Source organism: Bos taurus, chromosome 10 (genome assembly GCF_002263795.3).
Source record: "Bos taurus isolate L1 Dominette 01449 registration number 42190680 breed Hereford chromosome 10, ARS-UCD2.0, whole genome shotgun sequence".
NCBI classification, from domain to species: domain Eukaryota; kingdom Metazoa; phylum Chordata; class Mammalia; order Artiodactyla; family Bovidae; genus Bos; species Bos taurus.
Genome location: NC_037337.1, coordinates 96,344,710 through 96,488,888, shown reverse-complemented (window position 1 = coordinate 96,488,888; position 144,179 = coordinate 96,344,710). Strand labels below are relative to the sequence as shown.

The 144,179-nt window shown below is 39.3% G+C and overlaps 1 long non-coding RNA gene and 1 other non-coding gene across 3 annotated transcripts; one reads left to right on the top strand and one right to left on the bottom strand.

The window, feature by feature from the left end:
- Positions 1-47,807: 47,807 nt before the first annotated feature.
- LOC132346313 (uncharacterized) lies at positions 47,808-133,672 on the bottom strand. Of its 2 annotated transcripts, none has more exons than XR_009496101.1 (3): positions 133,577-133,672; positions 117,960-118,105; positions 47,808-47,922 (listed from the first exon to the last, which is right to left on the bottom strand). It is a non-coding gene; the product is annotated as an uncharacterized lncRNA (long non-coding RNA). The 2 variants fall into 2 exon arrangements; XR_009496100.1 differs by lacking the exon at positions 47,808-47,922 and adding an exon at positions 69,075-69,526.
- MIR2293 (microRNA mir-2293) lies at positions 108,244-108,315 on the top strand. The gene has a single exon (NR_030842.1). It is a non-coding gene; the product is annotated as a microRNA mir-2293 (primary transcript).
- Positions 133,673-144,179: the final 10,507 nt, after the last annotated feature.

Below are 144,179 nucleotides of genomic sequence, written 5' to 3'. Positions count from 1 at the left end.
CATCAGGATCTTTTCTAAGGAGTCGAATCTTTGCATCAGGTGGCAAAAGTGTTGGAGTATCAGCTTCAGCATCAGTCCTTCCAATGTATCGCAGGGTTGATTTCCTTTAGGGTTGACTGTTTTGATCCCCTTACTATCCAAGGGACTCTCAACCTTGAATTTCTGTTTTTAATAATTGATTTGATTCTTCAGTGAGGATTCTTTTCCGGGCTTGTAGATGGCCACCTTCTTGCTGGGTCATCAATTTGCAGAGAAAAAGAAAGCAAAAGGAAGAGAATGAAATAGGAAGAAATCTCTGATGTCTCTTCTTGTATAGGGATGAATTCTATTATGGAGGGCTCCACCCTCATGACCTCATTTAAACTTATTTACCTCGCAAAGACTGTCTTTCTAAATACCACAGCACTGGGGAGATAAGGCTTCAACACATGAATTCTGATGGGAGCAGTTCAATCCATAGCAGGTATACATGTGCATTTAGATTAGATGTCAAAAAGATTTATTTATGGGTCATTGTGAATTGTTATCAACCTAAAACAAAGAAGCAACATGATTTAATGCAAATGTAATTTATAATTTTGAAAGATCACCATAGTGAGGAATCTATCAAGGGCATAAATCTGGAAATACAGAGGCAGTTAAGAAATACTAGCAGTAGTTCAAGTGGTCAAGACTGGAAACCAGAAACTCAGGTTAGGATTATTTGTTGTTGTTCATTCCCTAAGTCATGTCCAAATATGTGACCCGATGGACTGCAGCATGCCAGGCTTCTCTGTTCTTCACTATCTCCCTGAGTTTGCTCAAATTCATGTTCATTGAGTCAGTGATGTTATCTAACCATCTCATCCTCTGCTGCCCCCTTCTCCTTTTGCCTTCAATCTTTCCCAGCATCAGGATCTTTTCCAATGAATCAGCTCTTCTTGGAGATATCAAGGGAAGGGGTTATGACTGAGGTGACAGAGGAAAATAGATAGATTTAGCTGTCTGTCAAAGATAAAAATAATGAGCTCTGGAATTTGACTAGATGTTCCGATGACTGTACAAAAGGAATCAAAGTTAAACCCCAGTTTTCAGTATCTTGTACCTTGAAAGAAGTGGCGTTATTGAGATGAGGAGATAAAAACAAGTTTTAAGGGCCATATTTGCAAGTTCAGTTTAACATGTACTGTGCCACTGACACCTATAGAGGAGTCAAGGAAGAAGTTGGTGGTGTACGAATTGACTTTAGAGGACAGGTTGGCACGGGAGATGCAAATTTTTGGATGGCCAAATAAAAATATTTTTTAAAGGCATGGAAATATATATATCAGTCTAAGGAGATACATAGAAAAAAGAAGAGAATTACAGACTTGAGATAACAGAAAGTCCGAAATCTAAATTTAAGAGGAAGAATGGGGCAGAGACAATGAGAGTGCTTAAGTCTCAGCAGGAAGTAATGAAGTGAGACATCACAGAGGTCAAATGAAGAGGCTGCTCAAGAGGAAGGGAGTGGCCAATTTGGATGTACCAAAAGACAAAGAGTGACCCACATGGAGGATGTGGGTCAGAACAGGCCTCTGTGCACTGGGGCCTAATCAAATCTCAGAGACAAAGTTTTCCATGAAGTAGAAAAGCTCTATTGCTTTGCCAGGCAAAGGGGAACAGAGCAGACTCGTGCCCCTCTAAACTCTGTATCCCAACCCAAGGGGATTAGGTGAGGAGTTTTAAAGCAATGGTTAAAGGGTTAAAGGATGGGGTTGCTGATAAGGATTAGGGTGTGTTCAGTTCAGTCACTCTTTGCTACTCTGTGGACTTCAGCACGCCAGGCCTCCCTGTCCATCACCAACTCCCAGAGTTTACTCAAACTCATGTCCGTTGAGTCGGTGATGCCATCCAACCATCTCATCCTCTGTCATCCCCTTCTTCTCCCACCTTCAATTTTCCCCAGCATCAGGGTCTTTTCCTGTGAGTTAGTTCTTTGCTGATATGCCACTTATCTGGCCTCAGGTGGCCATCTGATGAGCTTGTTGAGGTTATCAATCTGTGACCTTCTTTAACAAGAAGAGTGCTCACATCTTCAATTTGTTACCGTTTTAGTTTTATTGCTGTTCAGTCACTCAGTCATGTCCAACTCTTTGAGAACCCATGGACTGCAGCATGCCAGGCTTATCTGTCCATCACCATCCCCTGGAGCTTGTTGAAACTCATGTCTATCAACTCAGTGATACCATCCAACCATAGTATCCTCTGTTGTCCCCTTCTCCTCCTGCCTTCAATCTTTCCCAGCATTAGGGTCTTTTTCAGTGAGTCAGCTTTTTACCTCAGGTGGCCAGAGAACTGGTAATTCAGCTTCAGCATCAGTCCTTCTAATAAATATCCTGAATTGATTTCTTTTAGGATGGACTAGTTTGATCTCCTTGCAGTCCAAGGGACTCTCAAGAGTTTGCTCCAACTCCACAGTTCAAAGTATCAATTCTTTGGTTCTCAGCCTTCTTTATGGTCCAACCTACACATGCTTACATGGCTACTGGAAAAAACAAACGAACATAACTTTGACTAGAAGAACCTTTGTCGGTAAAGTAATGTCTCTGCTTTTTAATATGCTGCCTAGGTTTGTCATAGCTTTTCTACCAAGGAGCAAGCATCTTTTAATTTCATGGCTGAAGTCACCATCTGTAGTGATCTTGGATCCCCAAAAAGTAAATTCTGTCACTGTTTCCATTGCTTCCCCATCTATATTTCATGAAGAGATGGGGCCAGAAGCCATGATCTATCTTCATTTTTTTAACGTTGAGTTTAAAGTCAGTTTTTTCATTCTCCTCTTTCACCTTCATCAAGAGATTCTTTGGTTCCTCTTTGCTTTCTGCCATAATGGTGATGTCATCTGCATATCTGAGATTATTGATATTTCTCCTAGCAATCTTAATTCCAGCTTATGCTTCATCCAGCCCAGTGTTTCTCATGGTGTACTCTGCATAGAAGTACAGGGTGACAGTATACAGCCTCGACATACTCCTTTCCCTATTTGTAAACTGTCTGTTGTTCCACGTCCAGTTCTAACTGTTGCTTCTTGACCTGCATACTGATTTCTCAGGAGGCAGGTAAGGTGATCTGGTACTCCCATTTCCTAAAGAATTTCCCAGAGTTTTCTGTGATCCACACAATCAAAGGATTTAGTGTAGTCAATGACGTAGAAATAGATATTTTCCTGGAATTCTCTTGCTTTTTCTATGATCCAGCAAATGTTGGCAATTTGATTTCTGGTTCCTCTGCCTCTCTGGTCTAAATCCACCTGGTATATCTAGAAGTTCTTGGTTCATGAACTGCTGAAGACTAGCTTAGAGGATTTTGAGCATGACTTTGCTAGCATGTGAAATTAGTGCAATTGTGTGGTAGTTTGAACATTCTTTGGCATTGCCTTTCTTTGGGATTGGAATGAAAACTGACCTTTTACAGTCTTGTGGCCACTGCTGAGTTTCCCAAATTTGCTGACATACTGACTGCAGTACTTTCACAACATCATCTTTTAGGATTTGAAATAGCTCAGCTGAAATTCCATCACCTCCACTAGCTTTGTTCATAGTGATACTTCCTAAGGCCCACTTGACTTCACATTCCAGGATATCTGGCTCCAGGTGAGTGATCACACCATCATGATTATCTGGGTCATGAAGATCTTTTTTTGTATAGTTCTTCTGTGTATTCTTGCCACCTCTTCTTAATATCTTTTGTTTCTGTTAGGTCCATACCATTTCTGTACTTTATTGAACCCATCTTAACATGAAATGTTCCCTTGGTATCTCTAATTTTTTTGAAGAAATCTCAAATTTTCCCCATTCTATTGTTTTCCTTTATTTCTTTGCATTGTTCACTGAGAAAGGCGTTCTTATCTGTCTTTGCTAATCTTTGAAGCTCTACATTCAGTTGGGGATATCTTTCTTTTTTCCTTTGTTTTCACTTGTCTTCTTTTCTCAGATATTTGAAAGGTCTCCTCAGACAACCATTTTGCCTTTTTCAGCTCTTTTTCTTGGAGATGGTTTTGATCACTGCCTTATGTCCATTGTTACACACCTCCATTGATAGATCTTTAGGCACTCTCTCTATCAGATTAAATCCCTCGAATCTGTCTGTCATTTCCATTCAGGTCAGACCTGAATGGCCTAGTGGTTTTCCCTGGTTTCCTTAAGTTTGAATTTTGCAATTAAGAGTTCATAATCTGAGCCATGTTCAGCTCCCAGTCTTGTTTTTACTGACTTGTAGATGTGTCTTTGGAGGAGGCAATGGCACCCCACTCCAGTACTCTTGCCTGGAAAATCCCATGGACAGAGGAGCCTGGTAGGCTGCAGTCCATGGGGTCGCAAAGAGTTGGACACGAGTGAGCAACTTCACTTTCACTTTTCACTCTCATGCATTGGAGAAGGAAATGGCAACACACTCCAGTGTTCTTGCCTGGAGAATCCCAGGGACAGGGGAGCCTGCTGGACTGCTGTCTATGGAGCACAGAGTCGGACACGACTGAAGCAACTTAGCAGCAGCAGCAGCAGCAGATGTGTCTTTTGGTGAAAGTCTGATGCCATAAAGAACAGTATCGCATAGGAACCTGGAATGTTAGGTCCATGAATCAAGGTAAACTGCAAGAGGTCAAATAGGAGCTGGCAAGAGTGAATACTGACACTTTAGGAATAGTGAACTAAAATGGACTAATGGCGCATTTAATTCAGATGACCATTATATCTACTACTGTGGACAAGAATCTCTTAGGAGAAGGAAATGGCAACCCACTCCAGTACTCTTGCCTGGAAAATCCCATGGACAGAGGAGCCTGGTAAGCTACAGTCTGTGGGGTCGCAAAGAGTCGGACATGATTGAGCAACTTCACTTTCTCTTCTAGCCTTCATAGTCACCAAAGAGTCTGAAATGCAGTACTTGGGTGCAGTTTTGAAAATGACAGAATGATCTTAGTTTGTTTCCAAGGAGAACCATTCGATATCACAGCAATCTAAGTCTGTGCCCCAACCACTGATGCCATAGAAGCTGAAGTTGAACAGTTCTATGAAGACATACAAGCCCTTCTATAATTAACATTAAGAAAAAGATGTCCTTTTCATCATAGGGGACTAGAATGGACAAGTAGGAAGTCAAGAGATACCTGGAGTAACAGACAAGTTCGGCCTTGGAGCACAAAGGCTAATAGAGTTTTGCCAAGGGAACGCACTGGTCATAGCAAACACCCTCTTCCAACAATACAAGAAATGACTCTACACATGGACATTACAGATGGCCAATACCAAAATCAGATTTACTATATTCTTTAGTTCTATGAAAGAGCTTAAATATATCATGCATATTCCCTGAGGCAGAATCAGGAAACTGCCCCAAAGTAGTACTATTTTTTCTTGACTGTTTATCCCTTGTCTCTGAACCTCCTCCCTTCCCCGATCAACATCTGTTTGAACCCATGCTTTAAAACTCAGATAAATTCAAGAAATGTGAGCCACAGAAAGGTTTTCATCCTCAGGATCCCTGTAGGGTCCTACTCAGTTTTATGAGGAGGACCAAAAAATATTCATTTAATAGCAAAAATTCAGTGGTGTCCTTGACAAGAGCAGTTTCATTGCAACAGTGGAAGCAGACTCCAGCCTGAATTACCTAAGACAGACATCATGCAGTCCTTAGGTTTAGATCTGAGTTAAGTAGAATAAATTAAGATCTGTGAACCACAGATCTATGCCTAAATTTTGGCAGGAAATTCATTATCAGATAAAAGGAGGACTTGATAGTGCAAGTCTGATTGGCAAAAAATATCCATGAGGAAACTAAATAGATTATATCCTTCTTAGCTGGTTTTCTCTTTTTTTTTAATAGAAGAGTGAAGAGCCCACGTCCTCTGTCCAGTTTCCGTGTGAATCTAGAGATCTGGATGATTATGCTGTGCTGATGTTTAAAGGAGATGCTTAGAGCATGTCTACAAAGCTTCCATTCCTTCACTGGCCACAGACCCATAAACAGCATTAACTTTTTCCTATGCAAAGGAACATGTAGGTCTTCTTTCTCCATCACCTGTAGGAGTAAGTTTTATATCAATCCTGGCAACGTACAGTTCTTTTCTTTCTATTACATAGTTGTATAAGTATATATAAGTGTATTTCCACCTTGAGGGGTAGAAAAAAAGACAAACAGGATGCTGACATTTATTTCCTGTTATTGTCTTGCCCTGCACATTAATATAAAATGAAAATATGATTAACAGATCTTTGCTGACACGCTTGTTGCACGGGGCAGGAATTACTGTACCACAGACGCTCCCTGTAACCCTGGAGTGCCTGACCTGCTGCCATTTGCATTCATTAAGCAATTGTCTTTCTTAGTAAAGTGGCGGGGGTGGGGTGGGGGGGGGAAGGGTGACACAATCCTTGTGTCAGGATAATGTCAATTACTCAGAATCCCACTGGAACACTGCTTCAGAGTCATTTGGATGTTCCATTAAGATAGTTGGTAATTATTATGTATTCCTAGAGGTGTTATGATTTACTGTTAGTACTTTGTTTATTGTCTAAAGAAATTATGACCCCAACATAATTTCCTTAGGGCAGGAAAATTCTGGGTGAAATGTACTAGTTAAACACTATTATTTAAAGTCTTCTCTCTGATTTTTGTAGCACAAATGGTACTTTCTTAGCCCCCAAGATAGAACTGTATTAAAAAACAAAAACAAAAAGCACTGAAATAAGTGCTAGAAAGGATCAGAGAGATAGGAGTGGAGAAAAGAAAGAAAGAAGGGGAAAATCATCCTCAAATTACTCTTTTTAACATCTGACAGTAAGTCCATTACTAAAAATTTAGCAGATTTTAGTTTCCTGTCACCTTCTGTGACCTATTAGAGAGCTTAATATCCAACAGTCTGTTCTTTCACCTGATAAAGTATTTGCATTTTATATACAAAACAAAATGCAGTGTGTGCTAAGTTGCTTCAGTTGTGTCTGACTCTTTGAGACTCTATGCACTGTAGCCCACCAGGCGCCTTAGTCCACAGGATTCTCCAGGTAAGAATACTGGAGTGGGTTGAAATACTCTCTTACAGGGGAAAAACAAAATAGAATGTTATTAATGTTCACCTCAGATATGCAGATGACACCACCCTTATGGCAGAAAGTGAAGAAGAAATAAAAAACCTCTTGATGAAAGTGAAAGTGGAGAGTGAAAAAGTTGGCTTAAAGCTCAACATTCAGAAAACGAAGATCATGGCATCTGGTCGCATCACTTCATGGGAAATAGATGGGGAAACAGTGGAAACAGTGTCAGACTTTATTTTTTGGGGCTCCAAAATTACTGCAGATGGTGATTGCAGCCATGAAATTAAGACACTTACTCCTTGGAAGGAAAGTTATGACCAACCTAGATGGCATATTCAAAAGCAGAGACACTACTTTGCCAACAAAAGTAGTTGTCCATCTACTTTGTCCATCTAGTCAAGGCTATGGTTTTTCCAGTAGTTATGTATGGATGTGAGAGTTGGACTGTGAAGAAAGCTGAGTGCCGAAGAATTGATGCTTTTGAACTGTGGTGTTAGAGAAGACTCTTGAGAGTCCCTTAGACTGCAAGGAGATCCAACCAGTCCATTCTAAAGGAGATCAGTCCTGGGTGTTCTTTGGAAGGAATGATGCTGAAGCTGAAACTCCAGTACTTTGGCCACCTCATAGGAAGAGTTGACTCATTGGAAAAGACCCTGATGCTGGGAGGGATTGGAGGCAGGAAAAGAAGGGGACGACAGAGGATGAGATGGCTGGATGGCATTAATGACTCGATGGAGGTAAGTTTGAGTGAACTCTGGGAGTTGGTGATGGACAGGGAGGCCTGGTGTGCTGCAGTTCATGGGGTTGCAAAGAGTCGGACACGGCTGAGCGACTGAACTGAATTGAATGTAGATGGGCTTCATTCGATCAGTTGAAGGCCTAATTTAGGAGAAAAAGACTGAGGTTCCCAAAGAATGGGGAGTACTGCCTCTAGACTGCCTTTGACTTTTTTTTTTTTTTTTTCAATTGAAAAAAATTGAAGTTGATTTACCATGTTGTGTTAATTTCAGGTAGACCCCAAAGTGACTCAGTTATACATATACAGTAATGTGTATCCATTAACCCTATAAACTCTTAATTTATCCCTCCCTGATTTCCCCTTTGGTAACTATAAGTTTTCTCTCTATGAGTACATTTCTGTTTTGTTAATAAATTCACTTGTATCACTTTTTAAAGATCGCACATATAGCTGATAGCATATGACTTGTGTTCTTCCCTGTCAGACTTACCGCGCTTAGTATCACATCTCTGGGTCCAGCCACGCTGCTACAAATGGTGTTATTTCATTCTTTGCAATGGATGAATAGTGCTCTATTAAAATACTAATGGATATGTGTGTGTGTGTAAGTACTTTATAGACATATACACACGTATCACATTTCTTTTGCATTCCATCTATGGATGCACACGTAGTTTGCTTCCGTTAGACTGCCTTGGCACTCAAGCTTCAACACCAACTCTTCCCCAGGCTTCTAGCCATCTGACCTGCTCTGTGTGTGTTGGCCTTGTGGGATCCCATGAATGAATCGCATGTACCAGTTCTCTTTCTCTTTCTCCACATGTACACAAACTTACATACACTTTATTGATTTTGCTTCTTTCTAGAGCCCTGACTTGGACTTCCCTGGTGGCTCAGATGGTAAAGCATCTGTCTACAATGCGGGAGACCTGGGTTCGATCCCTCGGTCAGGAAGATTCCCTGGAGAAGGAAATGGCAACCCACTCCAGTACTCTTGCCTAGAAAATCCCGTGGATGGCAGAGCCTGGTGCAGGCTACTGCCCATGGGGTGGCAAAGAATTGAACACGACTGAACGACTTCACTTTCACTTTCACTTTCAGAGCCCTGACTAACACACTATGATCTCCTCATTCAAAGAACTCACAATCTATCAGAAATATAAACATAAATGTGCATATACACACAAACTCTTTGTTTCTTTTACTCCCTCTCCCTCTTCCAGTATTAGAGATATCAGTGGCATGGATGCTCATGTATTATAAAATATAAAGTCACAAAGACCGTGACCCTAAGAGAGAATATCTTTGCTGATGTAGACTACGGCATATGCGGGTGATTGCAGTACATATGCTCTCCCTGCCTTCTCACTCCAACCTCCTCGGGCAAGGCTTACTTGTAAGAAAGATTATCACAGACTGTATTCTGCAAAGGGTGTATTTGGATGATAGATCGACTTGATGTGTCCCAATTTCCTGCAGAAAATCCTAGAAGATGATGCTGTGAAAGTGCTGCACTCAATATGTCAGCAAATTTGGAAAACTCGGCAGTGATCACAAGACTGGAAAAAGTCAGTTTTCACTCCAATCTCAAAGAAAGGCAAGGCCAAAGAATGTTCAAACTACAGCACAGTTGCACTCATCTCACATGCTAGCAAAGTAATGCTCAAAATTCTCCAAGTGAGGATTCAACAGTACATGAACTGAGAACTTCCAGATGTTCAAGCTGGTTTTAGAAAAGGCAGAGGAACCAGAGATCAAATGTCCAACATTCGCTGGATGACAGAAAAAGCATGAGAGTTCCAGAAAATCATCTATGGCTGCTTTATTCACTACACCAAAGTCTTTGACTGCGTGGATCCAAAGAAAATGTAGAAAATTCTTAAAGAGATGGGACTACCAGACCAACTTACCTGCCTCTTGAGAAATCTGTATGCAGGTCAAGAAGCAACCGTTAGAACCAGATAAGGAACAATTGTTCCAAATATGATTTCAAATTGAGAAAGGAGTACCTCAAGGCTATATATTGTCACCCTGCTTATTTCAATTATATGCAGAGTACATCATGAGAAATGTTGGACTGGAAGAAGCACAAGCTGGAATCAAGATTGCTGGGAGAAATATCACTAACCTCAGATATGCAGATGACACCACCCTTATGGCAAAAAGTGAAGAACTATAGAGCCTCTTGATGAAAGTGAGAGGAGAGTAAAAAAGTTGGCTTAAAACTCAACACTCATAAAACTAAGATCATGGCATCTGGTCCCATCACTTCATGGCAAATAGATGGGGAAACAATGGAAACAGTAAGAGACTTTATTTTCCTGGGCTCCAAAATCACGGCAGATAGTGACTGCAGCCATGAAATTAAAAGATGCTTGCTCCTTGATAGAAAAGCTATGACAAACTAGACAGCATATTAAAAAAGCAGAGACATTACTTTGCCAATAAAGGTCCATTTACTCAAAGCTATGTTTTTTCCAGTAGTCATGTATGGATGTGAGAGTTGGACTAAAGAAAGCTGAGAGCAGAAGAATTGATGCTTTTGAACTGTGGTGTTGGAGAAGATTCTTCAGAGTTCCTCGGGCTGCAAGGAGATCCAACCAATCAATCCTAAAGGAAATCAGTTCTGAATATTCATTGGAAAGACTGATGGTGAAGCTGAAGCTCCAATACTTTGGCCACCTGATGCGAAGAACTGACTCATTGGAAAAGACCCTGATGCTGGAAAAGTTTAAAGGCAGGAGGAGAAGGGGATGACAGAAGATGAGATGGTTGGATGGCATCACTGACTGGATGTACATGACTTTGAGCAAGCTCTAGGTGTTGGTGGTGGACAGGGAGGCCTGCTGTGCTACCGTCCATGGGGTCACAAAGAGTTGGACATGACTGAGTGACTGAACTGAACTAAACTGAACTGACCATTTTTAAAAAAGATCTGTGGGCTTCATTGTTTGCTCAGATTGTAAAAACATATCCTCCTGCAATGGAGGAGACCTGGATTTGATCCCTGGGTTGGGAGGATCCCCTGGAGGAGGGCATGGCAACCCACTTCAGTATTCTTGCCTGGAAAATGGGGTCCATGGGATTGGAAAGCGTCAGATATGAGTGACAAATCACAGCCCATTCCCTAAACATTCCTTTTTAAAAAATGCACCCCACTGATGCAAAAATCATTGCAAATAGTGTGAGGGAGTGTCTGACATTCAAGAATATTCGCACTTTAGGATCTAGTTGTAGAGTCGGGTGTATATAGAACTGACTGCAAGATTGTGATATAATAATAAATATTATTGTAAAGGAAAGACAGCAATCCTGAAGAAAACCTAGATTCTCAACCACATTCTACCAATTAAGTGATTTTCAATTTAACAAAACTTGTATTCTTTTTCATGGAGTTTGGAAAACTGTCTGCTCCTGCAGCAAAAGATGACTGAGAATACACTTGGGTACCTTTCAGCTCCTGGATTCTATTTCACAACTTTATTTTTCTAAGGAGAAATAAAAGATTCCTAACAAAAAAGAAGCAGCCTTCCTCTAATCTCTGTCCCCAAAGTCTGGAAGACTGAGGGAAAACAATGGTTATGCTGAATGATCTGACAGAATAAGAGGAAATTTTGCAACATGACAAGTTGGCAGTGAATCAGTAGGGGATGAGATTATTTTCTAAATTGGCAGTATAACAGATTGTCAGGTTTCATACTTCATAGTCTTTGTCCTGAGAGATTTGTCTCAGTCTTAGGTCAAGTTCATGGAAATGATTTGAGTCCTTCCTCCTCTAAGATATTGGCTTGTTAGTATTCCAGATAGGTATTTAACTTTTCTTTATAAGTGATATCTGCCTAGTGGTAACTTTTAACTCTAGAATATTCAGTTACGGTAAACTAATGCTTTAGAGAAGGCAATGGCACCCCACTCCAGTACTTTGCTTGGAAAATCTCATGGACAGAGGAGCCTGGTAGGCTACAGTCCATGGGGTCGCTAGGAGTCGGACACGACTGAGTGACTTCACTTTCACTTTTCACTTTCACGAACTGGAGAAGAAAATGACAACCCACTCCAGTGTTCTTGCCTGGAGAATCCCAGGGACGGGGGAGCCTGATGGGCTGCCGTCTCTGGGGTCACAGAGTTGGACACGACTGAAGCGACTGAGCAGCAATAGCAATGCATAAGAGAAAGCATAGGATTAGATATTCACTTACCTTTTATTTTAGTTGGTTTATTCTGTGACTTGGATTAGTCACATATTCCCAGAAGAACTTGAAACAGAAATCAAGAAATGAAAAGCTGTTCTAAACTATTCAGATTAGTGCACCTATGCACTTTTTTTCCTGTATTGCCCAAAAGAGATATTGTAAGGTCTATACTAAGAAAAAAATAGAATCATATAAAATTATATTTGCAAAGTATGTTGATATGTGATGTGATAAGAAATTGTAAATTTGCTATTGATAATTGTTATTCTGTCAACTTACATAAGTTCGACTCACTATTATCCTATAATGAAGAAAGAAAAACAGAGAGTAGTACTTTCAGGATCCTAGTACATACATAATTTAGCAGTACTCTGGGAAATACTATCAGGGTTTCCAGGATAAGTCCTTTCTGTTTTCAAATCAGTACATTACATCACCCCAGGGAACTTTGCTTTAGGATGCAAACTTTAAAGTTTCATGACCTCACTATGTGTGGTCAGCCCAGTACAAAACAACTAGTATGGATTCAAAACAATACAAAAATAAATTGGTGAAAATAAACATTGACTATTAAGCTATGACACTGTAGTGTAAGCCCTGAAATTTGTTTTTTTTTTTTTTTCTTTTTTTGTAATACAAGTGTCAAGTCATCTACTTCAAAATGGCTTGTCTCTTAATAGACACACAGCCAGCTACAGGACTAGATAAAAAGTTGACCACAGCACAACCCACCACGCCTCACCCCAAGCCCCTGTCCCCAGGGGCTCCCTCTTTTGGTTTAGAGATCTTGGTGGATTTCTGTAAGTGACCATTCAGGCCACTTGGTTTTTTCTCTTCCTGCCTTTTAAATCCCCGCTTCCCTTGACCCCAACAAAAGCAGAACCTAAAGCTCATTCTCCCACAGCCCTCTCTCTCCAACACCTCACTGTGGGGCCCCTGGTTTGCCACTGCTCTGCAGGACCTGTGACTAACAGACTTTTTGCTTGTTTGTGTTTTTCCCAAAGTTCCCTGAGGATTTTTACTGAGGTTATCTTACAGTCATAAGAACCCCAGGGGCAGTCCAGCCACAACACTGGTTATCAGTAGGCTAGGCCAATAGAAAACAGTCACCTAGTTTTAAAAGGAGAGACATACCTGTGGCGGATTCATGTTGATATATGGCAAAACCAATACAATATTGTAAAGTTAAAAAATAAAATAAAATAAATAAATACTCAAAAAAATAAAAGGAGAGACAAATGTGTTAATTTGGAGATAAGAATAAAATGGGGGTATGGGTGATGTGATGGAAGAAGTCATCTTCTTGCTCCTATTCTTTCTGTTCCTGATTTTCCCTCCTCTTTTTCCTCCATCTCCTCTTCCTATTGCTTTGACATCTTCAGCTGAGAGCAGTTTAGCAATGCAACCCTTATTTTAACCCAAGAAAAAGATGGCATTCCTTTCCCTTAAAATTTCCAGAAATTAAAATGCATTTGTATACTAACTATGAAAAAGTAAAGAAAAGAATAATGGTACAATGAATAATGGTTGGAATAAAATAGGCAAAAATTTCAACCTTGACTAGATCACTTAATAACCCAGGCAAGTGACTTAACCTCTTTGGGTATCACTTTTTAATCTGCAAATTAGGGATAATACAGTCTTCTTCATAAGTTTGTGATGAATTCAAAGGATGATAGCATATTTTGTGATGAATGAAGAAGCAGACAATAATATGAACTATGTAATTTTATATAAAACTCATTTTGACTTTCATTGCTTTGCATTATTTCAAAATCAGCTTTTCATATTATAAGATGATATGGGAATATTTTAAATATTTAGAAAGAAATTGGTTTCTGTATTGATTTTTTTACATAAGTGCATTTGGAATATAAAGTGTTAGATTCTAATGTACTATAATTAGTCCATGGTTATTTAGAATGTAAAACATAACAGAGTAACCAAATAATTAAGTTACTTAATCATCAAAGGTAAACTAAACTCATGAAATCTAAGCAACATAGGCCCAAATTGAGATTTACATAAATAAAGCTGAGGGTTCAATGATTAAAGGATTACCAGATGGTCCTGTAAGATATTTAGTATTCTGCCACATTTAATGACTATAAAAGCAGTAAATAATGCTACATCTTGTTAGCTGAGTGGTATTTTAGTTGAGTATCAAATTAAGTGTTTTTATTTTAATGAGTTGCAGGGGAAGGGTATGTGTACCATGGGATCAATTATTATTGTATAATAACTATTAATTACTTCCAATTTCTAATTCTGAGAAGACTAAGGATTGGAAACTGACTCCTGTCTTAGCTAGTCAATGTTAAAATTTTCATGTTTAAAGTGAATATTTGAATTAATGTCCATTAATCTGGTTTCCTTTAAATAGTATTCAAAAATGGAAACACTGCCAATGCCTATTAGAGAAAAATAAACTATTAACCCATATAATTTTAATATCTGTAAATTTTTTTTGAATATTCTCTGGTAACCTTAATTTTCAAAAAAACAGAACTCCTCTGGGCATTGGCAATTTGTATCTAAATTTGAGGACAGTCTTCAGAATGACCTTTTGCAAATAGTACAACCAAGAATTGAGCAGGATATTCTTCCTGAGGTTTAGGATGAGATGGTTGGATAGCATCACCGATTCAGTGGACACGAACCTGGGCAAACTCCAGGAGATGGTGAAAGACAAGGAAGCCTGGCATTCTGCTGTCCACAGGGTCACAGAGTTGGACGTGACTTGGCAACTGAACAGCAACAACAGCTAAAGGGCAGTGGTCCTGCTTCTGTGGAGAGTTCAGTGCTCATAGAGAATTCAATTCCTACCACTTCCTCCAAACCAGTTAACAGAGATCGTGTGTCTACAAGAAAAGGGGAGTGACACGTCAACCAAGAGCGATGTCCTCAACAGCAGGCGGTGTTAACACATGTGCTTTTTTGGTTCCCACTGAGGCAGAGCTGAGCATGAAAGCAAGGTCCTGAGGAAGTTGTCAGTGGAAATGATCACAGACACTGATGCCTTCTTAAACTTTGTCTCTTTTTTTTCCATTTCTGCTAAGACTTGGTTCAGAATACCTCAAAGAAGCTAAACTAATCCACTACTATGCATTTAGAAAACATTTAAAATGAAGCACAGAGAGATGAAATAAATGGAGCCAAATTGAACAGAAGCAGAGTGAGCTGGGGAACAATAGCAGTCTGGAATTCTCCAGGCCAGAATACTGGAGTGGGTAGCCTTTCTCTTCTCTAGGAGATCTTCCCAAGCCAGGGATCGAACCCAGGTTCCCCACATTGCAGGCGGATTCTTCACCAGCTGAGCCACCAGGGAAGCCCAAGAATACTAGAGTGGATAGCCTATCCCTTCTCCAGGGGATCTTCCTGACCCAGGAATCAAACCGGGGTCTCCTGCATTGCAGGAAGATTCTTTACCAACTGAGCTATCAGGGATGATCCAACTGACTACTATGCATTTAGAAAACATTGAAAATGAAGCACAGAGAGAAAAATAAATGGGGCCAAATTGAACAGAAGCAGAGTGAGCTGGGGAACAACAGCAGTCTTACATGTGTAGAATTGGAGATTCCCGAGGACAGGAGTAGAGTAGAGGGAAGAATTTAAAATATATATGTTTTTAAAATAACAGCTGAATATTTCCAGGTTTGATGAAAAATATAAACTTGCATACCTCAGCCTGTTTGAGCAATGATAACAAAATATCAGACTGGGAAATTAAATGGTTCTGGAGACTGGAAGTCTAAGATGAGAGGGCTTGAATAGTCAAGGGAGGGCCCTTTCCTTGGTCTCGGACTTCTCACGGTGTCCTCACAGGGTGGAAGGGGCAGAAAAGCTTTGGGACTCTCATAAGAACACTAATCGCATGCATGAGGATTCTGTTCTTGTGACCTGCTGCTGCTGTGCTGCTAAGTCGCTTCAGTGGTGTCCGACTCTGTACGAACCCAGCACCTTCAAAGACCTCACCTCCTAACACCATCACATTAGGCATTAAGATTCCAACTCTTGAATTCTGGAAGCACTAACATTCAGACCAAAGCATTACATAACCCATAAGAACGGCAAACTCTAAGAAGGAGAAGCTTAAGTAATATACAATTGTTGAAAATAGTTTAAAAAAAAAGAGAGAACAGATTAAATATTATGATGGTCTTACGCTGTTACTCATTCTCATGCATGCATCTTTCTAAATATCTTTTATTCATTCAACAACCATTTTTTCCATTTTAACCATAATATAACTGAGTTCTAGTATATTCATTTGAATTGCTGCATGGTATTCTGTTTTAAGGATATACCAATTCCATTCTTCTGTTGTTTATATGTTCATATGTTCAGATGTTTGTAACTAACCCATTGTTTCTAATACCTCTATCATCACTTTTTTTTTTATCATTTAGTGTTTTTTTTAATTTTATTTTAAAACTTTACATAATTGTATTAGTTTTGCCAAATATCAAAATGAATCCATCACAGGTATACATGTGGTCCCCATCCTGAACCCTCCTCCCTCCCCATACCATCCCTCTGGGTCATCCCAGTGCACTAGCCCCAAGCATCCAGTATTGTGCATTGAACCTGGACTGGCATCTCGTTTCATACATGATATTTTACATGTTTCAATGCCATTCTCCCAAATCTTCCCACCCTCTCCCTCTCCCACAGAGTACATAAGACTGTTCCATACATCAGTGTCTCTTTTGCTGTCTCGTACACTGGGTTATTGTTATCATCTTTCTAAATTCCATATATATGCGTTAGTATACTGTATGGGTGTTTTTCCTTCTGGCTTACTTCACTCTGTATAATAGGCTCCAGTTTCATCCACCTCATTAGAACTGATTCAAATGAATTCTTTTTAATGGCTGAGTAATACTCCATTGTGTATATGTACCACCACTTTCTTATCCATTCATCTGCTGATGGGCATCTAGGTTGCTTCCATGTCCTGGCTATTATAAACAGTGCTGCGATGAACATTGGGGTACACGTGTCTCTTTCCCTTCTGGTTTCCTCAGTGTGTATGCCCAGCAGTGGGATTGCTGGATCATAAGGCAGTTCTATTTCCAGTTTTTTAAGGAATCTCTGCACTGTTCTCCATAGTGGCTGTACTAGTTTGCATTCCCACCAACAGTGTAAGAGGGTTCCCTTTTCTCCACACCCTCTCCAGCATTTATTGCTTGTAGACTTTTGGATCGCAGCCATTCTGACTGGTGTGAAATGGTACCTCATAGTGGTTTTGATTTGCATTTCTCTGATAATGAGTGATGTTGAGCATCTTTTCATGTGTTTGTTAGCCATCTGTATGTCTTCTTTGGAGAAATGTCTATTTAGATCCTTGGGCCATTTTTTGATTGGGTCATTTATTTTTCTGGAGTTGAGCTGTAGGAGTTGCTTATATATTTTTGAGATTAGTTGTTTGTCAGTTGCTTCATTTGCTATTATTTTCTCCCATTCTGAAGGCTGTCTTTTCACCTTGCTGATAGTTTCCTTTGATGTGCAGAAGCTTTTAAGGTTAATTAGGTCCCATTTGTTTATTTTTGCTTTTGTTTCCAATATTCTGGGAGGTGGGTCATAGAGGATCCTGCTGTGATGTATGTCAGAGAGTGTTTTGCCTATGTTCTCCTCTAGGAGTTTTATAGTTTCTGGTCTTATGTTTAGATCTTTGATCCATTTTGAGTTTATTTTTGTGTATGGTGTTAGAAAGTGTTCTAGTTTCATTCTTTTACAAGTGGTTGACCAGTTTTCCCAGCACCACTTGTTAAAGAGATTGTCTTTAATCCATTGTATATTCTTGCCTCCTTTGTCAAAGATAAGGTGTCCATATGTGCGTGGATTTATCTCTGGGATTTCTATTTTGTTCCATTGATCTATATTTCTGTCTTTGTGCCAGTACCATACTGTCTTGATAACTGTGGCTTTGTAGTAGAGCCTGAAGTCAGGTAGGTTAATTCCTCCAGTTCCATTCTTCTTTCTCAAGATCGCTTTGGCTATTCGAGGTTTTTTGTATTTCCATACAAATTGTGAAATTATTTGTTCTAGCTCTGTGAAGAATACTGTTGGTAGCTTGATAGGGATTGCATTGAATCTATAAATTGCTTTGGGTAGTATACTCATTTTCACTATATTGATTCTTCCAATCCATGAACATAGTATATTTCTCCATCTATTAGTGTCCTCTTTGATTTCTTTCACCAGTGTTTTATAGTTTTTTATATATAGGTCTTTAGTTTCTTTAGGTAGATATATTCCTAAGTATTTTATTCTTTCTGTTGCAATGGTGAATGGAATTTTTTCCTTAATTTCTCTTTCTGTTTTCTCATTATTAGTGTATAGGAATGCAAGGGATTTCTGTGTGTTGATTTTGTATCCTGCAAATTTGCTATAGTCATTGATTAGTTCTAGTAATTTTCTGGTGGAGTCTTTAGGGTTTTCTATGTAGAGGATCATGTCATCTGCAAATAGTGAGAGTTTTACTTCTTCTTTTCCAATTTGGATTCCTTTTATTTCTTTTTCTGCTCTGATTGCTGTGGCCAAAACTTCCAAAACTATGTTGAATAGTAATGGTGAAAGTGGGCACCCTTGTCTTGTTCCTGACTTTAGAGGAAATGCTTCCAATTTTTCACCATTGAGGATAATGTTTGCTGTGGGTTTGTCATATATAGCTTTTATTATGTTGAGGTATGTTCCTTCTATTCCTGCTTTCTGGAGAGTTTTTATCATAAATGGGTGTTGAATTTTGTCAAAGGCTTTCTCTGCATCTATTGAGATCATCATATGGTTTTTATTTTTCAATTTGTTAACGTGGTGTATTATATGGATTGATTTGTGGATATTGAAGAATCCTTGCATCCCTGGGATAAAACCCACTTGGTCATGGTGTATGATCTTTTTAATGTGTTGTTGGATTCTGGTTGCTAGAATTTTGTTAAGGATTTTTGCATCTATGTTCATCAGTGATATTGGCCTGTAGTTTTCTTTCTTTGTGGGATCTTTGTCAGGTTTTGGTATTAGGGTGATGGTGGCCTCATAGAATGAGTTTGGAAGTTTACCTTCCTTTGCAATTTTCTGGAAGAGTTTGAGCAGGATAGGTGTTAGCTCTTCTCTAAATTTTTGGTAGAATTCAGCTGTGAAGCCATCTGGACCTGGGCTTTTGTTTGCTGGAAGATTTTTGATTACAGTTTCAATTTCCGTGCTTGTGATGGGTCTGTTAAGATTTTCTATTTCTTCCTGGTCCAGTTTTGGAAAGTTGTACTTTTCTAAGAATTTGTCCATTTCTTCCACGTTGTCCATTTTATTGGCATATAATTGTTGATAGTAGTCTTTTATGATCCTTTGTATTTCTGTGTTGTCTGTTGTGATCTCTCCATTTTCGTTTCTAATTTTATTGATTTGATTTTTCCCCCTTTGTTTCTTGATGAGTCTGGCTAATGGTTTGTCAATTTTATTTATCCTTTCAAAGAACCAGCTTTTGGTTTTGTTGATTTTCGCTATGGTCTCTTTTGTTTCTTTTGCATTTATTTCTGCTCTAATTTTTAAGATTTCTTTCCTTCTACTAACCCTGGGGTTCTTCATTTCTTCCTTTTCTAGTTGCCTTAGGTGTAGAGTTAGGTTATTTGACTTTTTTCTTGTTTCTTGAGGTGTGCCTGTATTGCTATGAACTTTCCCCTTAGGACTGCTTTTACCGTGTCCCACAGGTTTTGGGTTGTTGTGTTTTCATTTTCATTCGTTTCTATGCAAATTTTGATTTCTTTTTTTATTTCTTCTGTGGTTTGTTGGTTATTCAGCAGCGTGTTGTTCAGTCTCCATATATTGGAATTTTTAATCGTTTTTCTCCTGTAATTGCGATCTAATCTTACTGCATTGTGGTCAGAAAAGATGCTTGGAATGATTTCTATTTTTTTGAATTTACCAAGGCTAGCTTTATGGCCCAGGATGTGATCTATCCTGGAGAAGGTTCCATGTGCACTTGAGAAAAAGGTGAAATTCATTGTTTTGGGATGAAATGTCCTATAGATATCAATTAGGTCTAACTGGTCTATTGTATCATTTAAAGTTTGTGTTTCCTTGTTAATTTTCTGTTTAGTTGATCTATCCATAGGTGTGAGTGGGGTATTAAAGTCTCCCACTATAATTGTGTTATTGTTAATTTCTCCTTTCATACTTGTTAGCATTTGTCTTACATACTGCGGTGCTCCCGTGTTGGGTGCATATATATTTATAATTGTTATATCTTCTTCTTGGATTGATCCTTTGATCATTATGTAGTGACCTTCTTTGTCTCTTTTCACAGCCTTTGTTTTAAAGTCTATTTTATCTGATATGAGTATTGCTACTCCTGCTTTCTTTTGGTCCCTATTTGCATGGAAAATCTTTTTCCAGCCCTTCACTTTCAGTCTGTATGTGTCCCCTGTTTTGAGGTGGGTCTCTTGTAGACAACATATGTAGGGGTCTTGTTTTTGTATCCATTCAGCCAGTCTTTGTCTTTTGGTTGGGGCATTCAACCCATTTACGTTTAAGGTAATTAGTGATAAGTATGATCCCATTGCCATTTACTTTATTGTTTTGGGTTCAAACTTATACACCGTTTTTGTGCTTCCTGTCTAGAGAATATCCTTTAGTATTTGCTGGAGAGCTGGTTTGGTGGTGCAGAATTCTCTCAGCTTTTTCTTGTCTGAAAAGCTTTTGATTTCTCCTTCATATTTGAATGAAATCCTTGCTGGGTACAATAATCTGGGCTGCAGGTTATTTTCTTTCATCATTTTAAGTATGTCTTGCCATTCCCTCCTGGCTTGAAGAGTTTCTATTGAAAGGTCAGCTGTTATCCTTACGGGAATTCCCTTGTGTGTTATTTGTTGTTTTTCCCTTGCTGCTTTTAATATTTGTTCTTTGTGTTTGATCTTTGTTAATTTGATTAATATGTGTCTTGGGGTATTTCGCCTTGGGTTTATCCTGTTTGGGACTCTCTGGGTTTCTTGGACTTGGGTGATTATTTCCTTCCCCATTTTAGGGAAGTTTTCAACTATTATCTCCTCAAGTATTTTCTCATGGTCTTTCTTTTTGTCTTCTTCTTCTGGAACCCCTATGATTTGAATGTTGTAGCGTTTAATATTGTCCTGGAGGTCTCTGAGATTGTCCTCATTTCTTTTAATTCGTTTTTCTTTTATCCTCTCTGATTCATTTATTTCTACCATTCTATCTTCTAATTCACTAATCCTATCTTCTGCCTCTGTTATTCTACTATTTGTTGCCTCCAGAGTGTTTTTAATTTCATTTATTGCATTATTCACTATATATTGACTCTTTTTTATTTCTTCTAGGTCCTTGTTAAACCTTTCTTGCATCTTCTCAATCCTTGTCTCCAGGCTATTTATCTGTGATTCCATTTTAATTTCAAAATTTTGGATCAATTTCACTATCATTATTCGGAATTCTTTATCAGGTAGATTCCCTATCTCTTCCTCTTTTGTTTGGTTTGGTGGGCATTTATCCTGTTCCTTTATCTGCTGGGTATTCCTCTGTCTCTTCATCTTGTTTAAATTGCTGAGTTTGGGGTGTCCTTTCTATATTCTGGCAGGTTGTGGAGTTCTCTTTATTGTGGCTTTTCCTCGCTGTGTGTGGGTTTGTACAGGTGGCTTGTCAAGGTTTCCTGGTTAGGGAAGCTTGTGTCGGTGTTCTGGTGGGTGGAGCTGTATTTCTTCTTTCTGGAGTGCAATGAAATGTCCAGTAATGAGTTATGATATGTCTATGGTTTTGGGGTGACTTTGGGCAGCTTGTATCTTGAAGCTCAGGGCTGTGCTCCTTTGTTGCTGGAGAATTTGCTTGGTATGTCTTGCCCTGGAACTTGTTGGCCCTTGTGTGGTGCTTGGCTTCAGTGTCGGTATGGAGGCGTTTGATGAGCTCCTGTCAATTAATGTTCCTTGGAGTCAGGAGTTCCCTGGAGTCAGGGTTTGGACTTAAGTCTCCTGCTTCCGGTTATCGGTCTTATTTTTACAGTAGTTTCAAAACTTCTCCTTCTATACAGCACTATTGATAAAACATCTACGTTAAAGATGAAAAGTTTCTCTACTGTGAGGGTCACTCAGAGAGGTTCACAGTGTTACATGGAGAAAATAGGGAGGAGGGGGTTAGAGGTGACCCAAATGAGATGAGGTGGAATCAATAGTGGAGAGAGTGGGGTAGCCAGTAGTCACTTCCTTATGTGCACTCTACAACTGGACCACTCAGAGATGTTCACGGAGTTATACAGAGAAGAGAAGAAGGAGGAAGGAGACAGAGGTGGCCAGAGGGATAAAAGGCGGGAATGAAAAGGAGGGAGACAGATCCAGCCAGTAATCAGTTCCCTAAGTGTTCTCCACCATCTGGAACACACATAAACTCACAGAGTTGGGTAGAGTAGAGAGGGGTTAGGGAGGAGACACAGGCGACCTGGTGGAGAAAAAGGAGAGTCCAAAGGGAGAGAGAGCAGTCAAGCCAGTAATCTCGCTCCCTAGTGAAAAATGGGTCCTGAAGGATTGGGTTCTTAAAGGTACAAAATTGGTAACAAATATATAAAAGCAAAAATTAAAAATCTAGAGTAGAGTTTGGAATTTCAAAAATACGATGTTAAAGAAAAGAAGAAGGAAAAGAAAGAGAAAAAACGAACAAAGAAAAATAAACAAGGTCGTGAAAATTATAAAGAAAATACAGGTACAAAATTGATAACTAATACCAAAAAGCAAAAATTAAAAATCTAGAGAAGAGTTTGGAATTTCAAAAATACAATGTTAAAAAAAAGGAAGAAGAAACATAAAGAGAGAAAACAAACAAACAAAAACAATGTCACAAAAATTATAAAGAAAATACAGGTACAAATTTGATATCAAATACCAAAAAGCATAAATTAAAAATCTAGAGTTTGGAATTTCAGATATACAATGTTATATAAAAGAAGAAGAGAATGAAACAGAAAAAAAAAAAAAAAGTCACAGAAATTATAAAAAAAACCTGTAGGTACAAAATTGATAACATATACCAAAAAGCTAAAATTGAAAAACTAGAGTAGAGTTTGGAATTTCAAAAATACAATGTTAAAGAAAAGAAGAAAAAACAACAACAACAACAAAAAAACAAGGTCAAAAAATTATAAAATATATATATATGAAGTTTGCTGAAGAAGAAAAAAATACGGTCTTTTTTTTTTTTTTTTTGCAAAGTAATAGGTTATAAAAGTGAAAATTAAAGGAACAATAGAGGACTTAAAATTTTTTTTTTAATTAAAAAAAGAAAGAAAGAAAGAATAAATGGTAAAAATAGTAAAAATATATCTTAGACTTTCTCTGGTTTTGTTGTATTGTGGGTTCAGTTCATTTTTGGCTAGTTCCTTGGTCGGACTTATATTTCTCAAGTTCTATAGTCCCCTTCCTATGTAGTCCGTAGGAACCACGGTGTTTTAATCTACTGCCCGTAGCTTCCAAGGCGTTTCCCTCTGTTATAACTTCTTCTGTTTGCTGGTCTCTTCAGTGTCTGGCTTCCGCCCTGACACAAAGGGGATGGTGGAGGACACTTTTTTTTTTTTTTTTTAGGCTCACTTGTTCAGTCCTGCTGTGGGGAGGGAGGGAGGGATGCTGCAAACAAATAACACTGGCGTGCGTTCGCAGTGCCTCAGCCACACTGCGTCTGCCCCCACTCACGGCGCGTGTAGCCTCCCTGCCCACACTGCTCGGGCTCTAGGTTGTTCGCCGAGAACAATCTGAGGCCGGCCCTGGGCTGCCTGCACCTCCCAGGTCCAAGCCGCTCAGGTTCAGGCACTCGGGTAGTCCTCAGAGGCGCTGACTCAGTTGGGCCTGCATTTTGTGCTCTTCCCAGGTCCAAGCAGCTCAGGTGATGAGGTGTTTGGAGAACGCCAGTGCTGTGACTTATCGCCTCCCCGCCACTCAGTTATCTGGGTGTAAAACTGGCGCACCTTCTCAGGCAGATGTTGACCATCCAGACCCCCGAGAAGTTTTAGTTAGCAAAGAAGCCTGCTTACAGTTTTATAGATAATGTCTCTCTGGGGCTGCGATTGCCCCCTTCCAGCTCTGGCTGCCTGTCACCGGAGGGAGAAGGTCTGCAGCCGGCTATCTCTGTTCAGTCCTTTGTTCCATGCGCGGGCCTGGCAGTGTCTTAGGTTGGGGCTGGCTTTTCGCGTGGTAGATATCCCACAGTCTGGTTTGCTAGCCCAAATTATTTCGCTCAGATAGCGCTCAGGGTATTCAGGCCAGATTCTTACTCTCAGCGATGCAGCCCTCGCCGCGCCTCCCTGCCCAGCCCCCGCTTGCTAATGGCAGATGCAGGCGTCTGCGCTGCTTCTCCGCTGGGGGAGTTACCGTAGGGCTCACAATCTGCGAGTTTTAATTGTTTATTTTTTCTCCCTGTTATGTTGCCCTCAGTGCTTCCAAAGCTCGGCACAGATTCGGCAGTGAGAAGGTTTCCTGGTGTTTGGAAACTTCTCTCTTTTTAAGACTCCCTTCCCGGGACGGAACTCCATCCCTCCCTCTTTTGTCTTTTTTTTTGTCTTTTATATTTTTTCCTACCTCCTTTCGAAGAGTTGGGTTGCTTTTCTGGGTGCCTGATGTCCTCTGCCGGCATTCAGAAGTTGTTTTGTGGAATTTACTCAACGTTTAAATGCTCTTTTGATGAATTTGTGGGGGAGAAAGTGTTCTCCCCGTCCTACTCCTCCGCCATCTTGGCTCCTCCCTCCTATCATCACTTTTTAAGCTGCTTTCTTGTCCATCCATTTGTTTCATGCTAGAAACAGAATCTGATACAAGTCACAAATGATTCACATTCTTTTTAAAAATATTTATCTATTTGTTTGTCTATTGACTGTGCTGGCTGTTTGTTGCCTTTCTGGATCTTATTAATAGTCGCTGTGTGCGGGCTTTTTCTAGCTGTGGGAAGTGCGGGATACTCTGCTGAGATGCACTGCAGTGCTCACATGCTAGAACTCGGGCTCAGAAGTTGCGGTGCATGGATTTAGCTGCTTCAAGGCATGTGGGATTTTTTTTCCAGACCTGAACTTGACCTGTGTCCTCTGTATTGGCAGGCATTGGACCACCAGGGAAGTCCTCACCTTCTTAATTTTACTAAATATTTACTATTGAAGTGTTTATAACATTTTTATAGCATGAATTACTGCTTCTTCAATTCATACTAAAATTGGTATCAGAATTCTCAGTGTTTGCCAATGTATTGAATATGAAACATTATGTCATTGTTTGCCTTTAACTTTTGCAAATTTCTATGCAAATAGATATGTTCTTATATGTTGGCCATTCCTCTTTAAGTTAACCCTTTATATTATTTCCTCATACGTTTAGTTGTTTCTTTTGTTCTTAATGATTTGTAAAGATGTTTGATATTATGAATATTAATCTTTTATGAGTCACATACAGAATAACTACTCTCAATTTTCAGTTTAGTCTTTAACTTTGCTCATAGGGTTTAAATTCAGAAAAAATTAATTTTAAAGCAGTTATATTCTACCCTATTACATTACACATTTTGTACCAGACTAATAAAATATTTTATTTTATTTAAATAATAAAATATTTTCTTACCTCTACAGCTGTAAATATATGATCATATATCTTTCCTTAGTGTTTAAAATACTTTTTGCATGTAAAATTTTCTACTTAACATGTGGATGGTGTTATGAGGTTAAGTTTATGTTTTTTCATATTGATAAGCAATTTTTCTCACACTATTGTTTGAATAGGTCATGTTTTCTTACCTGCTTATAAGTTCGCATTTATCTCATATGCGGATGTGGTTTCCGGGATCTCTACTCTGCACCATTTGTCAATTTATATGCCTCTTAACTACTCCAACTTCAAATCTTGTGATTTGCTCCACTGAGTCCACACTGTTTCCTGCCTATTTCAAAATAAATTTATCTGTTCAAAGCCTGTTGCTTTTACATATAAAATTAGAATTTACTCATTATGTTCTTTTTAAAAAAAATATTGGATTTGTACTGCTAGTTTATGGAATTCATAGTGTAATTTAAGAGTCTTTGCATTAAGTATGATGTTTGTCAATGAACTTGAACATTATTTTATACATCATTAAATTTTTATAATTTTTTTCTGTGTTGGTAATATATTTTTGATTTATCCTTAGACATTTCATATGCTTTGATTTTAAATAATTTTTACAATTCTATTTTCTAACTTTTTGCTAGTATATAAGAATGTATTTGTGGGTTTTTTTTTTTTTTGCATTTAGCAATTGTATAGCATTGTGCTGAGCTCCCTTCTTGCAATAAATTCATAACCACTTATGGTAATTTTGAGATTCTGAAAGCTCTGAAAACTCAAAAAAAATTTAAATAAGTTTGGCACCCAATCTTATTTCAAGGCCAAATCTGATGCGAACAGATATGAAGCTATTTCAGCCTTTGTCTTAATTAAAGTAACTATTCATCAGTCTCAATGAAAAAGTATTAATATATTTGATTAAGGGATGCTGCTAACAATCTGCTGAAAATGCTATATAATATATGGTTATGCACCTTTTTATTTGTTTAAAATTCAAAACTTTTTAATTCTGAAGCATATGGATCTAAGTGTTTCAGTTAAGGGACTGCAAAATAAAATGGATTAGATTTTTCTTATAACTATTAGAATTTGTTTAGGATAACATATCACTAATTATAAGTTACACTGTTGTTATTTCTCTCCAAAAGCTATTTCTTTTGCTTCTTTTCCTTGTTTTCCTTTACTGCCTGCTCTGTAAATATTAGCTATACCATAAAGTAGTGTTCAGTTCAGTTCAGTTCAGTCACTCAGTTGTGTCTGACTCTTTGCGACCCCATGAATCGCAGCACGTCAGATCTGTCCATCACCAGCTCCCAGAGTTCACTCAGACTCACGTCCATTGAGTCAGTGATGCCATCCAGCCACCTCATCCTCTGTCGTCCTCTTCTCCTCCTGCCCCCAATCCCACCCAGCATCAGAGTCTTTTCCAATGAGTCAACTCTTCGCATGAGGTGGCCAAAGTACTGGAGTTTCAGCTTCAGCATCATTCCCTCCAAAGAAATCCCAAGGCTGATCTCCTTCAGAATGAACTGGTTGGATCTCCTTGCAGTCCAAGGGACTCTCAAGAGTCTTCTCCAACACCACACTTCAAAAGCATCAATTCTTCGGTGCTCAGCTTTCTTCACAGTCCATCTCTCACATCCATACATGACCACAGGGAAAACCATATCCTTGACTAGACAAACCTTTGTTGGCAAAACAACGTCTCTGCTTTTCAATATGCTATCTAGGTTGGTTATAACTTTTCTTCCAAGGAGTAAGCATCTTTTAATTTCATGGCTGCAGTCACCATCTGCAGTGATTTTGGAGCCCAGAAAAATAAAGTCTGACACTGTTTCCACTGTTTCCCCATCTATTTCCCATGAAGTGATGGGACCAGATGCCATGATTTTAGTTTTCTGAATGTTGAGCTTTAAGCCAACTTTTTCACTCTACACTTTCACTTTCATCAAGAGGCTTTTTAGTTCCTCTTCACTTTCTGCCATAAGGGTGGTGTCATCTGCATATCTGAGGTTATTGATATTTCTCCTGGCAATCTTGATTCCAGCTTGTGCTTCTTCCAGCCCAGCGTTTCTCATGATGTACTCTGCATATAAGTTAAATAAACAGGGTGAAAATACACAGCCTTGATGTACTCCTTTTCCTATTTGGAACCAGTCTCTTGTTCCATGTCCAGTTCTAACTGGACCTGCTTCCTGACCTGCATACAGATTTCTCAAGAGGCAGGTCAGGTGGTCTGGTATTCCCATCTCTTTCAGAATTCTCCACAGTTTATTGTGATCCACACAGTAAAAGTCTTTGGCATAGTCAATAAAGCAGAAATAGATGTTTTTCTGGAACTCTCTTGCTTTTTCCATGATCCAGTGGATGTTGGCAATTTGATCTCTGGTTCTTCTGCCTTTTTTAAAACCAACTTGAACATCTGGAAGTTCATGGTTCATGTATTGCTGAAGCCTGGCTTGGAGAATTTTCAGCATTACTTTACTAGCGTGTGAAATGAGTGCAGTTGTGTGGTAGTTTGAGCATTCTTTGGCATTGCCTTTCTTTGGGATTGGAATGAAAACTGACCTTTTCCAGTCATGTGGCCACTGCTGAGTTTTCCAAATTTGCTGGCATATTGAGTGCAGCACTTTCACAGCATCATCTTTCAGGATTTGAAATAGCTCAACTGGAATGCCATCACCTCCACTAGCTTTGTTCATAGTGCTGCTTTCTAAGGCCCACTTGACTTCACATTCCAGGAATGTGTCTGGCTCTAGGTGAGTGATCACACCATCATGATTATCTGGGTCATGAAGATCTTTTTTGTACAGTTCTTCTGTGTATTCTTGCCACCTTTTCTTAAAATCTTCTGCTTCTGTTAGGTCCATACCATTTCTGTCCTTTATCGAGCCCATCTTTGCATGAAATGTTCCCTTGGTATCTCTAATTTTCTTGAAGAGATCTCTAGTGTTAGCTGCTAAGTCGCTTCAGTTGTGTCCAACTCTGTGCAACCCCAGAGACAGCAGCCCACCAGGCTCCCTCATCCCTGGGATTCTCTAGGCAAGAACACTGGAGTGGGTTGCCATTTCCTTCTCCAATGTATGAAAGTGAAAAGTGAAGGTGAAGTCGCTCAGTTGTGTCCGACTCTTTGTGACCCCATGGACTGCAGCCCACCAGGCTCCTCCGTCCATGGGATTTTCCAGGCAAGAATACTGGAGTGGGGTGCCATTGCCTTCTTAAGCAGGTATAAATAAATACTAAATACATACATATGTATACATACATGTCGTGGACTTCTCAAATGGCTCAATGGTAAAGAACCCACCTGCCAATGCAGGAGACGCAGATTCTATCCTTGGATATTTTGATCAGGAAGATCCCCTGGAGGAGGAAATGGCAACCCAGTCCAGTATTCTTGCCTGGAGAATCCCATTGACAGAGGAGTCTGGCAGTCTACAGTCCATGAAGTCACAAAGAATTGGCCACAACTGAGCAGGCACACACACACACATATATATAAGGTAAACTATATGTATATTTTGAGGATATTACACTAACATTTAATCATTTATTTTGAAATATTTGGACAGTAAGGTTAAAGATGTTACTTTCTATTCCTTTCTTTTTGTTTCGTTTTGTTTTCAGAGTATCTTTCATCAACAATGTTGTAAAGTGAAATTACTTTTACCTTTAAGTGAAGAACTTAGCTTAGTTATGATGTATTATATTTTATATATAATTCTAGATTTAGCTTACTAATATTGGCCAATTTTTTGGTGTATATCCTAATCTGACTTTGCTATTAATATTATGAGTCTCCTAGAACAAAGTGAATGATCTCTCTTTTTATATTTTCTGGAAGACTTTCATAAACTTTGATTTATAAAGATGAATATTCATCTCAACAATAATCGGGATTGATGTGGAGTTTGCTACCCTATTTTAGAGGGTTTGCTTATAGCTATTGACTCAAACCTTCACCAGTTGCTCTCCAGCCTATAGCTTATCCTTTCTTTCTCTTAACAATATTTGCAGAGTCAAAGTTTTTAATTTTAATTAAGCCCAACTTATCAATTATTTCTGACATATATTGTGCTTATTGATGGTATATCTAAGAATTCCACGTGAGACCCAAGTGCGCATAGGTATTCTACTTTGTTTTCTTTTTCACTTTTAAGTCTACAATCCACTTTGAGTTAATTTTTGTGAAAGCTATTGGTTCTGCGTCTAGGTTCATTTTTTCTTACATATAGCGCCACCTGGGAAGTCCACTTGTCAGCACTGTTTATTAAAATGACTATACTTTCTCCATTGGATAGTCTTTGCTCTTCTTTCAAAACTAGTTGACTATGTTTGCGTAGGTCTGTTTCTGGGCTGTATTCTTGTCTATTGATCTACATGTTTGTTTATGCTTTCCCTAATACCATAACTTCTTGATCATTGTGCTTTTCCACTAAGTTTTGAAATTGGATAAGTTGAATCTTCCAACTTCATTCTTTGATATCATAGCAATTATTCTAGGTCTTCTGTTTTTCCATCTGAATTTTAAACTAGTTTGTCAACATCTACAAAATATCTTGCTGATATTTTTATTGGAATTACATTAAATCTTTAGATCCATTTGGGAACAATTGAAATTTTAACAACATTGCATCTTCTAATCTATGAGCATGGATTGTAAGCTTTCATTATCTGGAGTTCTTTCCTGAGAATTTTTTCACAGACAGATTTTATTTCATTTGATTTATTTCATGAGAATGTTCCACATACAGTTTTTTTACATACTTTGTTTGATTTGCACATAAGTATTTAATTGTGCTGTGCTTAATCTCTCAGTTGTGTACAACTCTGTGTGACCCCATGAACTGTAGCCTGCCAGGCTCCTCTGTCCATGGGGATTCTCCAGGCAAGAATACTGTAGTGGGTTGCCATGCCCTCCTCCAGGGGGTTTTCCTAAATCAGGAATCAAACCCAGGTCTCCTGCATTGCAGGTGGATTCTGTACCATCTGAGCCACCAGGGAAGCCTAAATATTTAATTGGGGGGCTTATCATTTGAAAATAATAATGTTATTGTAATTCCAAATGCCAGGTGTTGCCATATATGGGAAAGCAGTGATTTTGCTATATTATTTATTAGTCATAGGAGTTTGCATGTGTAATGTGTTTACTATGTGTATCTATTCTTGGGAATTTATATATAAATCTTTTTATAAAGACAGTTTTTTTTTTATTTCTCCTTTTCAATGGTACCCTTATTTCCTTTCCTGTCTTCTTGCACTAATCGGAACATTTAGTTGGATACCAAAATATTAGAGGTAAGAGATAACATCTTTGCCTCATTCCCAGGCTTAAGGGAATACATACTGTTTCCTACCATTAAGTAGGATCATTCATCCCCTCTCACTACCAAAGTCATAAGGGGCTTTTGCCGGGATCTTTACTGTTAAAGTTGACGGAGTTCCTGATGGTGAACTCATGAAAGTGTCTTGATTTCTCTAAAACTTCAGTTTCTGGGAGTGTCTCACTCACATTAATCTGCAGTCTTCCTCCAACAACTCAAGATTGACATTTAAATCATCATTCCTACTAGTGTGGGGCTTTGCTAGTGGCTCATTGGTAAAGAATATCCTTACCAACCAGGAGATGAGAGTTCAATCCCTGGGTCAGGAAGATCCCCTGGAGACGGAAATGGCCACCTGCTCCAGTATTCTTGCCTGGGAAATTCCATGGATCTTGGCTACAGTCCACACAGTCTCAAAAGAGTCGGTCACCACTTAGTGACAGACTTCTTTCTTCCTACTCGCTTATGGCATAGTGACTTCTTCCCGGGGTAAGCTGACTGTGGCTGTAACTTTGGGAATTGGCCTCTCATCATGGCTTAGGGTGGTAGGTCCATTCTGCGATCTCAGTTTTATGATGAACCCAAGAAAATTACCGATATTTGGTTTCTTCTGCTTTTTCTTGTTGTTCGCACAGGAGTGATGATCTCTACATGTCAAAGATGAAACCAAACAGAAACAGATTCACAGACATTAAAAAAAAGTGTGGTTACTAAAAGGGAGAGGGAAGGAAGGAAAAATTAGGAGTGCAGGGTTACCGATGATAAAAGCTACTATATATAAAATACATGAGCAACAAAGATTTACTGTATGACATATAATTATATTCAATATCTTGTAATAGCCTATAATGAAATATAATCTGAAAAAATAACTGAATCAGTATACTGTATACTTGAAATTAATACAGGTTTGTAAATCAACTATACTTAATCATTTCAAAAATAGCTGAGACCTGAAGTCTGATTTTCTTTCAAATTTTACTCCTACATTTACAAGCTTCTTTGTTCATTACTGCTCTTACTATCTCATTCTTTCATTCTAGTTTAATTTCCTTCTTTTGAACTTCTTTAAAGTTATTTTAATAGTGACCTTTTAGTCATATTCTCTCAGTCTAACTTTGCATAACATATTTTTACTATATTGTTATTTTGAGTGATAGTTGAGCAGAATTATAAGTTGAAAATGGCCCTGTTTGGGCATTCTGAAGATGTTACCTGACTTCTGGATTCTGTTATTGGTATTGAGAAGTTTGCTGTTACTTTAATGGCTTTAATCTGCCTTTTTTTTTTTTTTTAATCCTATATATACTTTCTAAAGTTTTCTCTTTTTATTTAGTGTTCTGCATGCATGCTAAGTTGCTTCAGGCATGTCCAACTCTTTGCGACCCTATGGACTGTAGTTTGCCAGTTACCTCTGTCCATGGGGTTCTCCAGGCAAGCAAGCTGGAGTGGCTTGCCATGCCCTCCTTTGGGGGACATTCCTGCTCGAGGGATGGAACCCACATCTTCTGCACTGACAGGCCATTTCTTTACCACCAGTGCCACCTGGAAAGCCAACCTAGTGTTCTGCTTATTCTCTAAAATGTTTTAAAATGAAAGTCAGTCTCATTTATCTCTTTTTGGACCTTCTCTTAAATCTATCAGGTTCATTTTATTAATCAACTGGGGAGAAAATGACCTAGTATTAGTTTTAATATAGTTTAATTTAGGCTCCATTTTAAAGACAAAGAATCAAGGCATTTGGAGAATTAAGTAGTTTATATAAAATCACAAATCTAGGAAAAAATCCATAACTAGTATCTATGTTTTCTGAATAATAAATTCTATATTGTCTAGTATATATATTGTTTCTGAATACAGATTGTTATCTGGAGAGTTCAAATGAATACAGAGATAAATCATGATATTGAATCTTGATTACTTTCTTTCTTCTGAATGTAACATGATTAGTTTTCTACATGACTGAGCATTCTTCTGGTTAGGTAAAAAAAGACTAGACAATTATTTAAGTTTCTTAGAATTCATTACAGTAATGTGGTAGCTGGTATCCAAAACATATCTGTAATATTTGACATAGTAAAATAACAACAGATTCTATATTGATAATAAATACAAGTAGATAATAAAAATATCTACTGACTTTTTGCTAGAATAGTGTTTCATACTTTCCCCCAAAATTTTAGAATTAACAATTTTTGAAAAATTAATAGGCAGTAAAAATCCCTGCAAGAGCACAAAATACTCCTTAAATTCTGTTTCATTAAGTTTAATCAAATATCTTTAGTTGAGCTTCCATCTGAGTTCCAGAAATATCAGTTCCACTGATTGTCCCACTCCAATGTCTAAAAGATATGAAAACTGAACGTTTTAGAGTCTCCAGCTGCAAAATAAAATGCCTGAGTGTGCAAAATAACCTAATTTTCCAAATGCATTTTAAAACATACAACATTATAAATCAGTAGGAAGAGGCTTGTCAAGACTGATGTCAGATGAGTGTTTACCTGATATCTTTTTATTTGCTTAGGAGAAATGGAATAGTAAATAAAATTTTTATTAAGTGTGGCACTTAGGAGTTTTTATGAGTGAAAATCTCTTCTTTTATAGAAGCCATATTTAGTGATTCCTGCACAACTTGCCAACCTCTACTGAACATTTGGATTCCATTTTACAGTTGAGGAGTTGTGAAGAGAAGAAAAATTCATGCTGAAGGCCACACCCAAGAACTAATATCAAAATCTGAAATAATAGTCCCAAATTCTTAGGAATTCCATCTTTACCCTGAACTCTTTGTTTTCATTTAAAACAGATAAATGTATACAAGTATGTGCCTATGCTGATAGATGATAAATCATACACCTACCACTTATCTTTCTTATGTGCCCTCAAGTATTTCACTTTTGTAAATAATGAAATAAAAGCTGGATAATGTTCATCTCCTCCTGTACAAATTGGTGAATAATAGAAGATATATTTTCCAAATATAGTTGGCCCTTGAACAACACATGTCCGAACTGTGTGGTGCACTAATAAGCAGATATTGCCCAATATGTCACCCCCAGTCGGTTGAATCCACTGATGCAGAGGATAGGGATAGGTGACTATAACCTACAGGTAATTTTTCACTCCTTGGAGGGTCAGCACTCCATGTTGTTCTAGAGTCAACTGTAAATATATATATATATATATATATATATATATATATATATACACATTCTTCTGTGTGTGTGTATGTGTGTGCCTAGATATACACACATTCTGTAAAATTCATCCTAAGCATAACTACCACAGGTACCTTGCTGGTCTCATGACTTGTTTATATATCTTTTAGTTGTTTAGTTATCCCCAGGGTTAATATTTGGAATAAAATCTGCCTTTTAAATAGAGATGTAAGTGACCCAAGTTCTTTGATAGCTCTCTTGACTGAAAAGACTTCAGGACAGAAAGCTCCTGTTAGAAATCAATTATGTTAAACTGTGAAATGTTGAAAGCACTTCATCACAATGCCCCAAGCCTTCTCGTTCTGCCTAAATGCAACCTGGTACTGGTCTCACCTCGAGTCTTTTGTAAAGTGTGCCCAGAGGAACTGTATTATGCAACAGTCAAGACTGGAGGTATTCTTCGCATTCTTTACAAATCAAGCTCCAGCCTCCTTAATAAGCAATCTGACAAGGTATAGTATATGCTCGCTGGGTAATCAGTCCAGCTCACACAGAAGCCATAAAAGAGCAAGCAGGGCTGCTGGGGTAAGTGGCTCCTTCTGAAAAGCCCCATTGTTCCCCCAATTAAGGCTGAGGAGTCCCTGGTGGAAGAGGTTCTGAGGATGTCTGAGGGCAGGGTGTGGGGAGGAAGGAGACTTGGCAATGTAAACCAGAGCTGTCCCTGGCTCCCGAGAGGTCCCCCTCACAATGCAAAAGATGCTAGTGTTTGAATAAAGCAAAACAAGCACACTTAACCATTGCTCCTGCTGAGCCACGCTGCTTCAGTGTGCTGCTAGGAGATTGTAAACTCACCCACTTCACCTTTTGGACTACATCCAAGCAAGCTATCACAAAACATAAACAGCTGGATTCTTTTATCTGATAGATATAATTAGAAATGAAGTGGGCTTTTAAAAACAGGATTTCAAATCACAACCAGCAGGTTTTATGATTTTCCCTATGTGCTCAAAGAAAAGACACATTTAAGATTGGATGTCTTCTTCCTCCATTAATGGAATTTAATGTTTACTTCTTTCTTTGTCTCACGGCAAAGTGACAGATACATACATGTAAAGAGTTTAATTGAACATAACCAAGTGTGTACATCTTATCTAGATAAACTAAGAAATATGCAACTTGCCAGGAGCTACATCTCGAGGAGGTAAAGAGGATAGATTTTTGAGGGGGTATTCAAAGAAGATTTTGCAGTGTGGGGGATAAATTTTGCAAGAAATAATAGTCATGTATCATTTGTGTAATTAAAGGTAATATAAAGCAGAAAAATTAATATATCACATAACAGTCTCTTGTATAGATAGGTGCATTGTTTCTGAAATTCTATCCAGCAAATTATATCATAAAGATAATAACTGTCAAAGGGCTTATATTTTTCAATAGGATAATATTGTAATTGTGATTTTAATCACTCTTGAGAGTCTTTTTGTCTAAAGCAGCTATAATGTACTTAACAAGTAAAGCATTTGACATTGGTTTGACTACTGCATCATTTATTCATTCATTTAGATACTTAGTGAGTGACAATTCTCAACTACATGGATTTAGTGCAAATAACTGTTGTTCAGTTGTTAAGCTCTGTTTGAGTCTTTGCAACCCCATGCACTGCAACATGCCAGACTCCTCTGTCCTCCACTGCCTCCCAGAGTTTGCTCAGATTCATGTCCATTAAGTCAGTGATGCTATCTAACCACTTGTCCTCTGCCACGCCCTTCTTCTTTTACCTTTAATCTTTCCCAGCATCACAGTCTTTTTCAACTCTTCACATCAGGTGGCCAAATTGTTGGAGCTTCAGCATCAGTCTTTCCAATAAATATGCAAGGCTAATTTTCTTTAGAATTGATTGGTTTGATTTCCTTGCAGTCCAAGGCACTCTCAAGAGTCTTCTCCAGCACCACAATTCGATTAGCACAGTGCTTATAAGGAGCTAAAAAAAGTAAATAAAAATAAATTTAGCCCAACTGGAAATGTATAGAAAAGTATTGAGACACTGTCCTATCTGGGTCAAGAGTATAATGGGATAACATTCATAAGCTCTTGGGATAAATAGCATAATATAATATATATAAATAATACTATATTATATATAAATAATATAATATATTAATATAATATAATAATAAAAATATAATAAAATAATACAGATTTTTGAAAGGAAAATCTAAGTATATCAAAGTAATTATATCAAATCAAAATTGAAAGGCAAACATAAATATACTTGAAACAAATTAAGATAAGGGTTGATGTGAATAAAGATTATATAGTCACAAAAGTAACTGATTCATTTATTCCCTCCTTTATATTAGTTTTCAAGTGTGGACTAAGCATTCTGTTATGTTATAGAGACATTAGATGAGTATGACAGTAGTCATTCAATTTAGGAAATTTCCCATTAATGAGGGCACGTAGTACATTAACAAATAAATTGAAATAAAAAATATAGTTACTATTACAGACACAGGTAAAGAGCAGAGTAGCAGAAAGAGAAAGAAATTATTTGCTTTGCCTAGAAGGATCAGTAAAGGTTTTTGTGACAGCTTACATTTAAGTTGTATCTTGACAGGTAGGTAGGAATTAACTAACTCTGGTAGACCAGAATGCTGGGAAGTCATGAAGACATGTCCACCAGCTGAGGTAGGATCAGTGTAGGAAGAATGGAAAAAGCACAGAAAGAAAATATGTGATACTGAATATAAAAATCTATGGAGCAATTAGGGTACAGGAATCTGCTATACATTACATGTAATCAGGTTTAGATTTAAAGTAATGAAATTTATTTTGTGGGCTTATATTAACATAATTGTTAAAATCTATATGAATTCTATATTGTACAGAAATCTATACAAAATCTATACTGTACAGGAGACAGAGATCAAGACCATCCCCAAGAAAAAGAAACGCAAAAAGGCAAAATGACTGTCTGAGGAGGCCTTACAAATAGCTGTGAAAAGAAGAGGAGCCAAAAGCAAAGGAGAAAAGGAAAGATATCCCCATTTGAATGCAAAGTTCCAAAGAATAGCAAGGGGAGATAAGAAAGCCTTCCTCAGTGACCAGTGCAAAGAAATAGAGGAAAAAAATAGAATGGGAAAGACTAGAGATCTCTTCAAGAAAATTAGAGATATGAAGGGAACATTTCATGCAAAGATGGGCTCAATAAAGGACAGAAATGGTATGGACTGAAGAGAAGCAGAGATATTAAGTGGTGGCAAGAATACACAGAAGATCTGTACAAAAAAGATCTTCATGACCCAGATAATCAGATTGGTGTGATCACTCACCTAGAGCCAGACATCCTGGAATGTGAAGTCAAGTGGGCCTTAGAAAGTATCACTACAAACAAAGCTAGTGAAGGTGATGGAATTCCAGCTGAGCTATTTCAAATTCTAAAAGATGATGCTTTGAAAGTGCTGCACACAATATGCCAGCAAATTTGGAAAACTCAGTAGTGGCCACAGAAATGGAAAAGTTTGTTTTTTCATTCCAATCCCAAAGAAAGGCAATGCCAAAGAATGCTCAAACTACTGCACAGTTGCACTCATCTCACATGCTAGTAAAGTAATGCTCAAAATTCCCCTGTCAAGATTCCACAGTACACGAACCATGAACTTCCAGATGTTCAAGCTGGTTTTAGAAAAGACAGAGGAACCAGAGATCAAACTACCAACATTTGATGGATCATTGGGAAAGCGAGAGAGTTCCAGAAAAACATCTATTTTTGCTTTATTGACTGTGCCAAAGCTTTTGACTGTGTGGATCACTATAAACTGTGGAAAATTCTGAAAATGATCGGAATATTAGACCACCTGACCTGCCTCTTGAGAAACCTATATGCAGGTCAGGAAGCAACAGTTAGAACAACATGGAACAACAGACTGGTTCCAAATAGGAAAAGGAGTATGTGAGGGCTGTATATTGTCACCCTGCTTATTTAACTTATATTCAGAGTACATCATGAGAAATGCTGGACTGGATGAAGCACAAGCTGGAATTAAGATTGCCAGGAGAAACATTAATAACTTCAGATATGCAGATGACACCACCCTTATGGCAGAAAGTGAAGAACTAAAGAGCCTCTTGATGAAAGTGAAAGAGGAGAGTGAAAAGGTTGGCTTAAAGCTCAACATTCAGAAAACTAAGATCATGGCATCCAGCCCCATCAATTCATGGCAAATAAATGGGTAAATAGTGGAAACAGTGGATGACTTTATTTTTGGGGGGCTCCAAAATCACTGCAGATGGTGATTGCAGCCATGAAATTAAAAGACACTTATTCCTTGGAAGGAAAGTTATGACTAACCTGCTGCTGCTGCTCCTAAGTCGCTTCAGTCGTGTCTGACTCTGTGCAACCCCACAGACGGCAGCCCACCAGGCTCCCCTGTCCCTGGGATTCTCCAGGCAAGAATACTGGAGTGGGTTGCCATTTCCTTCTTCAATGCATGAAAGTGAAAAGTGAAAGTGAAGTCGCTCATTCGTGTCTGACTCTTCACGACCCCATGGACTGCAGCCTACCAGGCTCCTCCATCCATGGGATTTTCCAGGCAAGAGTGCTGGAGTGGGGTGCCATTGCCTTCTCCATATGACTAACCTAGACAGCATATTAAAAAGCAGAGACATTATCTTCAAAGTTCCACCTAGTCAAGGCTATGGTTTTTCCAGTAGTCATGTATGGATGTGAGAGTTGGACTGTGAAGAAAGCTGAGCACCAAAGAATTGATGCTTTTGAACTGTGGTGTTGAGACTCTCTTGGACTGCAAGGAGGTCCAACCAGTCCATCCTAAAGGAGATCAGTCCTGCGTGTTCATTGGAAGGACTGATGCTGAAGCTGACACTCCAATACTTCGACCACCCAATGCGAAAAGCTGACTCATTGGAAAATACCCTGATGCTAGGAAAGATTGAGGGCGGGAGGAGAAGGGGACAACAGAGGGTGAGATGGTTGGATTGCATCGCTGACTCAGTGGACATGAGTTTGAGTCAACTCTGTGAGTTGGTGATGGACAGGGTGGCTTGGTTTGCTGAGGTCCGTGGGGTCTCAAAGAGTAGGACACGACTGAGAAACTGGACTAAACTGAACTGAAATAGGCCACAGAGCCCATACAAAATTTGCTTAGAGAAGCTCATGGTCCTGAAACATGAATTTGACTTCCTTCTGTATTTTTCTATGGGATATGAAATCATTTTATCTGTTTGTATGATGTGTTAAATTAAACTTGAAATTCTATAAGCTACATCTGGCTCAGAAGATTTTATAAATATTATGACAGTAAGTCTGCAGGAAAATCACTGCAGCCCTGTTTGGGGGAAAAAAAAAAAATTAAGTGCTAGAAAGGGTAGGCGACTGGCTCAATGAAGATAATTTGGTATATACATTTGAAGCAATTGTGCTTCAAATGTGCTGAAATTTCTATCAAGTTAGCTGTTTGACAATATCATGACCTTGCTTTTGTAAAATTCTGGAGAGGCATTCGTCTGTACTTTCCAGGAGACAATTTTTAAGCCACATATGGCACATTATCCTGTGGTTTTAATGCAGCCCATTTATTGGTTTCCAACAAGGTTGTTTTGTAGACATTTTGTAACAGAATGACTTTAAACCTAATCTCCACTGCAAATACCATCTTATAAGAAGACAGTGATGCACTGAGATTTTGTACTTTATTCATTTAGTACTGATATTCATGTCCTCATTTTTTATTAGATATAGGAAAGAAATCCAATCCTTAAAGAATCAGCTTTTCAGAATTTTAAATCAAATCATTAGATTCTTCTACTACTATGACCCAATAAAACCATGACCTAACATAGTGATTGGGAGCTTCATTAGGTCGTAAAATTAAAGTTTAAAATTTTTGTTGCTATTGTTCAGCACTAAATCATGTCTGACTTTGTGTGACCCCATGGACTGCAGCACACCAGGCATTCCTATCCTTCACCATTTCCCAGAGCTTGCTCAAACTCATGTCCATTGAGTTGGTGATGTCATCCAACCAACTCATCCTCAGTCATCCCCTTCCCCTCCTGCCTTCAATCTTTCCCAGCATCAGGGTCTTTTCCAATGAGTCAATTCTTCGCATCAGGTAGCCAAAGTATTGGAGCTTCAGCTTCAGCATCAGTCCTTCCAATGAATATTCAGGGTTGATTTCCTTTAAAATTGACTGGTTGGATCTCCTTGTTGTCCAAGGGGCTCTCAAGAGTCTTCTCCAGCACCACAGTTCAAAAGCATCAGTTCTTCGGTGCTCAGTCTTCTTTATGGTCCAACTCTTACACCCATATGCGACTACTGGAAAAACCATAGCTTTGACTATACAGACCTTATTTGGCAGAGTAATGTGTGCTTTTTGCTATGCTGTCTAGGTTTGTTATAGCTTTTCTTCCAAGGATAAATAACGTTTTTAATTTGAGAACTCCACAATGTCCCTGACTCTTATTTTATACTTCTTTTCAATGGCTATAGTACTATCACTTGTCCTTTCTATCAAACAGAATCCTTTAATACCAATCATGTATCTCTAATATAAAACCCAAAGACATTAGCATGAAAACAACGGCAGCTTTTATTTCTAATCAGTCTAATTTTTCTGCTGTCCAAATACAGGTTCCAGAGCCTGTGGCCAGAGCAGCTTAATGTTTGATGCTATACGCTTGTGATCTTCAAATGCTTACTAATTTTATCTTGGAATTTGCTTTTGTAGGTGGAGTTCAGTGGAATAATGAACCATGTGCCAGGGGCGTGGATAGTAGGCTTGCACATGATCTGCCCTCTCCCCCACCTTCAGAAGAGATTCTCAGCCTCCCCTTTCACACACCCACATACTGACCTGTTACGCTCAGCTGGGAATGATACCTGGGTTCAACAATGGAGCCAGGCTTGCACTTCATTCTCTCTGGCTTTGGCCCCAGCTTTGTCTTGGATATGAGTGTAGGGAGCGTAGAGAAGGGTAGGGATGCAACACACTCCTGATGGCACTGAGGGCAGACTTGACTGTCCCATCTGGGCAAACAGCACCCAGGCATGTTCCCAGTTGACTTGGCAGATGAGTTGATGCGAGTCTTGCAACCACCCCAATCCAGGTACCCAGAACTTGCAGTATATTCCAGAATGCTGTTTTTAATCTCTTGGAAGGATGCAGACCCTGCGTAAACAGAAGACTCCATTCTCCTGTCCCACACATTCCCAGCAGCATTTCTGCTTTGCACTAGGCTATGCAAATTACATAACTGGCTCTATTCCTGTCTTATTTTCTTTTATTGTTTTTAAATTTTTGTTGGCGTACAGCTGCTTTACGGTGTTGTATGCATTTCTGCTGTACGGCAAAGTGAACCAGTTATGTGTGTACACATATCTCCTTTCTTTTAGTTTTCTTCCCATTTATGTCACCACAGGGCTTTGAGCAGAGTTCTCTGGGCTCTACAGTAGGTTCTCATTAGTTACCTATTTTATACATAGTGGTGTATATATGTCACTCCCAGCCCCCCAATTCATCCCACCATCCCCCACCCTCCCTGGTATCAATAAGTTTGTTCTGTACATCTGTGATTCTATTTCTGACTATTTCTTATCCTATTCCTACCTCCAGCTATACTGAGGTATTTGGGTTTTTCAAATATCCTACCTTTGTGCATTGGTGGTATTCTATCTATAATAGTTATACTCTTCTGGAATACCTTGAAAAGGCTTATTCATTCTTAACAGAGTGCAATCCTAAATTTCTCTCTCTGAATCTACATCCCCACCCATCCTCCCGAAAATAGATTTAGATAGCCCTTCCATGTTGCCCAGTATGATTAGTGGACACTGCTCTCTGCCATTTAGCATATCTATTTGTACATGGGTGTCACCCCCTTTATTTGAAGGGTGGTGGTGTTTCTTAGCTGCTAAGTTGTGCCCAACTCTTCCGTGACTCCATGGACTGTAGCCTGCCAGGCTCCTCTGTCCATGGGATTTCCCAGACAAAAATACTGGAGTGAGTTGCTAATTTCCTTCTCTAGAGGATTTTTCTGACCCAGGGATTGAAGCCATGTCTCCTGAATTGGCAGGCAGATTCTTTACCACTGAGCCACTTGGGAAGCCCCGTTTGAAATGTAATACTTCTTTTTTTCTGTAATTCTAGCATCTAGCATATGCCAGTCCGATAATAAACATTTGTTGAAAACCAACATTTATCCTCAATTACAATACTATATATTATTTATGGTATCTCAGTGTTATATTGAATAACTGTTCCATAGTGTATGGCCCTCAACAAAATTTTTGTGAGTAGTTATTAAATCTATTTAACTTGAAATATGATTCCTTGAGGGTGGTATTTTTTCATTCCCATTTAAGGGGCATTTCATTAACATACATACACAAATAAAAACTCTGGGAGTGCTAAATACTTGACCTGCTGAGGGTCAACAGGGAGAATAAGTGAATTTATATATTGTTTTTATTCACTGTATTTCAGAGTTAGCCCCATTAGCTTAAACAATGGCCAACTCCGAATAAAACATATAAATTTAGGCCAGTGGCTTACATAATACTGAGCAGAGTTGTGAAATGAGTTTGAATTCATCTGCCATATTTGATATTGGCTCTATTCCAAATGAACTACTTTCTCTCTAATGGTTACATAGAAGCATCAACATCATTTTAAATTTTTGACTAATACGTAACTTGACTTCATGCTTTTTAGACATACAGCTTCCAGTCTTCAGTTATTTGAGGAACACAATCACCCCTCTGTATTTGTACCTCTAAATGATTAGATATATGGATTATATCACACATAGTTTTCTTGGTTTTAACACATGTATTTTAAACGAAATGTATCTATTACTCCCCAAGTGGGAAACCTGTATTGCTTCCTGGAAATCAGAGTAAGAGGAAACATCATTTCAAGGCCTTGTTGGAGCTCATGGTAAAGAATCCACCTGCCAATGCAGGAGACACAAGAGACGTGGGTTCCATCCCTCATTGGGAAGATACTCTGGAGAAGAGAATGCCAACCTACTCCGGTACTGTTGCCTGGAAAATCCCATGGACGGAGGAGCCTGGAAGGCTACAGTGGATGGATTGCAAAGAGTGAAACAGAACTGAATGACCGAGCACACATGCATAAGAATTTAATACAATCAAAAATGAACAACGAAATGCAAGTAAGACTAAATGTAATAGATTGTTTCCAAAAGTAAAAAATCATCCCTGAGGAAGGAATTCCTGAAGAAGAGGAACTCTTCATAATCAGTCGGTACTGGAAATAATCAGCTCAACCTTGATTAGCTTAAAATAATGATATGGTTCTACATCAATTAATCCACCAGTATTCTTGGAGCTATGGCTGGGTGCCAGACCCTGCTCGAGTCATCGGTAAGATGGCTCTGCTTCTTAGTTTTGAGGCTTACCCATGTGCAGAATTCCACGTCATTTGTGTATGTGCCTTGTTTGACAGAGACAAGGTCCTGAGTTTTTTGCTTTGCTTGCTGTGCCTAAGACAAGCCAAGTTCATTCTCCGGCTTCCTATATGGTGAGGCTTGACCTGTTTCCCTGAATTTGGGTAAATGGAATGTGGCCAAAATAATACAGACTGATTTCAGTCTTATCTCACTTTTTGAAACATCTTGAATGTTCCTTAAGATCCCTCCCCCAAGATTTTAGAAACCAATTGTTCTACAATCAGTAGCTGAAACTGTGGGAAATTTTCACTCATGGTAGCACAAGCAAGACATAAATCTTTATTATGATAAACCAATGAGATTTTATGGTTTATTTATTACTGCAGCCTATCCTGGGCTATTCTAAAGTAGGCAGAAAGGCGAACGATATTGCAAAGTCTTCTCTGATAAGGATGTGTGTGTGTGTGTGTGTGTGTGTGTGTGTACGCACTCAGTCATGTCTGATTTTTGCAATCCCATGAACCGTACTCCACAAGGCTCCTTTGTGTATGGGATTCTCCAGGCAAGAATACTGGAGTGGGTTGCCATTTCCTCTTCCTGGGGATCATCCTGATGCAAGGATCAAATCCTCATTTCCTGCAACTGCAGGGAGATTCTTTATCATTGAGCCACCTGGGAAGCAGATTCTGGCAATCAATCCACAACCAAGATAACATAAGTAAATGTTTTTCAACAAAGTTTTCTTTAAGAAAAAGCATCTGAAATGACTGCCAGAATATATTTTTCTGGATACCAAACTATTGTGTGAAAATGTTTACTTATTAAAAATTTTCATAGGTTTTAGAAAATTCATATGGAGATCTTTGGTCATGTTTTTAAGTGTATATTCATACTATATGGAAAACATTCAGATGAATCAATAACGAGTCTTTCAGTCAATGAGATTTGATTTTTTGTTAATTGAATAAATGACTGAAATTAGATAATATATTCACCGGATTCTGGGTTTGTTACAATATTAGTAATGATAAAATAATGGTGATAACGTCAGTTTACTAAACCACATGCTTCTAAATGCTTTACAAGACATCCACTTATTTGATGCTCACAGTAACTTTACAATTATTGGCTCTTATTATGTGGATAGTAAGTCAAGAAGCCTGATTCCATAACTGCACTCCTGGCATACTTGTTCTTCAGATCCACTGGGAGCTGAATCTCTTTCTATAGACTGTACGCAGCCACAGTCCCTGGGTTTCTGCACTCACCTTCACTAGAAAATGATCCATTTACCATGTTAATACTTCACATGTTCAGTTGCGTGGTATGGACTTCAATTACTTGCCTGCAGCATTTTTGCAGGAGTTAATCCTTTCCTAAATAAACTTATCACCCCATAACAATTTTTTTCATGTGTCATATATGCATTTTTTTCAACCAGTTTTGATGTATCCAAGTGATCTCAGAGAGATTGGCCCCTCGAGTTGGATAGCTCTGTTACTTAAAGCAGACTTCCTAGGAGGCCAACAGTAAGAGATCAAGCTGCTTAGTCTATTCAGAGTCCAAGAATGCATGCCTAAACCCAGAGAAATCTCCTGTTTCACAAAGATGTGCCACTGACATAGGAGTGCGCAAGGTAAAGGATGAGGAACTTAGGTCTAGGGATAAAATATAAGAATAAGACATTTCATGCCTCCTAAACTATGAAAAAGTGGGTATAATTTTATCCTATTTTTATCATCATTTGAGTTTTTTAAATAAATAATAGGAAATGAGTTCCTATCTTTGTCAAAATCAAATACATAATAAAGAGCATACATAAATAAAAATAAAGAGCATAAAAATAAAAAGCATAGATACATCCATGGCTAACTCATGTCAATGTATGGCAAAAACCACTACAATATTGTAAAGTAATTAGCCTCTAATTAAAATAAATAAATAAATTAAAAAAAAATTTTAAAGAGCATAGATAAAATAAAAGATTCCTACGCTCATAATCCCACTACTAGAGTGAGGGTTGATGCTCCCTGGTGGCCTAGTGGTTAGCATTCAGCACTCCCACTGCAGCGGCCCAGGTTTGATTCCCAGTCAGGGAAGCTTTTCTTCTTGAGGCTTCCCAGGCAATGCTAGTGGTAAACCCGTCTGTCAATGCATGAGACATAAGAGATACCAGGTGGATCCCTAGGTCAGGAGGAGGCCTGGAGGAGGGAATGGGTACTCATTCCAGTATTCTTGCCTGGAAAATTCCATGGGCAGAGGACCCTGGGGGGTTACAGTCCAGGGGACCAGAAAGAGCCAGACATGACTGACCAACGAACACATTCACCCTTTCTCAGAGTGAGGTAGCCATTGCTAGCACTGCTAATATACAGCAAATATGTAACATTAATGATAAAATGTAAATGTGTTTTTTGTACTGTTTTTAACTTTTATTGTCTCGTAAAAAATCATCATGAGCACCCTGCTACCCACAGTATGTACAGATTTGTCTCATATTTCTCAGAGATTGCTTGCAATTCTGTTGTGATTGGTTAAACCTGTTCCTTAACGATCAACTTTTGTCTTCAGGCCTTTGCTATCATCAAAAAATGCTTCAGTCTTCAGTGAAGATGTCTTCAGTGAAGACAGTGCATATACATCTTTGGGATCTTATACCAGAATATCTGAAGAATGCATCCTTTGAAGTGGAACTTCTTGGCAAAAGAGATCATATCTGTTTTACATTTTGACAGATACGCCAAAACAGACCATCATTTTACATGAAGCCAAATTAACTTTAGTGGCGTCTCACGCCAGCGACTTTGCCTCCCATGTGTGCATGTAGGGAACCAGCTGTGGATGAAAGGGTTTTCTGTCAAATGATAGAAATTTACACCCAAGCTTGGCCTATGGTTTTGCTGTTGCTGTTCAGTTGCTAGGTCATATCCGACTCTTGGCAACCCCATGGAGGGCAGCACTCCAGGCTTCCCTGCCCTTCTCTGTCTCTTGGAGTTTGCCCAAACTCATGTCCATTGAGTCGCCGATGCCATCCCATCCTTTCATCCTCTGATGCTCCCTTCTCCTCCTTTCCACAATCCTTCCCAGCATCAAGGTCTTTTCTAATAAGCCAATTCTTTGCACCAAGTGGCCAAAGTATTGAAGCTTCAGCTTCAGCATCAGTCCTTCTAATGAATATTTAGGGTTGATTTCCTTTAGGATTGACTGGTTTTATCTCCTTGCAGTCCAAGGGATGCTCAAGAGTCTTGTCCAGCACCACAGTTTGAAAGCATCAGTTCCTCAGTGCTCAGCCTTCTTTATGGTCCAATTCTCACATCCATACATGACTACTAGAAAAACCATAGCTTTGACTATGTAGACCTTTGTTGGCAAAGTGATGTCTCTTCTTTTTAATATGCTGTCTTGGTTTGTCATATGGACTTCCCTGGTTGCTCAGATGATAAAGAATCTGCCTGCAATGTGGGAGACACAGGTTCAATCCCTGGATTGGAAAGATCCCCCAGAGAAGGAAATGGCAACCCACTCCAGTATTCTTGCCTGGAGAATCCCATGGACAGAGGAGTCTGGTAGGCTATTATCAGCCCATGGAGTTGCAAAGAGTTGAACATGACTGAGTGACTAACACATACAAATTTGTCATAGCTTTTCTTCCAAAGAGCAAGAGTCTTAATTTCATGGCCACAGTCACCATCCAGGCCCCTGAGAGCTGAAATCAAAAGACCAGTAAACACACCATCACAGTGTAAATGAAGGAATTCAAAGACTCGAGGGACTGTGAATGTTAAACTGGTCTTTCCTGTGTGTTCTGTCCACTGACCTCTGAATTATGTTACAGTCGTTTATCTTCTCTTCCATTGTTTTAAGCAATTACCAGAGGAGCCTCTGCCACACTGGAATTGACACTCCTGACATTTCTTTCTCAGCAAGGAATGTTAATGTGGAAGATGGCAACTTAATGCAACCTAAAGAGGCTTGAGAGGAATGAAATGTCCTGGTCCAACAGAGAGATTTAAATGGCACATGCAAAGTGGATGTGGTCATTTGCCATCAGCAGAGGAAGGACCAGTAGTCTTGGTTTAGGAGATGAACAGGCACAGGGAGATCTCTGGTCCTTCCACTTGGACTACAGTTTCATCAAGGGGAAAAAAATATACTCAGTAGGACTGTGTCCTTTGTACATGTAAAGATCCCAATTTGACAGGTTTTTTTTTCCCCTTTTTTTCCCTTTTTTTAATTGCAAAAGTTCCAAGACTTGTAAACAGGTTCATTAATTCAAACCAGCCAGTTAAATTAATCACTAGATCCAATAGTTTCTAGACAAGTTAATTTATTATTCTTCAGTTCTTGAATAAAAGGAGTCCTGGGAATGATCGTAAAAATGAATGACCTCTGATCTTCCAAGAGCACCGCATGAAACACACTCTTCTGGTATGGTCTTGACTTTTTGTCTTGGCACCTATTCTTTGAAGGAAAAGAAATAAACCACCTATCAGCATGCTGGAAGATGTAATTGCAATAAGCAGTACATAACTGTAATCTGAATGAGATCAACTTCAGTTTACAAATGAAGTTCCAGTATAAATGGGCTCTTGGGACAAATTCATCTGACATTGATTATTTCTCCAGTTTCCAAACAGCACAAATTCTGGTATTTATGCTTATGAATGAAGGGTCAAGTATCAAACTTGGAAGCCTATTTATCTCCACCCCACTACCATTAGGTGAAAGATATTCTTGAAAGAAATGAAAGTATTAGCAACACCACCATAAATCTGTTTCCTAGTCTTGATAGTAAAAAATAACAAAACAAAACAAAAAACTTTTGGATTCTTAAGAATGATCTTGGATTAATAATCCAAGGTAGTGACTACACTTATAGATGATGTTTCTTATATAATTAATTTTTAAAAGTAAATAAATATACCACCGTGAATTTGGAATACAGTTATTTATTCAATTTAATTTTTTTGGATTCCATTGTTTTTATACTTTCAGAGGCAAGTTTCTTTTATTTCTGGTTTATTAAATACAGCCAGAGAAGGCAATGGCACACCACTCCAGTACTTTTGCCTAGAAAATCCCATGGACGAAGGAGCCTGGTAGGCTGCAGTCCATGGGGTCGCTAGAGTCGGACACGACTGAGCGACTTCACTTTCACTTTTCACTTTCATGCATTGGAGAAGGAAATGGCAACCCACTCCAGTATTCTTGCCTGGAGAATCCCAGGGACAGGGGAGCCTGGTGGGAGGCCATCTATGGGGTCGCACAGAGTTGGAACGACTGAAGCGACTTAGCAGCAGCAGCAAATACAGCCACTAGGTAGAAGTTGGTATAAGAGCATCTAATAATAGGCAATTGAATGTTTTCATTGCAGAGAAAATTTTTCATTATTTTCACTGTTTTTTTTTTTTTAAATTAATGAGTATCTTCCTAATTCCAGATAGAGGGATGGGGTCCCCGTAAGTGAACTAAGGGAAGATTAGTAGAAAATAGAGCAGGAACTTAAGGTTAAATCATATAAAGCTTTGCTAGTCATAATATGTGTTGATTTTCACTCTGACTTGGGAGGGTTTCAAGCGGAGCAGTGACACATCCTTTTAAGAGGATCCCTCTGGCTCCCACGTTAAAATGGTTTTAAGGTTCAAGGGTGGAAGCTATTATAATTGTCCAGGCATGAGATAATGATGGTTTGGACCATAGTACTGGTAGTAAGAGGTTGTTAGAAGTAGTCAGATTCGTGGTCTGTTTTGAGAGCAGAATCAATGGTATTTGTCAATGTATCATGGTTGAGAAAGAAGACTTGTCCTTTCTGAATTTTATGAATCCTTCCAGTGTATCTTCTTATACATATAAGTAGGCATACTTGCATGCAGGCTAAGTCACTTCACTCGTGTCATGTCTGATTTTTTGTGACACTGTAGACTGTAGCCCGCCAGGCTCCTCTGTCCATGTGATTCTCCAGGCAAGAATACTGGAGTGGGTTACCATGCTCTCCTCAAGGGGATCTTTCCAACTCAGGGATCAAACCCTTGTCTCTGACATCTCCTGCACTGGCAGGTGTGTTCTTCACCACTAGCACCACCTGGAAAGCCAAAGTTATATTTAGTTTCTTGATCTATTTACAGTGTATTATGCTATATATTATGATATGAACATTTCATCTTATTTAAAGACATATTTTTTGCCCTTCTGGCATCACACATAGGATGCACTGTCTCTAACTAGTCCCTAGAAACAGACGTTTGAGCTATTTTCAGCCCCTTTCTATTAAGTCCAATACTTCTGTGGTTAGCTTTCATGAATCATTTCTGTATGCATGTATGTCTACCAGTTAGATAAATCCCCTAGAGCAGGATGGCTGGGTCAAAGCATGAATGCATTTATAATTTGAAGAATTAATTCTCAAATTCAATATTTGGAAGGTGTTTTGAAAAGCTGCTATTCTTTTCAATTTAAAAAAGAAATGGTCTCTGTGAGATCTTTGCAGCTGACTGGTTTTGGCTTGCTTGGTTTGTTAGTGTGTTTCTTCTGAAGAGCCTCAAAGAAAAATGTTTTAGAGCTCAACCTGAGAAATGCATGGAATGTTATGGCTGATTTTTTAAATATTTTCCCTTGCCTTTATTTCTATGACATTATCATTGCATGCCTCTCTGTTCAAGGCTTGTCTAATAAGATGACTATGGACTTCAACTGCTAGTGAGCCTGGGTGTGAATCTGAGCTCCATGCATCTGTGAGCTTGGGGAATCAACTCAAACTCTCTGTGACCTGTATCCTCTGTGGTAGGCTGTGAATAATAACCATCCTATCTCATTGTATTCTTATGAGGTTAAGTAATTTAAAATATGTAAAGTCACTTAGAACAATACTTGATACAAAATGAACACAATTCAAACACTGGATGGTTTTAGAAGTCACCTCATCAGTTTGGTGAAAAGACGGAGATACAATAATAACATTACTTTGTTTATACATATTCAGCTTTCATCTAGATGAGAGAGTACATAAAAATAAATGAAAATTAATTATTTAGATTCATTCCTTATAATTTACATATAACTTCCTCATAGGCAAAGTATTCTAAAAATATCAAGCTGGAAGTTAAAAAGTGTTTTTGAAATATGCCCTGACTCTTAAAAAGAGAGTCAGATAGCAAGTTCTTTGAATTACACAGGCACAAACTATTGCAGGTTTGAATAATTTAAAAAGAAAGAAAAAAGGGTACAATTGCATTAGATAATAATTTAAAACTTCTTATTTGCAGTTTTTATATTTTTAACTAAATTTACAGGTGAATTGGATATTGCCACAGGCTAGCTACCCTTGGTAGCTTAGACAGTAAAGAATCTGCCTGTAATGCAGGAGACCCAGGTTCAATCCCACAGTCAAGAAGATCCCTTGAAGAAGGGAATGGCTACCCACTCTTATATTCTTGCCTGGAGAATTCCATGGACAGAGGAGCCTGGTGGGCTATAGTCCATGAGGTCACAAAGAGCTGGACACAACTGAGCAACTAATACTTCACTTCTCAAGCTGGTTAACATCAACTTTTCTAAGTATTATGAGAAACAACAAAAGTTATTGGATACTTAAGAAAGTTGGCAGGGATTCAGTTGCATTTTTAAAAAAAAAGAGAATAGCCCTGGCTCCAAAAGTGTTTTAAGTGTTTTAAGATTGTAAAGTAATTAGCCTCCAATTAAAATAAATAACTTTATATTAAAAAAGAGACACATTATTTCAAAAACAAAAAGAACAAGGTAGTGAATTTGTTGTGTGACATGGGGAGCTCAACCCAGTGCTCTGTGATGAGTTAGATGGGTGGGATGGGGAGGGAGCCAGGAGGGGGATTCAGGAGGGAGGGGACATGTGTATCCTCTCTGAGTCAGGTTGAGGTATGGCAGAAAACAACACAATATTTTAAAGCAATTAACCTCCAAAAAAAAAAAAAAAAAGGACTTGATAGTAAGCAGCCAAGAGAGGAGATGTCATTTGGGTTGCTAAAGGGAACATGAGGGGATTCTGGGAGTACAAGGGATATCATAATGCTTGATCTGAATGCTCATGATACGGGTACCTTCACTTAATGGAAAATCATTTAGATGAATACCCATGAGATAAGTATATTTTTTAATTAAAAAAAAAGGCTTAGCATGTGTTAATTCACACTCTCAAGAGAGTTAAACATCTCTCAGAGAAGTCCTAATTTTTATAGTATTCAATAGACTAGGAATATTTCAGGTATGAATTGTGACTTTTCATCTCAGCTTCCACCAGATAAACTTTGTATCTACTTGTTTTTTCAATACTTCAAGGTTCTGAGTATATTTTATTAGAATAAGGATAACTGTATCAGCTTCCTAGGCCTGCTGTAACAAAGTACCACAAGCATGATGACTTAAAACAACAACAGTGTATTATCTCACTCACATCTGGAAACAGCTGGGGGGTGAGAAGACTGAAATCAAGTTGCCAACAGGGCCATGGTCCTTCTGAAGCTCTAAAGAAAGATTTTTCCTTGTGTCCTCCAGCTACTGGACACCTCTTATGTTCCTTGCCTTGCAGCTGTAAACATGTCAACCTCCACTTCCAGTTGGTATGTGACATTCTCCCCTTATGTGTTTCTGTATGTTTCCATATTTCCCTTTTCTTAGGTGACCACAGGCCATACTGGATTAAGAGGCCACTCTAATTTACCATGTCTTCATTGTAACTTGATTGTATCTGCAAAAATTCTATTTCCAAATAAAGTTTCATGCACAGGTACTGGGAGTCAGAACTTCAACATATTGGGGGGCGGGGGGAGCATGATTTGATCCATAAGAGTGTCCAAGGCTAAAATAAGCCCTCAAAAACCCTAGATTACAGAATGCAAACTGCAAAGAGTCCCAGGGGCTTTCTATTCAAATGATCTTGGTGTCACTCATTATGCCTAGCCAAGTGGCCATAATGAGTAATAAAGCTGTCTTAGAATGCATTGTGCTGAGGTACAAAATCAGCTGTCCCATTCTACTGGATACCTGCCCCCCACACACAAAAAAAATGCTAGGCTTTGCTCAGGTTCCTGGATCCTGTTGGTACAATGACGCACTTGCCAAGATATGAGTGCACCCTTTCGCATTTCCTCCCACCACTCTTGCCTCTCTGCTAGGCTGATCATCTTAGTCCTCCTGTCCAGGAACATAATTTGACTTGGTCTTCTAGATCCTAAGCCTCACCCTTGTTTGTTGCTGTTTAGGCACTTAACTCGTGCCCAGCTCCTTTGTGACCCCTTGTACTATGGCCTGTCAGGCGCTTCTGTCCATGAGATTGGAGTGGGTTGCCATTTCCTTCTCCAGGGGATCTTCCCGACCCAGGGGTTGAACGCACACCACCTGTGGCAGGCGAATTCTTTATCACTGAGCCACCTGGGAAGCTCATTAAAGCTTTTAGAAATCCACGTTTTTGTTTTTATTTTCCATAACAAGATGAGCCAAATGCTTTCCCAGCTGAGTTGAGATCTCGTTGAGCTACACGCTTGCTATTTCTGTGTAAATCAACAAAGCGTTCACCTTCACCTCTCACCCCTTTATCGTGATTTAGTATTTCAGCACAGTACAGAGGATTATAGATTTTATTTCTTCTTGAACCACATAATTCATTTTCATATATGAGATCACAAATGATTGGAAAACAGATTCTAATTGGCAGCTAGCCATTTATGGTAAACCCAGTAGCAAGTGTTAAGCTCTGACACCTTCCCTTTGAAAAGGCTTTTGAAATAAAATTAAAATTCATCATTCTGAGTTGAATATTTTATGCTGTTCGGAGCTAGTTACTGCATGCATTTCAGAAGTGTGTGCTTATCTCTCTTCCAGGCCACTTGACTCAAACTGTAGGCTCTAGGTACTACAATTTGGGCTAAATCCTCCAGTTGCCAAGGGGGATAAGGGCTGTGTGCACAAATTGTATTCTCTTGGGAGACTCTGGTTTGATCCAGGTGAGTGGAAATGCACCTGCTCATTGCCAGCCCTGGCAAGATTTATTTCTCCTGAAGTGGGATTAACAGCTGTCAATTCAGATATCTGCTTGGGAGTGGGGAGCAGTGCATTACCAAAACAGATGCAAAAAACAGGAGGCTGTGTAGTCAAAAAGCAGGCCTGGGAGAGCATAAAGGTGGCCTCTGCTGAGCTAGAGCCACCTTTTTAGCCAGACTAGTTGGGGATTATTAAGATAGGTCTCAGCTACAAAGCCGGGCTACACCTCTCCCCATTCTTTCCACCTCTGTCCAGGGTACCCTCTGACCTCTCAGCCCAGGTAAATCATGGAGTGATAGTTTGTGCCTCTGGAGCTGCAGCAGGTATTCCAGCTTAGTTATCCACAATCTTTCTCATGAAAAGGAACTTATAGACTTCCCTGTGGTCCAGTGGTTAAAAATCCGCCTACCAATGCAGATGATACAGGTTTGATCCCTGGTCAGGAAAGATTTCAAATGCCAAGGGGACAATTAAGCCGGGTGCCACGACTATTGAGCCCAAGCTCTAGAATCTTGTGCTCCTCAACAAGAGAAGCCACCACCATAAAAGATGTGTGCACTTCTACTAGGGAGTAACCCCCGCTTACCACAGCTAGAGAGAGCCTGCACCCAACAGCAAAGGCCCAATGCAGCCCAAAACAAATAGATAAGTAAAAATAAATACAGAGTTTAATAAAAAGATGAACTTACTTATATTATTTGTCTGGGATACTTGGTTTTCCATTTTTCTGACTGCCCTTCAACTATCCTGTTGAACAGCTGCACATCTTTCTGTCTAGCATCTGATTCCTTCTTTGCCTGCCTTTGCTCACTCTTGACCTGCACACCATGTTCTGTCTGTATCTCTTTCTATTAATGAAGCTCCACATTGCTTTAATATCGATCCTAAAGTATTCCGGTATTCTATTTTCTCAAGTCCATTTGACCACTCACTTCTGAGTATTTCTGCTATTCTTTTGTTATCCCTTAGCTCAGGAAAGTCAAATACTGGTGACCTTTACTGTCCCCATCTCCCCTCATGCATCATAGACATTGCTCATCTGCCCCTCCCCCATTGCTCCTTGCTGACCTGACCTCAACTATGGAATTCTTAACACATTTTTTCAGACCGCTCTTGACAGTTAATCAGAGTTGGCACTTGAGATAGAAGCAATTCTCTGTCCTTGCGCTGGTCTAGGCTTGTAGCCAGGCTCCAGGTCCTCAGCCTAGGTCCATGAGTGCTCAACCTTAACCGAGTAAGTACTCAGCAAACATTGGTTAAATGAGCACAAATAATGAGAGAAGGAAACAGTACCAGAAACCTTGGACTCATTTTATAAACTGCAGTGCTGAGATTCAAAGGATAGCTCTAGTACTAACTCCTGTGTTGCCTTGAGAAAAGTTCCTGTCCCTGTGAATTTAGCTGTGAAATGGGCAAATGACAAAACTACCCACTGAGTAGGATTCTTCTGACAAAACCAGATGATATCTGTAAAGGTCTGAGCACGGTACCTGATATTTTATACATCCTTAGCCTGTGGTGGCCTTTACTATTGCTGTCTTTATCAATCAAATGCAATATTCGCGAAAACCTACCATTTGGCAGAGTTTCTTTTTACTGTGAATCTGATTCATTTTAACATTTTCAGTGCCAACCTTTTAAGCACTGGAATAATGGGTTTGCAAAATACACAGAGGGGCCAAGATTTTAAGTCTTCTAAATGCCCAGCAGAGAAGAAACTTGGTCACAAAAAAGAAATTTTCCATCTGAAATGGACTTGGTCTTCACTCTGATGGCTCAGATGGTAAAGAATCTGCTTCCAATGCAGGAGACACAGGATTGATCCCTGGGTCAGGAAGAGCCTCTGGAGAAGAGAATGGCTATGCACTCCAGTAGTCCTCCCTGGAGAATTTCATGGACAGAGGAGACTGAAGAGCTACAGCCCATGACTTCACAAAGAGTTAGACACAACTGAGAACTTTCACTTCACTTCATTTGAAATAAGAAAGGTTTATCTATAGATATATTCATATAAAATCCATAGTTAATGCTGCTGGTTAATTATCTGAAACCAACTGATGCCTGGGGCTGCTTCAGTTGAATTCAGTTCAGTCACACAGTCGTGTCCGACTCTTTGCAACCCCATGAACTGCAGCATGCCAGGCCTCCCTGTCCATCACCAACTCCCGGAGTTCACCCAAACTAATGTCCATCGAGTCAGTGATGCCATCCAGCCATCTCATCCTCTGTCATCCCCTTCTCCTCCTGCCTCCAATCTCTCCCAGCATCAGCGTCTTTTCCAATGAGTCAACTCTCCCCATGAGGTGGCCAAAGTATTGGAGTTTCAGCTTTAGCATCAGTCCTTCCAAAGAACACCCAGGACTGATCTCCTTTAGGATGGACTGGTTGGATCTCCTTGCAGTCCAAGGGACTCTCAAGAGTCTTCTCCAACACCACAGTTCAAAACCATCAATTCTTCAGTGCTCAGCTTTCTTCATAGTCCAACTCTCACATCCATACATGACCACTGGAAAAAACATAGCCTTGACTAGACGGACCTTTGTTGGCAAAGTAATGTCTCTGCTTTTCAATATGCTATCTATTGTTGGTCATAACTTTCCTTCCAAGGAGTAAGCATCTTTTAATTTCATGGCTACAATCGCAATCTGCAGTGATTTTGGAGCCCCCCAAAATAAAGTCTGACACTGTTTCCACTGTTTCCCCATCTATTTCCCATGAAGTGATGGGACCAGATGCCATGATCTTAGTTTTCTGAATGTTGAGCTTTAAGCCAACTTTTTCACTCTTCTCTTTCACTTTCATCAAGAGGCTTTTTAGTTCCTCTTCATTTTCTGCCATAAGGGTGGTGTCATCTGCATATCTGAGGTTATAGATATTTCTTCCAGCCATCTTGATTCCAGCTTGTGCTTCTTCCAGCCCAGCATTTCTCATGATGTACTCTGCATAGAAGTTAAATAAGCAGGGTAACAATATACAGCCTTGACGTACTCCTTTTCCTATTTGGAACCAGTCTGTTGTTCCATGTCCAGTTCTAACTGTTGCTTCCTGACCTGCATACAGGTTTCTGGCTGCTTGTATACATATTAGTATACCAGCATTTGCAAATATGCAAGATATTTCTGATACACATATATTTTGCTATATGTAGTTAGAAACAGAGTTTACTTCCCCCTATGATTTAAATTTAACCATCCAAATGGGTCTACCAGGGGAGGGTAGTAAAACTGACAGTTACACCTGGCTTTGATACCATGTATTATTGACCTGTTCTAAGGATTATGCCTCTGTGCAGTCCTGATTCAAGGGATACTTTGCAAAGATAATGAAGTTGTATTTATTGACCATGCAGCTGGCAGCTTTATGTGAAATACAAATGGCTATTTATACAAAGAAGGTAGGTGCAATTTTAGACTGAAAAATTATACAACCAAGCCAAGGTCTTTTACTCCTCCAGCTGTTTCTGCCATTAATATAAAAACTGTGTTTTTTATGTAGGAGATTCCTAACATGTCATGTTGCTACATTTAGGAGTGTGCCATTAATGGTACCAAAGATGAACTTTTGCCCAAGCTCTGGTGGATTAATTTATTCCTAAATCTAAACAGACAAAAATTCTTAAAGTTACTATGTCTTTATTAAGGACTCTGTAGAAATCATTATGATTATTATTTTGCCTAAATACTGAATTTCTAGTTTTTCTTTCCCTGCTTTTTCCCTAGATTGAGAGTGGAGGAAAAGGAAAAATCAGCAATGCTCTGTTATGTTCCTTTTGGTCAAAATGGAATTTTTTCTATTAAATTTTATTTTATTTTGAAACTTCACAATATCGTATTGGTTTTGCCAAATATCAAAATGAATCCACCACAGGTATACATGTGTTCCCCACCCTGAACCCTCCTCCCTCCTCCCTCCCCATACCATCCCTCTGGGTCGTCCCAGTGCACCAGCCCCAAGCATCCAGTATCGTGCATCGAACCTGGACTGGTGACTCGTTCCACATATGATATTATACATATTTCAATGCCATTCTCCCAAATCATCCCACCCTCTCCCTCTCCCACAGAGTCCAAAAGACTGTTCTATACATCAGTGTCTCTTTTGCTGTCTCGTATACAGGGTTATTGTTACCATCTTTCTAAATTCCATATATATGTGATAGCATACTGTATTGGTGCTTTTCTTTCTGTCTTACTTCACTCTGTATAATAGGCTCCAGTTTCATCCACCTCATTAGAACTGATTCAAATGAATTCTTTTTAATGGCTGAGTAATACTCCATTGTGTATATGTACCATTGCTTTCTTATCCATTCATCTGCTGATGGACATCTAGGTTGCTTCCATGTCCTGGCTATTATAAACAGTGCTGCGATGAACATTGGGGTACATGTGTCTCTTTCCCTTCTGGTTTCCTCAGTGTGTATGCCCAGCAGTGGGATTGCTGGATCATAAGGCAGTTCTATTTCCAGTTTTTTAAGGAATCTCCACACTGTTCTCCATAGTGGCTATACTAGGTTGCATTCCCACTAACAGTGTAAGAGGGTTCCCTTTTCTCCACACCCTCTCCAGCATTTATTGCTTGTAGACTTTTGGATCACAGCCATTCTGACTGGTGTGAAATGGTACCTCATAGTGGTTTTGATTTGCATTTCTCTGATAATGAGTGATGTTGAGCATCTTTTCATGTAAGTCTTCACTAGCTTTTTAAGATTTGCCTGATGAGACTTTAACTATCTCCCCTGGGTAATAATTGATAAATTGAGTTTCTAATGTTGACTTTTTCTACCAAAATTTAATCTATAATTGGATATTTTTGGTATCAGGTCACTGCCTCTATATTTCATCCCTTCTTAGAAACATATACAACTTACAGGACAGAGTATTTCATTTTCTTATTTGTAGATTCCATAATACAAGTATTGCATACACATTTCTGAGTCTAGGGAAACATTCTTCTTGAGGGAAAATTGCTCTTTGGTACTAATTGCAAATATATGATTTGACAAAATCTACCTAGAGAAATAAAGGAATAATTTAAATGGCCTGAAAGCTCAGGCTCAGCTATAAGCTTCTATAAAATGGAAAAAGAAGGAGAAATTATGTTCTATAGAGAATAGAGTTTCAACTTGTAACTTCAGTGCTAAGTATAACAGACATTCAAATGATGACAATAATAGGATACTAATAGGAATGTGCATGCCCCAAGGCTGCTACATGACATCACCACTGTCCTTTCAATTACGTGGGCCATAGCTCTAATGTACTGTCTGTAAGTGGTACATGACTGATTAAACATATTTTTCTGAATATTTTAGTGCAGCTAGGATTCAATAAAGAAGATTTCATTTTATCTACTAGAGGTAAACATATCTGAATTCACAAGACCAAACCCATTAAAATCTGAATGATTTTGCAAGCATCACATGCTTTATCAATCTAGGTGTAAGAAACAAGTTTGGAAATTCCTGGAAAATTGAGCACATTTCTAGATTTTCTCCAAGGACTGACAGCCTAAATGCCTAATTGGAAGTCTAAGATCAATAACTATTTACCCACTTATTATCCCTGTCTCTAATCAATGGGAGTGTAACTGGTGAATACATTTCAATTCTTTTTGATCCAAATGGTTATGGATTTGCTCATCAAAACAAAATGTTCCACCTCAGTGACAGACTGAAGATGACATAATTTCTCAGATGATTAATTTCATCAACACTCACTTGATATAGCTGTTCAGGCAATATGGGGAAAGCTTGGTATTCTATAAAATACATCCCAGATGAATCCAAATTAAAAACAAAATGATTCTGGAATTATTTAAGTGGATATTTTAGCACTGGAGACTTTGAGCAAATTAAGACTGTACGTACAACACAAGTTTTCTAAACCATTCTCTATGGATGGACGGTTCTTCTACTAGACTTCCCTGAGGTCAGTCGTACAGCCACAGCCATCTAGTGGTTCAGTTGAGGCTTTTTGGTCTAAAATGGCTTCAGTCACACAAATTGCATTTGGTGTTGGCTATTGTTATCCGATCTAGGGGTTTTATTTTGCAAAGTTTGCCTGTGTTTCATAAGATTTCTCAACCTCCAGCAGGCTAAAGTGGGCTTCTTCACATGGTGAACCCAGGGCAATGCTCTAGAACACAGAAACTGAAGGTGTGAAGTCCTTGTAAGCCTAGGTTTGGAGTTCTCACAAGATCACCTCGATAACACTCTTTTGGTTAAAGTAAATCATAAGGCTAACCCAGATTCAGGGAATGGAGAGGTGGATTCCCTCTTTTGATGAAAGAAAATATCAAGTATCATTGAAACTGGCCATGCAGTATAACGATGGTATAGATTACTATGGCCACCTTTGACAGCCAGTCTGCCTTAGACAGTAATAAATGTTTTGGAGAAGATAAAGAAGGGATGAAGGTCAGTCAGTTCAGTCACTCAGTCGTGTCCAACTCTTTGTGACCCCATGAATCGCAGCATGCCAGGCCTCCCTGTCCATCACCAACTCCCGGAGTTCACTCAGACTCACGTCCATCGAGTCAGTGATGCCATCCAGCCATCTCATCCTCTGTCGTCCCCTTCTCCTCCTGCCCCTAATCCCTCCCAGCATCAGAGTCTTTTCCAATGAGTCAACTCTTCGCATGAGGTGGCCAAAGTACTGGAGTTTCAGCTTCAGCATCATTCCTTCCAAAGAAATCCCAGGACTGATCTTTAGAATGGACTGGTTGGATCTCCTTGCAGTCCAAGGGACTCTCAAGAGTCTTCTCCAACACCACAGTTCGAAAGCATCAATTCTTCGGCACTCAGCTTTTTTCACAGTCCAACTCTCACATCAATACATGACCACTGGAAAAACCATAGCCTTGACTAGATGGACCTTTGCTGGTAAAGTAATGTCTCTGCTTTTGAATATGCTATCTAGTTTGGTCATAACTTTTCTTCCAAGGAGTAAGCATCTTTTAATTTCATGGCTGCAGTCACCATCTGCAGTGATTTTGGAGCCCAAAAAAATAAAGTCTGACACTGTTTCCACTGTTTCCCCATCTATTTCCCATGAAGTGATGGGACCAGATGCCATGATCTTTGTTTTGTGAATGTTGAGCTTTAAGCCAGCTTTTTCACTCTCCACTTTCACTTTCATCAAGAGGCTTTTGAGTTCCTCTTCACTTTCTGCCATAAGGGTGGTGTCATCTGCATATCTGAGGTTATTGATATTTCTCCCAGCAATCTTAATTCCAGCTTGTGCTTCTTCCAGCCCAGTGTTTCTCATGATGTACTCTGCATATAAGTTAAGTAAGCAGGGTGACAATATACAGCCTTGACGTACTCCTTTTCCTATTTGGAACCAGTCTGTTGTACCATGTCCAGTACTAACTGTTGTTTCCTGACCTGCATATAGGTTTCTCAAGAGGCAGGTCAGGTGGTCTGGTATTCCCATAACTTTCAGAATTTTCCACAGTTTATTGTGATCCACACAGTCAAAGGCTTTGGCATAGTAGGGGATGCCAAATTGACAGGAAGGAATCTGGATTATAACTAAGAAGTAGTATATGTGGGGGAACTTGAAGGGAGCAGTGGAGCAAGGCATGTGGTTGTCTAATGGAAGTCATAGCCGTCTGTATTTCTGCACTGAGAGGACTGCAAAGGTCCCGAGAGAGGCCTGTGTTTGGATGACTCAAAGGAAAACAGGATGGCCAAACTGGTTGGCCTGGAGTGATCTAGGGGAAAACAGCAGAGAAAGAAGTCGAAGTTATAAATGTGGATAAATATGAGCCACTGAAAGCCTTTTTGCCTTTATTTGTGTGACATGGAAAGACATTTGAGAGCTTTAATGAGAGGAGTGAAACAAATAAAATTCTCAAGTTTTCACTATGATTGAAAGTAAATTATTGGAGGCAAGGATAAAAACAGAATGATTAATTATGAGGACACTTCATCATTCAATAAAATGTAATTATTTCTCGGATCAGTTTCATACTAGTGATTATAATTCTGAATGTATTTAAAATATAATAAAGTATTGGCCCTTTGACTTTGCGGATCAGTCAAAGCCTTTGACTGTGTGGATCACAATAAACTGTGGAAAATTCTGAAGGAGATAGGAATACCAGACCACCTGACCTGCCTCTTGAGAAACCTATATGCAGGTCAGGAAGCAACAGTTAGAACTGGACATGGAACAACAGACTGGTTCCAAATAGGAAAAGGAGTACGTCAAGGCTGTATATTGTCACCCTGCTTATTTAACTTATATGCAGAGTACATGGTGAGAAACACTGGGCTGGAAAAAGCACAAGCTGGAATCAAGATTGGCGGGAGAAATATCAATAACCTCAGATATGCAGATGACACCACCCTTATGGCAGAAAGTGAAGAGGAACTAAAAGCCTTCTGATGAAAGTGAAAGAGGAGGCTTAAAAAGCTGGCCTAAAGCTCAACATTCAGAAAACTAAGATCATGGCATCTGGTCCCATCACTTCATGGCAAATAGATGAGAAAACAGCTGAAACAGTGGCAGACTTTATTTGGGGTGGGGGGTGGGGGGAGGCTCCCAAATCACTGCAGATGGTAACTGCAGCCATGAAATTAGACACTTGCTCCTTGGAAGAAAAGCTATGACCCACCTAGACAGCATATTAAAAAGCAGAGACATTACTTTGCCAAAAAAGGTCTGTCTAGTCAAGGCTATGGCTTTTCCAATGGTCATGTATGGATGTGAGACTTGGACTATAAAGAATGTTGAGAACAGAAGAACTGATGCTTTTGAACTGTGGTGTTGGAGAAGACCCTTGAGAGTCCATCTTAAAGGAAATCAGTCCTGAATATTCATTGGAAGGACTGATTTTGAAGCTGAAACTCCAATACTTTGGCCACATGATGCAAAGAACTGACTTATTGGAAAAGACCCTGATGCTGGGAAAGTTTGAAGGTGGGAGAAGGGAAGGGAACAGCAGAGCATGAGATGGTTGGATGGCATCACTGACTCGATGGACATGAGTTTGAGTAAACTCTGGGAATTGGTGATGGGCAGGGAGGCCTGGCGTGCTGTAGTCCATGGGGTCACAAAGAGTTGGAACATGACTGAGCGACTGAACTGAACTGAAAATATTGAGAAGATATTCAGATACAAAGTGAATATTTAGAGAGAAGATTGAGGAAGAAGGGGGTTTCATTCATATGTTGGAGTTTGCTTTTAGATATTATCTTAGCTTGGGGTCTCTAGAAAGTTGAATCAGTTACTTAAACACGAGCAATGAATGGTAAGTGGGATTAAGGAAGTAAAAGTGAACATGGAGCGGAGGGACAGGGAAAGATTCACTACATTACTGAATTGCTACCTCTAAAGAATGCACTTTCCTTAATCTGAGGGAAGTCCTGAAATACATCACAGGGCAGTCTAGTCTTAAGGGAGGAAAGATTAATTATTCATCCATTGGCTGCCATTCAGTTTTGGCCCTGGGATGTTAACTTCTTAGGAGTATGATTTCTGAAATTGTACAAATTAGAGTTGAGTAGCTTCCATGGAAGTCTGTTTATCAAATCAAGAGAAGCTATTGGAGTTGGAAGCCTCTTCTTCCAAAACACATTTTTTGATGTCTTCATTAACCTCACTAGGCATTAGAAACCCCTTCAAGGTCTCTACAAATATGAATGCATGAGCTTTAGTGAAGAAGCAGCTTTCCATGATTGATAGTCTTCATTACCCATCTCTATCTCCTTTCTAGATTCCCTTTGATTTCTATCAGTAGTTCATTGGATGTGTGTTGCTTGACTGAGAAATTGATTCAGATCTTCAAGCTCAAGGAGTCTGAACCCTTAGTCGCCTTGTCTCTCTTGAATCATGTACCATATAATTGACCTAAATGTTCTAGCTAGGGGGTCTGAACACCATTTCTGGCTGCTATTTCAATATATATAAATATGATTTATATATAATACATTAAATATAAAATCAGATTGGTTATAATCTTTGCAGCTAAAGATGGAGAAGCTCTATACAGTCAGCAAAAACAAGACTGGGAGCTGACTGTGGCTCAGATCATGAACTCCTTATTGCCAAATTCAGATTTAAATTGAAGAAAGTAGGGGAAATCACTAGACCATTCAGGTATGACCTAAGTCAAATCCCTTATGATTTTACAGTGGAAGTGAGAAATGGATTCAAGGGTCGTGATGTTGTACAGGAGGCAGTGATCAAACCATCCCCCAAAAAATAAATGCAAAAAGGCAAAATGGTTTTCTGATGAGGCCTTGCAAATAGCTGAGAAAAGAAGAGAAGTGAAAAGCAAAGAAGAAAAGGAAAGGTATACCCCTTTGAATGCTGAGTTCCAAAGAATAGCAAGGAGAGATAAGAAAGCCTTTCTCAGTGATCAGTGCAAAAAAATAGAGGAAAACAATAGAATGGGAAAGACTAGAGATCTATTCAAGAAAATTAGAGATAACAAGGGAATATTTCATGCAACGATGAGCACAATAAAGGACGGAAAGTGTATGGACATAACAGAAGCAGAAGATATTAAGAAAAGGTAGCCAGAATACACAGAAAAACTATACAAAAAAGATCTTCATGATCCAGATAACCACAATGGTGTGATCACTCACCTAGAGCCAGACATCCTGGAATGTGAAGTCAAGTGGGCCTTAGGAAGTGTCACTATGAACAAAGCTAGTGCAGGTGATGGAATTTCAACTGAGCTATTTCAAATCCTAAAAGATGATGCTGTGAAAGTGCTGCACTCAATATGCCAGCAAATTTGGAAAACTCAGCAGTGGCCACAGGACTGGAAAAGGTCAGTTTTCATTCCAATCCCAAAGAAAGGTAATGACAAAGAATGTTCAAACTACTGTACAATTGCACTCATCTCACACAGTAGCAAAGTAATGCTCAAAATTCTCTAAGCCAGTCTTCAGCAGTTCGTGAATCATGAAACTCCAGATGTTCAAGCTGTCTTTAGGAAAGAGAGAGGAACCAGAGATCAAATTGCCAACATCCACTGGATCATCGAAAAAGCAAGAGAGTTCCAAAAATCACAGCAGATGGTGACTGCAGCCATGAGGTTAAAAGACACTTGCTCCTTGGAAGAAAAGTTATGACCAATCTAGACAGGTTATTAAAAAGCAGAGGCATTACTTTGCCAACAAAGGTCTGTCTAGTCAAGGCTATGGTTTTTCCAGTTGTCATATATGGTTGTGAGAGTTGGACTATAAAGAAAGCTGAGCACTGAAGAATTGATGATTTTGAACTGTGGTGTTGGAGAAGACTCTTGATAGTCCCTTGGACAGTAAGGAGATCCAACGAGTCAATCCTAAAGGAAATCAGTCCTGGTTATTCATTGGAATGACTGATGCTGAAGCTGAAACTCCAATACTTTGGCTATACAATGCAAAGAACCAACTCATTGGAAAAGTCCCTGATGCTTGGAAAGATTGAGGACAGGAGGGGAAGGGGATGACAGAGGATGAGATGGCTGATGGCATCACCTACGTGAGTATGAGTAGGTTTCAGGAATTGGTGATGGACAGGGAGGCCTGGTGTGCTGTAGTCCATGAGCTCACAAAGCGTCAGACATGACTGAGCAACTGAACTGTATTGAACTGAACTGATTTCAATGTATAATATATATTGCATTGTGGACAACAGTATTGTCCCTGGGCTAATGCCTTAATTGAGGTTTTAATTAGACTCTTTACTGTACTATTGAGTTGTTTATTTCTGGGAAATGCCACAGAAGATAGTAAGTGGAATCCATGAGAGAAAATAAAATCCATGCATTTCATAACTTTCAAAATTTTCTATATAAATCCCTGGAAATTGTCATAGTAAACCTGCATGATTTCTCTGGATAAGAAATTATAATACCTGAATGCTACTCCTATTCTGTCAAAACTATCTCTGTAATCTTAAGGGAGTGGTTGAATTCTAAGATTCAGTTGTTGTATTCTAATATTCTTCATCTCTAAATTGGGGAAGTTGGACTTATAATCACGAAAATCTCTTCCAAATATAGTATTTGTTGATTTTATTCTTAATAAATATCACAGAATATCTATATTACTTGAGAAATTATGCTAAATGTCTTATATGTATTTTCTCTTTTAATCCCCAAGTAAATCTTATTTAATCCCAAAATTCTTACTGAATCTTTGAGGTAACTAGTTATACTAGAGTATAGATAAGAACATTGAGCAATACATGTTCAATTACATGCCCCAAATAACGTAACTAAATAACTGTTGAGCCAAGGTTTGACCTCAAATTTGGATTCAGAATCTTTATTTTTAGTTACAGTGCTATCCTAAGTCAAGATTTCTAAACAAGACTGTTGTTAATAATAAAATATTTCCTTGTATGTGAAAAAGGAGTTGCTTGTTAATGCTTGTCATTGTAGTTATTGGTATTGGGAGAAACCTCAAAATAAAGTCTAGTTAAAAAGAAAGCCTTTCAAGTTGAAACTAACATGATGTAACTTTTGTTCTTAAGGGCTTTCGGAGAAAAACATTTTATTTCTTTTACCTCTTAAACGAGCCTAGTTATTTTTCTCTCTTTTTAGGTTTCAATTTTTCATAATATGGAGTCTCAGTTATGTTTATGATACTTCACTCTTCAGGCAGGCCATAATTCTCTCTTTGAGCACAAAAAATTTTTTTCTGAAAGCTGGTGTTCTCATTTTACCTGCCTGGAATGAATTTATGCGTACATTTGACCAGAAAGAAACACTCTAGATGATAAATCTGACGCCCCCTGTTCCAGTGACCTACTCGTTGCTTTCAGTGGTTTCTAACACAAATAATAGGCCTTCATGCACCAAAAAAATATTTCTTTTCTAAGAACCGTGGTCTCAGTACTCTTTCTGAGTCATATAGAAATGACTATGCCCATGTGTCTTAGAGACAGTCCACCTTACACGCTTAGCTTCCAACGTAGTTAGCCTATCATTGATGTCCTCTACCTTCGCTACTTTAAAAATCTGTCTTATGATATACTACTTAGAATTTAGTATCACTGGATGCCATTTTATTATCTCCTTCATGTTCCTAACTTCCTCATAGTCTTTTCTATAACAATTATTTTTCTGATCTGAATTATGTTCCAGCCTCTCCCAATTTAATGTTATCAGAAAATTTCATTAACATGCTGTCTGTACTTTCTTACAGATCATTAGTACCAAACCTGAAGAGGTCCACTAGGTATTTCCCCCAGAAGGCTCTACAGCCTATTAGTCATTATCTTTTACTTATGATCTTTTAGCTCATTTTTAATTCAAGCAACTGTGTTATTCCCCAGGCCAATTTCAACAGAATTTACAAGGAAAGCTACAGGAACCTGGTGCTCTCAAGGTCTTAATATGTATTTTAAAGAATCTCTGTATATATCTTATACTGCACTTATACATTGCCTAGCTGCCGCTGCTGCTGCTAAGTCGCTTCAGTCGTGTCCGACTCTGTGCGACCCCATAGACGGCAGCCCATGAGGCTCCCCCGTCCCTGGGATTCTCCAGGCAAGAATGCTGGAGTGGGTTGCCATTTCCCTCTCCAATGCATGAAAGTGAAAAGTGAAAGTGAAGTCGCTCAGTCGTGTTCGACTCTTTGCAACACATTGCCTAGCAGATCAGTTATAAACTTCGTGAAATGCCCATTTAAGATCCTCTTAAATTGCTTATCCTTTCTTTTTTTTTTTTTTTAGAACTTATACTTATAAGCTAAGATTTATCAAATGCCCAGTAGAGTCCATCTTCTCATGCAATGGTTCACTCTGCAAATTGCTTTGGCTAATTTTTTTTCACCTAGAATACCATCTTTTGTATGTTTAGCCAGACCTTCTAACCTTTCCTACTACATTCAGAAATTATCTGGGTTTTGAATTATTTGTCTTTCCATTATTTTATTTGTACAAAAATTATTCATTCCTTCAGAGCAGTAACAATAGTGTCTTATTAACCATCCGATTATCTGTTTTAAGGCCAAACACCCAACCAATAGATAAACAATAAATTCTTGGGCATAGTCACTATTTCAATCACTTTTAGAAGGATTTGTGCTTATATTATTATGTGGTTTTGTCTTTAATGATAAACAAGTAAATGATCCCCATGTGATAAATAATGTCTTGGGTTTTGCAGTTCTGGATTGAATGGCTTCAGGATAAACAAAATCATAAATTTGTGCTGTTATTTAAGTTTTCTCAGCTTGATTTTCCTCAATGGTAAGTTTTTGATTATACAATTGACTCATAGAATTATTGTGAGCATCAATTGAGATAATGTCAGTCAATAACTTTTGTTTCTTTCAAAAGCATGATCAGTCTTTAAAATTGCATTACCTATTTTTTCCCTCTTTTCGGGCATAGACTAAACTGTTGTTTTTTGTTTTCTGAATCTGCTATGAATAATAAGCCTCCCATTTATATTCTCATACACCACTCAGACCCTACTGGCATTGAAAACAGCCTTTAAAACCTACATTGAAATTTGTACTAAGCTATTCTCTAGTCACATGATTTGGAGTAACTAACTTCTCATAACACAGTTCCATTACATAAAGAGGAAGAATATTAATAATGTCCATCTCAAGGGGGTGTGCTGAGCTTTAAAGGAGAAAATGAATCACAAGTGTGAAGCCCAGTGCCTATAATAGAGGTGCAGAATATCAGGCCTTTTCACAGGGACCATGAGATGGAGAATGAAGATCATCTACACTCCTTGGTCTCACTTCAGTTCTTGGTTCTTTCCTCCTTCTCCTGAGCCTTGATTTTCAGAGTGGGTTGCCATGCTTTCCTCCAGGGCATCTTTCCAACCCAGGGATGGAACCCAGGTCTCCTGCATTGCAGGCAGATTCTCTACCAGCTGAGCCACCAGGGAAGCCCTTGCAAACCGAGAGACTAAGCCTGATTGGCTTGACTGATTTCATTTTTCTACCAAACGATTGACATGTGCTTAGCCTCGGCTCCCAGTATTTCTATATGGAGATGACATGCACACTCGATGGGAGTAGGACGCCACCGCTGTGTCCATGCTAGATCGTCTACACTCCCCCACCCCCACCAGCAAGGTACTTTGACAAACAGAGTAAATAACGTTACATCTTTGAGAAAGCCACTCCTTCCACAATTTGACTTAACTTTCTAGAAACACAATTTAATGATTCATATGAATTACTGTTTTATTAACCTCAAATAAAGACAGTTAAAAAAATAAAGTCTCTAGCTAACTCTAATGATCCCACAGGAAACCAGATTCATACTTTGAAATGCCATTCTTCTAAGAACTTAAACCTGGGGTCATTTTATCTTAGTCTTCCATCCACTTGGGCGTTACTATTTCTCCCTATGAAGTAATTCATCTCCCTCCTCTGACTCAGACAACATTAATATCACCAGTAACAGCACAATTAGCTTTTATTGTGTGGTATTTTTCTAAGATTGGATTATTATAAATGACAAACAATTTAACACAAGGGGCACATACTTGATAACATTTAGGGCAGTAGGGTGTTATTCTGTTTATATCCTTCTTAACACAAAGAACTGAATAATGAAGCTCAGTGAAATCCCCCAGTGTGCAAGGGCAATACAAGTTTATTTGATCTATAAACATTCACAGAATATCCAAAAATGTGTCTAGTAACACAAATAATGCTCTCCAAAAATTTAGTTCTATATTTGGCCACATCAAAAGTTTATAAGGTAGCCCCGTGAGCCGATCAATGTGTTAGGATGATAGATGCGCAGCTGTTACTTGACTTTGAGGAATCTGCAATTAGTTTATTAACTTTGTTCATTTATTTTGCCTGTGAAAGTCAACCCACAAACACTGAGAGATTGACAGCTACAGTTCTAGATGAGTTGTCCTTGTGTTGGTGAAAGACATGATGATCTCTTAAACCTGAATGCATTTATGTGACTGTTACAGGCAGAATGGTGTGGTGACTAGGCATCATTCACCTCTATATACTTGATTATTTTTTAGATGGGAGTCGGCTTGAATCCTTTTAGTAGAAGGGTCCTTTCTTTTGCTGGGCTCTTGGAAATTAAACCTTGAATTTTATATATCAACTGTGAAAAAAAAAAAGACAAGTGGATTTGAATAATAGAATGAGAAGAACGTGGATTTCTCAGGGACAATCTCAGCAGAAGAGGATGGGAGGAGACAGAGCTAAGTTCAGTCCAGTTCAGTCACTCAGTAGTGTATGACTCTTTGCGACCCCATGAATTGCAGCACACCAGGCCTCCCTGTCCATCACCAACTCCCGGAGTTCACCCAAACTCATGTCCATCGAGTCGGTGATGCCATCCAGCTATCTCACCCTCTGTTGTCCCCTTCTCTTCCTGCCCCCAATCTCTCCCAGTATCAGAGTCTTTTCCAATGAGTCAACTCTTTGCATGAGGTGGCCAAAGTACTATAGTTTCAGCTTTAGCATTATTCCTTCTAAAGAACACCCAGGACTGATCTCTTTAGAATGGACTGGTTGGATCTCCTTGCAGTCCAAGGGACTCTCAAGAGTCTTCTCCAACACCACAGTTCAAAAGCATCAATTCTTCGTCACTCAGCTTTCTTCACAGTCCAAATTTCACACCATACAGAGCTAAAGAAGATGTCAAAACTGCAGAAGCCCAAGTGCCACGTGAACTTCCTTCATGACTCTCTCAAGATCATCCAAAACAAAGAAAAAGAACAACACACAGTAAAACTTACAAATACACAATGTGGTTGAATAGTGGGGAAGTATCCAAAAGCTGAATTCACTATCCAAGATGGCATGCAATGTGATTTGCAGAAGCTGGACTAAAAGCATATGGCCAAGAAGAGAAAACCTGATGGACATTCGGACTCCTGAGATTAATCTGGAGATGGGATGATGAACTTCCAGAGGTCACATTTTTGGAATCTAAGTTAAAATAAATTTCTTGGCATCAGGGGGCAAGTTCTTCTTCTCCTTCTTCCCTCTCAGTAGAATTATTGGAAAACATATATATATATATATATATATATATATATATACATACATACATATATACTCATATATATGTATATATGAGTATCCATATATGCTTCTATATAGCATATAATATAGAGTTTATTATATGCATTCTATATATTATGTTTTATGTATTCAAAAACAAATCAGAAATGATTCAATGAAAGTTTTAGTATTCTGAATAGAATGAGAGGCTTATCAGGAAATGCTTCCCAGATGTAGTAGCCTTGAACCACAAATAAAATTTGGCCATGAGGAATTTATAGACAGGGCACTCCAGGTGGAAAAAATAACGTGAGCAAAAGCTTTAGTGTTCCCCTGTGTGAAACCATTGTAAAACTGAACTAGACAAGTGTATCTTGATTCCATGAAGGGCTTGCTGTGTTTTTAGACAACTCTTTGGATATTAGACGCATAGAGTTTTTCCCAGTTTTTATTTAATAATTTCAAGATTAAGGAATTTTAAGATTGAGATGTGACTGAGCTGTCAGTCACTTTCAGCAGCTTGGAATAAGAAAGTGTCTGCACTGAACTGAAGCCTAACTTAGTGCTGTGTTGTTTGGCTGAAAAGAGTTTTATATCATCTCAAGAATCTCCAGTCTTGATTACTCTGTCTCTAGCTGTTGCTTTTTCCTCCCCCACCAGGCAGGTGTAGGATAAACTGTAGAGAATGTCTGACCTTCATACCAAATAGGCCCCAGATAAGTTCGGAGAAGGCAATGGCACCCCACTCCAGTACTCTTGCCTGGCAAATCCCATGGACGGAGGAGCCTGGTAGGCTGCAGCCCATGGGGTCGCTAGGAGTCGGACACAACTGAGCAATTTCACTTTCACTTTTCACTTTCATGTATTGGAGAAGGAAATGGCAACCCACTCCAGGGTTCTTGCCTGGAGAATCCCAGGGATGGGGGAGACTGGTGGGCTGCCGTCTATGGGGTCGCACAGAGTCGGACACGACTGAAGCGACCTTCTTATAAAAAGATGTAACACAGTAACCTGGAGTTAATTGGTTTACAATCACATTGTCCATAAACTTCTGTGCAAATATAATGTCACTCTTCACTTGTGACTAATAAACATACAGTGCTCAGACACTCAGTAATGTTCTGATTTTTGGGACCCCACGGACGAGAGCCTAGGAGGTTCCTCTGTCCATGGGATTCTCCCAGGAAGAATACTGGAGGGGTTCCATTTCCTATCCCAAGAAATCTTCCTGACCCAGGGATCACACCCACATCTCTTTCGTTCCCTGCATTGGCGGGCGGGCTCCTTACCACTACTGTCACCTGGGGAGCTCAGTAAACGTACAAATGAATGCTGTCTCAGCTAGTATAAGCTAAAAATAAAAGCACTTGGAAGAAAGTTCCAGAAGTTTATACTGATTCAGTTCAGTTCAGTCGCTCAGTTGTGTCCTACTCTTTGCGACCCCATGGAATGCAGCACGCCAGGCTTCCCTGTCCATCACCAACTCCTGGAACCTACTCAAACTCATGTCCATCACGTTGGTGATGCCATCCAACCATCTCATCCTCTATCGCCCCCTTCTGCTCCCGCCTTCAATCTTTCCCAGCATCAGGATCTTTTCCAAAGAATCAGTTCTTCACATCATGTGGCCAAAGTATTGGAGTTTCAGCTTCAGTCCTTCCAGTGAATATTCAGGACTGATTTCCTTTAGGATGAACTGGTTGGATCTCCTCAAGCGTCTTCTCCAACATCACAATTCAAAAGCATCAATTGTTCAACACTCAGCTTTCTTTATAGCCCAACTCTCATATCCATACATGACTATTGGAAAAAAACATAGCTTTGACTAGATGGACATTTGTTGGCAAAGTAGTGTCTCTGCTTTTCAATATGCTGTCTAGGTTAGTTATAGATTTTCATCCAAGGAGCAAATGTCTTTTAATTTCATGGCTGCAGTCAGCATCTGCAGTGATTTTGGAGCCCCCCAGAAATAAATGATTATTCAAAGAAATTATATATACTACTAGCAGGTCAACATTTACTGAAATCTTACCTCGCACCAGGCACTATGCTGAGCATTTACATGTACTTCAGTGATTTGTAATTCTACCACCCTAGCCCATTTTTCTATTAGGAAAAATAAAATACTAAAATATCATCCCTATTAATGGTACAGATATAGCCATATTTTCACAACTTATCACATATAATTTACCTTGCAAACTTTAATCATTTATTTCTATAGCATCTCTACTATATTAACTCTTTGATTTTATTATCCTCACTTTTGTTTTATTTTTTTATCTTCTTATATGTTTATTATTATTATTATTTTTACTTTACAATAGTGTATTGGTTTTGCCATACATCAACATGCATCCGCCACAGGTGTACACGTGTTCCGCATCCTGACTTCCCATGGGATTTTCCAGGCAAGGGGACTGGAGTGGGTTGCCATTGCCTTCTCCAACTAAGAAATAGAAAAGCCAAATCATTTGCTCCAGATGACCTATCTAACAGGTGACATAACAGAACTGAAACCCTGGTAAATTGATTTCAGAAACTATATTCAGCTCAGCAAACCTTTTCTGTAACGAGTCAGATAATAAATATTTTAGCTTTTGAGACCTGACAGTCACTATCATAACTCAACTCAGCTGTTGTTGCACAAAAGCATCCACATGTAAAGGAATGCATGTGCCTGTGTTCCAATAAAACTTTATTTATACAAACAAGGATTGGACAAGACTTGTTTCATGGCCTGTAGTTTATCAGCCTCTATTCTAGAACTGTAGTAGTACATGCTGATATATGGAACGATTTAATGTAGATCCTAAACAGCATATTAAAAAGCAGGGATATTACTTGGTTGACTAAGGGCCATTTAGTCAAAGCTATGGTTTTTCCAGTAGTCATGTATGCATGTGAGGGCTTGACCATAAAGAAAGCTGAGCACTGAAGATTTGATACTTTTAAACTGTGGTGTTGGAGAAGACTCTAGAGAGTCCCTTGGGCAGCAAGGAGATCAAACCAGTCAATCCTAAAGGAAATCAATCCTTAATATTCATTGAAAGGACTGATGCTGAAGCTCCAATACTTCGGTCACCTGATGGGAAGAACTGATTCATTAGAAAAGACCCTGATGCTGGGAAAGATTGAAGGCAGGAGAAGGGGATGACAGGGCATGAGATGGGAAGTAGTGGGATTTTAAAGTAAATAATGACTGGGAAATTCCCTGGATGTCAGTGGTTAAGACTCTGTGCTTCCAATGCAAGTGCTGAGGGTTTGACCCTGGTCAGGGAGATAAGAGACCCCATGTGGTGTGACCAAATTAACAAACATTTTTTTTTAAAGTAGATAATGACTTAATCACAATTGTTTTTCATGCCAGTAAGGTAATTTTTCAAACTCTTTGCAGTGCTATTAGAGGAGTATGTCTAGATGGTTTTATGTATGATAGATAATTTACTGCCCTATATGGGCACAACATTTCAGGTCACTGTCACTTCTGATCGTGCTGTGATTCCAGCCTTCTAAATGTTCCTCCTCTCTTGTTTTTTCACTGTCTCTAATTTTGACTTTTCCAGAATGTCCTATGGTTGCACTCTTACAATATGTAGCTGGTTCAGATTGTCTTCTTTCACTTAGCAATGTGCATTTAAGCTTACTTCATGTTTTCATATCTTGATAGTTCATTTTTTAAACATAGAATAATATTCTATTGTCAATAACTATTACAGTTTATTTATCCCTTATTTATCTACTGAAGGGCATCTTGGTTGTTTTCAGGTTTTGATAGTTATGAATACAGTTGCTATAAACTTCCATGTGCAAATATTGTATAGGCACGAGCTTTTAATTCACTGGGGTGCATACTAAGAAGTGCTCTTGCTGAATCTTATGGTGAGGATATGCTTAGTTTTGTAACAAATTGACAAATTATCTTCCCATGTGGTGGTACCATTTTGCATTCCTCCCAGCAGTGATTGAGAGTTTCTGTTATGCCACATTCTTGCCAGTATTTGATATGGTTAGATATGGTTGATATGGTTGATTTGATAGTGTTTCAGATTTTGGCCATTCCAATGGGTATGTAGTAGTATCTCTTTGATGGTTAAAGTTACAATTCCCTAATGACATATGATGATAAGCATATTTTCATATGTTATTTGTAATCTATAATATTCGACAATGAGGTATCTCTTTAGACCTTTTGCACATTTTTAAAGGTGTCTATCTCCATTTGTATTCCACTTGCATTCGTTGTCTGCTTTGCAGCAAAATCTGATCTTACCACTGTATCACTTCCTTAAGCAAAGCTTTTCAGTGGCTGTCCACTGAGATCTGGCCCTGCCAACATCACCCGCCTCAGCTGGCACCAAACATTTCCTTCTCTCATTAGTCCTTTGGCATGAGCCGCCTTTCATTCTTCACATAAGTCATATTTACACCAAATGTGGGGACTCTCCATGTGGTATCTCCACAGCCTTAAAAGACAATCATTTTTCTTCTAAATAACTTATAAGGTGCCTACTTTGGCTTACTTTTTCAAGAAAATCTTTTTTTTTTTAAACTTACCAAATTAAGATAGGTCACTTGATATAGTACTGGTGTTTTTGTTTTTGTCTTTTGTGGATCTTTTCAAAATTTTATTTAAATAGCTGTCTAGAAACTTGCTTGCTGAGTCAAACTTTTCATGGGGGGAGGGACTCTTTTAGTTCCATCATGATGTTATAAGCTGAGCACAGCATTGTACCTTGCCAATGGTAAGCACTCAGATTTTACTCAGCTTCATTAATGGACTTCATTAATGGAATTAGAGAAATTTGGTTCAAATTTCAACTTCTCCACATTTTAGCTGAAACTGTTTCAGTACTCTTGACCAATTTTAGTTTTTTTATCCAACAAATATTAAAGATAATAATTCCTATTTAGAAGAACTTTTTAAGATTAAATGAATTGCATTTAATGTGAATATTTTGTTAACTGTAAAGCAATACACACATGATGTATTGAATAGTTATCTTCAGCATATTTTGAATGGGCTTAAAATAATAAATAGAATACTATTCAACTTTGAGATATCTGCTTTATAAATGTATTCAAATTTATTATTTTTACTCCTAGTATATAGTGTTTAGACTAAGACCATGCTGGAATCAGCATTTTGCAAGACAGAGCTAGTCTGTTTTTCTCATCAACTATATTCTGCAGGGTCTGGGTGATAATCATTTTATGGATTCAGGATAACAGATTCATATTATCCATTTTTAACTGGTAGCTCACTTCAGCAGGGTAATCATTACAGAATCTGTTAATGATCCCCTATGACAGCATTTATAGACACACAACCACATGTCATGAATCTGTGATGTGTAAACATCTGAGATTCTTTTTAATGTGAGAAGAGATTTGTCTAAAAGAACCAAGGGAAGTACAAAACCACAATGTGTCATACAAACGGTATAGATTAACATTAAGAAACATAATTACCTTGAAATTTCTATCCACCATATATATATAGATAATATGCTTCTCTAACATGAGTACAGTTATTTCTGAAAACAGATGCTTTCTACTGCCATGTGGGATACGTCTGTGTATGGCTGAGCCTTACTTCTTTGTGGCAGCCAAGATAAATAAAGCAAAACCATCTTCTGAAAAAGCACGGGCAGAATATCTGCAGACCATTAATCTTCATCTGTCCTCATTTTGCAGGCAGTGTATAATGCCACTTTCTACATTCACTTAGGGATCTCCTTTCCAACTTTTTTGCTCATTCTCTCTCTCACTCAGCTTAACTTTAATTCTGCTTTGAATCATTTTATTTGACAGACACAGCATCCTTCCACCCATTGGTTCAAAGTTGTCAATATCAGTTACTATTTCACCTTATTGAACGAGTGTGACTAGATTTTAAAAATGCACTAAAAGATAGGGCCTCTCATGATTCATTATTACCAGCTGTAATTTTATGTGCTCTGTTTTTCTTGGCTCTCTGACCCTCTACGTTTCTCAGGTATGCTTTTGAACTTCTGCCTTTCTTTCTCGGTTCTCAGTTTCATTAATTCATTGGTTAGTCATATATGCCTGTATCATCATTTTAATTTCTCTGTCTCTACTTTTATACAAAGTGAAAGAAAATGAAAGTGAAGTCACTCAGTCGTGTCTGACTCTGTGACCCCATGGAGTGTAGCCCACCAGGCTCCTCTGTCCATGGGATTTTCCAGGCAATAGTACTGGAGTGGGTTTCCATTTCCTTCTCCAGGGGATCTTCCTGACCCAGGGATCGAATCTGGGTCTCCCAAACTGTAGACAGATGCTTCACCATCTGAGCTACCAGGGAGGTCTACTTATATACACTAATTACCTATTTAAAGGTGAAAGAATTGGAGGAGTAAACTTTAGTTTAAATGATTTTACCTGCACATTTGCAAAGAAAATCAGTTATTCACTTTTCAACTAGTTGTTTTGAAACTATGGAAACACATTTGCTTCGCCCCTGGGGATAGGGACCAGGGAATTAACATTTAACTTTGGATCCCTGCTCTTTCATCTAATATGCTTTTTGCTTTGGTTTTAAAATTCCTTTTTATTGCTTTCCACCACCCCACCACCCCAATCGGTGGCCTCCTGAATTTAAGGCATAAGTGTTTTACCTAAATTTAATGGTTCAGAACTCTAAATTCAATACTGACATATATTGTTGATTTTTAGGATCTGTTAGAAGTTTCTAGAAGTGACTCTCTCAAACTTTCTGAAAGATTACAGTACAGCTAGTCTTATGTCGGGATCCTTTGGAACTCAATCCACCAGTTCCCTAACTGCTGTTAAAGAAGATCGTCTTAAAGCAATGAAAACCGTAAACTGTAGAATTAAGAGTCACTTCAGATCCTCCAAATTTCCCAGAGTCTGATGTCATTTTTTGATTGCTTCTTGAAAGGGCAGTGAGAAGATGACTGAAATCACTTTTGACATTAAAAATACAGAATTCAAAGCTTGTATGTTTTTCCCCCTTTTACATTCTTCCTTGAGCTGTTTTGTAGTTTAGAAATGTCACTACTGGGTTCTAATTTTGTAGTGATTTGCTTCAGTTATGTTTTATTTTCGATCCCTACATAGCCATTAAGAGAATATCAAATACAGACTTCTAAAGTTTCCATTTCAACTGATTAATTAGGACCAAAGTTCTCAGCTATTTGGTAAAATTGGCTCCACTCTAAAAGGATGCATTCAAAATTGCAAAAATTAAAAGCAGTTTATTTAGGGTTGAGGCTGTAGTTTTAGTGAAGAAAATTGACAAAGTTCTGGCAATATTGAATTAGAACAATTGCAAGTGGGAAACTTCAATGTTTTGGACAATTTATCATTTTTTTTCTTTTTTTAATTTTTAAAATTTTTTTTATTGCAGTATAGTTGATTTACAGTATTGTATTCATCGTGAATCAGCTCCATGTATACATATATCCTCTCTTTTTTGGATTTTTTTTAGAATCTTTTCCTAATAGAGGAGAACCACATTTGAAAGTGCATAACTACCTAGCACCTCAATTTCATCTTTTAAAAGTTATTTTATCTTTGTTACTAATCTATCAACCCTCTCCACTTATCCATTTATGTTTGTTTACACAAACATATGTTTATTCACAATTTAGTTTTGATTTACTAAGAAAATATTATATATTAAAAAAGGTCTTCCGTGATTGCTTATTTTTTGACAGTTTTATCAATGTATCTTTAATGTTCTAAGACATTGCAATCATATTTCTTCTCTCTCTTCTTTATCCCCTTCATTGTATTTAGCCTCAGATTTGGATTTTAAAAAGATGATGAATTTATACCTTGGCCACCTCTCCATTCTTACAGCGCCACCTTAATGAAAGAGTTCATCTCATTACATGGAGAAACAGACACGATAAGTAAATATTTTTCCCACATAGAAAAACCAGCACAAGTAGACTAACTGAACCACGTACGGATTTTAAAGTTATTATTGAGATGTAATGGCTAATGTAATGATGAAAATCATGTGATATAGCAAAGTGGTAGAAAATTCTTAGTCTTTAGGAAAGTGAATATTTGTTTTCTCCTTATTATAGCATCTTAGCTTATTCTAAATAATGCAGGTATCTACCTCACTGTCTAGGACAATGATTGCCATGAAGGGATAGCTCAGTAAATAACTGTTTCCATTATTATTATTTCCATGAGGTCAAATTTTACCTATTCTTGAAAGCTGGCTAAATGTTATTTTCATCATATCATCTTTCTTATTGCTCCCAGAAAAAAAAAAAAAAAATAGTCCCATTCCAGAAGTGCAATATTTTATCTGTCTTTAATAGTCCTTTAATTTCAAATGTCTACTACACTTATTTTAGCCTGTATGTAGCACACCATTGGGCTTTCCAGGTATCTCAGTGGTAAAGAATCTGCCTGCCCATGCAGGAGATGCAGGTCTGATCCCTGGGTCGGAAACATCCCCTGGAGAAGGAAATGGCAACCCACTCCAGTATTCTTGCTTGGGAAATCCCATGGGCAGAGGAGCCTGGCAAGCTACAGTCCTTAGGGTCCTAAAGAGTCAGACAAGACTGAAGTGACATGGCATGCACAGACACATGCAGGCATTTCATAAGTATCTGAAGAAAAATAATGGTAAATTTCCTTTAAGACTTGATGGGATATGATGGAAGAACATTTGGACTCTTATTCCCTAGACTATGAATTCATGAATAACGGATGAGAACGCAATGTTTTCTGCTTCCTGGAAGTAGGGAAATGAAGTCCTTTTGAGATATTGGCTCCCAAGGGATCTAGACTCACTCATAGGATAAATGCTCAGCAACTTAAAGGGCTATTACTTCAAATCTTTACCTCCAACAATATGCAAAACCTCTGCAAGGTGTAAGCTTGTCTGTGACTTTGTTATAACTGAACCATGGATATGAAGTCTGAGCATGACAATGGTCTATCATGATGGTTTGTACTCTTTTATCAAGACAGACTTCCCCTCTGGACACAGTGCCCTGGTGAGCAAGGCAGCTGGTTTTTGGATAAACATGCTCAACCACATTCTCTTGAGCTTTACTTTGCCAAGAGCCTGTTATTCCAATCCTCAGCTTATGCTTGGACTAGAAATCCAAATCTGATTCTTCAAAGAACATCTGTTCAGCCAGCTGCTCACTACTCTTCCAAAGCAAAGCTGAAATATCTCCTTCCTCCTATGATTTCAAGATTGCTGCCTAAGGCTTCATAATCCGGTATGATGCTTCCAAATTTATCTATGCATTCATTCATTTATCATCCACTGATACACTTATGAGTTGATAACTGAAGCCATTACATTCAGAGCCCCCAAAGTAGCTGGCATTGTGTTAAAAATCAGGCAAGACTGGTGCATACAGTTGTCATCCTTCCTTCCTTAACACGGACTTTGCTTCAGGCCAAGTTCTTCCTTCCCATCAAAAATTGTATCTATAAGCCTTTGATTGTGTGGATCACAATAAACTGTGGAAAATTCTGAAAGAGATGGGAACACCAGACAACCTGACCTGCCTTTTGAGAAACCTGTATACAGGTCAGGAAGCAACAGTTAGAACTGGACATGGAACAACAGACTGGTTCCAAATAGGAAAAGGAGTACATCAAGGCTGTATATTGTCACCCTGCTTATTTAACTTCTATGCAGAGTACATCATGAGAAGCGCTGGGCTGGAGGAAACACAGGCTGGAATCAAGATTTCTGGGAGAAATATCAATAACCTCAGATATGCAGATGACAACACCCTTATGGCAGAAAGTGAAGAGGAACTCAAAAGCCTCTTGATGAAAGTGAAAGAGGAGAGTGAAAAGGTTGGCTTAAAGCTCATCATTCAGAAAACTAAGGTCATGGCATCCAGTCCCATCACTTCATGGCAAATAGATGGGGAAACAGTGGAAACAGTGGCTGACTTTATTTTGGGGGGCTCCAAAATCACTGCAGATGGTGATTGCAGCCATGAAATTAAAAGACACTTACTCCTTGGAAGGAAAGTTATAACCAACCTAGACAGTGTATTGCAAAGCAGAGACATTACTTTGTCAACAAAGGTCCTTCTACTCAAGGCTATGGTTTTTCCAGTGGTCATGTATGGATGTGAGAGTTGAACTATAAAGAAAGCTAAATGCTGAATAATTGATGTTTTTGAACTGTGGTACTGGAGAAGACTCTTGAAGGTCCGTTGGACTGCACGGAGATCCATTCTAAAGGAGATCCATTCTCCATTCTAAAGGAGATCAGTCCTGGGTGTACTTTGGAAGGACTGATGCTGAAGCTGAAACTCCAATACTTTGGCCACCTGATGTGAAGAGCTGACTCATTTGAAAAGACCCTGATGCTGGGAAAGATAGAGGGCAGGAGGGGAAGGGGATGACAGAGGATGAGATGGTTGGATGGCATCACTGACTCAGTGGACATGGGTTTGGGTGAACTCTGGGAATTGGTGATGGACACGGAGGCCTGGCGTGCTGTGGTTCATGGGGTTGCAAAGAGTCAGACATGATGGAGTGACTGAACTGAACTGCTGGTAGAGAGCCTGTTTATAAAACCTTCTATCTCCCTCTTACTGGCACCAAGAATGAATGAAAAGGCCGTTTTGCCTTAGTGGCTTATGTTGGGACTTCCCAGGTGGCTCAGTGGGTAAAGAACCTGCCTGCAATGCAGGTGATACAGGAGTTGCGGGTTTGATCCCTAGGTCAGGGAAAGCCCATGGAGGAGTACATGGCAACCCACTCCAGTATTCTTGCCTAGAGAATCCCATGGACAGAGGAACCTGGTGGGCTATGGTCCATGGTGTCACAGAGAGTTGGGCATGACTGAGGCAACTGAGCAAACACACACGCAGACTAACATTGCTTGTGAGTGGGCTCAGTTGCTCAGTTTTATTTGACTCTTTGTGACCTCATGGACTATAGTCTACCAGGCTCCTCTGTCCATGGGATTCTCCAGGCAAGAATACTGGAGAGGGTTGCCATGCCCTCCTCCAGGGGATCTGCCCGACCCAGGGATCAAACCTGTGTCTCTTGCGTTTCCTGCACTGGCAGGCAGATTCTTTTCCACAGAGCCACCCTGGAAGCAGACATCAGTAAACCTTCAACATAATGCAAATGACCTCAGATTCATCTTTATTTCTTATAGCTAGTAGCTAGTTGCTTCACATCGTTGGGGAGTATAGTTCATCAATCTTCTGTATTTCTTCATGACTGACATCTCACTAGCTGTAAGAAAGGTTCTCATACCACTTTATAGCAGTGCCCACTCTGCTGATGCAGAATTTCTGCATCTCTTCTTTGTCATTGCCCCCATTACTCATTTTTTATTTTGGATTAGCATTGTCCTTGGGCCTCCCTGGTAACTCATCTGGTAAAGAATCCTCGTGGAATGGAAGAGAACCTGGTTCGATTCCTGGGTTGAGAAGATCCTCTGGAGGAGGGCATGACAATCCACTCCAGTATTCTTGGGCTTCCCTGGGTGGCTCAAATGGTAAAGAAACCGCCTTCAGTGGGTGTGGTCCCTGGGTTGGGAAGATCCTCTGGAGGAGGACATGGCAACCCACTCCAGTATTCTTGCCTGGAGAATCCCCATGGACAGAGATATCTTAACGTGAAGTTCTTTTCATTTATTTTGTTCTCAGTGTTTAAGTCCCTAATATTTTCGTATCATAAATACATAAAATATTCATAAGTAAAAAGGTAGGAATAAAATGAATGATTAAACTCAGCATGAAAAGAAGAGAAAAAATATCTCTGCCCAACATATGTAAAAATAGTTCAATCAAACATGTTTTCTTACTAAAAACAAATGATTATAGTGCTCTGCATGAATTTATCCAGAAACTCAATTCAGCTATTATTAAGTGGTGAAATGCCCAAGACATATATTCCAGCAATTTTGGCTTAAATTTTAGCAATAGCTTCAAGATTTAAATCCATTTGTTGGTGCTTTATCACAGTCTATGGCTATCCTGTACATTCTATGATGTGGGAAAAAAATGTTTTTGTATGCTTTTGTTTACCTATTTTCTTTTTCTTATGGTAGTTTGTCCAATGTCTGTCCAACTTAGATTCCTGTCAAAGATAGAAGTCAGGTACAGTCAAATTCAAAGAAAAATCAAGATGTTTTTTCTACACATCTCAACACCAACCATGTAGAGCCATTTTCAAAGGTGTCTTACATGTTTCATTGTGAAGCTTCATCATTTTTACCTTTCTGCCTGGGAATTAACCTATCATTGTTAACCTGGAATTCATATATTCTTGGCTAGTCATGCCAAAAAAAAGAAAAACAATGTTAAAGACTGCTTTGTAGTCCAAAGGTCATAAAAACACTCTCTATCTTGACTAAAAATTAGTGATTCATAAACTAGTTTATTACCAGAATCATCTGTCAAACTTTTAAATATTTAGATGTATTCATGCAAAGAATCAGAAACTCGAATGTCTAGTCTTGGAATTTTTGGAAAACTGTTACAGTGAATTTACATATATATTTTTTTTAACATTCCAAACCCTTATTCCTCTTGAAACAGTACCACTTTTCCTCTGAATTATTCTACAAACACAACTCCACCAATCCAATGGAAGTTGACTTCCTGTTTGCCTGTAGTTCTTTAACCACAGTTGACTAGTCCAGGCGGAGGCAACCAGCCCAAACAATGCTCTGTGTCTATCTCTGCATTAGTCCAAGATTATTAACTGACTCGGGTGTAGTCAGTGGGAAGCCTTTGCCAGGGCACATAAAAACAGGACATGGCAGAGTATACTCTGTACTGATGGCAGGCTCTGGAGTAAGGTGCTGATGCTCTAGAGGACCCCTGCTCTGTTTCTGAATTCATTTACCAAGGGCTGCCATAACAAAGTACTATAGGCTGCATGGCTTAACTTTTATTATTATTTTTTTTTCCATTTTCTCACAGTTTGGGAGGCTAGAAGTCTGAGATCAAGGTGTGAGAAGGGTTGGTTTCCTCTGGGACTTCTCTTCTTGGCTTGTAGATGGCTGTCTTCTTCCTGTGTCCCCACATGGCCTTCTTTCTGTATTTTTGTTTTTGTTTTTTGTTCAGTAGCTCAGTCATGTCTAACTCTTTGCGTTCCCATGGACTGCAGCACTCCAGGCTTCCCTGTCCTTCACCATCTCCTGGAGTTTGCTCAGACTCATGCCCATGAATCGGTGATGCCATCCAACCATCTCGTCCAGTGTTGTGCCCTTCTCCTCCTGCCTTCAATCTCTCCCAGCATATCTGTGTCCAGACTCCCCCTTCCTATAAGAATATTCATCATGTTTGGATTTTGACCCACCTTGATGACACCATGTTTACCTAGTTCCCTCTGTAAGGGCCCTATTTCCAAGTGCATTCACACTCTCAGGAACTAGGGTTAGAATGTTAACATGTGAATTTGTGGGGGAGACAATTCAGCCCATCATAGCTTTACCTTGGCTCTCTCTTCCCATTAGTCCAAGAATCATTGCCTAACTCAAGATTAGTCAATTCAAGGCATTTTCAGGCTATTTCAAATCAGTCAGAACCTGACAAAGTATGTTCTTTCTCTACTGATAGCAGAAGCTGTAGATGGAGGTGCAAAACTCAAGAGGGGCTGTGAGTCTGCTTCCCCACTACTGTGAGGGTTGTATGCCAGCTGACAGCCAGAGGAAAGCCCAGATGAAAGATGGAGGAAGCAGAGAGTCTCAGAGGTGTTAAAGTCATTGGTCCTCCTTGCTCTTGGGTACCAACTAGATCCGTCATCTTCTGTACATCATTTTTATCCTTTGTCTGGAAATGCTGAGCCAATAAATTTCAATCTGCTTAAAGTTTATTGAGTTAAATGAAAATGATTTGCAGATGATTAAGATGTTCTTCAAATTTTAATATCTCTGCTTTAAACTACCCTGTTCCCTGTGCTTGAATAATGTCTGATGTCATATTCACCTTAAATTTAAGTTTTGAATTTTCTCTTATATGTCTCTTCCACAGGCTTTTTACAGCTCACATCTTATATACCTAAAAGTGTCAGCTAGGGGATCAAGATTTAGAGTAATTTATACCCTGTGGTAAAAGATATTTAAGTAGCTTTCTAATTCCCCATCCGTATCCCATCCCTAGTATGTAAGCACATTACTCTTGAAATTTTTCTGACCCTAACTTAGTTTGGTTTTACAAAATTATTCTATATCCAGTAACCCAACCCTTAACCTAACTTGAATTTTTCTTTGATTTCTGGATCTGAATTATTGTTTTATTGAATTGCTTAATGCCCGATTTCATTCTTAGCTATAGCTTTACTATTCTTCAAATATTTACCTCCCATAGGGATTGAGAAACTTTTTTGGGGCTCCCAGCAGTGTCTGTGACCTATCACATATCAGCTATAATATGGTTGACTACTCACCTATTTGACCAGTTGAAATCATCCATCTCAGAAGCTCATTTCCATTTTTAGACAGCTCAACTAACACCTGTGATGAAATTCTGGGATTGCCTCCTATTCTTTTATGTTTCTGAAAGTTTTCTTAGACTAAGTGTAAGATTTGACCTTAACTCATTTTTCGGACTCCTTCTCTGCCTCCAGGCCATAGAAATAAGTTGTTATTGTTTAGGGTATCTGCCCAAGGTGATGGGTGTATCCAATTTTAGTTTTACATCTTTTCTTTTTTGAAAATAATTGGTTATACATTGAATTCTCAGTTGTGACTGTGCTAAAATAATAAAAAACAGGGGAAAAACTTTCACAGATGGAGAAAGTAGGCAAGAAATAGTTTTCCCTTGATATTCCACAGATATCAAAAAATAAAGTCATGAAGTTATGAGTGCCAAAAATGTAAGTAACTTGTATTGTGATTTTCTTATTTACCATTGAAAATATCAAATTTGTAATATCTTATATTGTTTAGACAACACAAAGTTGGATGGGAAAATATGTTAACTATTATCTTTTAAAAGAGCAAAATAAAACAACAAGGAGGTTTTGTGGTCTGTTAAGGATGTGGTCTGTGGGTAGCCAGGAAATAAAGCTTTCATCCATTTCAAGAGGCAGCCTCGACCACTGTACTGCCAGGGAGCACTGTAAAGCAACTATACTCCAAAAAAAAAAAAAAGCTGCAGCAACAACAACAACAAAAAGGAGTAAAATCAAACAGCTGTAGAAAACAAATTCATGTTTACCAGAGGGTATGGGAGAAGGGGGGGCAATAAATAAGGAGATGGATTGACATAAATGCACTATTCCATATGATATAAATAACGAATAAGAATCTGCTGTATAGCACAGGGAACTCTACTCACTATTCTGCAATGGCCTATATATGGGAAAATAATCCAAAAAAAAAGCAGTGGTTTTCTGTACATGTAACACTGATTCATTTTGTTGTACACCTGAAACTAACATAACACTGTAAATCAACGATACTCCAATAAAAATTTAAAACAAACAAAAACGAAGAAGCAGTCTTTCCTAGTTCCAAGTTTATAGAGACCTTTGTACCTTGGAATCTCTCAGTCCACTCATTATAGGGAGCCTCACACACAGGATCTGAAGAACTGAAGGGAAAACAATGGTAAGGCCCTTCCTTTGACCTGTGCCAGTTTCGATCCATTTTGAAAGACTAACATTTTGTCCAATGTTCTTATTTTTTTGTGTGCATGCATGCTAGGTCACTTCAGTTGTGTCTGACTCTTCGTGACCCCATAGACTGTGGCCCTCCAGGCTTCTCTGTTCGTGGAGATTCTCCAGGCAAGAATACTGGAGTGGGTTGCCATGTCTTCCTCTAGGGGATCTTCCAGACCCAGGGGTCAAACTCACATTTCTTATCGCTCCTGCATTGGCAAGAGAGTTCTTTACCATTAGCGCCACCTGGGAAGCCCCCTTATTTCTCTTATGGGTACCACAGTGTACAGATACAGTCTCTTTTTTCTAGATGCTCACACGTTTAAGGAGAGATTTGAAATACAAGGTGCTGAACGCAGCAAAAGACGTACGTGCTGACTGCAGATGCTCCTGCGAAGATTGAGCACCATTCTTTCTTGAGAGGTTACAAAGCGAGGGGTTTGGCCTGCAGTTTGTCAAAGAAAGCTTCTCAGAGCAAGTGAAACCATCAGCATGATTTTGAAGGATGAAAATTAAACGATCTTAGGTGAGAAAAAGTAGTCAAAGAAGAAGAAATTACATGGCTAAATGCCAGCTTGATTTAGTATGATTCATTCTAGGAGCCATGAGGAGATCTCAATTGTTGAGGTGTTGAGGACTAAATAAGTGGTGTGGTGGTACTTTTGAGGTAGGGCACCGACTCGATGGACATGAGTTTGAGTGAACTCCAGGAGTTGGTGATGGACAGGGAGGCCTGGTGTGCTGCGATTCATGGGGTCCCAAAGAGTCGGACACGACTGAGCGACTGAACTGAATTGAACTGAGGTTAAGTTACAAGATATGAGCCTGAAGATAAGACTTGGAATAGTGAAAAAAGATGGAGGACTTTACTGGAACTTAAAATGCACCCACAGAGCATTTATGAGCTAGTGAAGGAACTTAAGCAATGAGTGCCTTGTTGGATTTCCCTTTTAGAGACATTGTGTGGGGCTAGATAAGTATGGTAAGTCTTTCTCAGCCAATGACAAATAATCTAAGCAGATTGCTATTTTGTGTTGACTCACTAAATATGTAATTTAAATGTCATGTAAATAATGGAACACATTTTTTCATGATGGTTTTATCTTAAAAGATAAAAGTAACATTGTGAAAAAAAGTGTACTTTGGCTTATATTAAATCACAGTCAGGTTTTATTTTGAAGTTATATGGGGATTCTTATAAGTAAAAAGGAACTAGAAGTTTTAATACTTATTGCATACTTTTTCTTATAAAATTATATAACTAATATTTTGGGTCCTGAAATGTATATTTGACTTTAATATCATTAACTTCAAAGAGGGCCAAATTTGTAAATATATTTGAGAGTTTTATTACTTTTTCCAAGGTATTTATCTTTATTCTTTGATATGCACACCATTTTAATCCCTACTGATTATATCTTACATAATTGATGGGATTCCCTTGTGCCTCAGCTGGTAAAGAATCCGCCTGCAATGTGGGAGACCTGGGTTTGATCCCTGGGTTGGGAAGATACCCTGGAGAAGGGAAGAGCTACTTACTCCAGTATTCTTGCCTGGGGAATTCTGGTGACAAAGAGTTGGACATGACTAAGTGACTTTCACTTTCACTTTACCTAATTGCTAAGTGATCAAAGCCTACTCAATTCCCATTTGAAATGGCCATGTGTATGATTTGCAGTTCTACTTCCTGACTACACAGAAACTATTGTTGGATTAGAAAAAAAGAAGAAAAAGGAAAAGTATTCCCTCCTAAACATAGTTTTTTTCATAATAAACGCACAATTATGATCATCACATGGACAATGCCACCCCTGCCCTGCAATTGTGCAGTACACAGTCTGCCTAATACCTTGTGATTGTTTTGACATTTGAGATCTTCTCCAACACTTTCATCTATTCTATTGAATCTTTCTTCTTTTGCAAAGTAAGCAACATAATTTTGAAATCAATTTGCATGGTATAATTTATGTTGTATAGCCAGATATTCGCAATTACTGTAAACATGGAAAGATGAATTCTTCAAAGGAGACAATATAAATTATAGAGAAAGAAACTTGTTTAAGCAGATATAAACCCAGAGAATATATTGATTTTGCAGTTGATTGATCAATGAATATCTTCTGATGGAAACTTTTGCTTCTCTACACAAATCTCTTAAATAAGGAAAATTTCTTAGTGTACATTTATGTAATAATGATGATCTGAGATAAAGGGAAATGAGAGAAAGGATCATACTAAAAAACAAAATAAAATATACAGAATGCACTACTTACAGGAGTTGGTTACTTGGTGAATGTGCTAAGAGTAGAAAGGAATATCACGTGGGAATCTCAGAGGTTAGGGCTTCTGGCTTGGGGACACTGTGTGTATGAATTAGCTCTTCATCTTGTTGAGGGTATAAAAGGAGGAGCCAATTTAAAAAGGAAAACAGGATTAGTTCACTCGATACCATAGATTTTCTAGAAGACTTTCCTATCCAGACACAGATATTTAATAAAGACTAATATACTAGCTTTGAACTTTGTAGGAAATGTCAAGCTAGGAAAGGAAGTTAGAGAATCATTGGTGTACAGGTGGTCATGGCTCTTAAAGAGAGGGAGTATAATGATAAAATGCTGAAGAGAGAATGCTGGGAAAGAGAGTCTTTATGAAATAAGCAAAGGAAAAGTTTTGGCTGAAAATGAGAAGGAAAACTCAGAAAAGGAATTGAAGGAAGATGAGACAGGTTTCTGAAATTCAGATGTTGGAGAAGCCTCCATCCGTCCACAGGGAGCACCCAATCCTCAAGTATCAAAAGTCACAGGAAGGTCAGGCCAAGGATGAATGATTGAGGAAAATCTTGTGTGTGTTTTGGAGTATCTTGGTTTTTAGTTGCTAAGTTGTGTCCGAATCTTGCAACCCCATGGACAGTAGTCTCCCAGGCTTCTCTGTTCATGGGATTTCCAAGGGCAAGAATACTGAAGTGGGTTGTCATTTCCTTCTCCAGGGATCTTTCCAACCTAGGAATCAAACACAGGTCTCCCGCATTGCAGGCAGATTCTTTTCCAACTGAGCTACAAGGGAATCTAAGAGGATCCAATAAACAGCTCTACTTTCCCTTGGCCAGCTGTGAATTGCTTATAAAGAAACGGAACAACAACAAACTACATGCGTAATTACTAAGAAAGGCTAAGATGAAGGATGCAGCTTTGTGTGAAAGTTAATCAGACCCTGGAATAGACATGCTTGTCTTCCTGGCGATAAGCAACCTTGGGCCAGAGGCGGTCTCCCTACACTTGGGAGATCCCCAGAGGGGATGTGTGCCATGGAGCAGCGGGGAGAAGAACCACTCCCTGTGGATATCTTGCTCTCAGAAGGACACATAGAGTCCATAATTCATTGAGGGAGAGTGAGCAGGAGTAGGAACAAGGATGAGAGGGAACTCAGGTAGATGAAAATCAGATGAGCATGTCACCTTTATTCCTTCCTGAACTGTTGGTGCATGAAAACACAGACTTGTAAACACTATTTCGCATGACTAACATTTCCCAAATTGTCAAAGCAAATCTGCTTGGTCCCACTCTGACTGTCCCAGAGAGGCTGAACTGGCATTGCTGAGTTTGGCCAAGAGAATAGAGAACACCAGATTAAGGAGGCTTATTTCAAGGGCACAGGACCCATGCATTTGCCTTGTGCTGTTATACTCAGAAGGGCCCTGGCTTGTGGTTTAGTGATCTCTGGCCACTGTCCTGATACTTAAAATAAATTTATCTTTGAATGTTTGCTTGGCCTACACTGTCTCCCCACATCCTTAAGGAATATCCTTTGACTCTTGGACTCATCAGTCCTGATCACCTGGCTTCCCCCTCCTTGCTTCTGCTCAATGGCCAGCTCTTTCTCTGTTGCCCTACCCTCACCCCACAGGGTCCTGTATTAGGCACAGGGAGGGCAGGTATGGATCAGACATGGATACCCTACCACATATTGGGATGGTATCAACTCAAGTTCATGTGCCTGATGCACAGTGAGGTCAAGCAAACTGTATTGTCAGAGTTTGAAGCATAGAAAGTTTTACTGCAAGGCCATGAACAGAGACAAGGTGGCTTGTGCCCTAAAAAGCTAGGACCTCCCTGAAGTGTTTTGGCAAAGCATTTTTAAAGGCCAGGTTGGAGGGTGGGTTCCCAGGGTACATAATCAGATTGTGCAAAATTCTCTGACTAGCTGATGATGAGGGAACAGGGTGTTTCCCTGTCTGTCCTTACCTCCAGGAGGCCTGAGCCCTGTGCTCTTGGTCATCAAGTAGTTAACATCTTCCATCTGAGAAGGGGAGGAATTCACATCCGCAAAACAACTCAGAGAATTTGCACCAAATACCATTAGTTAGAGCAGATGATATGGGGGCAGGGGAGAAATCTTGTCTCAGGAAAGCCTCATAGGGTCCTTCTCATTCACAATGAGAGATGGCTATAGTCATCTTTTTCCAGGGCTGGAAGTTTTTACTCAGTGACTGTGGGTGGAGAGTGATTCTTTTTATCAGTTTTTATCTGAGGGTATACCCCTACTAGAGATTGTAACCATTTGGTGGTCACTCAGATACAGCTTGGGAAGGTGGCCCTGGGAAGGGGAGATTGGATCTGCTTTGTCCCCCCCCAGAGCATCAGTCCTTCAGCTGTGGGAACAACCCTGAGAGCAGTGTGCTGCTCTAAGCATCCTGGGATCACAGCCAAGACCAGGTCCAGGAAGCCTGGGAGGGTCTACACTGGCCGAGTGACTTCGTGGTACCCTGTGGTGCTGAATAGCAGACAGAAGACACAGGGACAGTTTGCAAGAAAGACCAGAGAAGAAAGAAAACAGTTTTATGTTGAACTGCAAGGAGATCAAACCAGTCAATCCTAAAGGGAACCAACCGTGCATATTCATTGGAAGGACTGATGGCTGACACTGAAGCTCCAATACTTGGGCCACCTGATGTTAATAGCTGATTCAATGTAAAAGACCCTGATGCTGGGAAAGGCTGAAGGCAAAATGAGAAGGGGGCAGCTGAAGATGAGATGTTAGAAAGCATCACTGACTCAATGGTCATGAATTTGAGCAGTCTGGCAGACAGTCAGCCTTCCTTGGTGGCTCAGGTGGTAAAGAATCTACCTGCAATGCAGGAGAACCAGGTTCAATCCCTGGGTTTGGAAGAGGCCCTGGAGAAGGAAATGGTAACCCACTTCAGTATTCTTGCCTGGAAAATTCCACGGACAGAGGAGCCTGGCAGGGGTACATACCATGGGGCCACAAAAGAATCGTCTTGACAGAGTGACTAAATAACAAGTCAGTAGTGTAGACTTTAAACTGCACTCTGCACCTAATTTCTCTAAGGAACTGTAGTTGATGCTGGTGGAGTGGGGCTGGGGGTGGGTGTGGGAGTGTGGTACTTAGTGCTATGCTGCGGCTTAGTCGCTCAGTCATGTCTGACTCACAGCGACCCCATGGACTGTAGCCTGCCAGGCTCCTCTGTCCATGGGATTTTCCAGGCAAGAATACTGGAGTGGGTTGCCATGCCCTCCTCCAGGGAATCTTTCCAAACCAGGGATTGAACCCAGGTCTCTTGAATTGCATGCAGATTCTTTACCATCTGAGCCACCCAGCCAAAAAATGCCCCTTAAGTCTTTGGGACTTAGAAAGACCTTATCAGGAAGCATTTCCATGATCTCAGCGGTTGAGTTTGTTTCACACTTCGGGCAAAATGGTGATGATTAAGGAAGAGTTTAATTTTATCCAAGTGATCCTGCAGAAAGCATCATTTCCCCAGAAGATCACCAGCACCAGTGGGGGAGATAATCAATTAAGCAAGACATCAGGTTTCTTCAGGGAGTGGGAGAGAGCTTGAGATCTGATCAGAGATTCATAACAACCAGAGGACTGGAGCTTTAGGAACTAGCCCCCTTTTCTCGTCGACTCTGTATTTCTTGGAGGATGTAAGACATTTGGAAACACCCGACTCTGCTGGGGAAAAGACGCAGGATTGAGTTTTCAGAGTCTGGTCTCGGTAAGCATGTCAGAATCCCCACTTCAGCAGCCGTAGAGTGATTGCAAGCATTGAATCAAGCACTGTTAGGGAACTTGGGAATTATCTGGAACCTAAGAGCCATGGTGGGAAGGGCAGGGCGGGGGCGGGGGGGTGACTGTATAACACATGGGGCTTGGAGCCTGAGCAGCTTGGATATTTATATAAAGGTGACTCTGCGGCCACTCATGCTGCAGTGCACACATTACTCATTCTTTGATAATAAACCTGGAATTCAGCACTCTAGGGCTCTCTGGGATCCTTCCTCTTCTATTTCGAGTGATCAGCCCTACTTCCTCTCTCCTGATTTAACTAGCAGGTCAGCCTTTGGGAAAACGGTGTTAAAGGGAGAAATCTGTAAAATGACATATCATTTGGTGTGATTTTATGTCTTTTAAGAGGTCTTGGAAACAGCAGCCTATCTGTCCCCTTGTGTTTAGCTCAATTCTCCAAGCAACAAAATTTTGGAAGCAAACCACTAACACTTTTCAAATGGTTCCCTCTCAAAAGAGCATTAGGGATTTTATTCCTCAGACCAACAGAAGAGAGAAAAAAATGCCACAGCACTCAGCAGGGCAATTCAACTTTCACCAGCTGAGACAGAGTTAAGCCTTTAGAATTGTTGCCCCCTAAAGGAAAATAAAACCCAAGGAGAGGGAATTAAGATGATCTTGCATCATTAAGCAGTCATGTGCATTACTGAAACATGTTGCTTTCTTATTTGGCTATTAAGTATCACTTTGAGTAATGGCTCCAGAGAGCAAAATGCCAAAACAAAGGCAAAAGGAAATGTGAAAATATCAGGAATTAAAAAAAAAAAAAAAATCAGAACTGAGAGGAATAGATGTTTCCTGCAATAAACTTGAAAAGTCATATTCATGCTTACATATATGTATATAAAAGATACATTTAAAGCAGAAGAGAGAATCATGTCTCTTATAAAGTCATTTCTATAATCTGATGATTCTTGCTAGCTTTTACGACCCCTCCCTGTGTTCTGTAATAATTTATATCAGTGTGTTCAACTTTTAGTTTAATCAAATGTAGAGGTTTGTGCTCACTCATAATAAAATACATTCTGAAGGATTGCTTTCGGAAATTTTTGCACTTAGCTAGGAGTAGATGTTTCCTTTCCAAATCAGAGGGGGTAGGATTAATATATTGAGATTTTTGTAGCATAGCAAAATGAGAATGGGGCTGACAAAGCAGAATAGTTTGTCAAATATTTCATGTTGCCATTAGATGAGAATTGGCTCATGTGCCAACACCCAGTGGCTGGGGTGAGTGTGGGTGTGAATTATACATTTTGCTTATATAAAAACTTATTAATTCATGATAGTCTATGTCTTGAATTAAGACCTACTTCCAGGGCTTCCCTGGTGGCTCAGCTGGTAAAAAATCTGCCTGGGTTCGATCCCTGAGTTGGGAAGATCCCCTGGAGAAGGGAAGAGCTACCTACTCCAGTATTCTGACCTGGAGAATTCTGGCCGCAAAGAGTCAGACATCACTGAGCGACTTTCACTTTCCTGGCTCTGTAGTTTAGGGAACGAACTAATTAGCTGAATTTTTAATTAAGAGGAAGGTGGTGTATGTGATTATTATTTGGCTTTTTCTAAAGACCTCAGGAGACCAGAGCAGAAGGCATACGCTTATGCAAGGATGAAAGCGGGGCCACTCATGGGCATTCTCTGTAGGACAGCTCCTGCCTAAATCACAAGTAGTGGATGGCAATGTTGTAAATAGGTTGGAAGTTTTGAGGGAAGAATTGTAGTTTGATGAAGTGTTACTAAATATCCTTTGGTATGGTCAATCAGACAGTACCTTTATTATCCAGGTACTAATAATAAGTGCATCTGATAAAAATGTGTGAGAGATTGGGATCTAAGAGGTGTACTAAAATCAGTCTGTCTCCTGAGATTAAAAAAGGAAAAAAAAAAGTTCAGAAGTAATTTGGATATCTTTATGTTAATTGTGGGCTTCCCTGGGGGCTTAGTGGTATAGAATCTGCCTGTCAATGCAGGAGACACAGGTTTGAGCCCCAGGTTGCAAAGATCCCCTGGAGAAGAAAACGGCAACCCATTCCAGTATTCTTGCCTGGAAAATCCCATGGACAGAGGAGCCTGGCAAGCTATAGTCCATGAGGTGGCAAAGAGTTGGACACAGTTTATGGACTAAACAACACAAACAATGTTAATTGCAGTCATTAAAGGGACGGGGGAGCCTGGTGCACTGCCGTCTATGGAGTGGCACAGAGTCGGACACGACTGAAGCGACTTAGCAACAGCAGCTGCAGCAGCAACAAAACTCCCAAAATACTAGTGTGTTATTTAGGCTCATGCCTATGGTAAAAGGGGCTTCCCTGGTGGCTCAGATGGTAAAGGTAAAAAATCTGCCTGCAATGCGGGTGACCTGGGTTCGATCCTTAGATTGGGAAGGTCCCCTGGAGAAGGGAATGGGAATCTACTCTAGTATTCTTCCCTGGAGAATCCCATGTACTGTAGCTCACCAGTCTGGTCTGTCCATGGGGTCACAAAGAGTCAGACACAACTGAGCAACTAACACACACACACTATGGTAAAATATTTTGTATTGAGGTACAGTTAGGTACAGTTGGAGTTAATCACTGTTGGTTCTCATCCCTGGAAGTTCCCTGGGTGAAACCAGACCCTGTACACGGAGGGCAAGGAGACACCAAAGAAAGAGGCAGCCACTCCAATCTGATAGGTGGGAGGTTCAATTAGCAAGGGAGCTTCAGTTCAGTTCAGTTCAGTCGCTCAGTTGTCTCTGACTCTTTGTGACCCCATGAATCGCAGCATGCCAGGCCTCCCTGTCCATCACCAACTCCTGGAGTTCACTCAGACTCACGTCCATCGAGTCAGTGATGTCATCCAGCCATCTCATCCTCTGTCATCCCTTTCTCCTCCTTCCCCCAATCCCTCCCAGCATCAGAGTCTTTTCCAATGAGTCAACTCTTCCCATGAGGTGGCCAAAGTATTGGAGTTTCAATTTTAGCATCATTCCTTCCAAAGAAATCCCAGGGCTGATCTTCAGAATGGACTGGTTGGATCTCCTTGCAGTCCAAGGGACTCTCTAGAGTCTTCTCCAACACCACAGTTCAAAAGCATCAATTCTTTGGTGCTCAGCTTTCTTCACAGTCCAACTCTCACATCCATACATGACCACTGGAAAAACCATAGCCTTGACTAGACGGAACTTTGTTGGCAAAGTAATGTCTCTGCTTTTCAATATGCTATCTAGGTTGGTCATAACTTATCTTTCAAAGAGTAAGCGTCTTTTAATTTCATGGCTGCAGTCACCATCTGCAGTGATTTTGTAGCCCCCCAAAATAAAGTCTGACACTGTTTTCACTGTTTCCCATCTATTTCCCATGAAGTGATGGGACCAGATGCCATGATCTTCATTTTCTGAATGTTGAGCTTTAAGCCAACTTTTTCACTCTCCTCTTTCACCTTCATCAAGAGGCTTTTTAGTTCCTTTTCACTTTCTGCCATAAGAGTGGTGTCATCTGCATATCCAGGTTATTGATATTTCTCCCAACAATCTTGATTCTAGCTTGTGCTTCTTCCAGCCCAGCATTTCTCATGATGTACTCTGCATATAAGTTAAATAAGCAGGGTGACAATATACAGCCTTGATGTACTCCTTTTCCTATTTGGAACCAGTTTGTTGTTCCATGTCCAGTTCTAACTGTTGCTTCCTGACCTGCATACCTACAAGAGGCAGGTCAGGTCGTCTGGTGTTCCCATCTCTTTCAGAATTGTCCACAGTTTATTGTGATCCACACAGTCAAAGGCTTTGGCATAGTCAATAAAGCAGAAATAGATGTTTTTCTGGAACTCTCTTGCTTTTTCCATGATCCAGCAGATGTTGGCAATTTGATCTCTGGTTCTTCTGCCTTTCTAAAACTAGCTTGAACATCAGGAAGTTCACGGTTCACGTATTACTGAAGCCTGGCTTGGAGAATTTTGAGCATTACTTTACTAGCGTGTGAGATGAGTGCAATTGTGTGGTAGTTTGAGCATTCTTTGGTATTGCCTTTCTTTGGGATTGGAATGAAAACTAACCTTTTCCAGTCCTGTGGCCACTGCTGAGTTTTCCAAATTTTCTGGCATATTGAGTGCAGCACTTTCACAGCATCATCTTTCAGGATTTGGAATAGCTCAACTGCAATGCCATCACCTCCACTAGCTTTGTTCTTAGTGATGCTTTATAAGGCCCCTTTGACTTCACATTCCAGGATGTCAGGCTCTAGGTGAGTGATCACACCATCCTGATTATCTGCGTAGTGAAGATCTTTTTTGTACAGTTCTTCTGTGTACTGTTGCCACCTCTTCTTAATTTCTTCTTCTGTTAGGTCCATACCATTTCTGTCCTTTATCGAACCCATCTTTGCATGAAATGTCCTTTGGTACCTCTAATTTTCTTGAAGAGAACTTACATAGGAGAATTGTCTTAGGCAGCTACAACATGAGTAGATCTCAAGCCCACTACCCAGAATCTTGTTTATATGGAAGTGTTAACTCTGTTCAGTCGTATGTTCTGTCCCAATGCTCTCAACAACATCTTACTTTCTAAGGCTGGGTCCAGCTCCCGCTGTGGAAATAGTGGACAGAATGTACCTTCCAATTACAGGGAAGGGCGTGAAGCGCCTTTGATTTTGATTGGCTTGCCCAGATCCAGTTCACAGATATACTACTGGTCCTGTACTCTAGATGACCTCTTTGAACAATTACCTGTTTCCTTGTCATTTTCAATTACGCTTCGGAAATTTGTTTCCATCATGGCTCCACCAACTGATACAAACTGTATTTAGAAATTGTTTTAATGTTTATTTATTTTATCTTTGGCTTTGCTGGGTCTTCCTTTTGCGTGCAAGCTCTTCTTTAGTTGTGGCGAGAAGGGGCTCCTCTCCAGTTGCAGTGCACAGGTTTCTCCTTCAGCGGTTTCTCCTACTGTGGAGCACAGGCTTCAGGGCACTCGGGCTTCCGTAGTTCCAGCTCCCAGGGTTCCAGAGCGCAGGCTCAGTAATCGTGGTGCACAGGCTTAGTTGCCGCTGAGGACGTGAACTCTTTCCGGATCAGGGATTGAATCTGTGTTTCCTGCATTGGCAGTCAGATTCTTTACAACTGAGCCACCAAAAAAGCCCCCACGACTATATTTTGATTAAGGCGGGAGTGGTGGGGGTGGCTGGGTGGGGGCAGAGATTTAGTTTAGGTCAAAGTTTCTCTTAATTTAAGGAGAATTTGGAGTCGCATTTACATTTGTTCTGTAGATTAATTAAACCTGATGACTTTCAAAGTCTGCTTTCCACCTCATGGGTATACTACTTCTACTATTACTTCTTCTACTAGGAAGAAAGAGATAAAAGTATCAAAAGGATCAGTTATTCTAGAAAGTAATTTTTAATTACAGTGTGATTAGGCAGGAATAGTCTCTTTCCCCAAATCGTCCTTCTAAATTGGAGAATTAAAAAAATAAAAATTCCCCATAGGGTTATTTTACTTAGCTGAAGCTTTGGAAAATTCTTGACATTATAGAAGGCTCACATAATACAAAATATATTGACATTATGAGGTATTAATAGAAGAATACTTTGATTACTTTTATATCCTTAAAAATCCAAAATTGAGAGAGCAGAGATATTCCAAATATCTGAGAAATTTTGAGACACAGTTTTAAACTTTTTATTCAGGCAAAATAGAGCCTGAACCATTTTTATGGAGAAATTGTCTAATATTTTGTGTATGTAGGTCAGTTTCATAAATAAGGGATTGAAAATGACACATCTGCTATTGTAGAAGTTCAAATTTTGCTGTTATGTAGGTTTTTAAAAATTAAAAAAAAACAACAACTTTAAAATCTTAGTTATACAACTGACTTATTGGATTAGAAATGTTAGTACCTTTAGTCAATGTAGTCAAATTTAGCATTATTGAAGGAATTACAACAGAACTCCTGCCTCATTGCACAAATCAAAATATCAGGTCTTAGAGTCAAACTCAGTCTTAATGTTTAGTCTGAATTAATAGATTAATGTCTTGTTAACTCTGGCTGAGCTCCTTGGCACAGAATCATTTCTACATAGTCAGGTAATTGACATAACAGCTTAAACAAATCTCTTTACCTGAGACAGTTATCTAATCACATCAAGTATCTGGCTTCATCTCTTCTGCTGCATGAGGTTGACTGACTTCTGTGTGGCCTTTCTGGCTTTTGTGTATTGTGTTTTTTAATTTGCTTCTGTTATACCCAACTGGAGGTAAGAAAGGTGCTGAGCTGTGAGCACTGACAACTGTAACTTGCAGAACATTGGATTCCAGTGTTGGGGACAATTTGAGTTGACTGAGCCATCCTGGGACCCAGGTTGGGTGTCTAACTTCCATCTGTGGCCTGTTCTTCATTCCTCAGGGACAGATCAAGGCGCTCCTGCACCTGGCAAGCAATGCAACATTAGAGCTCAGCCGAGAGGAAAATAGGTAATCTTTTTCTCTGAACCCAGCTGGCATTCAACACACTCTTTGAAACAAGAGGACTGATAGCCCAGTAATTTTAATCCAGGTTAGTATGCATTTTTAGTAAAACTACAGAAAACTGTTCTTCATCCATGCCCATTTCTACTGTATTACTCACTGCTCAAATTTTGGTGCTCATATTTGTTGTGGAAAGTAACAAATATATGTAGTTTCTTGAAATAAGAACTTTGGCTCTTGAAACTATTTCTCTGAAACTATGAGAAATAGAAATCCTAAAATTAATCATTCTCTCTGGAGTCTCCGTATCCCAGTTAAGGGTCTCAAAAATCTTCATTACTTGAAATGTAGCCAGCTGGGGTTTTAAAAGTTTTGATCATGAAGGATTTAGAACAGAAGGGGAATTCTTCCTTATGGGGAAAGCTGACATCCTTAGCGGTTGTCAAATGTGGTCCTGTTGCCATATGAATTTCTAGGGCAAAGCCCCAAGAATGTGTTAAAGCTTGAGCACTGTCTGCAACAGAAAAAGTCAAAGAAGCTGTCCATTGAGATCAGTATGCTCTGGATTCCAGGTCCAGCCTTCTCCACAGAGTGGTGGCTGTGTTTGGACCTTTGAAAATGTGCGTGACTTTGGTATGTTCTGGGAGGTGGTGACCCTCAGCTGCTACATCCTTCCTTGCTGGCGTTGGCTTATCTGCCGCTCATGCTTGCTGTTGACCTCTGACATCTAGGCAGCTCCCTTCAACCTACTGTCTCCACAGCAATGGCTCTTATTCTGAGCTTTAATCTTGGTTTTCTCAATTTTCACCATTAACCCCATTTCCCTGAGCTCAACACTTCTGAGGGCGGGGGTAGATCCTGACAGTGCTTCTCAGTAAAGGTTTTCAGGTTAATTTACAGCTCATTGGAGCCTCTATTCACTTCATACCCTGCTTCCTTCGAGTGTTAATATTTGTATTTTTTTAGCTTTTTTATTTCATATTGGAGTGTACTTGGATAACAATGCTGTGGTAGTTTCAGATGCACAGCAGAGTGCTCAGCCATACATACACATGTATTCATCCTCCCCCAAACTCCTTTCCCAACCAGACTGCCACATAACATTGAACAGAGCTCCCTGTGCTACATAGTCGGTCCTTGTTGGTTATCCATTTTAATTTTATTTTTTATATAATTTTATATAATAAAATAAATAGTATATAATTGTATAATGTATAATTTATTTTATTTATTTAACTTAATTTTATTTATTTATTTACTTGTGGCTCTGCTGGGTCTCTGTTGCTGCACAGGCTTTTCTTCAATTGTGATGAGTTGGGGTTACTCTCATTGTGGTATGTGGGCCTTTCCTTGTGGTGGCTTCTCTTGTTTCCATTCCCAGGTTCTAGAGCACAGGTTCGATAGCTGTGGCACACGGGCTTAGCTGCTCTGTCGCATGTGGGATCTTCCCAGACCAGAGATCGAAACTGTAGCTCCTGCGTTGGCAGGAGGAGTCTTTACCACTAAGACACCATAGAAGCCGGGTTACCCATTTTATATATAGCAGTGTGTACACATGGATCCCAAACTCCCTAACTAGCCCTTCCCCCTGACAAGCATATGTTCCTTCTGTAAGCCTGTGAGTCCATTTCTGTTTCGTAAGTTCTTTTGTATCACTTCTTTTTAGATTCCACACATAAGGCATACCATACCTTATTTCTCTTTCTCTGACTTACTTCACTCAGTATGCCAGTCTCTAGGTAGTTACTCCCGTGAGCAGTGAGTGTAGACCTGTCATGGTGGACTACATAGATGCCTGCTCTCAAGGACCATGAGTTTGAAAGTGAGAGAAAGGGTGCCTAAGACACCTGCCTCAACATAGCTTGACTGTGGATGCCGTCACCTTCCTCTTCATTCTCTGTTCTATGTCAGTGTGGCAGAATATCCAGAATAGTCTTGTCTTTGCCTCCTTGAGACATGCCACCAAGGAAGCATGTGGATTTCTTGACTCTCCAGGTCCTTCCTGGAAGTTTGCTTCAAATCATGCAGAATCTGTTAATTTCTGTCATTCTTTGCAGACTTTCAAATTAGACTGAAACTATTTTGTAGCAAGAGCCATAGGCAGCCTTAGCACTTGGGCCACATTCTAATTTGGAGCTGTTTCTAGATTTTCTGGATATGATTCTAAGGAGAAGCACGCAGATGATTTAAAAAATAAGTGTGATAATTAGGTGGGCTTCCCTGGTGGCTCAGTGGTAAAGAATCTGCCTGCAATGCAGGAGACCCAGGTTCCATCCCTGGGTCAGGAAGATCCCTTGGAGAAAGAAGTGACAGCCCACTCCAGTATTTTTGCCTGGAAAATCCCATAGGACAGAGGGGCCTAGGGAGCTACAGGCCATAGAGCAGCAAAGAGTCGGACATGACTTAACAACTGAACAAGGACTTGTTAGTTATGTGACTTCAGAGTCTTGTAAGAGTCTTGTAAGAGAGACACATAGCATATTTTTGGTTTTGCTTACATGAATCTATTCTGTGGGGCCAGCTCTTCAGACTGTCCTGTGCCAGGCACCATGGAAGTTGACTCTCTAATGAGCATTTAGAGACTGGAAGAATATTTTAGTTTCCTGTTCTACTTTTGTCTTTGGAAGAAGATAATTAGTTCTTCAATGAAACTATGCATTGCATGTTTTTTCAAGCCAAATATATGAGCTGAAATCAATAAAGAGGCCAACAATTTAGCTATTTTAATCTTAAGAGAAAAGAAAGGAAGGAAAGAAGGAAAAAAGAGAGAGGGAGAGAAAGAAAGGAAGGAAAGAGAGAAGGAAGCCAGGGAGGGAGGAAGGGAAAAAGAAAGAGGGTAGAAGTGGGGGAGGAGCCTGGAAGCTGGCTGAAACCTGGGCCCTGCCACTTGTGCGTTACCTGCAGAGGCCGCCTCTGTAAGCCAGTCTAATAAAAGTTTCTGTATCTGCATTTATTGGGATCAAAAGAGCTAACTCATTAAGTCTCGTGCAGCATCTTGCGGCTGCTGTTCAGTCCCAAGTTCAGCCCAATTAGTTCCCTCCTCCGGTCTGTCCAACCCATTCTAATCAAACCTTTAACCCCCTCCTCTCATCCTCCCTGGTGGCTCAGATGGTAAAGAATCCACTTGCATTGCAGTAGAGCAGGGTTCAATCCCTGGGTTGGGAAGATCCCCTGGAGGAGGGCATGACAACCCACTCCAGTATTCTTGCCTGGAGAATTCCATGGACAGAGGAGCCTGGTGGGCTACAGTCCATGGGGTCACAGAGTCAGACACAATTGAGTGACCACACCACCACCACTGCCGACAAGGTAGAATGTGTACACAAGTTGTTAGAAAACAGATGACAACTGACTAGTGGAGATATAAAGTAATACTGGAATTCAGAGGAAGGTATCAATGAAGGAGGAGACCCGGGTTTGATCCCTGGGTCGGGAAGATCTCCTGGAGAAGGACATGGCAACTCACTCCAGGATTCTTGCTTGGAGAATCCCATGGACAGAAGAGCCTGGTGGGTTACAGTCCATGGCATCTCAAAGAGTCCGACACGACTAAGTGATTAATAACAACCGGACTGATAACAACAGTTCAGGGCATGAAGTGCTGTGGTGTGCTGCCCACACTTTCCAGTCACTTGGTTGAAAGACACTGAGGTAACAACACGTTATCTGCTTAGAGTCAAACCAAAGTGCATCCATCGGTTCCTGCTACCACAAACCTCGAGGAGCGACAGGAAGAGAAAAAGACTGCTGTTGCTGCTGCTGCATCGCTTCAGTTGTGTCCGACTCTGTGCAACCCCACAGACGGTAGCCCACCAGGCTCCCCTGTCCCTGGGATTCTCCAGGCAAGAACACTGGAGTGGGGTGCCATTGCCTTCTCCAATGCAGGAAAGTGAAAAGTGAAAGTGAAGTCGCTCAGTCGTGTCCGACTCTGCGACCCCATGGACTGCAGCCCACCAGGCTCCTCTGTCCATGGGATTTTCCAGGCAAGAGTACTGGAGTGGGTTGCCATTTCATGGGAAAAGGAGGGTGTGGGAAACCTCGCCAGAAAAGAGACACAATGCAGAATTCAGAACCGGAGGGAAAAGCAGAGAACCCACAGCGCTGCAGGTACTGAGCCTGAGACGCTGAGGAGACGACATCTGCCTTTGTGATCACAGCGTGGGAGGGGCCGCACCGTTCCTGGAGGGATGGCACCGCCAGGGCACCTGACTAGCCGCCTGGGCAGGATCAGGATTAGTTAGATAAACGCTAGTAAAAGAGAGAGTCCTCAGTTGTGTCCGACTCTTTGTGACCCAAGGGACTATACAGTCTGTGGAATTCTCCAGGCCAGAATACTGCAGTGGGTAGCCTTTCCCTTCTCCAGCAGATCTTCCTAACCCAGGGACTGAACCCAGGTCTTCTGCATTGGCAGGTAGATTCTTAACCACTGGACCACCAGAAAAGTCCCCCCAACCGTCTTGCTGTTGAAGAAAGTGAAGCAAAATGAAAATTACTCAGTCGTGTCTGACTCTTTGCAACCCCATGGACTATACAGTCTGTTGAATTATCCAGTCTAGAATCCTGGAGTGGGTAGCCTTTCCTGTCTTCAGCTTATGTTCCCAACCCAGGGATCGAACCCAGGCCTTCCACATTGCAGGCAGATCCTTTATCAACTGAGCCACCAAGGAAGCAGAGCAAAATAAGACTTTACTCTGCTTCAAGAAATTCCTGAAACCCTTTGTTTGATGGAGATAACTCTTTTGAGCGACAAGCAAACAGTCTCAGGATTGCACGTTGCTCATCTGGGCAAAAAGAGCACTTACTAAATAAGAATCTCCTTTTTAAGACTCGGGAGTAGGTCTTCCTGTCTCTGCGTCCACCAATCTTAAAGGATTATATTCCAAACTCTCTCCAGTCCTGATCCATTTCCTCTTTAACTACTTGCACACAGATTCCAAAATGAAATACATATCTGCTCCGGACCCCCAACATTCTGAAACACAGGTAAGTAAAGCATAGTAGGTAAATTTGGTGTTCTCCCCTACCGCAATGTACCAGTTAACCTTGGCTTTGTTCGATCAACAGGTTATTCTGATAGTCCTTTGAGAGTGTTAGGTGTCAGCAGAAGGAACCAGGCAATTTTCTTCCAGTGTGGTGAGTGTTACAACACTGATAAGGTAGGCTCAAGAACTTAGAAGGGGCCCTTGACAAAATCATGGGGAAGGAACAGAAAGAGGTAGGGGGGAGGTGATGTTCAAAGATCTGTACCATCTGGTGAGACAGAAACGACAGAATGGGATGGAGGTAAGCTGAGCATCAAATTGGTGTTTTAAGATGAAAAGAATAACAGGCGTGATGGTGATTCATGAGAATGACGGGCAACATGGGTTCCTGAGCTTGTGGTGATTCTGTGCGGCTGCAGTGAAGACCAGGAGGTGACAAAGGACGGAAAATGAGTTGGAAAATTAAGCAGGACCCAGTAGGGTGGGTGGATTAGAAGTTGGAACACTTAGATATACTGAGGTTATGGTGAGACTTAATTACATGGAAGTTTTGGCTGGTTGATGGTTTAGTTGCTAATCCTCTCCTACTTTTGCGACCCCATGTTGCAAGCCCACCAGCTTCCTCTGTCCATGGGATTTTCCAGAATACTGGAGTGGGTTGCCATTTCCTTCTCCAATTTTTGATTAACAACAGATAAAATCCCAAATTGGGACTGATGGGGGCAGTAACTAAAGAGAAACAAGACAGTGGTTCCTGGAGTGCTGATAAGATACCCTTTCTTGATCTATGTTCTTATTATATGGCTGTGTTTGTTCATAGAAATTCTTTCAGTGATACCCTTATGACCTGTATATTACACTTTAATGAAAAAAATATAAGGAATGAAAGAAGGAAAGAGAGGGAGGCAAAGTGAAAGGGAAAGAATTATTTCTATCCATAAATAACTTCCTAGTGATAGGCTGATCTAATGCAGTATTTTAAATTTCAAGGTGAAAAGAAATCCAAGTACTATAAGTTCACAGCATTATTGAAATAAGTGTTTAGGAGGACATTTTGTATATCTTTGGCATTCTCTTTATGTATCTCTGTACCTGTATGTGTCTTGGGAATTTTGATTTATGTTTGCAGCATTTTATATTCAAGTACTTTCACCATGAGCAAAGCATGTCCCAAAGAAACCTTAAGAAGTGCTTGCCAAAAAAAAAAAGAAGTGCTTGCCAGTCGCTAACTTTGAGCAAAAGACTGTGTTAAAATGCATTACAGTAAGTGTAATTACACAATAAATAGAGAATAGCTATATACACTATTATGGAAACTAGAAATGATGTCTAAAAATTTCTATTAGTGAAAAACAAGGACATTAGCTTTCCAGGATTACCATAACAAATCTACACAATGAGGTGGCTTAAAAGAACAGGTATTTTATTTGCTCACAGTTCTGAAGTCTCCAAAATCAATACGTAGTCAGGACCACGCTCCCTCACCCCCTTTAGGGGAATTCTTCCTTGCCTCCGCCTGCTTAGATAGCACCAGCAATCTTTGTTTCTTAGGCATCACTCCAGTCTCTGCCTCTTTAATCACCTGGCGTTCTCTTTGTGTGTCTCTGTAGCTCTGTTTCTTTACCGCTAGCATTGGATTTGGAGAAGGAAATGGCAACCCACTCCAGTGTTCTTTCCTGGAGAATCCCAGGGACGGGGGAGCCTGGTGGGCTGCAATCTATGGGGTCGCTAAGAGTCAGGCGCGACTGAGCAACTTCACTTTCCCTTTTCACTTTCCTGCATTGGAGAAGGAAATGGCAACCCACTCCAGTGTTGTTGCCTGGAGAATCCCAGGGACAGGGGAGCCTGGTGGGCTGCCATCTATGGGGTTGCACAGAGTCGGACACGACTGAAGGGACTTAGCAGCAGCAACAGCAGCAGCATTGTATTAATGCCCACCCTGATGACCTCATTTTAACTTGATTACATCTGCAAAGACCCTATTTCTTTGTAAGGTGACTTCATACACACTGGAATTTAAGATTTCAATTTATCTTGTGGGGGATACAGTTCAACAAGTTATAGAAAATCTGTAGTGTGAACTCATTTAGATTATGTTTACATGAACATCTGTATGTTTATATGAAAGTTTGGAAAGGACTGGAAAGATGAACATTAACTCAGTAGCACTTTCCTCTAAGAGGAATGAAGAAATGTTTTCGTAATTTCTCTATTTCCAAAGCATTTGGATATTTTATGATGACCATTTATTACCAATATTATTAATTCATTTTTTCAGTGTGTATTTATTGAGTGCTTACCATGAACTTGCCAAAAAAAAAAAGATCTGTCCAAGTAAAATACATCTAGAAGTATGTATACCTTAAAGAAAAGTGTTCTGGGACTTAAGGGCTATTTCACTTAGTATAATTAATTTAAGATTTATCATTTTCCCTAACCAAAACACAGAAAAAATAGACATGCAGATCATATTTGGGTCACATTTGACCTATTTGTCATGTTCATGAGTAAATTTAATTTTGTAATGTCTTCTGTTTGTGGGTCACATGGATTCAAGGTCAGGTGATTTCATTTATTTTGATCAATAGAGGTAGTAAAAATAAATTCTCTAGATTGGTTATTCTGTAGATGCCTAATCTCTAATCTGGTCAGGATTATACAAACTCTCTAATTACATATATATAACACATATATACAAACATATACATACAAACTTTCTATTCCAATATAGGATGTTTCATGGTTTCAGGCTTTAGTCACTAAGTTGTATCTGACTCTGTGATCCCATGGACTGTAGCCTGCCAGGCTTCTCTGTCTATGAGATTCTCCAGGTGAGAATCCTGGAGTGTTTTGCCATTTCCTTCTCCAGGGGATCTTCCCTGACCCAGGAGTCAAACACAGGTCTTCTGCATTGCAGGCAAATTCTTTACCGACTGAGCTATGAAGGAAGCCCAATATAGGATTATTTAGGTACAGTCTGGGTTTTAATGTCATTGTGGTTAGACAGCCAAGATCTGTGGGGCTTCCCTGATAGCCCAGTTGGTAAAGAATCCACCTGCAGTGCAGGAGACCCCAGTTCCATTCTTGGGTCAGGAAGATTCCCTGGAGAAGGGATAGGCAACTCATTCCAGTTTTATTCACCTTCCCTTGTGGCTCAGCTGGTAAAGAATCCTCCTCCAATGCAGGAGACCTGGGTTCAATCCCTGGGTTGGGAAGATCTCCTGGAAAAGGGAAAGGCTACCCACTCCAGTATTCCAGCCTGGAGAATTCCATGGACAGTATAGTCCATGGGGTCTCACAGAGTTGGACAGGACTGAGTGACTTTCGCTTCACTTCACAGCCAAGATCTGTAGCATTGTTTCCTTTAAGATTTTAAACCACCATCTATTAATTAAAACCGCTGTCTTCAACTTCACAATATAACATCTGTAGTGGGAGTATGTCAGCTCATGTTTTCTCTATGTTTTTGAGTTTGAGTTTTGAAATGTCTGTGCCATTCTTGGTGATATGTTAGCCAGGCTGCAAGCTTTAGGACTGGGTTTAGTCTCCCTGTGGGCACCAGAAAGAATTTCTCTGAGACCTTGGAGTCTCCACCAGAGTTTGAGGCTCCCTGCAACCAAAGGTGTCATGACTTTGGAAAATACAGTTCAGACCACTGGGCACCTTATACTCTTCCTACACCAGGAGGGAATTGCTCTCTTCTTCTCCAGTTTCCAAAAGGATTTTCTCTTGTTATGTCTTCTCCTGAGACAGTGATTACTCTTATCAGTGAAACCCGGTATTTACAAAGGAAAAAAATAAGTCTATAAGTAGTTTCTGCTATTTTCCTTATAGCTCTGAGGCAAGGGAGTACGAAAAAGTTGGCTTTTGGTTGTAATGGACGAGGAGAAAAACACAAAGTTTAACAGAGATAAACAGCTCAAATAAGATCTTGCCACTGCATTATTCAGGAATGTTTACAATAAGAAGTTCAACATTAGCCAACAAAGCATTTGTAAACACAAAAAACAGCGAATGATTCCTAGTTTGGAAATATCTGTGTTTGTTGTTGAGACTATTGCTCCTTCCAATCTTGAGATGTAATAAAATATACTATACATTTTAAAACTGTACTTTTAACTAAACTGTTAGAGATGGATTGAGATAAACATTGGCAAGTAATTGCTCCAAACTAAGTCAAAAAGCCTATTTTTGTCTCCCTGAGTGGAATCTGAGCCCTGATAAAATTTATCCGTAAACTCTGAACCCATTCTGTTTAGAATTGAGGGAAAAATTTGTCAAAGTCTATATAACCTGATTGACATGAACAAAGAAGTGTGGAGAAAACATATGTAAAGAATCTTTTTGCTTAATATGTAACTTCAGGATGAACAAGGGAAAGTATGTATTGATGTGCTTTTAAGTTTTACTTAAGTTGTTAAAGCTTATATTAAAATAGAAATGAGAAGTGTTTCCTTCCTATTTCTATGCCACATAATAGGCTTTATTTGAACATGGCCACACATTGGTGAGCCTAAGGCTATCTGAAGGACAGGGCATGCAGAAATACACCGCTCAGGACTTTCACCCTCCAGAATTCAGTTATATTCTACTGACATACTTGGCCATATCTTAGCTAAAGTTTTATCATTTAAAATAAATATTAACCATTTTCAGGTTGCTTTCTGTGTTGTTTGTTGACTGTTAAAATTGTGTTCAATGATTTTGTTGTTTTGTATTTGAATTTCTTCTATCGCGTTGGACAGCGGACAGTCGTTTCACATCAGTTTCTTATCTGGTAAAAAGAGGTATGATACAGCTGGAACATATAGATGCAAATGTAGTACATTATGGAAAGAAATGGTTATTATAATATTTTCCAGAATTCTCCTATGTAAAAAGGATAACTAGCTTCCTATAAAACATTGATTTTTGCCTAAGGATTTTAACCACATAAGACAATGATATCTATTCATTCATTCTCTTAGTTACCTGCTGATTCATTCAATGGCCGTTTTTGAGTGTTACACGCAGGATATTGTGCCAAATAACAAGTATATCAGAATGAACCAAATAGAGAAAGTCTTTTTTTTTTTTTTTTTCCCCCACACAGAATTGACTATGTTGTGGCAGTGGGGGAAGGTGTTGGCTCACAGAGGCCTGTTTGTGTGGTGATGGACCTCAAGCAATTCCATTAGTGAAGGATATAATTCTGAAAGGCTGTGATAATGCTGGCAAGAGACATGCATGCTATAATGAAAGATATGAAGGATAGCCTTTTGGCTGGAGAAGTCACATTTGAACAACTCCTGGAGGACAAAGAATTCATCAGCTGAAGTGTTGAGGGAGGAACATTCTAAGAAAAAGAGGTGTATTTGAAGGAAGGAAGGAAGTATAAAGCATTCTAAGATCTGAGAGAGGGTTAATAGAGTTAAGAGTTTGGACTCCAAGGGAGAAAATGGAATAAGTGCTGATAAGGTTGGCGGGACCAGACCAGAAGTGCCTGTAATGGCTTCACATCTTTGTAACTTGGCTGAAAACCACTTTGATATATAAAATAGAAAAGAGTGACGTGACCCAATCTGTATTTCAAAAAGGATAATTCTGACAGCAGTGTGTAAGTTGGCCTACAGGCCAGGAGATTGAAAGTAAAGTAGCTATTTGGTTGGTTTACCAATTGCCTAGAACGGTGGTCGGGATGGAGACTGCTGTGGTTAATTTCACATTCCAGCTTGGCTAAGTCTAGACACTAACTTGGCACTTTTGTGAAGATAAACACACACACACACATGCACACACACACATATGTATTTTTTCAAATTTGAGATTCATATTTAAATTATTAGACTTTGTGTAAAGTGTTTTACTCTCTGTAATATGCTTTCAATATGCCAGCAAATTTGGAAAACTCAGCAGTAGCCACAGGACTGGAAAAAGTCAGTATTCATTCCAATCCCAAAGAAAGACAATGCCAAAGAATGCTCAAACTACCACACAATTGCACTCATCTCACACACTAGAAAAGTAATGCTCAAAATTCTCCAAGCTGGGCTTCAGCAATACATGAACGGTGAACTTCCAGATGTTCAAGCTGGTTTTAGCAAAGGCAGAGGAATCAGAGATCAAATTGCCAACATCTGCTGGATCATGGAAAAAGCAAGAGAGTTCCAGAAAAACATCTATTTCTGCTTTATTGACTATGCCAAAGACTGTGTGGATCACAATAAACTGTGGACAGTTCTGAAAGAGATGGGAATACCAGACCACCTGACCTGCCTCTTGAGAAATCTGTATGCAGGTCAGGAAGCAGGTCCAGTTAGAACTGGACACGGAACAACAGACTGGTTCTAAACAGGAAAAGGAGTACAAAAAGGCTGTATATTGTCACCCTGCTTGTTTAACTTACATGCAGAGTACCTCATGAGAAACGCTGGGCTGGAAGAAGCACAAGCTGGAATCAAGATTGCCAGGACAAACATCAATAACCTCAGATATGCAGATGACACCACCCTTATGGCAGAAAGTGAAGAGGAATTCAAAAGCCTCTTGATGAAAATAAAAGAGGAGAGTGAAAAAGTTGGCTTAAAGCTCAACATTCAGAAAACTAAGATCATGGCATCTGGTCCCATCACTTGATGGGAAATAGATGGGGAAACAGTGTCAGACTTTATTTTTTGGGGTCCCAAAATCACTGAAGATGGTCACTGCAGCCATGAAATTAAAAGACACATAACTCCTTGGAAAGTTATGACCAATCTAGATAGCATATTCAAAAGCAGAGACATTACTTTGCCAACAAAGGTCCATCTAGTCAAGGCTATGGTTTTTCAGTGGTCATGTATGGATGTGAGAGTTGGACTGTGAAGAAAGCTGAGTGCTGAAGAATTGATGCTTTTGAACTGTGGTGTTGGAGAAGACTCTGGAGAGTCCCTTGGACTGCAAGAAGATCCAACCAGTCCATCCTAAAGGAGATCAGTCCTGGGTGTTCATTGGAAGGACTGATGCTGAAGCTGAAACTCCCAATACTTTGGCCACCTGATGCAAAGACTTGACTCATTGGAAAAGACCCTGATGCTGGGAGGGATTGGGGGCAGGAGGAGAAGGGGATGACAGAGAATGAGATGGCTGGATGGCATCACCGACTCGATGGACATGAGTTTGGGTAAACTCTGGGAGTTGGTGATAGGGAGGCCTGGCGTACTGCACTTTATGGGGTGGCAAAGAGTCGGACACGACTGAGTGACTGAACTGAACTAAACTGACTGACGTTCCAAATACATAAAAGGTTTTTGAAAGGGATACAAGAATGAAGTAGGGTATGTAGTTTTGAGATCTAAAGAGAGGTCTTAGACTGAGAAATCCATTTGTGGTCATTGGCTTTGAAAGGATACTTAAATGTAAAAAGTATAAAGGGAGAAGAAAAGAGCCTCCAGGACTGTTGTGCACAATTGCAACATTTAAGAGTCTAGCAGAGGAAGAAGACGAAGCAGAAAAGATGAACCAGGTCTCTTCTTTGATCACAGGTTTTTTTTTTTTTTTTTTTAATATTTGTTTGGCTGCACCAGGTCTTGCTTGTGGTGCACAGGATCTTCAATGGTCCCAGCAGCATGTGGGGTCTTTAGTTGCGGCATGCGATTTCTTTAGTTGAGGCTTAAGGGATCCATTTCCCTGACCAGGAATGCTACCTGAGCCACGTGTACTGGGAGCATGAAGTTTTAGCCACCGGACCACCAGTGAAGTCCTTTGATCACTGTTTTTTTAAAAAAGAAACAAAAGTAGCGTTTTAAGTCAATGGTCACAAATTCAGATTTATGTCAGGGAGGAGTGGATGTAACCACACATTACAAGGCAGTAGGGGCTTGACTACTGGTATTGTCATCTGACTAATTTCAGGGCTCTTTAAAACTGCGTGATGTTAACAGAACAGATATATGTATTTCTGTAAGTCATAGTTTGCTGACCATGTATTTGAGACCTCACATTTAAGCCAATACTAAAGAATTTATTTTAATTTCTGTTATGACCTGTGTTACAAGTTGATTAAAAATAAGCTAGCAGTTGGGCCACATTTAAAGACTTCTTTTTTATAGTAAGTGTATTAAGGAAACTGCATTGCATTTTTATTCAACTATTTCTTGACTTCTAATCAAACAATATGGCTTCAAAGAATTTCCCTTTTTCCTCTTATAGTAGGTAAAGATACCTTTCTATAACTGTTCCTTTTGGTGACTTACACATTGGTATGCAAATGTGAGCTCTCTTCCCAGTTTCTATAGCACATCATGCAAGCAAGGGTATTTGTATCCTAATAACGTATGGTATAATAACTGAATATATTTTTGATCTTTGAATTTTAATTATGTCAGTGATATTTACTTTGATGTGAGTGTGTTTTTCTCAAAAAGATCAAGGTTTAGAATAAGTAGTCAATTTAGTAAAATAGCCTTTTCATCCTTTTTTATTATTTATTGAGTTCCTACAGTGTTCAGTGGACTTCAACTTGTGCTTAAGAGTCAGGGAGTATGCAGTGATCAAATGGTTTAGAAGCAGCATTTATACATTTGATCTTGCTCACAGTTTTATGCTTGCACACTCATGCCACAGAAAGGACCACAGCACCCTGATTTGGTGTGTGTGCTTGTCTTTAACACCATTCATTCACTCATTAGTTCATTAAATCCACTTTTGTCGGGAATCTACTATGTGCAAAATATTTATTGAGAATCCACTATGGGCTTCCCTGGTGGCTCAGCTGGTAAAGAATCCGCCTCCAATGCAGGAGACCTGGGTTCAATCCCTGGGTCGGGAAGATCCCCTGGAGAAGGGAAAGGCTACCCACTCCAGTATTCTGGCCTGGAGAATTCCATGGACTGCATAATCCACGGGGTCGCGAAGAGTCGGACGTGACTGAGCGACTTTCACTTTCACATTACTATATGCAGAGTTCTATCAGAAAATGGGGGGATATACACATGAAGATTGTGTGGCACTTTTCAAGTAAAGGTATCATATTTTGAGATACCAGTGATAATTCAGTGAGCTGTACATTTTGCATTATTGTTTATTAAGTTTGGTGTAAACATAGAGTTGGAAGTGTTTAACTTAGCTTGGGGTGGAGGGATGGAAATGGTGTGCGAGAGTTTACTTGGGAAAGGGTAAGCTGAATCTTCAAAGGTATGTAAAATATTCTCAGCAAAATGGCTAGGAAGGGAATTTAGACAAAAGGAATAAGTACTCTGTGACAGTTTACCAAACTAGAGAACATTAAGGCATCCGAAAAAGAGAAAAAAAATCATACAATTATTTATGTTACATAATAATTAGGGAATATATGCCAGTTGCCATTTGTTAACATAGACATAATCAAGCATTTATTGATGTTTGTTTTTGTTGGTTACTGGAGTTGGTTTGTTGAGTCCCAGAGTTCTATGGTATGAACTATATTCTCAGGGATTTTATAGGCTGAGTGAAGCTGGCGCTTTACATTAGAGAGATAAATATCAATTCCACTACATTAAAATGATCTTGTACAGCACAATACGATAATCTGATTATGCCACTTGTATGTAGATTTAAAGACACCTTTCCTTTTAAAAATATGGCTTTGTATTAGACTAGAAGAGTTAGAAAGTTTCTACACTTTTAAAATTTAAATGGTTAAATTGTTAAATTTGGTATCGAACATGTTGCTTAATGAGGTTTCTGAAGGGTCTGTTGCTTCCCAAGTAGCTCAGTGGTAATGCCAGTGCAGGAGACACAGGAGATGCAGGTTTGATCCCTGAGTTGGTCGGGAAGATTTCCCTGAAGAAGGAAATGGCTACTCATTCCAGTACTCCTGCCTCGAAAATTCCATGGACAGAGAGGCCTGGCAGGCCACAATCCGTGGGGTCGGAAGAGAGTCAGACATAACTTAGCCCCTCAACAGCAACAACAAAAGGTCTGTTAAAAAGTAAATATAACATTTCTTTACATTTACAGTCTTGCAGTCTAAGAGGATGGTGAATAATTTTGACTTTTACATGTCACAGGAGCGATAGCAGAGGGGGCTTGTGCTACCATATGCTGAGGGGCAGGGACTGGTGCCCACAAAAGCCTGGATGGGTTTTGTTCCATGGGGTCATTTGATTTGGGGTTGAAAATATGAGTAGGAAGTTACCAGGAAAGTTCCAGGCACATCCGTTGTGAAGGTGGAATAAGGACACCGGTTTTGATGACTGCTTGCAGTCTGGTGCAGTCCAGCCAAAATGCAGGATATGGCATGTATTAGCAAGAATGTAGCACTGGGATCAGAACAGATTATGGAGACTTTTGTACAACAAAATTTTTTTTTTATGTATTCCATAGCATCTAGAAGATTCAATTATTATGGTAAATGTAGCGTAAACTTTCTGTTCTTTGCTTATTTGGTTTTATTATTGTCTTTTAATTACTTAAATTTCCAAGGCCTATTTTTGTTTTAATTGAGAAAATGAATTCGAGAACAAAATAAAACTGAGGAATATATTTCTTACCTTAAAGAACAATGAGAATAATTTAAAAGTGTGCTTATTTCTTTACAAGTGAGAAGACACTTTCCACATGTACTCATTGTAACTCTTTACCTTCTCCCTAATCTCCTACTCCTTGGGACTTATCCAGTTTGGGGACCACAGGCAAAGGCACCATGGCTGTACACTGCCCTTGAAGTTTTATTCTCCAGTATATATATATAAATGCAGCACACGCAGGTGTGCACTGAGATTCCCGGGCTTGTTTCCCAGTGGCTGGTGTAAAGTGGCAATACGTTTCAGAAAAATTTTTCATAACAAAACTCAGTGAAATGGAACCACGTAGTGTTGTAATCACATTTGGCAAAGGTTAGTAAAATGTAATCAACAAATTCCCACATGTGAACAAAATGATGTCTTTGTATTACATTCTTAGGCATCTCACATTCAACTAAACTAATAAGTGGATCCTTGAGATGAGACAGAATCAAAATTGTTATAAGCAATCTCCAAAATTATATGCCTATTAAACATTATCTTCTTGTGTGTATATAGGGCACACATACACAATTTTTACAAATATATAACATTTATTTTAATGATACAGTAATTACACATTTATTTTAAATTAAATTACACATTTATTTCAAAGAACTGTTGATTTAATTTCACTTTTAGTCATTATCCATTCTCTTACTTCACATGTATTAAATTATGATTATCATTATGTTCAATGACCCATGATACACTTTGAGTTGAAAAAGGCTGCTTAATATAGTAACTTTGATAAATAATAATTTAAAATTATGTATATTATTATTTGTTTGAAGAAGTAGTGATATCCCTTTAAATCCTTTCCTTTACTTGAAAATGTAATTCTGATGTTTCAGAACTAAAGAAAAACTGATTTTTCCATGAAGCACCATAAATAAGATAAAAGCATGAGTAGGTCTTTCTGATACCTCATTGAACTTAATGAAACAGTTTTAAAGAATGAAGTGAAAGATGTGTGTGTGTTAGGGAATATAATGGTTTAGATCCCCTTACTTTGTCCTTTATCTATTAAGGGTCATCTTTCTTGTAGCTGCATCTTCATAAGGACCATAAACACGCGGGTATTATAAACATTATTTTAAAGTTGTAAAAAAAAGTTTCAATATTGCACCTTTGAGAATCTCATGACTTAGAAGTTAAAATGATCTATTAAAGTCATCTTTGAAAAATAGGTCTCAAAAATCCTATCCTGGGATCAACATCAACTTCAAAATAAAACCACTTGGTTCCTTTTCACCCTCTAAACAGCACTCACGTTCTGGTCACTTATTATCTTTCATCATCAAGATCTATTATATATAAGAAGAAAATAATATTCACATTTTTTTCATTATTTCTACATGTTAACTTTCTCTATAGTAACATAATGAGAGCTTTGGGATAAACCTCATCCAGTCTTTAGAGACATCAAAGATGACTCAGTCTTAAGGAAGAGTGTGTTCAGATTGAGGACAAATAAACTCAACTGCCTAAGCTGGAGCCCTTGACCTAGAAGAGCCCACGCTTCTGTGAGTACATGAACGGTGACATCATGATGCAGTCCAGTAAGTGCTAATCCACAGATATGACAGACTGGGTCAAAACGATCTAAGTGGGTGTTACAGTACCACAGCCATTCTTAGAACAATGTAAAAAGCTTTTGAATGAGCCGAGTTAAAAGATGAAATTCTGCACTGGTTTCTAGTTATAAAAGAAACTTCTGTTGCACAGCATCTCTGTTAGTTAGAAAGCACGGAAATCCTACTCTCTGTTACCTTCTGACTGCTGATCCTAAAGAGCCATATGGGTCTCGATTCTCCTGTTAGTAACTTAATGCTCTGTGTAATTAAGGGGGCATATGCTTCCTGCACAAAATCAGTGTTAGATCTCCTTTATGTGGCAGAAACCAACACGAACCAGGTTGTAATACCACCTTTTATCTGCTGCCAATAAACTTTAAAATTGCTTTAATAAAATTCAGAGAAAATAACGATACATCTTGTAGTTTTCCCGTGGATTATTCAAGCTTATTCTGGGACTTCCTGATCAGGAGAACATAGCACTTTGTCACTCCCCAGACCCTTCTCCCTACAAACAGACTTTTATGGTTACAATATGACCAGATATCAGACGAAGCTAAAATTCTCTTCAGAACCTTTTTATTCTTTGTGAAACTTATGTACTCGGAGCAACATTCCAACCCACTGATTTTTAAACATCTCACAGGGAATCAATTTTTCTTTTCTATTAGCCCAGGCTCTGTAAAGCATAAACTACAGGTATATGGTCAAACAAATGTGAGTCATCTGTATAATTTTATACATGAAGGGGACAAAATGTCATATCACCTTTTTGTTTCATGTTCTGAAGAATTGACTGTCTTTGATCTTAACTCAGAATAGCTGTAGAATTAAGTCCTTTATCTTGATGCCTTATTCTGCTTCAAGCTGCTGGAAGAATGATCTAATTCCTTTCCTTTGTTCTGCCTAGTACACTTTAGAGCTATCAGAAAATACTGATTTTTACTAAAGCAGTAATTGTCAGAGACCCCAGCTAGGAGTCATGTGATGGGGTTCTGCACAAATCAGAACCCACTGTAAGCAGTGGGATTTTGAAATTTGAAAACTGGAATGAAAAGCAAAGTGATGTATGAATATGTGAGTCGATTTTTATTTGTTCTGTAGGAGAAGGCGATGGCACCCCACTCCAATACTCTTGCCTTGAAAATCCCATGGAGGGAGGAGCCTGGTGGGCTGTAGTCCATGGGATCACGAAGAATCAGAAAGGACTGAGCAACTTCCCTTTCACTTTTCACTTTCCTCCATTGGAGAAGGAAATGGCAACCCACTCCAGTGTTCTTGCCTGGAGAATCCCAGGGACGGGGGAGCCTGGTGGGCTGCCATCTATGGGGTCACACAGAGTTGGACACGACTCAAGTGACTTAGCAGCAGCGACAGGAGTGTGCGGTCATCACTGCAGTTATTCTGTGCTGTGTTGTGCTTAGTGTCTCAGTCATGTCTGACTCTGTGACCCCAGGGATTATAGCCCACTCTGTTCATGGGGATTCTCCAAGCAAGAATACTGAGTGGGTTGTCATTCCTTCTTCCAGAGGATCTTCCCAACCCAGGGACTGAACCAAGATCTGCTTCATCGCAGGGAGATTCCTTTTTTTTTTTTTTTAAATTTTATTTTATTTTTAAACTTTACAATATTGTATTAGTTTTGCCAAATATCGAAATGAATCCGCCACAGGTATACCTGTGTTCCCCATCCTGAACCCTCCTCCCTCCTCCCTCCCCATACCCTCCCTCTGGGTTGTCCCAGTGCACCAGTTCCAAGCATCCAGTATCGTGCATCGAACCTGGACTGGCGACTCGTTTCATACATGATATTATACATGTTTCAATGCCATTCTCCCAAATCTCCCCACCCTCTCCCTCTCCCACAGAGTCCATAAGACTGATCTATACATCAGTGTCTCTTTTGCTGTCTTGTACACAGGGTTATTGTTACCATCTTTCTAAATTCCATAACCCTCTGAGCCACCAGGGAAGCCTAAGAGTACTGGAGTGCTTAGCCTTTTCCTTCTCCAGGGAATCTTCCTGACCCAGGAATCGAACTGGAGTCTCCTGCATTGCAGGAGGATTCTTTCCCAACTGAGCTACCAGGGAAGCCCTGGAATTATTCTGTAGGGCTTCCTTGGTGGCTCAGAGGGTAAAGCGACTGCCTGCAATGCAGGAGACCTGAGTTCAATACCCCTTCTCAATTCCATGTTACTTTGAAATGCCCTCCTGGAACTTTCCTACCTTTTGATCCTAACCTTGCCTAGAGAACTTCATGGACAGAGGACCCTGGCAGGCAACAGTCCACGGGATCACAAAGAGTTAGGCATGACTGAGCGACTTACACATTTCAGCTGTGGGACTTGCTTAGGCCCAGTGATGAATGTGTACCAGTTCTGAGCTTGGGTTTCAGGACTCCTTGCATGTTTCTGGTTGAGTTCTTGTGCTTCTGCCTTAGTTAGAGAAGAACATTCCTGGAAGTCTGTTACTCCTAGGAGAAAGAGGGGAGATGTGTGGAGCAGAGCCAACTCACAGACTGGTGAAAGACTCACCCCCATGAGCTGCACATGCTAGAAGCATGAGAGATACATGTTTATTTTTGTATGCTATTGAGCTGTAAGGTGACTTGTTTTGCAGCAAGGGACAGTCAGTCAGCATTTGATTTACTAAATAGAACTCTACTGCCAGAGGTGACTATTCAGGTTTTTCAAACTCCTTATTGAAACTGACACCAAATGTTTTGTTAATTAGTATATAGTTTGCTAGAAATTACTTTTTATAAATGAAACGGATAAGGTTCAAGATATGTCACGGCCCTACCACCATAATTATTTGGGTTCTGTAGCTCAGATAATCCAGCCAGCTCAGCAAACTAAAAACCTTTTGACCAGGTCTGGAGAGTCATTTCCTGTGTTCTTCCTACAGCATGCAGGACTATGTCTTCTGACTGGACTCTATTGGATTGGCCAAAAAGTGTAGAAAAACCCAAATGAAAATTGGGCTTTACAAAAAAATATGATAAGCAAATAAATAGACATATGACTGACTTTGTGGTTGATTGCTAATACATGTTTGCCTGTGTGGGAAATTTTTCTGAGGCCTGCTTTCATTGTGAAATACAAAGGGAGTTATTAATGCTTTGCAGCACATTCCTCTGACTCTTCATCTTTCATGGGATGTTGCATCTTGGTGTTTGTGGTTAGTACGTTGTGAGAGGCAGTTCCTGCCTGAGCATCAAAGTGCCACTAGAAGACTTCTCGGGTTCTTCCCCTTTGCCCTCTGCCATGGCCTCTGGCAGTGCTCCCTTTAGTTGTTATCTGTCAGTCTTGGTCCCCAAATAAAAATGACAAGGACAAGGTCAGACCTGCCATGCCATGGATATAAGACTGTTATTTTAGCCTCTGACATGTTTTGTCCCTTACTTTACCATAGGCTAGGCTTACATACCTTTTGATAATCAGGCTGCTAAAAAGAGGAGATGTAGAACTCACCTGCCTCTAAACACCTCAAGTGAAAGACAGAAATGAAACTTGACAGTTATTGAATGGACAATTTGGCAAAAGTGAGGTTGATAAATTTCTATACCCATGACTCAAATACAGCTCCCTAACCCCAAGGGGGACAAGCTGCAGCTTAAGTCATCTCTCTTTTCTATAAAGAAAATGGCACATTCTAAAAAAGGACAGAAACAGTATGGACCTAACAGAAGCAGAAGATATTAAGAAAAGCTGACAACAATACACAGAAAAATTATACAAAAAAAAGATCATAATGACCCAGATAACCACGATGGTGTGATCACTCGCCTAGAGCCAGGCATCCTGGAGTGTGAAGTCAAGTGGGTGTTAGAAAGTATCACTATGAACAAAGCTAGTGGACATGATAGAATTCCAGCTGAGCTATCTCAGATCCTAAAAGATGATGTTGTTAAAGTGCTGCACTCAATATGCCAGTGAACTTGGAAAACCCAGCAGTGGCCACAAGATTAGAAGAGGTCTGTTGTCATCCAAATCCCAAAGAAAGGCAATGCCAAAGAATGCTCAGACTACCACACAATTGCACTTATCTCACATACTAGTAAATTAATGCTCAAAATTCTTCAAGCCAGGCTTTAACATTACGTGCATTGAGAACTTCCAGAGGATCAAGCCGGATTTAGAAAAGGCAGAGGAACCAGAGATCAAATTGCCAACATCTGTTGGGTCATAGAAAAAGCAATTCCAGAATAACATCTACTTCTGCTTTATTGACTATGCCAAAGCCTTTGACTGTGTGGATCACAACAAACTGTGGAAAATTCTTAAAAAGATGGGAATACCAGACCACCTGTTCTGCCTCCTGAGAAATCTGTATTCAGGTCAGGAAGCAACAGTTAGAACTGGACATGGAACAACAGACTGTTTCCAAATAGGAAAAGGAGTAAGTCAAGGCTGTATATTGTCACCCTGCTTATTTAACGTATATGCAGAGTATATCATGCGAAATGCCTGGTTGGATGAAGCACAAGCTGGAATCAAGATTGCTGGGAGAAATATCAATCACCTCAGACATGCAGATGACACCACCCTTATGGCAGAAAGTGAAGAGGAACTAAAGAGCCCCTTGATGAAGATGAAAGAGGAGAATGGAAAAGTTGGCTTAAAGCTAAACATTCAAAAAACAAAGATCATAGCATCCAGTCCCATCCCTTCATGGTGAATAGATGGGGAAACAGTGGTAACTGTGAGAGACTTTATTTTCTTGGGCTCCAAAATCACTACAGAGTGTGACAGCAGCCATGAAATTAAAAGACACTTGCTCCTTGGAAGGAAAGCTATGACACCCTAGACAGCATATTAAAAACAGAGGTATTACTTACTGACAAAGGTCCGTAAGTCATCTAGTCAAAGGTTCATCTAGTCAAAGCTATGGTTTTTCCAATAGTCATGTATGTATGTGAGAGTTGGACCATAAAGAAAACTGAGCACTGAAGAATTGATGCTTTTGAATTGTTGTGTTGGAGAAGACTCTTGAGAGTCCCTTGGACTGCAAGGAGATCCAGCCAGTCAATCTTAAAGAAAATCAGTCCTGAATATTCACAGGAAGGACTGATGCTGAAGCTCCAATACTTTGGCCACCTGATGGCAAGAACGGACTAATTAGAAAAGACTGATGTTGGGAAAGATTCCAAGTGGGAGGAGGGGGGATGGTAGAGGATGGGGCGGTTGGATGGTATTGCCGACTCAACAGGCATTGATTTGAGTAGGCTCCGAGAGTTGGTGATGGGCAGGGAACCCTGGCATGCTGCAGTGCATGGGGTCACAAAGAATCAGACATGTCTGAGTAACTGAAGTGAACTTACTAAGTCTGAGGGCTTCCCTAGTGGCCTAGACATTTAAAAATCTGCCTGCAATACAGGAGACCCAGGTTCAATTCCTGGGTTGGGAAGATCCCCTGGAGAAGGGCATGGCAACCCGCTCCAGTACTCTCGCCTGGGGAATCATATGGAGAGAGGAACCTGGTGAGATATCATCCATGGGATCACAAGGAGTTGAACACGACTGAATGACTAACACACACTCAGTCTAAAGTACAGATTGAAACTTCTCTGGACTGAGAATAAGCTGATTGGGCTCTAATTCTTTCTCAGCAACAAGCAGATTGTTTTAAGTAGGATGTCTGATTTCTCATGACTGGGGCATGCTCAGAAAGTGGGGAGAATATCTGGTTTAAAAGATTCCTGGTAGTTTAGGAATAAATCATATATGACATGAAAGAAATACATTTTTTGGAAAGTTAAGATAGTTAAATAAACTTAGGCTATTTTCATTTTAATTTTTTCTCAGCAAACACTCTGGGCCAATCCTGGCAAAAGCCTTTGCACCCCAGCTGGAAAACTTCACCAGCTCATAGGAAATGGTGTCTCAGAAGCTTTTCACCTCACTGCTGCTGAGCTGCGAGATTGGAGGACTTGCCGAACGTATGCATAATGCATTTCAATATGCTTTTCATGTGGGCGATCTCAGTCTTCCCACGGTACTCTACTTAAGTATGATTCTTTCAATGAAGGAGTCTTCATAAGCAATTGAAGGTCAGGTCAGGTAAACTGGCCAAGACCACACAATGAGAAGAAATTAGCAGAACTTCAACTCCAGCAGATTCCTTTTCCTCCGGGTTCATGTCTTTGTTCTGCTATAAGCTGCCTTGTGTTCCATCCCCACCAGGACTCTGCTTTAAACACACAGATGATATGTTCTTAGTTCACATTAGGTGTTGGCGAGCCTTTTCCCTGAGTGACCAAGCGCAGGGTGGCATGTCATACACAGAATTCAGTGGCCCAGCAGTTACATCCCCCTGAAGATATGTGGTGCCTTTTCTGACCTCTCCCATTGGTCTAATTTTTTCTTATTCTTCAATTTCTTTCCTTGCCATCTTTTCCCTTTTCTCTATACTTTTCTCTACTCAGTGCTGTGTCTTGGGGATTTGGTGAGAGAAAAATGAGTGAGGATTAAGTCATTGCATAAGCGAGGGAAGAAGGCTGAAGCATTTTAGGTTTTGTTTTCCTTTTAACCAACCAAAATGAGTGAAATATGGTTGGTGGTACCTATTTTGTTATTTCCAAAGGCCTTGGGATTAAAAATATAATAAATGTACTTTCTTAAAATGCAGGTTAAATGTATCTTATGTCTTATCTCTTTATACAAATCTCCCTATTGTGAGAAAAAGAGACCAAAAGTATGCTGGCGTGCTTAAAGGAGGCAAAAGACCTGTATGTACTCCAAAAAACTATAAGACACTGATGAAAAAAAAAAAAAAAAACCTGAATATGCTTAGGCTGAATGAATCAATATTGTTAAAATGACCATACTACCCAAGGCAATCTACAGATTGCCTATAAATTTACCCATGGCATTTTTCACAGAACTGAAACAACAGAAAAAAAAAAGAAAATTTGTATGGAAACACAAAAGAACTCAAATAGCCAAAACAGTCTCGACAAAGAAGAATGGGGCTTAAGGAAGCACATTCCCTGAGTGCATACTATACTACAAAGCTATACCGATCAGAAAAGTGTGTAACTCGTGCAAAAACAGACACGTAGATCAGTGGAGCAATTTAGAAAGCTCAGAAATAAATTCACACACATATGGTCAATTAATCTATAAAATGGTGGCAAGAATATCCAACAGAGAAAAGAGAATCTCTTCAATAAATAGTGCTGGGAATACTAGACAGATACATGTCAAAGAATTAAATTAGAGCATTCTCTAACACCATATACAAAAATAAACTGAAGTCAGGATTTAAATGTAAAACTGGATATTATAACACTCCTAGAGAAAAGCATAGTCAGAACACTCTTTGACATATATCACAGCCATATTTTTGGATTCATCTCCTAGAATAATGGAAATAAAAACAAAAATAAGTGAAACTTAATTAAACGTTAAAAAGGTCTTCACAGCAAAGGAAACCATATACGAAATGAGACAACTTACACGGTGGGAGAAAACACTTTCAAACAGCATGATCAACAAGGGATAGATTTCCAAATATACAATCATCTTATATAGCTCAATAGCAAAAACAAACAACCCAATCAAAAAATGAGAAGAAGACCTAAATAGACATTTCACCAAAGGAGGCATCCATATTGCCAACAAACACATGAAAAAATGCTCACTATCACTAATTTTTAGAAAAATGCAAATCAAAGCTTCCGTGAGGTGTCACTTCACAGTGGTCAGAATGGCCATCATTAAAAAATCTACAAATAAGAATACTGGTGAAGACCCAGCAATCCCAGTACTGGTAATTTATCTGGAAAAGATGAAAACTCTAATTCAAAAAGAAACATGCCCCCACAATGTTCATAGCAGTACAATTTATTGTAGACAAGACACACAAACAACCTGTGTCCATCACCAGATGAATGGATAAAGAAAATATGCTATACATATATATGATATGTTTATGTGCACACACACAATGGAATATTAGCCATAAAAAAGAATGAAATAATGCCATTTGCAGCAACATAGACAGTCCTATAGACAGTAATACAAAAGAACTTATTACAAAGCAGAAATAGGCTCACAGACAGAGAAAACAAACTTACAGAATCAAACGGGAAAGGGAAGGGGAGAGATCCATTAGGAATTTGCTGTTAACAGGCATGTGTGTGTGTGTGTGTGTGTGTGTTGTTTAGTCGTGTCGGACTCTCTGCAACCCCATAGACTGTAGCCCACCAGGCCCTTCTGTCCACGGGATTCTCCAGGCAAGAACACTGGAGTGGGTTGTCATTTTCTTCTCCAAAAGAAACTATAGAAAGAAAGTGAAGTCGCTCAGCCATGTCCGACTCTTTGCGACCCCGTGGACTGTAGCCTAACAGGCTCCTCCATCCATGGAATTTTCCAGGCAAGAGTACTGGAGTGGGTTGCCATTTCCTTCTCTTTATTAATAGATAGATACTAGTATATTTAAAATAGATAGCAAGAACCTAGTGTATAACACAGGTACCTATATTCAGTATCATTTATAATAACCTATAAGGAAATATAATGTAAAAAAGAACATGTGTATGTATGTGTATAACTTTGCTATATGCCTAAAATATTTAAATCAACTATACTTCAGTTAAACAAATGGGGAAAAAAAAGAATTAATGGAAATAATGAACAAAAGTGTTCTAGCCGAGTCTTACACACTGGGGATAGCAAGTAGGATTATACAATATTTCTTACCTGAATATTCATCGAATGTAGACATTTGATCAAACGCTGACTGTCGGAGGGGGAGGAAGTTGACTATTATTTTGACATAAGCATTATATTAAACTTTAGTCCTCAATAAATTTGGTCAGAAGTATGTTTGCATATTGGATCTTCCCAACCCAGGAATTGAATCTCGCATCTCCTGTGTCTCCTGCATTGCAAGTGGATTCTTTACCTCTGAGCACCAGGAAAGCCCCTGAATATTAGGATGAACTTCAGAAAATACATTTGCTTCAGATGGTGAAGAAAATGCTGAATTTCTTGTATTTCATTCCTAAGAGTCCTTCTTGGTTAACCACATTTTTCCCCCCTCTCTCATTATCTATAACATTTCCTTCTTTAGTTTAGAGATAACACCTTGTTCCATTTTGCAGCCCACCTACAACAATATTGTCATTGTTTTATGTTAAACTTGTTCCCAGATTGATTAGATGATGTATGGTGATGTATTGCCAAGTACAATAGGTTACCCAGAGAAAAATCTCTCTGCACAAGGAGAAGCTCATTGTCCTTGTGATTTTTTTCCCCTACAGAAGATATGCTAAGGAATATAAATATATCTTTTGACCGTATTCATTGAGGACTAAAGTTTAATAAATGCTTATGTCAACATAGTAGTAAACTTTCCCCGACAGCCAACACTTGGAATGTCAACATACATATATGAATGCATATATGTGTGTTGTCATGGGGGATAGTGGTCGATGAAAACTCAATCCTTAGACCGGGAAACAATATTCAGAAGACATTCAACTTACTGCAGGAAACAATGCAAGGAAGGAAATGTTAGTCAAGGGTGAAAGGCGCCATATGTCATGCAGTACCTGGGCACAACAGGGAGTCAGCCTAATAGCTATCTCCATGCACCCTGCTGTGCGTAGGTATCGCGGACATATGGTATATTTCACCCTGAACTGTGAATTTCCTGAAACAGCTGTAATGTTCTTTTAATGAAGTTTGTGTGGGTCATTATATATAAGCCGGGATGTTTAAAGCACCCCTGTTTCTTCCACTCACAGCAATCAAAGGACATTTGTCCTTGTTAATATATGCTTCTAACTACTGTATTTTTCCAGGTTTGAAATGTTACCTGCTCAACGGCCTCCTTTCTCCTCTCTCCCTTTCTCCGAAAATCTGTTTTTCTCTCTCCATTTATAGATCTGATTCCCTTTTCTTCTTTTTCTATTTTCTGTAGTTAGCACAGGCCAAATTGAGGAAAGGCCCTTTCAAGTTATTTTTAAATTAACATCTTAAATATCAAAAGTGTGTGCACTTTTATTTTCAAAATGTTTGCAACAACATTTGGATCTCAATTTCAAGTTTTGGATTTCAAGCATTTCCTAAGTAGGAAGCTCTGTTCATTATCTCTTGAAGTGTCTTTTTTTTTTTCCCCTTTGGGGCATTTTATTCTTGTTCTGAATTCAGCACAGCCAGTTCTGATTTGCAGCCTGTGACTTAGAAATAGTTTAATGGGATTTGTAGATTCAAACAGTACAATATATCCCGATTGTGAGAATGAGAAAGAAAATCTTATAAGGGTTGAGTGGAGAGTAAATTATGATAAAAATCATATAAACCTGTAGTAAAGGATATGGGTGAAAGATATACTTTTAGGGAGATATTCTTGATGTGAAATTAATTTGGCATAAGTGTAACAGCTAAGGAGGTAGTTCATCCAAAATCAATGAAGATAGTTACTAGCTCAAATAAGACAAATGACACTAGCTTAGAAAACAATTATTTCTCAAGGTTCATTGCTGCTGCTGCTGTTAGTTACTAAGTTGTGTCCAACTCTTTGCGACCCCATAGATTGTAGCCCGCCAGCCTCCTCTGTCTGTAGGATCTCCCAGGCAAGAATATAGGAGTGGGTTGCCATTTCCTTCTCTGGGTGATCTTCCCAACCCAGGGATCAAACCCATGTCTCCTGTGTCTCCTGCACAGCAGGTGAATTCTTTACCTCTGTGCCACCTGGAAAGCCCCAAGCTTCCTTGAGGGGGGAATAAAATCTTAGTCAATAAGGACCCAAATAATTACTTACTTAAATTAATAATGATTCAAAATTTTTTAAAAGATACTAGTATGTAGTAGAACACAACACTGTAACTCCACATGAGGACTTTTTATTGTAGTTTTGAATTATGATAAATATGAGAACTACCTCATTTTAAATGATTTTGCTTAACTTAAATATACAGTTTCTACTCTTTGAAAATAGATGTTTAAATATTTTACCTGATAGGAAAATATTTATGGTAATAGGGGAGATGTAGCCATATTCTTCCATAAAGATTAAGAAACTGAAATGTCCACACAAAAATTGTTTAAGCCAATCTTTTTTTAATAAAGTGTGCTTTTGGCTCAAAGGTCTTTGCGTTTGGTAATGAATAGCTGAATGGGTACAGATTAGGTTGCAAATTCTTCTAGGCATTTTCTTTAGTTAAAAAGAAAAGTTTTGTTTTGTTTTTAGAACATTCTATATGCTCTAACCATATTTAAATGTTTTGACATCAATCAAATTGCTTTTCTGAATGGGAAAATCACATTAAAGCTAATTTTACTATCTTAGAATTTATGATACTTAATGTCTATAAAAAGTTTACTTTTGTTCAGTTTTTGATAAAAGGATTAACCAAGTAAAACAAAGCAAAAGAAATACCATAGGGCAGTCTCCTTGAGAAAATGTATTGCTTGACTGGTATATATATTTCTAAAGGTTTCTACAAGATCTTTATGACAAGTAAATTTATATATATTCATTAAAGTAGGAACACATTATCAGTATTAATTACTCAAGTCCTTTTGCTCTAAAAAGTGATTTTTATTTTAAAGTATTTTATAATTCTTATTTAAAAATAATATATATTCTTCTTTCCTTAATTAATCCATGGAGGGATTTTTTTTTTTTTCCCATTTGCATCATGGTTGCAGTCACTTACAATAACTGACAGTTCTTTGTACTGAGGGCCATATGTAGCCAAGACGGGCAGCTCACGATGGAGACACCTAACACCTGGGTTCACACCTCAAAACCCTCCCCTAGTTTGCTGTACCAACCGCGGGCAGGGCAAATGATTTCTCCTAATTACCTTATCTGCAAGATGAAAATGTGTATCTAGGGCAATGCTCCTTTACCTTTAGTATGCATAAAGATCACCTAGGATCTTGTTGAAAATGCAGGTTCTTTCCCTCACCCTTCCCCTCCGGCAACCATAAGTTCATTCTCTAAGTCTGTGAGTCTGACATGGGTAAGGGATAGCTATGGAGTTTGGAATGGACATGTACACACTGCTATATTTAAAATGGATAACCAAAAAGGGGCTACTATAGAGCAGAGGGAACTCTGCTCAGTGTTATGTGGCAGCCTGGATGGGAGGGGAGTTTGGGGGAGAATGGATACTCATGTATGTAGGGCTGAGTCTCTTCATTTTTCACTTGAAACTATCACAGTGTTGTTAATTGGCTATACCCTAATACAAAATAAAAAATTAAAAAAAATCCCAGACTCAGTAGTTCTGGGATGGGGCCTGAGATTCTGCATTTCTAAAAGTCTCCCACTTTATGCCAGTGATACTGACTCAGGTTGAACAAAAAGGCTCATTCCAGTTTCTTGTAGTCCTTGACTGAACAGTAGAAGAACCTACGGAGATTTTTAACAATCCGATGCCTGAGTCCTAGCTCAGACAATTGAAATGAAACGTGTGGTAGGCATTCCAGGTCCAGGCATCAATATTTTTAGTTACCCAGGTGATGCAAAAATCAAGCCAGAGTTGAGAATAATTATTTGAGATGATACCTGATTTCTGTTCCAGCCCTATGAATGCCTTGGTAGACAAGGTATACTTTGTAAAACCATGTATTGTGTTGCACAATGGGACAACCTGTCAATTACAGAAGATTGGATAAGAAAATGGATAATTTTTCAGATAGGGAATTCACGTTAGCGCTGCATGTCTCACAGTAAAAGGAGCAAAACAAGAAAATTGAAAAATGTAATTGAATACCACCAGGAGTTCCGAAGGGAGATGAAGAATCTATTTAAAAAAAAAAATGGTTTGACTTGGTGCAAAGACTGTAACTTGAAGCAAAGAAAAGACAAAGGTCAAGGCCACATTTAATTAATCATGGGAAAAGCCACATGTAATTAACAGTTGTGTGGGATAAATATCCATGTCTGTGTGCTTGTAAAGATGAAATGGATCTTGCTTGAGCTTGGGCCTATGACCACAGAGGATGTTCAGTCATTCTTAGTGGAGCTAACTAATCTTTCGGTCCCTTGGGACAAAGAGTGCCCATACCCGTAATTATAATTACAATTACCCTCTGTCCAAACTCTTGATTTAGTTTTCTGCCTGACACTTAGGACCTTCTAACATATCACAGTATATAATTCCTTTGTTTGCATTAAAATATAATGGGAAATTTTTGTCTTATTTTCCTTTTGTATCCAGGTAAGTGCCCGGAAAAATGCCTTAGTACAAAATATGCGTCTTGGGTGAATACAGGTTGAAAAAGCAAATAAATGGTAGAAATATAGTTAGAATAGAACAACAAAATAGCAAAGGAAGAAGAGAGAATAAAAGAATGTAATTTCAGAAGATCTAGAGATCCGTTCTGACTCCTCCTACTGGCTAGCGGAATTTGTGTTGCTTTTATATAAAATCTCAGCCTTATAAACTATTGTGTCTTGAATATCTTAAGATGTTTACACCATAACATTCTCATTAAGTAACAAAATGTACATTTAAAATTCTAAAAACCAACAGAATTTTATGAGTAAAATATTTCAAATATCATGCTAGGCACTTAAATGATTAAAGAATCCTAAATTCAACTGCAGAAAATTACTCTTGCATATTTGCAAGAGGAATTGAACACTTCCATATTATTTTTTCTTTTTTTTTTTTTTTTGCTTTTTCAGAGAACTCAGTAATTTTCTGATTATATATTCTATTCTGTTCTTTGGAGCCTGATTCCACAATTATATAGTGGCAGACTCTTATTCTACATTCTGGAAATAACTTAGTCTAAATTCATTCTGAATTCTTAGAAGACTTTAAGGTTGGTATCAATGAGAATCCAACAATGGGCTGAAGAGATTGACATTTTTGCATGTCCTTACATTTGGGTCAGTAGAATGGGAAGTTTTATTTGGGTGTGATCTGGGTTTGAAGGAAAGTTTGTTCACTTAACAAATCTAGACAGGTTATAGTCAAGTATATTCTGTGTTCTTTCTAGCTTGTGTATGACAGGAAATAAAAGAGGTAAAGGGACTGGCGACAGTGATGTGGTGTTTGTTCATTCTGTGGTTTAATGGGATCTTTGTTAGTATAAAGCCTTATTAAACAACTTATTAGGGTCAGTTTAATTGATGATTTCCTGATGGTGTTTATGGATATTTTACTTTATTGGTTTTGTTTTCTTTCAGTCTCCTATTCTTTAAAGTATGTATGGGAGGGAAATGTCTGATCACAGCAACTCTATTTACAGGCTTTAAAAAAATATTTTATGGGATCTTCAATGATATTTTGGAATTTGCTTTTGCCATAGTGTGTTTAGATAATTATAGCTTCCTTTTAATGCCCTGTACCTTCATTCTGATTTTCTTGACTCTGATCTATATTAACATTTGGAAAATCTAAATCAACAACAATTATTTATTTCACAAAATACTGCTAAAAACAGATAGTTGAGTTTGTTTGTGTTAACTTGAGTTAACAGACACTTCAATCAAATTGTGAATTTTAGAGACAATATATTCTTATATGTGTTTAATACTGTGGTTGAATCAATGGGAAAAAGGAGACGACCGCTTATAAAGAGAGGTCTGTTTCCCCTCCATTAAGTTTAATTGCAAACATTTCAGGCATAATGAATCACTGCTGACCATAGGCCACTCCATTGTCATTCTGTGGTCATTGTGGCTGCTTGTGGGTGCGAGTTTTGTATCTTCAATTAGTTGTGGGAAGAAAATTGTAAGCATAATTGTGAATATTGGTGGAGCCCTTTTGTAAGTTGCTCATGAAAAGAAAATTTTAAAAAAAGCAAATAACTTTTAAAGTCCTTTGGCCTACTGAAACTTAAAACTTTTTTTTGCCTCATGGAAGTGAAAAAAAATGGTTCTTTTATTTTTGGTTCTCTGTATTAGTCCAGTGGAACAATCCAAAAAGCCATTTATGAGAAATTTTAAAATGTACTTTGAGAAAACCATCATAACTATATTTTAAAATTGTTTTGCAAAGCCCTGGGCAGTTCAAAGAGCCAAGCAAACAAAAGATATAAAATTACTTTGGTTTTTCTCAAGCCTGTAACCATCAGAATAAAACAAAACTGACTGCTTTGGGTCGATTATAGAAATAATGCAGCCAGAGATGCCAATATAGGGCAGAATTTACTAGAAAAGAGAAAGAAAGTCGTAGCCAGTGAAGTCATGTGTTCATGAGGTCATGCTACCTGTAGCATTGTGAACATTAGATACTTAGCAGCTTGAGTCAAAAAGTAAGATAAACAGAGAAGGATCACAGTGATGACAGACTCAGAATACATTTTGTTGGTGGTAGATGTAATTAAGAATTCAATTATAGTAGCTATTCAGACTAAACTCACTATGGTGAATTCAGTGTTTAAGCAAAGAAGGTAGAAATAATAAGGGTTGAGCTGTGGACTTATTTTTTGTTTCTGACTATGAGTAGAAAAGAGTGGTAATTCTAGGGTGTATATATGTGTGTTAGTTGCTCAGTTGTGTCTGACTTTGCGACCCCGTGGACTGTAGCCCACCAGGCTCCTCTGTCCATGGAATTCTCCAGGCAAGAATACTGGAGTGGGTTGCCATTTCATTTTCCAGGGAATCTTCCCGATCCAGGGATTGGAAGCTGGCTATCTCATATTGTGGGCTTAGACTGTTTACTGTCTGAGCCACCAGAGAAGCCCTGGTGTGTGTGTGTGTGTGTATACACATATGCCAAAATACATACAAAATTCCCACACACAGATTGTTTTATGTGTAAGTATATATGTAAATGCAAAGAAAACATAATGAAAAATAATGGGATATGAAAAGTAGCTAAAGTGGTTATTTGTAAGACAGGAGATTGGAGAGGGAAGCTTTTGCTATATAATTTTAATTTTTTACCAGAAGTCATGTACTGCTTTTGTAATTGTTTTTTTTTTTTTTTTTTAGAAAATTAGTACAAGACAAAAAAAAAAAAGAAAATAAAACTTAGCCCTTTGAGACAGAGGCTGAAAAGCTAGAAGGTGATTAATCTTTCTAAGTTTCAAAGTAGGTAGAGTGTCTGGAGGCAGCAAATAGAAAAGTCAACAGTGTGAACTTAGTAAACATGCTCCTCCTTCCTGGCCTTCGTGCCTGCTTGTTCCTTTGCTTAAAGCGCTCCTCACAGACAGTTGCAAGACAAATTCCTTCGCTGTTGTCTGTGATAAAGTGTAGTTTCTCTGGATGGCCCTGTTTCACCTTTCCCAGATACATATTGCCTGCTACCCTTCAGCCATGCTGTTGCCCTGAATTCGTTTGCTTCCTAGCATTTTTCACTGTGTCTGAAATATATTCATTCATTTTAACATGGATGTCTGTTCCCAGGGCCAGAATGTAAGCTCCGTGATGGTCAAGCCTTTGGCTCTCTCTTGTCCCAGCACCGAGAACAGTGCTGGGCACATAGCAGACGCAGAAAACATACGTATTGAAGAGGAAAAGGAATCTTATAGATTGTCATATTATACACTCTCAGGAGCAAAAGCCAAATAAGATGAAACCTAAAACAGGATACCAAACATAATGTAACCAACTGTCTTGAAAGTTAACTTGTTCTACTTCCAAGTAAGCATTATATCTTGTATTTCATATCTGTTGGGTATTTGAATGTGTCTCTTGGTATTAAATGGAGAATTTAAAAGTGAAGTACAGAATATACAGAATAGGGAGAATTGTAGCTTAATGTTAAGTCTGAACTATCCCTTCCTAGTAAGGATGCTTTTAACATGTGCTGTAATTCCCTGATTTCTCATTGTTTCCACCTTATGGCTATCATAGACAGTCTCAAAGAAGAACATTATGGCCTGGGACTGCTATTTTAGACTCAAAAAGATCTTATTACAGAAATACATACTTTAAAAATACTTCTCTGTCATGATGTTGAACTTATATTTTTTCTTAACCCCATTTTTTATTAAAGTAATTATTTACTGAGTATTCCTATAAGCACACAACAGGAATGGACACATTCAAATGTGACTTTAAAAACTCTTTAGCTATTGTCCATATAGTCCAGAAGGAATGTGTTGAGTTTTATCCTGAATTTTACACTCCAAATAAAAATCAATTGAAATTTTGTCTGAAGTTGTTCCAAATTGTTGGCTTTACAAATCTACTCTCCCTTATACACACTTAGTAATACAGCATGTTCAAGTTTTTAGAGCAAATAACACCTGCCTTGAGTATAATAAATGGTGAAGATAGAATTTTCTAGAACTTCAACTACAATGCAGATACTGGGGAGGATAGTTTATTATTTGACCTACAGTGCAAGAAAACTTGCAAGATACAGATTTTTATTGGTCTTTCCTTGTGTATTTCAACATCACTACTGTAAAATTAATTTTGCTTTGTTGTTTGAATGACTAGATTTATCTGTAAAAGATGTACAAAAATCATGAAGCAAGTGGATTTTAAATTGCAGAGTGCTTCAAATAAACATATGAGATATTGTTAATGTTATAAATGCTAGACAGCAAAAGTAGAGTTTTAAACAGCCTAATATGGTAAAGAAAGATAATGAATTTTAGGTATATACACATTTCTGACACTGAGGATAGTCTAGGAAAAAAATAGTTTGCCTTAATTTCAGTAGCTAAAGGTGATGGTATGTATGTTTTTTTGTGTGTGCGTATTAATCACCGTAAGGAATACTAAAATCTTTATGTGACAGTTTAGAATCTTAGGATTACTCGACATTTTATGACCTCTTCCAGAATTATCACAGTGCTGGAAAGGTGTTTAAAAAATGTGGAATTATTTGTAAGAATGCAGAGCCCAGGACCCTGAAGTCTAGCATTCTGGGTTTTAAAAGCATTTATCTAGCATCCCAAATTTTGAGAACTACTTGTTGGCAATATCATGAAAGAGACAATAATACAATAACCATAGTGATTATACCAATATAACATTAATATCTAATATTTCACGTATGTTTATCACTTACCACCTCCTTGGTTGCTCAGATGGTAAATAATCTACCTTCAATACAGGAGACCTGGCTTCGATTCCTGGGTTGGGAAGATCCCTTGGAGAAGGGAACGGCAACCCACTCGAGTATTCTTTCCTGGAGAATCCCATAGACAGAGGAGCCTGGCAGGTTACATTCCATGGTGTCACAAAGAGTTGGACATGACTGATGGACTAACATACACACGTTTATAGACATATTACATGTAGTAAGTCCTTGACTGAGTGCCTAATACACACACACACCTTTATAGGTATGTTACATATATTAACTCCTGGACTGAGTGACTAACCCAACCTTATAGGCATGTTTCATGCATTAAGTCCTTTACTAGTTACAATTACGCTGTATGATGGACACTGTTGCAAACTTCACTTACTGTTGAAAAAAGTTTGGCACAGAAAGGTTAAGCAATTGGACCACGTAGCACAGTGTGTAAGTGACAGAAGGCTGGAACGAGCAATGGAACAAAGGGAACATGTTTTCTGAGTCTGCCATATGAACCCTTTTAGAATTTCCTTGGGCCACGTCCTTGTCAAGAACGGTGAGTCAGAGATGAACACAGCACAGGCTGCTCCCAAAGGTCTTTAAAGTCCAGAGAGGAGACAGACAAACCCACTAAGCCAGAAGAAAATATAAGTAGAAGACGATCAGGGAGGAGAGGAAAACTATTAACTCCAGACAAAATCTCCAGAGGGGAGGAGACTCAAACTTAAAGATTGAGTGGAAATAGCAGATAAGATGGTAGCAACGTTCCCTAAAGTATAAGCCGTGTCTACAAGGCCACAGAACATTAGACCATGGCGTCTTTAGGATAAAAACAATTCATTATGCACAAGTGCAGTGTGTAAGTTGAAGACAAGTGGGAGGCACTGAAGCTGGAGGGGTAGATCAGGACAGATCATGAAGAAAACGGCTTCACTGGCCATGCCAAGGCGATTGGCCAAGGGTGTATCGGTTTTGCCCCCTGAGTTGTGCAGGGCAAAACTGACTCTAATGTCTGCAGTGGGGGAGTGGCCATGGACAGTATTAAAGAGGGAAATCAAGCTTGCCTGGAAAATCCCATGGATGGAGGAGCCTGGTAGGCTGCAGTCCATGGGGTTGCTAAGAGTCGGACACGACTGAGCGACATCACTTTCACTTTTCACTTTCATGCATTGGAGAAGGAAATGGCAACCCACTCCAGTGTTCTTGCCTGGAGAATCCCAGGGACAGAGGAGCCTGGTAGGAGGCCATCTATGGGGTCGCAGAGAGTCGGACACGACTGAAGCGACTTTGCAGCAGCAGCAAGCTGTAAGATTTGCTGCAAACTTAAACCAGTTTTCTCTAAAGCATTCATAGGAAGACTAGCACCCACATGAAATATAGTTGAATCTGAGACCTGGTCAAGTCTGATTTGATCGAAATGAACCATTTTAAGGATAGAAAAGCTATCAGCTATGAAGCTCAGGGTTCATCCAGGCTCTCCTCTCAGAATTCTTAAAAAATTATCTATGTTCATAAAGTTGTCACTACTGAGGGCAGGGACTCTATCAGAGAAATCAGTTGCAGACTCAAGCCCTGACTTTGACAGGGCTGCCACGTGGCACACCTCTTGGCTTTTGCTGTAGATACTGCATTTTGCCCTATCACTCAAGAAACTTGTGGGAAAGATGCTAATAAACTCAGAGCAAAGCTAGTCCTTAAGCAGGGCTTGGGCAGGGTGGTTTGTCTAGGGCCTCCTCATGGTAGGAGGGCGACCACCAGGGCAAGGATCTCAGAGAAATTGCCAACACAAGTTTCAAGTAATGCAGCAAAGCAGACAGAAGCTGAGGAATCAGAAAGTGCTCCTGAAAGAGGGAACAAGTTAACAAATTGCCAACAAATTGAAGTATGGAGAAAAATCTATATAAATTGAAGAATAGAGAAAAATCTATACAAGCAGGAAGGCAAACTTTAGAGACTCCTGAGGAAATGATTATGGATGAGTTGCTGGGGAAAAAATAGTGCAAGTAAGCAGGCTTGGTTAAAAAAAGCCTCATAGGGAAACTTCCCTGGCAGTTCAGTGGTTAAGACTTCACCTTTCAAGGCAGGAGCTGCAAGTTCAATTCCTGGTGGGAGGAACTAAGATCCCACATACCTCCTGACGAAAAAACAAACAAACAAACAAACAAAAAAAGACAGAAGCAGTATTGTAACAAATTCAGTAAAGACTTTAAATATGGTCCACATCAAATAAATCTTTTTAAAAAATGTTAAAAACTTACAGGAAAAGAGAAGAAAGTTATTTAAAAATAATTGTTTAACGATATGGTATACCTGGTAATGTTAATGTGGAAAATGACCAGAGATGTTCCTAACTTTCTAAAATAATCATCTGAAAAATACTTGGGGCTTCCCCGATGGCTTAGTGGGTAAAGAATCTGCTTGTGATGCAGGAGACACAGGAGATTCGGGTTCAGTCTGTGGGTTGGGAAGATCCCCTGGAGGAGGAAATGGCAACCCACTCCAGTATTCTTGCCTGGAAAAGCCAATGGACAGAGGAGCCTGGTGGGTTACTGTCCAAAGGGTCAGAGTCGGACATGACTGAACTCGCACACACACACATTAAGTCCTTAGCTGAGAGTCAATCCTGGGCAAGTTTGATGACAAAGCCTACCTTCTTGCAATTATAGCGACTTAACCAATTCTGCAAGCCCTAATGTAAATATGACTCATTCACGCAGGTGGCCACAGCCTTTCCTCAAGGGAAGGTTCTTCGATCTAAGCTACTTTGCAAGGTTTGGAGTAGGTGTGTTCTTGTACAGCTAAAGGTGAAGTGGGATACATGATCTGGTCATACTTGAAAAATGCACTATAATGCTCTTCCTTGCAGGCACATTATAAAAATTGCTATTCCTGGAATGGATAGTTTTCATTTGTTGATTTTTTATGGAGACAATTGATTTCAATATGGAATAGCAAAAGTGTCGTGTTTATCTCTAAGGGCAATTATAAACACTGACGATACATACTAAGAAATACTTTTTAAAGTGGGTAGGCTGGCAACTGAGTGAAATCTCTGAGTTTATACTTGACCTTATTGCTTTTCAGAAATGCAGAGTCAGTCACATAAGAATAGATTATAAACGTATCTTAAGTACCTGGGTCAGTGAGCAGAACAGTCCCTGATAAGGCTTAGTGTCAGCCAGCGTAGTGTAAAGCGAAGAGTGAAACAGCTCAGCTGTATGTGTAGAAAGAGGCCTCTGACGTATTGATTCCTGTTCTTGGCCCGTGGATCATGCTTGTAGCATTTGCCTTGCAGCTGCTGAGTCTGCCTTCTCACCTATGTTGTCCTTCTCTATCATTCCATACCATGGCCCAGCAGAGTGGATTAAGGAATGTGTTTTAAAACGGGCACAATTTTTCCCAGTCCTTTCATCTTCCATAACTATGTAAGTGGGACAACACAGCATGAGATGTTGTCAGGAAAGGCACTGGAATGCCAATCAAGCATCACCTTCAGGGCAAGAGATGGGTTACACGCAGACACCTGTGATGGTGTGGGCAATCCTGGTTTTTGCATTTTGAGACGATAAAACATTGGAAAGATGTGCAGAAGAAGTGCACAGGACACAGGATGTAAGATGGGAAAGAGGATGCTGCTCTGCAGCATTAAAGAGACTGTGGAAGTGACAGTTAAAAATGCATAATCAGTTATTGAGATTGTAAATGAAAAAAAAAAACTTCTTCATATTTTTCTGTAGTTATTATTTGTGTACTCTTAAACAAGAATTGCATGCTCACTCAGTTATGTCCGACTTTGTGACCCCCATGGACAGTAGCCTGCCAGACTCTTCTGTCCATGCAATTTTTCAGGCAAAAATACTGGAGTGGGTTACCATTTCTTCCTACAGGGGATTTTCCCAACTTGGTGATCGAACCCAATTCTTCTGCGTCTCTTGAATTGGCAAGCGGATTCTTTACCACTGACTCGCCTGGGAGGTCCTAAATAAGATATCTACTTCCTCATTTGTATCTTCCAACAAGCCTGTAAGATAAAGTCTAATGTTTCTCTTTATAGGAGAAAGGATTGAACCCTGAGACCCTGAGACATGGCAAAACTGGCTACATTCCTGGAACTAGTCAGTCCTTGAACTCAGGCTGGCTGAATTCACAAATTTTTAGAATCAAAATCTGAGGAAAAAATTCCAGGTTTTATCTAAAATGAGAATATGTGACATTAAGTATAAATATTTGGAAATAATTTTTTCCAAGTATTTTTCCCTTGGGCTTCCCTAATAGCTCAGTTGGTAAAGAATCTGCCTGCAATGCAGGAGACCTGGGTTCGATCCCTTGGTTGGGAAGATCCCCTGGAGAAGGGAAAAGCTTCCCACTCCAGTATTCTGGCCTGGAGAATCTAGTCCATGGGGTCGCAAAGGGTCGGACACAACAGAGCGACTTTTCACTTTCACTTGGAAATACTAGTCCACATGGTAAAGAATGTCTTTTTAAATTAAGAGGAAATGCAAGTGGGTTTGGAAAGGTCTGGACAATTTTGTTCAATGTCCACTAATATAATTTGGCTCTGGGTTTATATTTACAGAGAAGCTAAAGCCACCCCCCCACCACCCTGCCCTCCTGTCCAGTGTCTTCCTGTGGGCCTCTCCTTGAGCTCCTCTCTGGCAGCGCTGCAGTGCCAGTGCTTCTGAAACAACCTACAGAGCCTTTTGCTTTGAAAACTGAGACTCAAGCTGTAATTGACGTTCTGTTTGTGGTACAATTAACCAAATGAGTCACTACCTATGATGATAGAGGAAAAGAACATGAGGCCAGGAGGTGGGAGTGGACTATTTGCTAAGAAATTCCTTTAGCCCCAACAACAATTTTTTTCTAGGCATATAAGATAATAATTAAAGTGGAGGTATTCCTGAAATTTACAATATTCCAAATCAAACTGTCGTGATAGTACAGTTATACAGACATATTGTTTTTGGCCTTGTAGTGATTACGCAGAGCAGAATCAAAGACCTTGAAGAATTTAAACCAGTATCATGGATTTTTTTATTATTATCATTTTTCATTTTTGAATCTTTGTTCCCCTGTTTCGGAAAATACTGTTGTGTAAGTCCAAATGGTTTTCAGTGTGCAAAGCTATGGAAAGTAATACATTGGGACAGTTTGCTTTAATTAATTAATTACATTTTGGTGGGGATTTGCTGATTTGAAACTTTTTTACTTCCTGAGGATGATAAAGAATGAAGACGATGAGAGAACACATTGTATATCTTGATTATAACCTTAATATAGTAACTATATTTATAAAACTACACTTATGAAATCTATAATAAATAAATTATGACAATAGGTAATGATATACTTAAAAGGATTGCAAATGGTTAACAAAATGATGAAGCCCATCCCCAGCCTTCATGGAACTCCAGCAGTTCAGTCAAGCTTTTCAGTGTTGAGAGATGGAAGGTTAAGAGCACAGGTTGAGAGATGGAAGGTGATGTAGTTAGAAGCTTATTATGTCAAAGCACTGAGGTCACACATTTCTGCTGAAATAACTATAGCTCACATTTAATAAATCCTTGCTATGTGAAAAGTTCTGGATTATTCAGTTCTCATGATGACTCCATAAGGTGATACTCTCATTATCTCCATTTTTAACAAAGAAGGAAATTTAGCTTATCATTAATTAGAAAATTAAAATTTAATACTAATTAGCCTAAGCAGGTTAGGCCAAGATGGGACATAAAGTTTTCAGGGGCCTGATTATAAATTCATACTGTGAATTATGAGACTATATTAATTAAAAGAATAAAATCAGTTTTTGAATAAACATAGTTTAAATCATATTGAGTTCTCTAATCGACTAACCAACTAAATATATGTGTATGATGGGATAGGTGAGATTGAGAAGAGTTGCTGCTGCTGCTGCTGCTGCTAAGTCACTTCAGTCATGTCTGACTCTGTGCGACTCCATAGACGGCAGCCCATGAGGCTCCCCCGTCCCTGGGGTTCTCCAGGCAAGAACACTGGAGTGGGTTGCCATTTCCTTCTCCAATGCATGAAAGTGAAAAGTGAAAGTGAAGTCACTTAGTCATGTCTGACTCTTAGCGACCCCATAGACTGCAGCCCACCAGGCTTCCCTGTCCATGGAATTTTCCAGGCAAGAGTACTAGAGTGGGGTGCCATTGCCTTCTCCTGAGAAGGGTTGGTTATTTGTAAATATTAAGGAATTTTACTACAAATATTTATAAATATGTAGGTTATATATATATATATATATAAATTTGGCGTATGGTTACTTATCATCTACCAGGTGGTGCGGTGGTAAAAGACTTTGCCTGCCAGTTCAGAAGACACAAGAGACATGGGTTTGATCCCTTGATTGGAAAGATTCCCTGGAGCAGGAAGTGGCAACCCACTCCACTGATCTTGCTTGGAAAATTCCATAGACAGAAGAGCCTAATGGGCTACAATCCATTGGGTTGCAAAGAGTCAGACATGGCTGAGCATGCATGCACAATACTTACTTAGCAATGTTACATTAGTTTCTACTGTACAGCAAAGTAAATCAGCTGTATGTATACATATATCCCCTCTTCTTTGGATTTCCTTCCTGTTTAGGTCACCACAGAGCATCGAGTGATACTGTTTTTTTGTTGTTTTTTTTTTATGAAGTGGAATGGAAGCTTTCTACTCTGTGAGTGAGTGAAGTCACTCAGTCGTGTCCAACTCTTTGTGACCTCATGGACTGTAGCCTACCAGGCTCCTCCATCCATGGGATTTTCCAGGCAAGAGTACTGGAGTGGGTTGCCATTTCCTTCTCCAGGGGTTCTTCCTGACCCAGGGATTGAACCTAGGCCTCCCACATTGTAGGCAGACACTTTACCACCGAGCCACCAGGGAAATCTCCAGTCAAGTTGAGGCCCACCAAATGCATGAGCTGGTCTCTCTCCTGATCAGAGTCCTGGGCAACTTGTAACTACTTATTTGCTACCTAACTCTTCCGAGACTGAAAGCTCCATGAGGGAAGCAACTGTGTCTGTTTTGCTCAACACTCCTCACATCTGGCATAGCACCTGCCTTACCACTGGTGTTCAAGAAATAGTTCTTAAATGAAGCTTCAATCTCCAAAGTCTAAGTTGTAAAAGGCTTTTAGCAGGCAAAAAAAAAAAAAACCCCAAAAAACAAAAAACTTCTGTTTGCCTGGATTTTGTTTTACTGAAATTTCAGTTGGTCTAAACAACAACAACAAAAACTATCACTTGTATTTTTAAGGAAACAGGTTGAAAAAGGCTTGTAAGACTCACTTTCAGGTGTACACACAGACAGTTGTGGATACAGCAAAGCTAAATAAAGGATGTGTGTGTGCAGCTCAGTCATGTCTGGCTCTTTGCGACCCCCTGGACTGTAGCCCACCAGGCTCCTCTGTCTGTGGGATTTCCCAGGCAAGAATACTGGAGTGGGTTGCTGTTTCCTTCTCCAGGGAATCTTCTCAACTCAGGAATCCAACCTACATTTTTTGAATCTCCAGCATTGGCAGGCAGGTTCTTTAACACTGGCGCCACCTGGGAAGCCTATGGATAAAGGATAAATATCTCCAAATGTTCCAGTATAACTCATGGTACAAGAAGAAACTAATTCATATTAGAGTGTTATTTGAAACATTTCAAAAAGAAAAGAATAAAAAAGTATTAGTGGAGTGAGATTGCTTGGTAAAAATTAATCTTTGTGGTTTTGGGAGTGATAATGACATATATTGCTTCAGTTCAGTTCAGTTAAGTTCAGTCGCTCAGTCATGTCCGACTCTTTGCGACCCCATGAATCACAGCATGACAGGTCTCCCTGTCCATCACCATCTCCCGGAGTTCACTCAAACTCATGTCCATCGAGTCGGTGATGCCATCCAGCCATCTCATCCTCTATCGTCCCCTTTTCCTCCTGCCCCCAATCCCTTTCAGCATCAGTCTTTTCCAATGAGTCAACTCTTCACATGAGGTGGCCAAAGTACTGGAGTTTCAGCTTTAGCATCAGTCCTTTCAACGAACACCCAGGACTGATCTCCCTTAGAATGGACTGGTTGGATCTCCTTGCAGTCCAAGGGACTCTCAAGAGTCTTCTCCAACACCATAGTTCAAAAGCATCAATTGCTTAGTATTGAAAATATCATATATATGCATATATAATGCATTTGGGGATGTTTTTCAAGTGATATAAATAAAAAATAGTGTTTGATAAAAGATCAATTAGAACTCCATCCAATTCATGTAACAGTAACTCTATAATTACTGCTAACCCATTGTAAAATACAGTGCTCGGATATGCCCAGGGAAGATTTATTAGTTACAGAAAATATGTTGTTGGAACCACTGATACCTCAGTAGTGGCTGATAAAGTAGCTAGAGATAGAATAGAATTAATTCAGAAACCGGTGACTTTTCTTGGGTATCGAGTGCAGCTGACTGGGCAAGTTCTGTCTTAATTGCTCCAGAGCTGTTTTATAGCAGTCTTTCAAGTCAGCATGCACTTGGCTGGACCTGGACACAGGCAACCACAAACTCAAGTGATTCAAACTCTCTTATTTTCTAAACTAGTGTTGTTCAAATTGCTGATCACCATGCAGAAGGTTGTACAGTCAGTTTAGGTGATCTTATCTATCATTTCTAAATGAAATAGATATGAAAGAATTGACAATTTCACAGTGCATGTCATTGACTATGGGTAATGGTTTTGTAAAGGCTTCTGAACATAGAGGTGTATGCAAGGGGTAGGGGCTAGGCAATGGAGAGTCACAGAGACTTGTGTATGGCTCATAAGTTAAAATGACTGTATTTCTGACTGTGAATGGAGACTAAAAATTGGATAACATTGCCTTAGGCACAATTATGTAAAAACTGATCAAACTTGCAGTGTGGTCTCCCTGTACTTTTGGGGTCTCCCTAGTCCAACTCTTGGGACTCCTATTTAGGAACATTGTTTGTTCTACTTTCTGTGTTTGTAGAGCCCATTCTACCCTCCTGCAATGTAAAATTCGTCCCAGTGTTCACTTAGGGGAGCTTTCTATATCATTTCTTCATTGATCAATCCAGATTCTATGCTGCTTCCAAATTAATTTTCCTCATCCACATCTCTCTTAATACTCTTTATGGGTACTTGATATGTTCAAGGTTAATGTTAAACTATTTAATCCAGCATAAAACTGTTCTTCAGCAATTGGCCCTTGCCAATACTTTGAGAGTCCCATGGACTGCAAGGAGATCCAACCAGTCCATCCTAAAGGAAATCAGTCCTGAATATTCATGGAAGGACTGATGCTGAAGCTGAAACTCCAGTACTTTGGCCACCTGATGTGAAGAACTGACTCATTGGGAACGATCCCGATGATGGGAAAGATTGAGGACTGGAGGAGAAGTGGACAACAGAGGATGAGATGGTTGGATGGCATCACCAACTCGATGGACATGAGTTTGAGAGAGCTTCAGGAGTTGGTGATGGACAGGGAGACCTGGGGTGCTGCAGCCCATGGAGTTGCAAGGAGTCAGACATGACTGAGTGACTGAACTGAACTGAACTGAATGTTCTGTACCTCATTCCCTGTTGTAACTATACAAGGACCTAGGATTCTACAGAATCAAAACACTTACTGGGTCCAGATTGCATGAAGGCCTTTCACACCTCTGGGTTTAGACACAGTTCTATCTCATTTACTGTTTATTCCTCTCTTTGTAAACCTTTAAACCTTCCATTTGTTCCCTATTTACACTCATCACCTCTGTAGGATCTTCTCTGATGCTCCTGAGCCTTAGCAATAGTAAAGTGGCTTGTCTTTTCTGCCTTCATAGTTTTCTTTAATAAGCTTGTCTCTCCTATTGTATCTTATATAATGTTTTATTACAAATTTCTAGCAGAGTACTTGGAATATAGTGAGATTAATTGCAAGGCATATCGGGGCTTCCCTGATGGTTCAGCAGGTAAAGCATCTGCCTGCAGTGCAGGAGACATGGCTTCAATCCATGGGTTTGGAAGAGTCTGTGCAGAAGGTATTGGCAACTACTCCAGTATTCTTGAAAAACCCCATGGACAGAGAAGCCTGGTGGGCTACAGCCCAATGGGTCACAAAGAGTTGAACACAATGGAGTGACTAAGCACAAGATTAATACTACTAATATATATTTGTCAAATGAATAAATGCCAATAAACATGAAAATATATATTACATAGAGATATCATTAATATATTTTGGGCATACTTGATGGCTGCTTCCTTTTTTTTTTTCTAAAACGGAGCAACTAGTAATTAATATACCAACACTGCACAATTGGAAATGGATTTCTACATGATATAGTGAAATCATCATCATTTAGTAGACATGAGTCTTTGAGCCCTGCAAAGAATTGCTTGCATAAGCTGTTCTTGATGAGTTATTATTTTAGTCTACAGAAAAACAGAAGGAAATGATTTGTTTGTGTAATTATGAATAATTTCTATACCATGTTTGTTTGTGGTGTTTTGTGAGGAGGAGAGTAAGAAATAATGTTATAGGGACAACAGTAGAAAGAATGGGAAAAATAAAAAGAAGACAAAAGTTTTCTTATGTTTTTTTTTTTCA